The 144179-nt window shown below is 46.2% G+C and overlaps 1 protein-coding gene across 1 annotated transcript; it reads left to right on the top strand.

Moving 5' to 3' along the window:
* Positions 1 to 17637: 17637 nt before the first annotated feature.
* Positions 17638 to 118435, top strand: LOC119431010 (protein tyrosine phosphatase domain-containing protein 1-like). The gene is made up of 11 exons (XM_037698480.2): positions 17638 to 17815; positions 70398 to 70544; positions 72536 to 72616; positions 78292 to 78407; positions 82190 to 82211; positions 100679 to 100963; positions 103671 to 103770; positions 107100 to 107209; positions 109362 to 109824; positions 116969 to 117268; positions 117961 to 118435. Exons 1-11 carry the CDS (start codon positions 17730 to 17732, stop codon positions 118318 to 118320), a joined length of 2070 nt encoding a protein of 689 aa, XP_037554408.1. The 5' UTR covers positions 17638 to 17729; the 3' UTR covers positions 118321 to 118435.
* Positions 118436 to 144179: the final 25744 nt, after the last annotated feature.

The raw sequence follows: 144179 nt of genomic DNA on the forward strand, positions 1-144179 counted from the left end.
GCCAAATCATGACTGGGAGCTTACCACTGTCGTTGAAAAGAAAAGTGTACTATCATTGAATTCTACCGGTACCAACATATGGGGCAGAAACTTGGAGGTTAACAAAGAAGCTTGAGAAGAAGTTAAGGACCGCACAAAGAGCGATGGAACGAAAAATTTTAGGCCTAACGTTAAGAGACAGGAAGCGAGCGGTGTGGATCAGAGACCAAACGGGGATAGCCGATATTCTATTTGACATTAAGCGGAAGAAATGGAGCTGGGCAGGCCATGTAATGCGTAGGATGGATAACCGGTGGACCATTAGAGTTACAGAATGGATACCAAGAGAAGGGAAGCGCAGTCGAGGACGGCAGAAAACTAGGTGGGGTGATGAAGTTAGGAAATATACACAACACAGGACAAGTACTCCATCGCGCGGGTGAGACACGCCGATAAATGATACAGAACAGAACGTTTCAGGACATTTTGGTCCAACACAGAGTCGCGAGGGTGCGCCTCGAGCGCTTCCGCTGTTAGCGGCTGCATGCCATGGTATGTCGGTAGCCCTAATACGTGTGCCGTTCAGGCTAGAACTCTCTGATTCTCGTAAATAACCGGTCGTCGACAGCCCATTCGACATCACAGCAACGACAAGTTATATATATATATATATATATATATATATATATATAAACACGTTCTCGTTACGCACCCACCCGAACAAGTTCAGGCCGGCGACATGCGAGCGCAGCAGTGCATGTAACGTTTCGACGCGACACGATGCAGTGCGAATCAGCCCTATAGCGAAAGGTAATGGTAACAAAACGGCCGAGTTGTTATAGCTGGAAAAACAGTCCAGCGCATAGAACGAGGACACCGAAAGAGACAAAGAATGCACTATACCGGGCAACTTTCGATCGACTCCCCCCGTTTAGTCCACGACTCTTTATTACTTATTTGTCGTATTCGTCTCATGTACTGTCCATGTAGTAGTAACACAAAGTCCAACAGTCAGCATAAAAACAGAGAAACGCACAGCAAGAAGCCTGCGCGCGTGTCGCCATGCACTGAGCGCTGTTTTGCAGTGGCTGCATAGCGTATAGGCCTAGCGCGGGCGCGATGCGGGAAAAATACGTCGGCAGTTGGTTCCATGCCGTTGCCACGTTCCAATGGCGGCCTATTCCGATGCCTCAACTTTGCATGCTTGCCTTGCATTTTCTATCCCCAGAGCGTCGGTATTGCCTTGCCACGTGTCGTCCGAGCCACTGTATATACAGTGCCGTGGACGCACACGCTCACTGTCACACTCGCGTTTTTTTTTGTTTTTTGTTTTTGTTTTCTCTCGAACGTGCCGTGTAGCACGTTTCCACACGTGCTTCGTTCCGCGATACGCACTGGCTCTCGGGTATACAGGGGACTGTGAAGGCGGTCGGTAGGGCCGCGTTGAACGTCGCTTGCTATTCGGATGCTCTTTTTTTTAAAAGGTAATGGCTTTCTCGAGCTCTATCACCTGTTTTCGTGGTCAGAGTAAACGAATTTACACCCTTAAGAGTACATCGGTCTATTATCGGCACTGTAAACAAATTTACACCCTTAAGGGTGCATCGGTCTAAATAGGCTCTGTGAACTAATCTACACTCTTCAGGGTGCATCAGTCTATAATCGGCACTGCAAACTAATTTACGTCTTTACGGGTGGAAATCGATCTATAATTCGCCCCCTTTAAGCTTACACACTTATAGGTGTGAGGGCGTGATTTATAGACCGATATACGTCATTGTATATCGAGAAAAAAAAATGGAGCTGGGCAGGCCATGTAATGCGTACACAGGATGGATATCCGGTCGACCATTAGTTACAGAATGGATACCAGGACAAGGGAAGCGCAGTCGAGGACGGCAGAAAACTAGGTGGGGTGACGAAGTTCGGAAATTTGCAGGCGCAAGTTGGAATCAGCTAGCTCAAAACAGGGGTAATTGGAGATCGCAGGGAGAGGCCTTCGTCCTGCAGTGGACATAAATATAGGCTAATGATTATGATGATGATACACCCTTGTGCTTCGTTAAGGGCGTAAATTAGTTTACATGTGTGGTCGGACTTTGACCGCCTTTACACAGGCGCCGATTCAAAGGGCGCGTGCTCTCGAGCAAGAGGTTAGGTTAGGTTAGGTTACGTTAGGAGGCATCTGAAGGTTTGGATGCTGTGATGGAGCGCCCGGTAAGGACAGCCCTCGTCTTCTCCCGCCGCCCTCTCATCCTGTGGCGGCTGCGCGGGAGAGGAGGATATTGCAGTCGCCTTCGACACCGGCGCTCGCGACGCTGAGACAACATACGTCTATTGCGAATCCGCTTGCATGTAAATACACCTTTACTGTACCACTACAGATGCGCTGGTTAACGACTCGGTTCACTACGCATTTACACAATGAATTGGCGTTCCAGTTAATTTCTTAACAGAACGTCGTTTTATGCATTGAAGCACAAGAGTAACTGGAACGCCAATGCATTTCGCCGCAAAGTTCGGGAATTAATATCTCGAAACTGGTGTCATCCTGAGAATTCATTCCAATTGAATCCGCCTTGCGAACTCCATGGCTAGAATTTGTAAATTGCAATATGAACCATAAGGTAATTAGTTAAAACTTAATTAGTAGATTTTTAACTGCTCAATTATGCGTTTCAATTTTTCGTGCAAGTAATGCCCGCTTCTTCGAGTAGACCAACTCATGAACTAGAATTGTGCTACCTGCCGTAGCCAACCTTCAACAATTTCCGAAAGTGTTCGCTGAAACACGTACCCTGTATATCTCTCCCTTTGTATACCGACTGTGCCATGATAGACCATGTGGAAAAGTTTCAAACGACGCCGTCTTCGTCTACTCTCCAGCGTCAACCACTTTAATTATTTCTTAACATTTGTCGCACTAATATTTACACAGTGTTTTCTTGAAAGATACCGAGCGACAAAATTTTGTATTCTCTCAGGCTTCTCCGTGTCGTGCACAGTGGGATGGTCCCTTACTGCACACGCATATTCAAGAACTGATCTAACATATGTTTCATAATGTAACACGCGCGTAGATTGGCTGAATAAACAAGAGTTATGTCCGAGAAAACCCAAAGTTTTATTCGCCTTGGCCGTTGCGAATTTCGCATCTGCGGAAATCGCAGCTGCGAAAATCGCACTGCAAAATCGCACCATGTGAAACAGCCTTTAGCTGCAACATTCTGAACTTGCCACGGCCATGATAATTCGGCTGTGTAATACACCCCCAAATATTTAAACGCTGTGACTTTAGTTATTAGGTCATTGTTAATACTGTATAGGAAAAATTATATGGGTTATTTTTTTAGAGTAAACGTCATATGAATTGTTTTAGCTCGATTTTAGTTACACCATTGATAGACTTGATCTAGGTCCTTCTGAAGGATTTTAGAATCATCCGTTGTAGTAAGCGCTCTGTACGAAACGCAGACATCTGCAAATAACCTAATGTACGATGTCCCAACTATAATCCGGAGCCTGCCACTAAGGCGTGCCTCATAATCAGAACTGGTTTTGGCATGTAAAACAACAGAAAGAAGAAGTAATTTACGTATAATAGCAACAAGAGAGCCCCCTGTACTGAAACCTGACGCACCCCCGACGCACCTTTCTGTAACCGCGAGGGAACCCCATTTATGACCGCGAACTGTCGTCGTAATGTGAGATAGACTGTGACCAAAGAGATAATCTGAGGATGAATATTGTATATGATCATTTTTACTATGAGTAAGGAATGCGGTGAGGTATCGAACGCTTTTCTGAAGTCCAGAAAGACGCAGTCAACAGAAAGTCGTTTATCTAATGCAGAAGCAAGATCGTGCGTGAATTCAGGTAACTGTGAGATACAGGAGAAGCCATTCCGAAATCCACGCTGACAAGGTGTTATCAGAGAATGCGAATTCATATGCGCTACAACGTTCCTGAAAAAGAAAATGCTCCACAGTTTTGCGAGCGCACCTACAACTACGTACGAGACTTTCTATCCGACCGACGGTCGTTCCTCTCGGTTGGAGATATTCATTCGGAAGAATTCACTCTCGGATGCGCGGGAACCCCACAAGGCTCTGTCATTTCCCTAATGCTGTTAAATTTGGTCATGCTCGGATTAGCACAGGAACTACAGAATCTCGACGGCATAGACCATACCATCTATGCCGACGACATTACCATCTCGACCACAACGGGCAGCGACGGACAAATTGAAACCGCTCTGCAAGACGCCATCGATGCCGTTGAAAATTATCTCCAAGGCACGGGACTTCGATGTTCCCCCGACAAGTCAGAGCTCCTACTATACCGCCCCAAGCTCGGTGGACGCCCACCACTAGGATCTACGCACAAACGCCACTACGAGGAAATCCAACTCCACGTGAGGGATGGTGGAACCATGCCCGTGGTCTCCACCACCCGGGTCCTCGGCATGACCATCGAAGCCAACGGCGCTAACTCAACGGCTATATCCAAGATCCTCCGACAGACGGTCAATACGTCGCGGCTGCTGAAACGGGTGACAAACCGGCGACAGGGCATGAAGGAAGAAAGCCTCATCCGCCTTGTTAACTCGTTCGTCATCTGTCACATCACGTACGCTGCCGCCTCCCATACTTGGACATCATTATACGCGGTGCCTACAAGCTAGCCTTAGGACTGCGAAACAACACCAGCACTGAATTTCTACTCCAATTAGGACTCCATAACACCCTCGACGAATTAATCGAAGCACAACGTCGATCTCATTTGGAGCGTCTCACCCTCACAGAAACGTGCCGGTACATTATAACTAAACTCGGCATCACCTACCACCTTCAGCACGGAGACAAATACCCAGTTCCACGCGGCATACAGTAACCCTAGTAACACTTGCAAGATCTGTGAGACTCAGGCAGCATCGCTTCCCCACATGCTATAGGAATGTAAAGATCAATATCCGACAATTAATACTGTGACCCTCTCGTCGAGATGGCACGCCGCCCTGCGCAGCTCCCACCTCGACGACCAACTCTGGACTACCCAGCAAGCGCCCGCGAGGCGGCGAAGAGGCAACACCTCGACGTCCCCACGTGGGAGGCCTAGGCCCAGCCAACTAAACAGCTGGTTTCAATAAAAGTTTGTTCCTCCTCCTCCTCCTCCTCCACAGTTTTGCATGCAACACATGTTAGAGATAGTGGGCGGTAGTTTGCTACATCGCTTCGAGGTTCAGACTTGTGGACAGGAACAATAATAGCGATTTTCCGGTCTCGTATGGTAGGCAAGCCTTCACAAGCAATTTATCGTAAATTAATTTTAACTACTGTGATACTGGTGCAGCACAAGGTGAAAAAAAAATAGATAAGCCATCAGGGCCACAAGCTCTCGAAGAGTCTAACCCTCGCAACGACGATTCCATGCCGCGCTCACTGATTACGATACCATCGATATCACCAACTCTTGTAAACGTCATGGCCGCACGAGCATCAAATGATATCAGGTGTGAAAACGGAACTGAAATAGTCATCGAAGCATTCTGAATTACCGATGTCGTCACGAAGAATGACATCACCAAGTACCGTTTCTTTTGACGTGCTTCCAGAATTCCTTGAGCATTTGGAAGCACCGTATATATATATATATATATATATATATATATATATATATATATATATATATATATGCACGTACTGCGGGAACCGATGTTATGCGAACCATTTTGCATGTAGCTGGCTATTCAGCATTGTTTGGGGTTCACCAAAGCGTTGCCTGATAGACCAAGGTGCTTGTGTGTGTTTGTGACGCGAGCGTATATACGTATGCGTGGCTATACCGCAGCGAAACAACGACCGCGTTGACGACGATCGTTTGACGACAACGGCTTGAATTCTCCTACTACGCGAATTTTTAGATGCCGATTGCTGGGCTCTGTATATAGGTAATGAAAGGGCGTGAGCGAGAGAAGCACAGATTTTGCCATGAGCGGCGACTAAGTGTTATAGAATCGTACGTACCTATGTCTATGGTAAAACGACGATGACATTTGTACTCCGGCGAAAAAGTGTTCAAATGGGACCAACCTGAGCAGATTATGAAGGCAGTACAATGTCGCACAGTTTACAGGTAGCATTAGGTGCATGCCACGCGGAAAGTACTGAGAAATTCGGGCCGATCCCGAAAACAGGGCATTCTAACAACACCCCAAAGTGCGAAATGTGACCAGGAAAGAAGACGAGAAAGTGTCACCAAATGACACGTATATTTGACGCATGCGCCAAATGTTTCGCCAAATGTTTTGCTGGCTTTGCAACGAGAGAAGTTTGCGTGCGATCGTGGCCTATAGCGACTGGCGTTGTGGGTGCTCGTTCAAGCCGTAGATAAGAGACGCGCAGTGCGTTTGGCTGCCAAAAATGACGAAGCAATGTGAACGAAGTTGACGAAGCAAAATCCTAGCATTACAATAATAAATTGTTCTGTTTAGGAAAATTGTTAATCTGTCTGTTTTGATTGCTCGTTTGCACATTACTTGTGGTTTCGTCAAAGATTATGTAAGAGTTCAGGTGCTCAATTCTTGGCCAAACCCCCCAGGGTGGATATGAGCCATGTTATAAGGTCATCATCGTCATCATCACCGTCAACGCTGTGCTTAATCGCCTCCGTTTGCAACGCTGTGGAAGCTGGAGGACTCCTCAGCCAATAGGAAGGCCGAATGCCCCTCGAGATGTATTCATCCGCACCGCGTCGTCTGCTCACCGACACAGTAATTCACGGTATACAACGTGCATAGGTCCTAACATGTCATATAGCGATGTAACGTATCATGCACCAAGCAAAAATAAAACTCTACAATGTGGCCAATAATCAGACCGTTACTCCCGGAACTATATTTCGGTGTGCAAGGATATTACCTGTGTACGCCTCGTATACCTTCGGCGGAGCTGATATCGACTTGCGAGATGGAGTATAGGGCAGCGTTTCACCTTCCGCTGCTGGCATATGAGCGTTGTGCGCAAGCACACTATAATCACATTAGCGTTCCTGAATGAGCTATTGTATGCACTGGTCCGAGCGGAACGGGCAGTAAAGGTCAAGCTAACGTTAGCCAATATTTCACTGTGCGCTGACAAACGCCGACGGTTTCCTGCAGGTACCATCGCGGGCCCCATCGAGGTAGGGGTGCTTATTCCGAACAATGTGGAATTCCCGCCATGTTGTCAAATTTGGCAAATCTCGGCATTTTGATCCAACCAGAGAGGCCCCGAGGTCTGATACGGTCTCTCCGATTGTCTCAAAAATGCCCCCGTCACTAAATTCGATGATATGGCGGAATTTGACAAACGTCCGGAATAGGCACCCGCCGAGGTTCGACGTCTGCAACGCCTTGCTACCCATCCCACCAGCGTTGTGAGATGCCTGTTACAGCTGCCAGGGTGCTGTTTCTTTTGCCTTGCGTGCTACGTCGTGCGCAGCGTCAAACCTTGCTATCGCTGTTGGCGTTCTGCCTTTCGGGCGAAACTGCCAAAATTGCAGTGTAGGTTGCTTAATGGTAACTGCAGTACAGATCGATGGATATCACCCGCATTCGCAATGTTCTTCGTAAGCCTTTTCAATCTATACGATAGATGTGCTTCGTCCTGGGTTTGGAGAGCTCGGCGTGACAGCGCATTCTCCGCTCACGCGCGTGTAACTGAGTGTGATGCTAAGCTAAGGAAATCTAATTTGAAACGAAACGAAAGTAGTAAATGATCTTAGCAGTGATAGCCTAATCATAATGTGATAGCTTGATCATACTGTAGACGATCATTGCCTCGTTTATTAGGCTAAAGCCTTATATGTCTCATCGTTCAGTCGACCTTCAATGTCCTTGAGCTAAAACGCGTCGACGACACGAAAGGTACAAAAAATATCATAATCAATGGCTCATAGTACCGTAAGCAAGCAAGGTGGATGGTAAAGCGAAATAAGTGGATGACTAAGCGAATTAAGAGGATGACTCAGGCGAGTTAAAGCCAACAGAATAAAGATGGATGACTACGCGATTTAAGAGGATGGGTAAGCGAATTAAGTGGATGACTCAGGCGAGTTAAAGGCTGATGACTAAGCGATTTAAGAGGATGACTAAGCGAATTAGACTAATCGAATTAAGAGGATGAGTAAGCGAAGTAGACTAATCGAATTAAGAGGATGAGTAAGCGAATTAAGAGGATGATTCAGGAAATTAAGAGGGAAGGCTAAGTAGACTAGGCGAATTAAGGGGGGTGACTAAGCGAATTAGGAGGACGAGTAAGCGAATTAAGAGGGACGACTATGAGAAGTAGACTAAGTGAATTAAGGGTAATGTGTACGTCATGTGGCCGTCTTTAATGCATCGGCACTTGGGCTTTCGCCTTCAAGTCGTCTTAGGGATAACATAAGAGACCCTGTGAATTTTTTATTTTAGTTCCCAAGCTGGAATATGCGCATTTGAAGTTTCCGCTGCTTTTTGCTTGCTGTGCACCTAATATAACTTTTGGCCTTTGCTTGCTGCAAGAACTATCTACTAATAAGAATCCACTTCACAAACCTGTATGCTAAACCTTATAGTGTTTTCAACGAAGTGTTACTCAAGAGCTCGAAATAAAATGCCTTGCCGGAATCTACTTTTCTTTTGGCTTTTTCATGCTAGCTCTAAACTTGCATTGTGTAGACGGGCTCGGGCCAGGCCCGTGCAGTGCTCTGAATGAAGTCTCCACTGCGACCCCTTTCAGAAGCCTCAAAATTTTGTGACTAGTAGTTGCACCAGCAATAACCAGAGTACGAGGTTATCAACCATCGATGCCAAATACTGCTATTGTTGGCTTCAGCAGCAAAGCGAATGCTTTTCTATTGCGTGGAACTCTCGCTGTCTTAGTTTGATTTTATTTATTTGATGACAATTGAAATGTTGGAAAATTTTGCTGCTGGCTTTTCTACAACGTTTCGATTGTCAAATGAACAGACAAAAAAAAAGACAAAAAACAACAAGGAAATAAGGACGTAAAACAACAACACATAGTTGCACATGATGGCGAGCATTTAGCGCCGACACCTCTGAGTCGATCGATGACCGACTTGGTAGTAGACGCGATCAGACGCTTGGTACAAAGTGCAAATTAATGTACAGTCGGAAAACAACGAACAGTTGAAGAAAACGATAGAATATACATTACAAACTCACGGCTGTTGAAGAAGAAAAAAAATCAACAACAATCAATACGTTTTATGCGTACAAATGCCACAGGAGAACACGGTTAACAAGAATTGCTGCTCGTAATAGTGTTGATGTGGTGATAACCTCACCATAGTAGTATCGGCTGAATCTGTGCGTCGCGTTTATACTTGAAGGTTCGCAAAGTCGAAACTAATTGTTCCCGTTGTCAGTCGAGGTGGCTATATAATTATTAAAGCCCGTTACGCCGAAAGAACGTCGTCGCCGGCGTTGACCGTGAGCCAAAGTTGCCTGCCAATCACAGCGCGGCGCGTTTCTACCAATCACAGAGTGCGCCGCTCGGTTCCTTGCAGCACCACCAGATAGCGCTCGCCTCCGCGCATCTGCGGCAGCGGCGGCGCTGACCGTGAGGGGGAAAGAAAAAAAAAGAACCAGAAAGCTCGCTTTCATGCATAACGTTCGCCGCAAGCGTTTACCGGTAAAGATTACGGTTGCATAAGCTGCAGTTGGCGGGAAGCGTGAGAAGCAGTCAGGGACCCTTTAATGCTATCGCGTTCTACATTTAAAGGCGAAGCTTAGGTGCCTCCCAAGTTTTTTTTTTCAAACTTTAATGATCTTATCGGAAATCAAAACTTTTACGCACTCGCGATGACCTTTAGGAGCACCGTGTTTGTTTTGCTGCAACCCCCCCCCTCCCCCTCTTAAGTACGTTTTTTTTTTTTTTTTTCATTCCGGGACGAACCTTGCGCAAACATCGTTTTGACAAAAGACTCTGTCGTCTGCTCGTGACGGGTAAGAACGATTGATTGCCACGTTCCGGACTTGTGCCGTCTGCAGTTGCGCTGTATGAAACCGGAGTACACGCCGTCAGCGTCGAAGTTGACTCAGTCGCACGCACCTACAATGCCTTTCAATCCCTCCCACCATCCTTCTCCCCCATCTCCCTCCCCTCCACGTTCCCGCTGCCCAGTCAAGGCTGTATAACTGTTCGTGTAAGATTCGATCGCGCCGGCTATGCCACGCAAAGGCCGGCAGCCGCATTGAATTCCCAACAAAGACTGCGCAGGTGAGGAGTCGACTGCAAACACTCCGGAAATCGACTCGGCTTTGTGCTCGCGTTTCAACCTGGCTAATTTAAAGCCGCATAGCTCTGTCGGCCCCATCGAAGCTGTAGAGGTTTGTTGGTCAAGGTTGCTCGGGCGCGCGTGGGCGTTTAACCAGCGTTCTTTAACTACACACCGATTGCAAAACTTTGCTTGAGTAACCGGCGAGCAATTTTTAGCAGCTATAGAAATTACGCGTATACACGCCACGTATCGTCCGAACGAGAAACAGTCGATCGTTTCGAACCCTGATGACGTCAACAATGAGCGAGTTTTCTATTGGCACGTGGCAGTATAATCTGTCGATTCTCAACGTGCTGGGCCAATGAAAGTGCCTGTCATAGAAATGTGGAGTCTACGACACGATTTCGCGGCTGCCGTGGAACTCTGCTTGCTTACGCAAAGGTGGACAGGAGACCGTATACAGATAAGGCAGGCGGGAAAATCGCGCGCACGGCGGCTGTGTCATTCTGTATCAGACGTCTCATTTGTGCGGTGGTATATGTAACGCACGTGTGAGTCATAATGACACGGTAAATACAGCCCTACAATTATACGGAAAGGCTGGAAGCGAGAAACCATGCGTCTGTTTCGTCAGTGCGCTTCACAAGTCCGGTTTTCTGCGCGCTTTGACGCCTCTTTCGAAAGAAGCGTATCGGTATGCGTCGCGTTTTGCAAGCAAAGTCGATTAGGCTTTTATACACGCCTACTGTTAACTTTCTGTGCAACATTTGATTAGATCCATTTCGTCTCGGTCGTTCGCTTCGATCGAAGTTTTGGGTCGAAGAAGTCTTGTATTCTTTTGGGAGCTCCGCCGGTTATCCTAGAATATGCCATACTAAATATGCGCAAACAAAGTTATACCGATGGAGCAAGACGGCTGGCGACTTATGCATGAAAAATGGCCCCCTATTTTTGACACCAGGTTACAGCATAGCGATAATTTAACGGGGCTTCAATCAGATAGGCCAACCCTGAACGACGTTTGTATATAGAACATGGACAAAAAAACAGTGCGGTTTTTTTTGAGAGCGGAATACCGCAGATGGTTCACAGGCATCGAAGTCGAGTGAGTCTTTACATGTTCTAAAACAATGTGTTGGCTGCTTCAATCAATCAATCAATCAATCAATCAATCAATCAATCAATCAATCAATCAATCAATCAATCAATCAATCAATCAATCAATCAATCAATCAATCAATCAAAAAACATGATGTAGTGGTTAAAGCGCTCGGCTTGAAAGCGCATACTCGTTGACTCGATGCCAGGCATACGTGCTCTGGTATTACTTCATTTACGCTAAGCCATGCCGTACTGAAACCAAAGAGTGACTAATGAAAGAAAGAAAGGAAGAATAAAATTTTATTTGAAACGGCTCTTCGTAGGGAGCCTACATGCAACGCTGTTTTGCCTAGCTCTTCGAATTAGCGAGCAGAACCTAACTCAGAACATATTTTGTACATGTCTTGAAAGACCTTGCTCACACACACTTGTCCGACGAAAAAAAAAATCTTTTCAGCTTCGTTGAGGTGTCTAGTATATTTAAAACTATTTCTTTACACTACCTATTTACCGCCAATCCGTGGTGATGATTCCGGCCAGACGAGAATCATCTCCGACCTCGGATCGTCTTCTTAAAAATTTATTTGTTGAAAGTTTTATTAAATCTAGAAGGAGTGAATGTTGGGCTAGGCGGTATTGCTGGGGGCCCCAGGTCATCAATTTTTTTGAAGGAATACTGACATACACTCGAAGTCGTACTAATTCTATACCACGCACTTCTCGCCCCTAAAAGGCAAGTATAAATTCTTCGAACGTACGAACGATTGAAAACACTTATAGGTTATTTCAATTTTGCACTAAAGCTGTCTCTAAAATGGTGGTTCTGGCGCAATCGACATTATCGTGACGTCATGACACAAGTTTGGTGACGCCATGTTGCAATAAGGCTACGTATGATGACGTTTCTCATTAAAATAATAAATAAGTCTGCTGCGCGCGGTTTATTCTGGCTACGCCCGCGTACGGCGGCCACACTGATCACAAGACCGGAGCAACGATTGTTTCATGACGTCACGACGAAGTTGTAGAATCAGGCGTTACAGCAAGTCAATCAGGGCATTCCGGCGCTTGAGAGTATCTTTTAAAACTTAGAGCGCTTGGGTTTTCATTCAACGCGAAAAGTAAATACAACACGATACTTTCACGTACCTACCAAGAAATTCCTAAACAACTACAAGCTCAGTAGACACAATTCAATACCCAATGCAAATTCTGTAATTAGCCAGGCACTCTCAGGCACATCGCATGGGAGTGCGTCAACAACCCAGACCTACCACCTCCTTTCCTTTCCTCTGAGCAGTGAGGAATGCTGCTGCCCACTTCCATACCTCAAGATCAACTCCTGCTGGCCGGTCGAGCCAAGAGGACACACATCGCTACCTGAAACAAGGATCCACATACTTAACTGCTCAATAAATATGGTTTATCTCTCTCTCTCTCAGTACGTATTCCTTTTCCAGCGCCTTGCGATAGCCACCCTACCTTCCCGCTGGTCGTCTGCAGCTATATAAGACAACAATAAAAGTCCGGTCTTCGGTTCAGCACTGCCACTAGACGTTTTCCGAAAGTAGAGAGAAAACCGTGGCAGCAGTGCTGCGCTGGATGCAGCAGTCATATTTTGACGTGATCACATCGATAGATATGCCGTCGTTCTCGCGTGACTATAGGCGTCTGGTGCACCACTTCAACGATGGAGCTGTGTCGACATCGACGCTCGCGTCTGTTGTAACGCTTCGAATCGATTCCTGGAGCCGTGCGTCCCGAAGAGATGAACCGAATTCGGTTTTATCCGGCGTTTCGACTCGGTACTCGCGTCATGCCGAGAGGTCTGCGGTAACGAAGAGCGGATAATTCTCTTTGATGCGCACTCTATATAGCGAGAGTGCATTTGTCGTTTGCAAAGGAGCGGTCTCTGTTCAGGTCGAATACGCGCGGATGGGCCGAAGCTTGAAGGGACACTAAAAACGGATGTAAAGCTAAGCTGCATTAATAAACTTCACTTTTGGAATAGCAAAGGTGTCGCTCTTGGCGTTCACACTTCACAGGCGAATTGCGGAGGTCACGGTTGCGACCAAGGACGGAGACCGTCCTTGGTCGCCGTCCTTGGTCCCGCCGCCGCCTCGAAGTGTCTTCTACAAAAATTACCACAAGGTTTCTACAAGAATTACTGCATTGAACTGTGACGCTATAGTGATTACGAGAGCTGCAAGTACGAGGATTTAGTAAGCACGGGCATGATGGGTAATACAAGGATTTGCCTGAACTTCTCCCTTTTGGCTTCAGACGGTTTTGCGACTGCAAATTGAGCATTTTCAACAACATATACTGCGCTATCAGTGCGACAATTCGCGGTGATTGAGCATGCGCGCAGAGAGCACTGCCTTGCTGTACTTAGAAAACTACACGTGCTAAGCAAAGTCACAAGAACGTTTGAAGAAGCCACAAATTCGAAGACTGGAGAAGTTCACGTACTAAATCATGGCAACCGAATGATCGCAGCGCCATAGAGTTCGCTGTGCCAATTTGAGAAAACGCTTTGAATGGCACCTTGGAGGAAGGAAAGAATTAGAAGAGAGCATTGCGCAACACGATTGAAGCCAAACCTATCGCACCAACACGTGATCGTCACGTCAGAGCGCGCGGTACGTTTTAGTGCTTCAGCTCTGCAAGCAGATGACAGGGCGGCTGAACAAGTGTACATCGATTAAAAACTACGGCTAACTAAACATTCTTAACCAATACACATAGTTTCAGAGGTCGTATGATGGACCGATACCACGAGAGAAAAAAAAATTCACAGACGATTACGATACTCCTTAATGCGAAACTTGAGCGCCGCTCTATACGTGTTTTCATTTCGCGACATATATTGGCTGGCGCGGACAATCTGTCTCGTGCAGCACGTTGCAAACGGAGCGAAGTGTGGCGCGACTGCCTCGCTGATCGGGAGATCGCGAGTGTCAGCGCGTGGGTTCCGCGTGGGCGCGATTCACAGCAGCCGCCGCAGAGAGACCTACACTCATGTTTCCATATATGGTATCGGTGGCGTCATCGGTGAACAGACGACGCTCGCTACTCTGGCGCCATCGTCGCCACAGAGCCCCTTTTGCGCGGCACTACTCTTTTATTCTCACGCTTTCGCCATACCCTCCTCCTCCGCTTTCCACCTCGCGCTCTCTTCGCTATCGCCGTCTTTCATCCCCCGCTGTGTTACGCCGCGGGGCGCCGACGCTCGCCGCAGGAACGGGTGCCTAAAAGTTGCGCTCTAAAAAAAAACCTGCGGATCCCACACGCTGTGGGAATCATCTTAAGCGAATCTTTCTTTGGTGTTCGTGAGGAACGCTGTTCCTGCTTAGCCATCATTTGCAAGCAGACACCACACGACCCAGCTGGGAACATTTTCACTGGGAACCGGCTCGAACAGCACAAAATTGTTGCGCTCGATCATGCAGCACATGCCACGCATGGCGAAGAAGAAATGCCGACGATGGAACAACCACTGCGGCATTATAAGATCACTGTACGAAGATGACGGAACGACGTCGATGGAACATCGACGATGGAATGACGATTGCATGTTTTATTTGAATTGTTATAAAACAAAACTCGATGCGTACGATTGCCTTCATCGTCGTCGCACGCGGCATGTAATCTCACGCAATGTTTGTGCACTGCACAGGTCGAAGCTTTAATTTCGCGCCTTATTTGTGTTTACGCACTACACCTTTCACTAGCTATGCCGAAATACAAACAGCAGTTCATGCGAACGGACAGTGTAAGTTGTCAACGCAGTGGCGTCAGTGCAGGACGAAGACGATGTTGGGTTTTTTGGCGAAGGACGAATAGTTATGTGAAGAGAAAAGAGAGGTTATGTGAAGAGAAAAGTACGACGCGATAGGAAGTGGTAAGTTTGAGTATTATTTGCCCGTTACATTCCTGCGTCGTAGACCTAATGGAAGCCGGAACGCGCACATGCTCTCGAACGCGAGTGTTCCATTCGGCAAGGCGGCATCCAGCAGCCAAAGTCAGTTTGGAAGGATCGCAAAGAAAGCTGCGCTTCAAAATGTGCTGGCCCCTTAGGGCTAATCGGGGCCACCCCCCCCCCCCCCCCCAAAGAAAAAAAGAAAAAAAAAAACATTGTGACGAAGAAACTGTTCCGCTTCTCCAGGCTATGTTTCCATACGACAGAAGATGCTGGCGGGCTTGTTAATCGGCGCGAAATTCTTTGTAGGCTAGCTATACCACAGAACATTGAGGCACGGCCAATCATTCAAAGCGCCGCAATACACTTTTGAAGTTGTGAACACAAAATAGCATTTTAATATCTGAACCACATAAAGGAAATTAAAGGTATCCGTGGCAGTGAAATGAACTCCCCAGAAAAAAAGGACACACGCAACAGACATCGTTTTGCAAAGTGAATGCTTTAACCAACCTCGCAGCCAAGCCGCGCATGGTTAGTGTTGCACACAAAGCGAAAAGTGCAGTCGTACAGGACAATGCACGAGAATCGCACGTTCAGTCTACATCTCAAACGAAGTGAAACGAGTATGGCATGTTACCTGTGGACAGAGACAACACACCGAGGCTAAATCGAGCGCCAGAGTAGCACTGCAACAGTTTACCTACACAGCTTGAAAAAGAAAGCGGGAAAGATGGAACGACACGGAAACTGATGGACTGGCTTGTCGCGCAGGCTACAATTGTGTTCGGGTTGAGACAATGCCTTCGGGCTCGTGAGAAGCTCGATTAAAAGTAAACGGCAGAAAAAGCAACGCGACACCTTTTTTTTTTGGTACCGCTTGTTCCGGGCGAAATCTATTAACCAAGAATAGAGTTTTCGTTTGTTTTCTTCTACACGGAAAGAAAGCAAGCTGAAAGGATAGCTTGGGACAGAGAGAGAGAGGGGGGGAGGAGGGGAGGGCCAGGACAACGAAATCCTTTCAGGGCAACCAACAAAGTCAAGGTCGGCAGCGGCGCAGTGAGGGAAACACACAGCCTATAATGACCGCGCGGCGGAATTCCTCCGTACCCGAGGTAGCGGCTTGAAAGAGTGGCTCATATAAATAGTAATAAGTGCGTACTCTCTATCAAAGCCAGAACTTTTGCACGTATAAACAGAGGCAGACCGTACCACGCGGCTCGCTTCGCCACATCTGAAGGCATTCGCGCAGTTCGTCCCTCGTTCGTATATACGCGGCTCTTTAATGAGAGGTATACGAAAAGGAGTGAAACACATGCGGCGTTGAAGAATGAGAGAGCGTGTGATGCAGGCCGTAAAAAAAGTGAAAAATAAAAATAAAATAATGATGTGTAGCTAGAAGGGGAGAGAGAGAGCATCATTCGAAAGGAAAGAGAACAAGAAAGCCTACGCGTCGATATATACGCGTCCAAACGTTGCGGCACTCTATACAAAGGAAGGTTGCCCCTGGTAACCGCTGTGGGGCCCGCCGCGCGTTCTGGCGTCAACGAACCACGTGGCTCGGCCAGTTTCACTTTCCCGTCGCCCTTGGGGAGACGAAAGGGAAAACAAGGTAGAGCCGCCGGGATAGAAGAGGGATGAGAGGGTAGGGAAGGGAAGAAGAGAGTAGTATAGGTGTTTGGAGCGTGCGTTCAGCGTGAGCACGCCGCAGTCGCCGCTGCCGTCAGAGGCGTGTGTACCGGTGTGGCGAGCATCGTTGCGGATTTTCGTTTCGTGTGGAGAAAGCCCCGTTTCGCAACCTTGTGGCGGCGTGCGTTATGTTGTGCTCGATGCGAAGAGGACCGTAGCAGTTGACTTCCCTTAAATGTGTTGAAAAGGTCGTCGCTGACACCTGTCAAGGTTCTAAAAGCGAAGAAGCACCGCGGACAGATAGAGCCAGGTTCTGGTGCTGGGACTGCCTACGGCGCAGGATTTGATCCGTTACTAGACGAGGCTGTCACAACGGACGCGTTCGATGTATTTACCTTACCGGTGTCGCGTGTGCTCCTAACGAAAACGCTCGTCGAAGATACACACCGGCCCACCGTGCACTGTATCCGAGACTGGAAGACTTGAGTTTCGCTCGCTGGGAGACTGTCAAGCCGCCGAAGCCTTCGCCGCTCGCAAGGCGGATATAATTAAGCGCGGTCATCTGTTTCAAGTGCGTATTTGGTGACGCGCTAAGAGAAAGAAAAAAAGAAGAGGAAGGCGTCGGTTCGTTTGATATCATCGAGTATAAGTCTCGAAGCAGCGCGAATCTTCAGTCCTGGACCTCTGCCGCTGATTAGAAGCGTGTCTAGTCAGCGGCAGTCGACGTGTGGTGCGCGGAGGATGCCTGCGTAGGCGGCGCAGTCGTCATGCCGGCCTTGCGTGGCCGACGGTGCCGAACCGCCGAGAGTGACCGGCACAGCGCTAGTATGCCATGAGCGAGGACTTGGAGGCTGCCCTGCCGCCTACAGACGCAGAGGGACAGAACTGCATCAGCTACGGAAACCCGTTGCAGTCGCGGTGAGTTGCATCCGTTGCAGTACATCTATCTATCTATCTATCTATCTATCTATCTATCTATCTATCTATCTATCTATCTATCTATCTATCTATCTATCTATCTATCTATCTATCTATCTATCTATCTATCTATCTATCTATCTATCTATCTATCTATCTATCTATCTATCTATCTATCTATCTATCTATCTATCTATCTATCTATCTATCTATCTATCTATCTATCTATCTATCTATCTATCTATCTATCTATCTATCTATCTATCTATCTATCTATCTATCTATCTATCTATCTATCTATCTATCTATCTATCTATCTATCTATCTATCTATCTATCTATCTATCTATCTATCGCATTTATTTATTTATTAAGGTGAAAGCCTTATATGTCTCATTAGTCAGTCATTTCCTTTACCCTTCCCCCATTGCAGGGTAGCAAACCAGAATCTTGTCCGGTTAACTTTTATTTATCTCTCTCTCGACCTTGAGCGAAAACGTGTCGGTGACACGAAAGGCACACAAAAGCTACGAACCCTCGACTTTTGGTGGGAGTCCAACCCACGACCTTTGTGTTAATGAATGCGAAGTTAATTCAGGCGCAGTTAATTAAGCAATATTTAAGGCACTAGAACCCTCGGCCTTTGGCGGGAGTCGAACTCTAGACCTTAGGTGGGAGTTGAACCCACCACCTTTCGTGGGAGTCGAACCCACATCCTTTGGTGTGAATGAAGGCGAAGTTAATTAAGGCACAGTTAATTATTATAGAGTTAATTAAGGCACTTGAACCCTCTACCTTGGGTGGGAGTCGAAGCCTCGACTATGGAATGAAGAGGGATGACTAAGCGAAGTACACTAAGCGAATTAAGGGGAATGACTAAGCGAATGAAGAGGATGAATAAGCGAATTAAGGGAATGAGTAAGGGAATTAAGAGGGATGACTAAGCGTTCTGATGTAGTTCCTGCGAAATTTAAGTGCTCAAAGCGGCGTCGCCTGCTAGAGCTGCTTTCGTCAATACAATAACTAGTTACATCTAAAGGGTTACTCAACATTTATTTGAAGCACAGTGAGGTTTACCGAGTAAGACATGTAATAGATCTATTTAAAGATTACCAAAATACCGAAATTAATTACAAATAATGAATTGCTTGTATTCGTTACTATCAAGTCTGGAAAGTAGGCTTTGTCTGCCACGACAAATGAAGACTTATTTTAACGCGACACCGTTAAGGGCCTCATGCCGCAGAAAATCCGGCGTCGGCACCAGCGCCGGCGTTGGCGTCCCGTGAGCGACAATTGCCGTATATGTTTAGATATACGTATATGCCACGCCTTGCTATATGACATGCAGCATATGCGGGTAATATTGCCACGTCATTCTATCACTAAAGTTGCTCATACCAATTGTCTTACATTCTTGACAAAGTTATTCCCCAAAATTTTGAGAATGTCAGCCCACAAACAAATGCCATGAAACAAAGCACCGACAGCGCATTGCCTTTTATGTTAAACCTTCTCAGACTGAAATATTAAAAGTGCGAGACAATAACAGAAACCCGGAAGCGATGCAATTTTCTTGGCGCGGCTGTGCACTACCTCCGGGATCGGCCCTCGCAAGAGGCCGCGCTTCTACCAGAAAGCTGCCCTTCGTGCATGGCGTTCGCCGCCATACCTTTTGGCCATCATCGGGAAAGGGTCGCGAGCTATAGGGAACTGAGGCGGAGTATTAAGTGTAAGCGACACGGGCCTGCTTAAGTGTGATGACGAATTCCTGTCATACGGGACGCCGGTGGTTATCTCTAATAAAATTACTCGCACACAAAACGCCTGTGAGGAGGCACCGGCTATGAGCCACTGAGTATGCGCCACTCTTTATAATAACCATAAACGTCTCAAATTACGCGCCAATCATGAAATATATTGTTAATCGCATTTAACTTCGCCAATCATCTCCAAAGTGGGATGCGCAGTCAATTTTTCAATTCGTGTTCGATTGAACAGTTCGCTATTCGAACCTTACGAATTTTTTCCCGTTCTAATACAAAAGACAAGATCACTTAACGGAATATCGAAGGAACAACTTGGTTGCAAATGAGGACTGTTCCGAATGATCTCGCTGCAGATGGGCCGCGGATGTTGCGCGGATGCATATGTTTCCGCGCGAACGCATTATGCACAGAACTTTTGCTCAATGAGTTTCAGTGGTTCTAGATTTAGCGCTCATTCACACCGGCAATTGGCAGAGGTCGTGCGACCAAGCCGGTCGCAAATGTTCTACCGGGCACTCAACTCGCAAAGAGACCGGTCGCCAATAGTCGCATATGGTCGCTTTGTTTAGAAAAGCGTTCGCTGCTTGACATTCCAGTCGCGCGACTACAAAATCGAGCAGCCCGAGCGACTGACCCAGAACAGTCGCTTTTCGACCAACAGCGACAATTATTTGGAACTATTTGCGACCGGTCACTTTGCCAGTTGAGGGTACTAGAATGTGTGTCGCGTGACCTCGGAGAGTCGCCGGTATGAATTACCCCTTAAGCGAAACAACCTAACCAGTCCCATCATGTTTGCATCCCTTAAAAACAACGTGTGGTGTCGTGGTGTTTTACTGATCTCCATCAACGGACGCAGCACTTGACACACATGAGGGGGCGCGCTGTTCGCGTATTTCATGACCTGTCATTGTTACATTACACCAGACAACTGATGTCATGCTCTTCCCTTATATTATTATCATCATTCTTACGGTACACCAGACAACTGAAAGCAGCTGCTTCTCATTTTTATCAAATGGACTCCACAAAAAGATTATACTTCGATTTTTTTATAAATGAAGAAATATTCGATCTTTCATTTGATTTCGAAGGCCATATGACCTTCGAAACCTAAAACGCAACAATATAACTTTTCTTTTTTTTATAAAAATATTTTTTATAAAAAAAGAGAAGTTATATTGTTGCGTTTTAGGTACCAAAACCACGATCCGATTATGAGGCACGCTGTAGTGGGAGACTCCGGATTAATTTAGACTCCCTGGGGTTCTTGTACAATTTAATTAAACGAGCATTGTCGCATTTTTGCCCCCATATAAGTGCAGCCGCCGCGGACGGGATCAAATCCGCGGCGTAGAGCTTAACAGCGCCGCGCCATAAACGCTGCGCTGCCGCAGCGATATCCTCTCTAATATTTTTTTTCTCTAATATTCTCATTTCTTCGGAAATTTCACCTACTCTGCATTCATTTGAGATTTTCTATTATTGTCCGAACACGTCGCTGGCGCTGAGGAAGGCCGAATCTCAAAGCTCAAAATAATATACGTTAACGCTCGAACTACACGCAGTGCAGTGCGCGATTGATGGCTGGTGAGCAAGACAACAATATACGTCTAGACGAGGTCTATAGTCGTCGAAGACATTGCTACGGACTGGCAAGACGAGTACAGCTCGTCCAAGCCTTTAATTAGAGCATTTAATTAGAGCCTTTAGTTAGAGGGTTAAGATGAATTTAAACCTTTGCAACTCCAATATGAACACATTTTAACGAAGAAGTCGCTTTTCTCGGCGTCCACAGCACCGATTTTGATGATGTTTGTTGCGTTTAAAAGAAAAAGTTAAAATCATGAATGCAAAAAGCAGATTTCTTATTGAAAGCATCAGTTTTTTTAAACTTCTTATAAATCGCGAAATTCCAAAAAGTTATTAATCAAGTTTACAACTCTCTAACTAAGCAACAACAACAACAACAAACAAAACGATATCACCATTTTCTGAATTACACTTATTAACACATCTAAAGCGGACATAATCGATGTATTATACAGAGCTCTAAAGTATCACACTAATTTGTGAATATGACTTTTGCAAAACCCTCCTAAGCATTGTACCAATTTCACGTAAGTTGTAGTTTCATATATACCACTTGTCCGCTTTCAATGATTTACCTATGAACAAATATAGATAGCTGAATTTCTTGTTTGCGAAAGTCGATCGCATACACTGAGCTCAAATTGTAACCTGAATAATAGCACCAATTCTGAATTTTCTGCTCCTGTTCATCTTTCTCCATATATACAGGGTGTTTCAGCGAGCACTTTCAAAATTTATTTAAGGTTGCCTGTGGAAGATAGCCCAATTCTAGTTAATGAGCTGGTCTACTCGAAGAGGCGGACATTACTTGCACAAAAAAATTGAAATGCATAATCGACTAATCAACAAAAATCACTAATTAACTTTTTTAACTAATTACCTGATGGCCGACATTGCAATTTACAAATTGTAGCCGTGGAGTTCGCAAGGCGGATCCACTTGGAATGAATTCTCGCGATGACACCAGTTTCGAGATATCAATTCCCATACTTTGCGGAGAAATGCACTGGCATTCCAGTTAATTTTGTGCTTCAATGCGTAAAACGCCGTTTTGTTAAGAAACTAACTGGAACGCCAATGCATTTCTCCGCAAAGTTCGGGAATTAATATCTCGAAACTGGTGTCATCGCGAGAATTCATTCCAAGTGGATCCGCCTTGCGAACTCCATGGCTACAATTTGTAAATTGCAATATGGGCCATCAGGTAATTAGTTAGAAACTCAATTAGTGACTTGTTAATTATTCGATTATGGATATCAATTTCTTGTGCAAGTAATGTCCGCCTGTTCGAGTAGACCAGCTTATGAACTAAAATTTTGCTATCTGCCACAGGCAACCTTTAAGAATTTTTGAAAGTGTTCGCTGAAACACCCTGTATATATGGCAGTCAATCGTATATGCGCCAACCGTTTAACCTTCACATTTTATTTCTCTTTCTTGTGCTTCTTCTAGCTGCTCCTTCCACTTGTAGTTGTGGAAGTCCGTTTGCCCTGACGCGAGGCGAACGGGCTGAGAATACGAAGTCGGGTTGAAGCAATCTGAGCCGAAAACATTATTCGAACTCGTTTTAGGCTGATGATGACGATGATTTAATGACATCCCTTTGAAACGGGGCGGTGACAAATAGTTACCTAGCCAGCTTGATTTAATCAGACATAATATACATGTTCGTTATATAGCATTTTTGTATACCTTTCATTAATCGTTTTCGTTTTTTTCCCCAAAATCTACCTTGTACCGCTACCTACGATTTTAAGAGATCAGGTCGTATCAATGTCTTCCCTGCTTTTTTTCCACAAGTACTCTAATCGTCTCTTGCTTATCTCTACAGCTGATCGGTTGATGTTTCCTTCCAGTTTAAAACCCAAGCGCTTCTGGAAGTTGTACGTTACCTACGGTTGTAGCTGGGTGAATCCCTTCGCATTCCATTAGGATGGGCTGAGTGGTCTCTGGATCTTTACTGCAGCATACACATGCCTCACCTAGTTCCGAATATTTGCTCCGGCTCGAGCCTCAAATAGCAAGGCACTACCCTTTGTGTTATCGTACAGGTTCTCCCTTCTAATTTCTCTCTTCTCATTCTTGTAAATCTTCATGGTCCTTTTTGTTTCCATTCTTTGCATCCAATTCACCGTCACTATTTCTCTCACTTTCTTTCTGATGACTCCTGGTTGTCTATTTACAGTTTCGATTATCCTGTACTTGGCTGCCAACTTCCTTGACCTCATCCTTCATTCTGTGCCCACGCTTTTCGAGTTCAGGTGCCAGCGGCACCAGCGTCGAATAACAACAGCGTAGCATGCGAACAGCGCTCGCTCACTATAAGCCCTACCTCATTTCAACGCATCTCGCCAAGGATGTCGAGATGAGGCAACCCGCCGCTTCGGCACACGGGTTCACACAACCCCACCCGACACTTGCTCAATCCGACCGCTCTTCTAAGACGCCGCTGCTATCGAAGCACCGCAGCTTCAAAGGGAACCGATCCGCCGCTACAGCGCTGTGGTTTTGAAACACCGAAGAGCTACAATGCATTTTATTGCTTACAGCGATTGTCAGAGGCACGTCGTATGGAGCAGGTCCTACTGAAGAAACCCCGTATGCCCCGTAAATCCTATATCCAATAATCCGATACTCAGACATATGAAAAACATGTTCTTATATGGGATCCCGTAAATTCCATATCGGACTATTGACTATGGGAGTTACGGGGCATATTGCTTTTTAAAGCGAAACTTTATGTGAATAGGCGAAATCGTATATGGCTAGGCGAAAACGCCTGTATACAGAAAGCTATCACCATCAGCATTGGCTCGAGCGTCGTCGTCTTCTTCTGCAGGTGGCTCGTTGGCGCCGCTCGAGTTGCACCCGTGCTCGTGCTCGGCACGCGCTCGTGCCACTGCTCCCGCGTTCGTCGTCGTCGTATTCTTCCACAGCTGGCTGCGTTGCAGCTTATCATTCCAGCGTAGAATTTCACTTCTCTTCTGTCGTCGTAATGGGGAGGCAGCGTTTACGGGGGTATGAGCCATTCGTTGTCTTACGTCACGGACATAGTTAATTTTGAAGCAATTTAATTTCAAAGAATCGCAAACTGCAATGGCAGGCGAATGCTGCTAACCACACCGCCGCGGAAACTCGAGACATCGAACTCAAGCGACGACGGCGGACTGCGGGCATACCGTCAGTGACGTCGTTCTCTCCGTCACAGCCGAACACGTGTGACTCATTAAGAAATACTTTAATGAACCCTCGGAATTAACCCAGTGGTAAACACCGGGGCCGCAGGTTTCAGCTTCGCTGGTTAACTATCTTCACGGAGTGGAAGGGCCGACGAATTTTTCAATAGGGAGGCTGCAAAAAGGGATTCCCGGGGCTGTGAAGAACTATGCATGGTAGCCGAAGAAAATAAGGGGTTCTGGCATGGTTTTATGTGAGCTACAGAGGAGTAGCCCGGGCGCGGACGTGTGCTTTTCAATGAGGCCAGGCTTCTAAAGATGAATTAGTTGACGCTCGAAAAAAAAGCGGCGGTGTTCAGTTGGCAAACGGCTCGAACGCGCAGTCTTGGATGGATATGGTTAAAACGCATTGTCACTGAGAATGCTCTTGAATTCAAGTGATCTCACGGGGTGCGGAGTAGAGGGCGCCATTCGTCATAGCTGGAACAGGTGCAAATGAGATGTTCTATAGACTTGTTACGTTGACAACTGTCGTCGAACGAATGTGTGTCACGGACTGGGTCAGGCGTGAGGTTTTAGAGTACGTACGGATGAGTTATATACTTATATCAGAGTATATCTGCATGGACTGGTCTTCGCAGTATAGCCAAGAGTAGGTAGGATCGAGCAGCCCAGGCAGCTGAGTTAAGAGGAATCAAAGAGTCACTGGAACACGCGGTTTCATATATAGAGTCCAACTGCAACGCACAGTCACACCGTGGGACACGACTTTTGGAAGCGAGACGTAATGGTTCCTTCCGTGCTACGCAAGCTCGCTGTGCGAGTTTCTCACGCAGCTCACGCTCTGCAAAAAGATTCCAAGCGTCTCCTCCAGATGACGTCGCCACCGCAATTGAGACGCATGGAACCATCGCTATACCATCAGCGAAAGCAAACATAATTTGCGCGTACGTCGGCGCGAAGCTCGCAGCAGGGACGGCAAGCTGCGGCAATCGAAAAGGCAACATTTAAAGCTCACTCGCCGCAGCTCCCCGGACCGCCGTGGACGACGATAAAAGCGCGTGGCAACGTGTGGCGCGGTACGGGACGTCCGATAGCGGAGCGGCCGCGGTACGTGATGACAGACCCGTTCAGTTAAAACGAGCGTTCGACGTGCCTCCGTGCGGCTGTGCGCCTCTCGCCTGCGTGTTGTTCTTGGCGGGGACATACTGAGCACGAGGGTGGCAGTACGTAGGGCATATATCGCGCGTGGGCTGGGCCGTGTAATTGATTTCCCACGCCTGGGGAAGGGGGAGGGGGGGGGGGGAGCGCCAAAATGGATGACGAAGCACTTCGAGGGCGTGCGAAAAGTTGAGATAATCATCGCGTCAATTCCACTAGCGCAATGCGCTCGATAGCGCCGCTGAGGAGGTCTGCAGGCCCACGGGTTTGGTTGCATAGGGCGCGCGCTATATATGTATATCGCGAAGCTCGAGCTGTCGGGTCTGCAGGTCGATGGGAGGTATTACGGGCGTGTGAAACGCGGGAAATGAAACCTACGAAGCCTTCTTCCCACGTTGGCGGTATTACTGTTAGCTAACTGCAAGCTCCATCGTCGGGATGGCATTTGGGCATTTATGGAGTCGCTGCAGTGTCGAGACCTATATACGTTCACCCCAACCGGACGGTATAGCATACATAGAGACGGGTATTTGTTCCAGTTTCTCAGACGTACACGTAAATTTCAGTTGCCAGTGACAGCTTTCTTCTGGCTTACAGCGCGTATGAGTACGCGTGCGCGAGCGCGTCTATCATTATGACAGCTGGCTGGGCACTCGCGTTCGGAAATTTCAGATATAAAACGAACATAACCCACATCGCCGCATCTGTTGAGGTGCGTAATTCTTCAGCCGTACGGACGTATTACACACATTAATTTTCCTTCTGTTTTTTTTTTCCTTTTTTGTATAAGGAGCTTGCAGTTTATTCGCACAAGTTTATGTGTGAGGTTAGGTTAAGTAAGGATAAGTTAGGTTAGGACCATTCAGAGAAAATACTGTTGACGTCTCTTCATGTCTCTTTATAGAAGCTGGTAAGCGAAAGCGTTTGCGCCTGTCAGAAGAAAATTCATTGAAAACTACGAGTATATAAGAAAAACCTGGACGCCCAAATATGAGGGGCAAATTTGCGAGGACACCTGGAGTACGTTTCATACTTCTTCTTCTTCTTCACCACCACCACCACCACCACCACCACCAGCACCAATCATCATCATCATCATCATCATCATCATCATCATCATCATCTATTTATGTCCACTGCAGGACGAAGGCCTCTCCCTGCAATGTCCAATTACCCCTGTCTCGCGCTAGCTGATTCCAACGTCTCAAACTTATTGCTCCAGAAATGATTCTCGATTGAAGACTAAGGCTGCCTTTGCGGATATATAACGCGACCCGCTTACAGAGTTATCAGGTGGAGTTTGTTTTTGCGCATATGCAGACTATGAACTGTCCTGTTACTTCTCGCTGAAGTACAGCAGTTTGTGAGCGCTTGTGACATTCCATGCTCTTTTCTGCGTTCTTTTTTTCTTTTTCCAATTTTTTTATAAGGGGGGGGGGGCAGTATTTATCTGATATCTTGAACCAACTCAACCAACAACACGCCTTGTAAGACAAAAGCACACCGGCAAACTTATCAAAGAGTTTCACCTCTCAATAAAACGTTGCCCATATAGAAGTATATCCCCTGGCGTTTCCTTATAGGAGCCGGAAAGCATGTGCTGGCTCAGTTCAGTTCAGCTTATTACCTTAAAAATACCCCGTAGGGGCATTACATAAGGGTTGGGTTTTTATAAAACTGCGCAAACATCGTGATAAATAATCATTTAACAAAATGGTCTGTGGCAAGTTCTATAAACGAAGATGGGCAGGTGGTAGTAGCAATGTTGGGGGGGAAGGCCGTTCCAGTCTGTCGCGGTTCGGAAGAAAAAGGAGGCAGTGAAGGTGATTGTCCGAGATACGTGCCTTGGGCGCGCTACTTGAAGTGGATGGCTGGTGCGGTGAGATATGCGTGCTGCTGCTGTGATGTAAGGTGCTTGATTAAGGGAATAAAAAAGAATGTGTGCTACAGGGAAAGACTGCAAATGCGACGTCGACATGAAAGCATTGATAGGCCGGATTCTGATTTCAGAAATGAAACGCTGACGTCATATGAGTATGAGGTATGAATGAATCTAACAGCACAATTTTGAACTGATTCTGACGCGTCGGTGAGATATGATTGATGCGGGTTCCAGATGGCTGACGCGTATTCTAGTTTCGGCCTAACAAGTGACTAATAAGCGAGTAATTTTACATCTGGTGGAACGTTCCGTAGATTCCGTTTTAGAAAGCCTAAGGTTTTGTTAGCTGCGGAGATAATGTTAGTGACTGGTTGATTCACGCTTGCCGAAAAACTATTAAAAAAATAAGTGATACTCCGTGTGGATAAATGAAAATAAATTTTCATGGAAATTTGGTTACTAGAGAGTTTCACTGTCATTCACTTTCGTACCCAGTGTGTGTAACGGCAACTAACTGGTGGCACTTACAACGTAATGACCACGTTTAGCTACTTCATCAGCGCGAGCAACTGCCTAATACTTGCGTTAGGCAAATCGTGGAACGTCTCTCATAAATCACATCCGGACGTTTGAGTTGCACTCATGATAACAGATCAGCTCTTCATATCTGAAAACATACGTTTTCCTATGTGAACAGTTATTCAGTTATTCTGGCTGTTCAATTTCCTCCGCTCATTTTGTTGTGACTGACGACGAATGATAGTTGAGGCTTTTCATTGGAAGTCAGAAGCACAGGAGTGTGCCTCAAACACCAAGGTGTGCGCGAAAGTGACTGCCGTTGCAGTTACTTGCCTGGTAGGAAAGTTCAATATCGAATCATTAAAAAAAAACAATGCAGATTTGTGTGACTGTGCAGAATCACAACCCAATTTCCAGCGAAGCTTCTTTCGACCAGTTGCAATAAAATTGCAGTTGCTTGTGATTAAATCGCACACTTTAAAACGTTGTCCCTGTAAGACTGATTCATTGAAAACCTTCCAGCATTTATCCCCCATTCGGTCCCTAACTTCTCTCTTCCTTGTCCTTTCTCAATCTTCTTTCCCCCTTCCTCAGTGCAGGGTGTAGCCTACAGGGCTCAGCCTAGTTAACCTCCCTGCCTTTTCCTTATGACTTTTCTTTCTCTTTTACAAATGCAGTAATTCACCTACACGCATTTCACTTTGCGAGAATATTGATCCATATATTCCCCCATTTTCACTAGATGGCATCTTGTTGCGGTTTACAGTTCATCTAGGGCAGCGTGCTAAATTATGCGTTCTTCCTAAAACACAGTTTTAACGCTCCGGATAGCCTGCATAGTGCAATTTACTGCTAAGGCCTGTCATTTGTCCCACACACTTTGAACTTTGTTTACACATTATCTATAACCTTCCGCTCCTTTTAAGCAAATCTATACCATGGGCCTTTCGTATTTCATTGAGGACACCATAGAAACCTACTACAAACCTAGTTTAATGGAAAAATAAGAGAAAAAAAAGAGAGCTGCTTTACTATTTGCAACGCATTAATCTGCACAGGAAAGTTAAAGATTTACCACACATTGCACTGAACATGACCCCTGTTTCCAGTAAACATAAAATTGCTGTAAAATAGAGTTACCTTGGATTATTGGGAAGCGTAGCTAATAACGGACAGTATGACAATTTTCAACACTTGCTCAAATTTTTCAGCGAAGGACGTATTTACTTCACACGCATCATCTTCGCACAAGGATTTGCCATAGCCTTTCACCCACTTTCGCTAAATTTGATCTTGGTGGAGTTCGTTGTTCTGCCAGAAAAACGTACCAAAGTCTGCGCGCTCGTAAAACACTCAGATTGCTGCGGAGCGCCTGCACTAAGTAATTTATTGCAAAAGCGGCAATAAACCCACCCACTTTGAACTTTGCCTACACATTATTCATTACCCCTTACCTGGCCTTTGCTTTCACCGAACAGAAACAAGGTACTGATAAGAAAGAGGTTTATTGGCGACGCGTTACTTCAAGGAAGCTACGAGTTCAAGGAAAGGCGAGGCTGCGTGAGGCACCGTCTCGAAAGACACCAGCGACCAGCAGTGCGAGCAGAGCGAGCCGATGTTGGCGATGCTGCTGTGCGGAGGCGCGTCTTCCCTTCCCAGTATCTCCTTTATTTCACCGAGGACAGCGGGAGAACGTCGTATCACGCACGGAAACACCATTAAGATTTGGAGGACGCTTAAGCTTCGCCTTTAAGAGTAGACCGCGATAGCATTCAAAGATCCCTGAATGCTTGTCAGGCTTCCCGGCAATCGCAGCTTTCTTTTTTCTCCACCTTGGCCTCTGCGCGCCGCTACCGTTTTACGCTGATGATTATGATGATTTATTGGCATCCCCTTTGAAACGGGGCGGCGACAAATAGTCACCTAGCCTGCTTGATTTAATCAGGTATACTATACATGTTCTTTATCTAGCATTTTTGTGCACCTCTCATTATTCTTTTTCTTTTTCAAAAATTTACCTTGTACCGCTGCCCATGATTTTAAGAGATCAGGTCGTATCCATCTTTTCCCTGCTTCTTTTCCACCAGTACTCTAATCGTCTCTTGCTGATCTCTACGGCTGATCTGTTTATGTTTCCTTCCACTTTAAACCCAAGCGCTTCTGGGAGTTGCACGTTACCTACGGTCCTCGCTGGGTGGATCCTGTCGCATTCCATCAGGATGTGCTGAGTGGTTTCTGGATCTTTACTGCAGCATACACATGTCTCATCTAGTTCCGAATATTTGTTCCGATATGTTTTCGTCCTTAGGCAACCGGCTCGAGACTCAAATAGCAAGGCACTGCCCTTTGTGTTATCGTACAGATTTTCCCTTCTAATTTCTTTCTTCTCATTCTTGTAAATCTCCATTGTCCTTTTTGTTTCCATTCTTTGCATCCAATTCACGGTCTCCATTTCTTTCACTTTCTTTCTGATGACTCCTGGTTGTCTATTTACAGTTTCGATTATCCTGTACTTGGCTGCCAACTTCCTTGACCTCTTCCTCCATTCTGTGTCCAGGCTTTTCATGTGCACTTGTGCACTTTAGCCGCCCATTTATTTTCATCCATGTTCCTGAGCCTTTCTTCAAAACTAATTTTGCTCTGTGCTTCTCTGACTCCAAAAGAGGCCCAACCCATGTCACCCTGCACTGCCTCATTTGTGGTATTACCGTGGGCTCCCAAAGCCAACCGGCCTACTGATCTTTGGTTAACTTCCAAACCCGCCAATATATCCGATTTTAAGCATATAATGGCATTTGCGAATGTTACCGCTGGCAAAATTACTCCTTTCCAGATTCCACGCACCACCTCATACTTATTGTGGCCCCACAGTGCTCTGTGTTTCATTATTGCTGCATTCCGCTTCCCCTTTATTTTCGGATTATCTTGGTGGTTGCTTGAGTAATTCTTTCCTTCGTTTATGTGTACGCCGAGGTACTTATATTGCTTCACTATGGGTATTACTTGCTGTTGAATTGACACCACGAAGTTACTCGTGTGTTCATTAAAGATCATAATTCCTGATTTCTCTGTGCTAAACTTAAGACCTAGATTTGTCGCTGCATTTCCACAGATATTCGCAAGTATCTGTAAACCTTTTTTTATTGTCCGCTAGTAGCACAATGTCGTCTGCGTACATCAGTCCAGGGACCTTCTGTTGCACCGTTTGTTCATTACGCATGTAGGATAAATCAAAACCTAATTCGCTGTTTTTCAGTCGTCTTTCTATACCCTTGACGTAAAGCTCTGCCGCTGCCGAGGAGGCGAGCGCCATCTGGATGGTGTTTACGCAAGTAACATACCGGGGGGTGCCGCTGTTGTCATGGTAGAAATGCTGATAAAGGGGTTTGTGTTTGAGTTTCCTCGTGCCAGAATTGTGTTTTCTCGTACATTCAAATTACGATCCGACGCTATCATATCTGTAGGTTGTAGTTGAGTCGGACTTTACGATTTTTTCGGACAGATTTTACTTTGAGAAATTCAATTTTTGTTCACTAGCGCCTTGCGCCACGCGGAGGGCCTGTGTGGTCAGGGTGGTTCGGGATGAATTTGTGCACCACGGATGCCACGGACGCCGATGCTTACGCCGAAGCCGACGCCGGATTTTCTGCGACATGGGGCCTTAACGCTATCGCGTTAAAGCGAGCTTTGATGACGTTTTTGTAACGCTCGTAATTAAATGTTGAAATTTTGGGACGCACTGCACATGAGATGCCCATCATTTCTGTTAAATATAAAGAATGTGTAGCGCATATTTCTTTCCAGGCATTGAGAAACTGAGCTAATAACGGCAGCGTGACATTTGGACAACAACATTCTTTTTAGAAAAGCTGTGTTTGATCCACACGAATTTCACTTCGCACACAAATTTTCCATATTAGTCCGTCTAATTCGCTATAACTTAATTTGATCCTGGTGGCATTTGAAATAAAAGAAAACTTATGGGGTTTTACGTGCCAAAACGCCGATTTGATTATGAGGCCCGCCGTAGTGGGGGACTCCGGAATAATTTGGACCACCTGTGGTTCTTTAACGTGCACCTAAATCTAAGTACACGGGTGTTTTCGCATTTCACCCACATCGAAACACGGCCGCCGTGGTCGGGATTTGATCCCGCGACCTCGTGCATAGCAGCCCAAAGCCATAGCCACTAAGCTACCATGGCGAGTGGCTGTTGAAGTTAACCAACGCCTGCTTGCAACATTTTGCACCACTCATAAAAGTTGAAAATATATGCTCGGGAGTGCTCGATTACGCAATTTATTGCAGAGGACGTAGTCAAGTGAAGCTCTATGAAGTTTGCCTACGCATTATCCATAGCGTGCCCCTTATTTTCGCCAAATGTAAACCTTTCGCAACATAGGGTTCCTTCGGTGTCACTGGGAAACGTAGCGTAAGAAGTTCAAATAACACTTTTAAGCACATGTGTTTGAAGATTTTTTAAAATAAAAGGTTATATTTATCCACAGGCATTTCACTTCGCACACTAATGGGGCAGAACTTTTCCTAGAACTTTCATAAATTTTATCTTGTTGGCGTTTGTACTTAGGTCAGGGCAACGGGCTAAATTTGGCGCCACTCATAAAATACACTCATAACGCTCCAGGGCACTTGCATAAGTAATTAATTGCGAAAGCCGCAATAAGCACACTCACTTTGAACTTTGCCTGCATATTACCCATTACCTGGCCCTTACCTTCGCCTAACAGAAACAAGGTACTTCCTTTATTTCACCGAGAGCAGCGGGCGAACGTCGTATCACGCATGGAAATACCGTAAAACGAGCATACATTGTTTTTTTTTATTGCGATAGCAATTATCTGGACACTTCCACCGGATTTATGCCGTCGCCGTCGTAGCCGTGAGGTTCCGTGTAAAGTCCAAAGGCGATAAAATCGTCGCCGCGCGCCGTATGCGCGAGCGAGAGGGCGCGGGGGACGCACGCTAGCACGGAGAGCGAACGCACGACAGAAAGCAAACGCGACCATGGCGCGAAAGGCCATGGGGGTATGGGAGGGAGGGAGGCCGGGCGACGCTCTGCTGCGGCACCAAAGGCTATCTTGCAACGGGGCGCAAGGGGAACTGGCAACTCAATCTCCCACGCGAAAGCAAGAAAGCGGGAAGGCAGCGCGGGAGGAAGGGGGGGGGGGGCTTCTCCTCTGCCAACAACTTCTCCTCTGCACAACTCTTCTGCACTTTGCCCAGCGGTGGCCGTCGCCCGCACCATCTCTTATCTACACACTGCTCTGACTTTTGTATGCGCTGTGCATTCGCCGCTCAGTTTCCGTTGAAGCGATAGACCGCACGAACCTTCACCCGCTGCGGCGGCTGCGCTTGCTACCACTGTTTTGACAGTCGTTTTCTGCTGTTATTCAGTGTGATCTATTCATGTTTGCTTGTGCGCGCTGACACCACGCCTGTTAATTCAGTTAGTAAGCAAATGTGTCCAAGTTTATGCAGCCGATAAAACTACTATCCCTACTCCGAATAGCTCTCTACTAATTTGCTATCGCAATTGATGTTTCGCCTTTCTGGCGAAACTGCGACATTTATTTCCCACACGTATACACCTCCTTCGCGCATTCGCGGATGAGCCACCTCTGCGATGTCACAGGTGTGGCGGTCATCCCAATGGCTCTCACATGCTTTGGTCCTGCCCTCCTCCACCTCCTCCCCAACTCAGTGATAAACACCGGGGCCGCACGTTTCAGCTTAGCCGGTTAACCATCTTCACGGAGTGGAAGGGCCGACGAATTTTTTTAACTATACAAACTTTCTTTATGAATCGCTTGCCGCCGATTTTTCATCTTTCATCTAATTATAATATTTGAGAAGTTGAAGAAATAAGACTGAATATGTAATTAGGCGGAATGCAATGAAACTACCGGAGTATCTCCAAGCGACGGGAAACAACATTACCTTGGTTCTGTCCAGCTACGTGGCACTTGCATAATTTTAAATCTTCGTGCATGATAGTTGGATAGGATAGGAATAAACTTTATTTGCCCAACGGTTATGGCTGTTGGTGCCGGGGGCTAGGCTGCCAGGGGTCCATCGCCGGAGAAAAATATTTCGAGATCCTCGGCAATGGCCCTGGCCCGCTGGACGGCCCACTCCTGGATAGTTGGAACACCCTGTATATGAGGTATTGTATTCATGATTTCATGAAGATATAAGCACCATTATCCTCAGTAGTAGTCACCAGAGTCATTGTCACTGTTTCTTCGCTCCTCGTAGTGTGGATCATCATAACTGGCATGGCGATGGGAGGTGTGATGGGCATTGTGGGTCTGAGTCTCTCTAAGAGGATAAGGGTTCCAGACGCACACACGCCGGTGGGGTCGACATGCGTCCAGGTTGTACACGCAACTGAGGAGTGGCGATGGGAGGTGTGATGGGCGTTGTGGGCCTGAGTCTCTCTAAGGGGATAAGGGTTCCAGACGCACACACGCCGGTGGGGTCGACATGCGTCCAGGTTGTACACGCAACTGAGGAGTGGCGATGGGAGGTGTGATGGGCGTTCCAGACGCACACGCGTCTCTCGGTTCGCCACGCTGGAAATGAAATCCGCTTGGGTTTAGCACAACTCCACTGCAGAGATGGCACATGCTGAAAGTGGCATGGAATATTTTTTTCTTTTTCTTTTCTCAATACAGTAATATCAAAACATTCGGACGCGTTTCGAATAAAGCGGCTGCTGACAATATGTGTCCTTCGCTCTAACGAAACTTCGGGAAAACGGAACACATCTTGTTTTCAATACCTCATCCCCAATTCCCCGTTTGGTTAACCTCCCGGCCGTTCCTCGTTTCTCTAACCCTCTTCCTTTCTCTCTCTCTCTCCCGATATCTCGAGTTAGCTCGGCGTCGTGGTTAGCAGCATCCGCCCGCCATTGGCGTTTGCGTTCCACTTCGCCATTTGAACGGGGACGTTTCGTCGCAGCCGAAGCCAAAGTGCCGCTCGAGAAACTCCCGCCGAAAGCGGGCGTTGGTCCCGGCGAACGCGTTCCCGCCATTGACGCTGCTCTGCCCGCAACGCCGCCTCCTCGGCTCGCCGTTGTCGCATGTGTTCGATTTCTCAAGTTAGCTGGGCGTCGTGGTTAGCAGCATCCGCCCGCCATTGGCGCTTGCCTTCCACTAAAACACAAACATGTAACCAATAATTGAGAAACGCTTCAATACAGCATCAAAACAGGCCCGTTAGTGCTTTTGAGTTTGATCTTCGTGGCATATGTAGCATTGAAAGCAAGCAAATGGGCCTACAATTTTTTCAATTCTTTAACGTCCCCCTTCTTAGGGATTAGTACAATGTTGGCATTGTTCCAGCTCTCTGGTAGATTTGAAGTCGTGAGGCATTACGTATAAAAGGCCGCAAGCTTTTCAAGTATGCTATCTCCTCCATCTTTGATTAAATCGACTGTTATTCCATCTTCTCCTGCCGCTTTTCCCCAAGTAGTGTCTTGCAAGGCCCTTCTAACTTCAGCGCTAGTTATAGAAGTAGCCTCTGTATTCTTTTCATCACTACTTCGAATGAAAGTAGCTTGGTTGCTCTGGCCCCGGCCTGGCGTTCGGCTTCCTTCAGGGGTGATATGCTTGGGAAAGGAGCCTGCGCCCTGAATTCCCGTCGAAACCAACGTGAGCACGGAAATCAAGTGGTGGTTCATTTAGGGCAGCGGGCTAAATTTAGCGCTGCTCCTAAAACACACTCATAAATCTCCCGGTGCACCTGCATACATAATTTATTGGAAATACCGCCATTAACCTACCATATTTCGAACTTTGTCTACACTTCAGCCATAACCCACCGTGGTTGCTCAGTGGTCATGCTGTTCGGCTGCTGAGCAGGAGGTCGCGGGATCGAATCGCCGGCCACTGCGGCCGCATTTCTATGGGGGCGAAATACAGAAAAAACACCCGTGTGCTTAGATTTAGGTGCACGTTAAAGAACAAACAGGTGGTCCAAATTAATCCGGAGTCCCTCACTACGGCGTTCCTCATAATCAGATGGTGTTTTTGGCACTTAAACCCCATAATTTAATTTTAACATCAGCCATCACCTGTCACTTATTTTGCCGAATTATAAAAACAAGATGCCTTGTCTAGTTCAACGAGAACACCGGAGAAACCAACTACCAAACCTGGTATGACAAATAAAAACAAGGAAAAAAAAACGAGGGCTCAGTAATTCTGTTAAACGCTTCTATTTATACCGGGAACACGAAAGTTGCGCCGAGCATTACACTTAACATTGCAAGTATTTTCACCAAATTTTAAGTGGGTGTCTTGTGTAGCTACTTTAGGACTTTGGGAAATGTAGCAAATAACTACAGTGTGACACTCTAGAACGCTTGAATAAGTAACTTTCTATAAAAGCTGTAAACAAGCTACATAGATGAAATATTTATCGTTCATTACACACGACACGCTTCCTACTTCGACGTAATATAAGCCCATGCTTCGCATAGTTCACCGACATCAAAGAGCGATGAAACGTTATAGCAAACATTTATTAATACTGTTGTCACAACGAGGCACTTTTGATCGTGATCGAGCTCGATCGGGACCGAATTTCTCGATCGCGATTCCTTTGCGCAGCTGAGCAAGGGAACCAATCGTGATCGAGAGGTCCGATCTAGATCGGGCTCGATCACGATTGAAAGTGCCCGGTGTGTGTTACCAAAGTGTCACGCTTTATTCCGCAGCTCAGGTATGATGGTCTAGTGTACCGCGCTCCGGATTTAGTAGACTCGTCAATGAGAACCATAGCCGCTCTTCAAAGAAATCTGATGAGGCCAACGAACTCTGAGCCTTCATAAAGAGGGCAGCGAACCCCGAACCATCGCCATGGAAAACATGTTCGTCATCTTGTCTTTCTTCACGTTACGCACACAAAATTGAAACGAGAGAAGAAAAAAAATACAAGTAAACGCTAGCATTCTCCCCGACTCTGTCTACAATGTCAACGAAAAAGTCATCAGGCCCTAATCCAACGGGCGGTTCCGCGGGCACAGCGACGGTGCGACCGGAGCGACGACTCACTAAATCTCGCTAAAGTGCTTTTTGCCGGTCGTTAAACACCGCGTGCCGTACGCACACGCGGGCTCTATTGTTCTTCCCTTCCGCCTCATTCAGTTCGCTTTCGTTTTATACGAATTTCGCTCTTTCGGGACGTTTGCTTCGTGTTTCTTTTGTACGCGTAAGCTCGCTTTCCTTTTCTCACTTCGCAGGTTAACGACCACGTATACGAACAAAAGCTGAGATATAAAAAGGAGTGAAAACGTGGAAAAGCGTTAAGCAACCCAACAAAGCATTCCGAAGAGAACGTCTCGAAGAAGGTGAGAAGTGTCGAGACGATGGGACGCCTCTCTCGGGACGCCCAACTCCTCGTCAAATGTGCTTTCGGTATGTCTTATAATGGAGGTTAGACCATCAGGGAGGCACAAGGCAGTACTTTCCTAAGGGCCGGCGATAAAATAAAAGAAGAAAAATCTCAAGATGAAAGAAACGAAGAAAGCAAAAATCAGGTTTCCAACGTTGCCGTTCGGGACTGTGTGACCGACGTAATGGCCCCGAGGCGGCGCTCGCGTCACCGTTTTCTTCACGGTTCACCGGCCACGCGTCGCGGCGTGATTTTTTTGCTCCATATAGGGCATATCTGAGGACAGGTTCTCGGCCAAAAAAAAACACGGAGGAGCCGGAGGCGGTGGGATTGTCGTTCGGTTTTGCGCAGGTTCGCGAAGGTGTTGTAATTTCGCTGCGAAAACTGCGGGGGCTTTTGTCTTTTCGTGTCTATAGTCAGTGGGCTATAGTTGGTTTTACAACTTTCGTGACTGTCTAGAACGACAAAAGGAGAAAGAGAGAGAGAGGGAGCGAGAGCAAGAAATGAAGGAAACAGAACTGGAACGGTCGTTTTTGACGTCGTTGGCCCAGTGAACGGCCCGTGCACGGCGTTGTCCTTCGGTGGGCCGTTTAGGAAAGGCGTTGTCTTCTACACGGGCTTCACTCCCTGAGTCGACGCACAAATCCTTCGCGCGGCAATAGTTCGGGTCGTTATGGCCCAGAGTAGGTCGGTCAGACAGTGCCGGAAGCAGTGTTTGTCAGGCTTAGGGAACACAATCGGCATTGTTCGTAGTAGTGGCGGCGGTAGACTGACTGCAGTAAGGTAGGAGACCGGGCTAGCATATAGATTGACGGCGAGGCTGTGGTATGGTATAGTGGTGGTGCAGCTGGCATAATCAGCCAATTGAATTTTACTGGGAAACTCAAAATGTATCATGAAATGGCGCCAGAACTTGGAACTTATACAAAAAGGAAACTTAGGAGGAAATTCTACAGGCACAAGTCTGAGCGTGCATATGATTCGGCCATGCAACTAATTCTGCCCGTAGAAGCTCGTACATGTTTCTGGTTTGCTTTTGCAGAGGCCACATGCAGCATTTTAAGGCTCGCAACAAAGGTAGCTGTGGTATAATTCGTAATAATTTACGAGGTTATACCGTTCCAAGCTATAACCTCTATATAGGCTGTGAAGGACGCAGTTACTGAAGTTGTGGCATCCACAGGGGTTTCTTAATGCGCATCAAAGTCGAAGTGCATGAGCGAGTTTTTGCTTCGTTAAGCGTTGCACTTGGCGTATCGGTGTGGTGACAGGTGCCGCCGTGCCGTAAATAATGGTTAACCATGGCCGGACAAGGGGAGCCTCAGCATGGAGTCAACATTTGAACGAGGGATCAAGTACACTTTTGTTGGCGCCAGCATAACACATAGCTTCTTCGAACACTGTTTCTGAGTATAAGGCTAGAACGTGGTTGAGGCCGACCTCTCAGCTTTTCTAGTAATAAATCTCCGTCTCACTCGCGAACATTGTTGGTTACTTCGTCTCCATCTTCTTTTAAGACCGTCAATTTATTTCGATTCATGCGGTAAATAGAAATTTATGCCAAGTTAATTTTAACCTGACGGATATGTATACCCGCCGTGCACACAGTGCCCCATTGCCAATGTCAGGGTTAAGACGTGGTATAAACTGTTCTCTCCCTCTCTCGGGAGCGCATGGTATTTGCTCGTGTGCAATACGTCGTGATGTACGTCTTACAAAACGCAGGATTGCCGTAGTTTTGACGGTTAAGTGCTTGGAAATAGAGCTACCAAGATGTTTCTCGTCATTTACTGCAGAATTTCTTACAGTGTATGCGAATAGCTAATGCGGACGAAATCCCGATATGTTATGCGGACTAGCTCGGATTAGAATGCGGACTGGAATGACTGTTAGCTGTCAAAGTTAGCAAGGAATAAATCTCGCTACGAAGAGAAGTTTGAACAGAATGCGCGAAAATAACAAACAAGAGGCCCAGGAAGTGACTAATAAACTCTGACGTGGCAAAATAATACCCACGACACACCAAATAATAGAGGGGGGAAAATAATTGATCACGCGCTGAAGCACACAAACACGATCGACGGGACACATTGCACGCTAACAAAAAGTGTTCAAAGCAAACAGGGAAAGAGCCTGAAACGTCTTTTCTTTGAACAAACTTTTTCTGCGCGCTGGATAATCCGAGAGGGTTCGCAGAGAGCGGCTCGCTTTAGAGAAAGGCAACTTCGCCCGAAGGCGAAGCATTGAACGCGGTAGCAGGATTCTCGATCACCTCGCAAGTTGTCCTTACAATACACGGAGAAACAACTGTTGCTAGACGCAGCAGGACCCTGGCAGATATAGGGTGCGTGTCACAACGCTAGGACGACGAAGAACGCCGGCAGTGGTGAGCTCATCTCTGCCCCCCGATGGTGCACCGATGAGATCGACGGACAACCGTCGGCACTCGTAAGTGTCCAATGAAAGGATTATATAGATTCAGCTTGACGTTTACTATCTCTACCGCTCAGACTGCAGCGTATGCATCACGTGTGGCACGATCCCCAGCACTAACGGTTACGCGTGGGCGCGGAACGGTTCATGTAGTCAGACTCTAGGAGGATATAAAAACAAAATGCTGGAGTGGAAGCCACCTATATACCTACACAAAAAAGGACAGTGAAGCCGCCGGAGGCCATCGTGCGCTTTCGCCGCCGTTTTTTTTCCGGCTAATGATCGCCATTACTCAACTGAAATTTGGGGGCGGGCCAACCTGAAGTTTCGGGGTGGGCTAGCTAAAATTTTGGGGTTGATCAACTTAAAATTCATGAGCCAACCTGAAATTGGGGCTGGCCCAACTTGACAACTGGGGTGGGCCAACCGCTAACTGAAATTTCGGGGTGGGCTAACTTAAAATTTGGGAGTGGGCTAATTTGAAATTAGGGGTGGGCCGTCATAAATTTGGGGGTGGCTAGCATGGTTCATCCAACACGTCAGGATTGAACCATTTCATTAATTAAATTATGCGGTTTTACGTGCCAAAACCACCATCTGATTATGGGCACGCCGTAGTGGGAGACTCCGGATTAATTTGGACCACCTGTGGTTCTTTAACGTGCACCTAAATCTAAGTACACGGGTGTTTTCTGTATTTTTTCACCCCCATTGAAATGCGGCCACCGTGGCCGGGATTCGATCCATGCTCGTTGGAATTGGGCTGCCCACATACGAAGGTGCTGCAGAGGCGCCTTTGTCCAGGAGAGATCAGCGCGCACTGCAGTCGCTGTACACAATCCGCTGGTTAACCAATTCGCTGGTTAACCACCTGTACGGAGTGCTTGGGGGGTGATTTTGTATATTATCCTAGGTCAGACCGCTGCCCTGAGTCCGGCAGAGCCGATTGAGCAGATAGTGACGGTGCGTCCACTTGGCTTCGCCGTTTTTTACAGCCAAACGCAATGCGCTAGTCTCTAACTGAGGCCTTTATAAGTTCTAATCCCCCACGCCTGGGCCGCACAATCGCTGTCGATACCAGGACAGCACGACGACGACGACGACGCCAACGGCGACGGCTGCAGCACGCCCCGAGTGTACGCGTGTAATTGCTAACGCAATAAAATGTCGTACGATACACCGGTATCAGTGATACTGCAGCATGGACAATGACAGGTGATTGTTCGTAATTATAAAAAAGCGCACCGACCAACGCTGAATAAATTTTTCTTCCCCGAAGTCCACAAGTTCGCTGTTCAGATGGGACGCGTACGTAGCCGCAACACCAGATGTTACACCGCTCTCTGCGGTTGGCCACGCAATGACAGTACTGTCTTAAACGCTCTAACTATCCCGAATGGTTCTGAGCTGAACCTATAACTGCTCTTAAGTATAAACATTGCACGCACCGTAAATCCACAGGTCCTGTGCCTAATGGGCGGAGATAAGAATTCCGATTTTTTCGAACTCTCTGTAAACGCCTCTATAAGCGGGTCAGGACTCATATATTGCATTCTTGGAGAAGAGCGCCTACGACCAGCCGGCGGAAGTATATCCGCAATTGCTCTAGTAAACGTGGAGAGTGTTTCCGCCTGCTTGACTCTAGAGGAGTAGAAGTCCAAGCAGTCGCGGACTGTTTTTGCTGCCCGTCTCTCATCCTTATGTACAGCTTCAGGTTTCAACGCGGGTGTCAATCAGCACACGATGGTTCCTAAATTTAGTGCTGCGTAGCTTGATGAAAAGCTGATCAGCGAGCGCCTTAGGCACTTGAAGCCTTCCCTGTTCTGCGGCCCTGATGGCATCCCCTGCGCAATTCTAAAGGTTTACGGCAGTATATCTGTCCCAGTATTGATAACTCTCTGAATACTCCACTTTCCCTCACATATGAAAAACTGCTCATATTTTTCCTGTATTGAAGTCTGGCTGTAAAACCGATCTCTCGAATTATCCCCCAATTTCTCTTCTCTGTACCGGGTGTAAGATTTTTGAGCTTGCTCTTCACAGCATGTTTTCTTTTACTGTGAAGAAGTCATTGATTCCTCATCAGCATGGACTTCTCACCGGCCGCTCCATTATCACAAATCTTGCAAGTTTCATGACACAGATCTCCGCCCTGGCACTTCAAAGGGGGCAAGTTGACACCATTTATTGTGACCTCAGCACGTAATCAGCCACTCACTGCTTCTGATAAAGCTTACGCACTTTGGTGTTGACTCGTGAAATGTAAATCTTCTGCGCCGTTATATTCTTGATAGATCATGTTATCTTAACATCTATGTCCAAACGTCTTCTTTTTTACATGACAACCAGCGGCGTCCCTCAAGGATCAGTATTAGGACCACCCTTTTGCTTAATTTTTATTATGACGCTCTTTCCGCTATTCAGAATTCATAATTACTTCTCTGTGCCGATGCCATCAAGATTTTAAAGGAAATTCATTCTGTTGATGACTGTCGCATCCTGCAGCCTGACCTGTTTTCTTTTTATAAATGGTGCAAAGATAATAACCTCACCTTGAATGCTGCTAAGGTCATGACTTTCACACGCAAAACAGCAAGCATTTCTTTTTCTTAATTTGTAGATTGGATACCCTTGTATAAGGTCTGTGAGATCAATGATTTTGGTGTACTTTATGATACAGCCTAGTACTTTTCAGCTCACACTAAACGCGTTGCAATGCGGGGTTTGCGCTCGCTGGGCTCTGTTTGCAGACTATCGAGTAAATTCAATTATCCAAGACCATTCTGCAAGTTGTACACAGCAATCTGTCTTCCTCAACTCGAATATGCGTCGGTTGTCTGGAATGGCATTTCTAGATCCAAAAGTGATATTATAGATCGGGTGAAGAACAAGTTTCTCAGCATACATCATCACCGCTTTGCTAATACAGGACCTTGCTCCAGCACTGTTGGATTATTGTCATTGCCCTTACTTCGCTGCCTACGTAATTGCGCTGACCTGCTTTTCCGTTTCAAACTCCTTCACGGTATCCTCACCTGCCCCGAACTCATGTGATCATGTGTCGTATTCCGCGCAAGATCACCAGAGAACACAGACCTTTCCATGTTGCTGCCTGTCACCACCAACGCTCAACCGTCCACAGAATACAGGATAACGCTTTATAAAGCTTATTTTCATGATCTTGTGTTTCTCATAACTCGCTGTCACTGTTATTTTCCGAGCTTTGCGTTGTTGTGTCATAGTTTCATATATTGTTCAACTGCTCTTCCTTTTTCTTTTGCATTCGCTTTGCGCCTTGCTGTATGCGCAGTCTTCTTTTCAAGGTTGTTATTTTTCTTCGTTTCTTTTTTTTTGGCTCGTATTCCCCTGCTGTGTTTCTTTGTTTTCTTTACGTATGCATGCGCCAGCACTCACCCCTCATGGTTATTCCTGGGAATGGTGAATAAATGAATGATTTATTATTATTATTATTATTATTATTATTATTATTATTATTATTATTATTATTATTATTATTATTATTATTATTATAGTCATACCGACAAAAGCGTTCAAAAAATCAGTTACGTCATTGGTTTTCTAAAGAACTAAAAACGACAATAAAACTGAAAGACCGTGGACACAGAAAAGCCGGGCACACAGGCCTAGATAAGTTGAAACTTGAATTTAGGCGCTGCCATTGTCCTTAGTTATTGTAAAAAAGATCACTACGACCACTTTGAACGCGTTGAAACTAGCATGGCGCGTAATTCAAAATGCTTCTGGAGCTACGTGTGCTCTCACTTTTCTAAAAAGAGCGCCGAAGATGTATCTATTCTTGATGAAAATGGCGATGTTGATTCGAACACTGCTGATGCCTTTGCGGAACATCGCTGTTCTGTATTTGGTGTAAAAGATGCTTCTACCTCAACTAACCTTCCTTCTGGGTCTGGTACGGCGTGTGCGGTATCGCTCAATAAAGACCTTGTTTTCAAGTGTATGAAGCGCTTCAAACCTTCCCTTGTGGCACCGATGGTATTCCTCCCGCACTGCTTAATAAGACGCATAGAAGCATGCTTTTCCCTGTTCTCGCAAGCATCTCCAACAGCTCCCTAAAGTCTAGTATGTTTCCTAGCGCTTGGAAGGTAGCACGGGTAGTGCCCGTACACAAATCGAGTGCTAGAAGGGCAGTTACTAACTACCCGCATACATCTATCATCTGCGCTGCGTCAAAAGTGTTTGAATATTTATTGTATTACCTGCTTCTTTGTTAGTGCCAAGAACATTTCAATGCATGAACAGCATGGTTTTGTACAAGGGCGCTCCACAACAGCAAACTTGGCCACATTTATGACCCATGCTTCCAGTCTGATACATAATGCATATAGAGGCCAATGAGACGCTGTTTACTTTGATCTAAGTAAAGCATTTGATGTAGTTTGCTTTGATATCTTCATTTAAAAGCTCACGCATGTTGACATAGATTCTTCCATCACTGCCATGGTGTCTAATTATCTAAGCAATACATCAGGCTTCGCTGGCATCAATGAACTAGAAAGGTCAACAGCGGAGTCCCTCAAGGATCCGTTCTTGGTCCTTTTCCGTTCCTACTTTTCATAAATGACGTTGAGTCAGCAATTCAACACTCTTAATTCATTATATATGCTGACGACTTTAACCCATTTAAAACTGTCAAAAATGTTCACGTCTACACTGACCCCCAAAAAGCCATTTTATCACTCTAAAACTGGCGCGGAGGCAGTAAGCTTACTCTTAAATGCTTCCAAAACTATTGTATTAGGTTATACGTGGAAAACACACCATGTGCAATTTTCACACACCCTTCGGGGGGCTCTGTTGCCCAGGGCCGATGAAATGAATGACCTTGGTGGGTACTTCGAACAAACACTATGCTTCGCTTCACACGCTAAATACGTGAAACAATGTGCCCTTCTCGCTCTTGGTATTGTTTGCCGTATTTCGTATAACTTCCACTCCCTTGCTACCTTTCTGAAATTGTGTTCTACTGTGTGCCTTCCACTACTAGAGTATGTCTCTGTAGTTTGGGGCGGAACGTGCAAATCTAATTCTGCCCTCGTTGAATACGTTCAGAATAAATTTATATGTATATTCAAGCAACGCTTTTGCTGTTCTCGCGAATACAGCCCAGCCATCTCAAATGTACCGGAAATCACACCACTAAAAGCAAGACGTATTAGATCAGACCTTTTGTTTCTCTGTAAGGTGGTCCATGGCATTATGCATTGCCCGAAGCTTCTTAATCATGTACAATTTTCCGTGCCGCAGAAGTATACAAGGTAGCATGCCGCGTTTTCTGCTCGGCCTTATTGCTTTAGAGACCGTCCTATGGCTCGACTGCGACAAACATGTAATAAGTACTCTGCCTGTATTGACATATTTCAGAGATCATTCCCTGTGTTTTGAATAAATGTGGATAATCATGTTGTATGATTACGCCACCCTGTTACGCCACCTCCTCGTTTTCGGTTTCCCTATTTGTTTCACTTTCTCACATTGTTTTCTCTACCACATTTTTCTTCCCTGCGCATTTTACCTTGCGTATTACTTTTTAATTGCACAAGTAAGGCTCCGTAGCGGTTCCTGGGTACTATAAAAGACATTTGATTGATTGATTGATTGATTGATTGGTATCATACGTCGTATTTAAGTATAATAAATGCTTTCTTTTCGCTCAGCACTCAAGTGAAACCGGCATACATAATAAATTCAGTGCCTGCTTGCGTTGAGTGAACGAGACCTTGTTGCCCTTTTTAGTACATGAATACGACAATGGCACATTGGATCGCCCATCCCACAACGACGCATGCATGCTAATGGTGGTAATGCCCTATAGGAAACGGGCACAGCGCTGATGTCACACGGCATTGAAAACGGTATAGCTGTGACGTTGAAAGGACATTTTCTCAGCTAAGGCACGTTCAGAGAAGAGTGGTAGATCGGGCTAGTTGGTGTACTATTAATTTTGTTAAGAGGGCGTACAAGCTCGAAGCATTATAGCAGGACGACACGGAGAAAACGAAAGGTCCAACATGTCTTGGATGGACAGAGAAATGCTTAAAATGAGCATGATAAGGTAGGTCAACAAGTTTTGTAAGACTGGAAAAGCACCACACCTCTTGAGATGCATGTCCGTGTTCATTATATGTGTTTTTTTTCCCTTTTTGTTAAGAAAGAAGTATTTCAGAGAACAACATAAACAAAAGATCACCAAGAACGTCTCTATTTTTTTTTAATGTGGGTTCTTTTAAAAGTGTAAATAATGCTTGCCACCGAGAATTTGTACACTGTTGACAAGTTCGTCTGGCGAGCAACTCTGTTTGTCATCAGATGTTCGTGTCAGTGATTTTGTTGTTTAATAGAGCGTTTGTGTCCAAAAGGAGACCATTGCGTGTGTTAATCGTTTGTGAAAGCTACCAGAGAAATCCTGAACATTTGGATACCTGACCACAAAAACCCATTTGTCGCCTCAGTTTGCCTATAAAAGTAAGGCCCCATTTTTACCTCAAAATAAATAAAAAAAATCATACAAAACCGACAAAAAAGGACCTAAATATAACACATGCTCTGAACACTGTGGAAACGTTCGCTTCAGAGACATTCTTTGCTTTAACACTCTTGATTACTTGAAGACGCCATTTTCCTGTTTGCGTAAGCACATAGCCAGAAATAACAAACGCGCATAACAAATTTTTGCCGTGCTGCGTTCATGCAATATTTTTTTCATTGTGATTTCTTCTGCCAAGAAAACCTGATGGTGATTTAGCGTGACTGGACTTTGTGTTGCTGTGTTTCTGAGTTGACCAAGTTTTAGTGTGGCATTAGTGTAGTTACGTGACTGGACTTTGTGTTATTGTGATCGAGAGTTGACTTTCAGTTTTAGTGCGTTTAGATTATTTTTTTTATATCTCTGTGGGAAAAGGAGTAGCCGACGCCAATTAAAAGCGACAGTATTTTCTAAGTACCATATAATAATTAAAAAAAAGCTCACGCTATCTCACCTGTGACAGAGGCCGAGAAAGCTGGCTGTAGTAATTGCAAAAACGGCGCAGACACTTTACATACGTTTCCCTACGTTTTTATCTTAAGAATCCAAAATAATATTTTCCTTACGGCGCTTCCTTACTGGCCTAAGTTTCGCTCCAAGATCGGGTTTTTTGTTCCAAATTGTTCAATGATCAATTTGGAAATTTTGCTTGCATGGGTCGACCCCATCTACCGATCAAAAAAGCCGGCGTCTCCCCCACCCCTCCCTCTCTTACGCGCAAAAGCAGAAGGAAAAGAAAACCCACCATGGCGTGTGTACCTCACAGACAGAACAGAGAATCACTGCACATACATGCACTAATTTGCGCCACTGGTCAGCAATTAAGTGCGTATACAGTAAGAATTGCACCTAAGAAAAAAAGTGTCGACGCTAAGGGTAATGACTGAACGACGCAGACCATACAAAACAAAAACAAACAAACGCAGTATTGCTGCGAGACCTGAGCAAACACAAAGCAGCGGTAAGCCTGAAAGATAGTTTAAAAGTTGTTAAGATATACGCGCTGGTTCCTTTTAGAGCGATAGCTCTACTACTCCAGGTACAAACTCAGAAAACGCCTGGTTCCGCAAATATGACTTTCAAGCTCAGCCAAGGTCAAACTCGGACTCTACTGCTAACGCAAGGTCGAGGGTTCGACTTTCACAAGATACGACAGCAAATCTACACAGGTGGAGTCTGCCACTACCGGCGGCTGGTGCGTACGCCGCGTGGGCGCCCATATCTTGAAAGCGATCTGCGATGTGGACAAAGTGCGCGGTCGCGCGGGCCTCATCTTCAAAGAGATCTGCGATGTGTGCACAGCGCTCTGAGCGCTGGTAGCTTCGTATGCGCTGTGCGTTCGACGCTTAGTTCGCGTTGAAGCGAGACGCAGCATGAAGGTCAATTCGCTCGCGGCTGCTGCCGCGCCGAGCCGCGTATGTGCGTCGTCTTGTGATGCAATAGTAGATGCGGTAGTGGCCCACGGCAGCCGAGCAGTGTCTGTGTCCTTTCTTGAAGCAAGCAAAACCGTGCTGTCGCTCGACAAGCTTGGTTTAACCGCGTTCAACCACGTTTTTAAAAAAAAGAAAATGTTTGGATGCCGCATTTATATTACGGAAGCAAGCTACGTCGCATCGATCACGAGACTATCGGATACCACTGCAATCATTTCCGGTTTCCTTTCTCGGCGGCTAATCGCAAACAAAACCTTCCCTCACACGAACTCCTCCTTCCGCCTCCATAACGCGTTGACGTCATCAGCGTGTATATGGTGTTCATGGCGACTTCTTTTGCCAAGGGTATACGTGACGATTGCAAACCTCATAACACCTGAGCTGCAGCAAGCGTCGCCGATAACTGTATAAAGCAGCCCTTTACAGGCTTCTCTGCGATACCGTCGCGAACGCTTTCCTTACGGCTGCCACTTTACATTACGGGAAGGATGGAACACTGCAGCGATCACGTCGCTGTCCAATATCGCCACAATGATTTCCTGTTTCTATTTTCGGCGCCTAATCGCCAACAAAGCCTCCCCTCTGATCCTGTTTCCTCCCTTCCGCCGCTATAACGCATAGACGTCATCACAGTCTATACAGCAGCGTGAACCCCCCGTACATAGGAAGAGCAGCCACTTGGCTCGTCTGCCACAGTGGTGCTCTCCCGCTAATTGACCTTGACACGGCACTGGAAGCGCGCACACTTTCTCGGCGCTGTGCCAGTCTTTGTGTGTTTTGCGCCTCCGGCGTTACCGCCGGCCTATTTTCGGGCGAGCAGAGGAGGAGGGCGGCTTTAATGATTACCGGAGAGGTCAGCCGTGCAATTATTTTGGGGAGGGCATCGTGTGGTGTCCGGACCGAACAAAAGCCGCCTCGGCGCCCTGAGCAAAGGGTATCTCGCTTCTTTCGGCGGCGCACTGGCGGAATTGTCAATGTTCATGTGGTAATACGACGGTAATTCATATAGAAAAAAGAAAGAAAGAAAAGAAACAATTATATTTGTACGTTACAAGCGTCGCTTAGAAAGAGACTGTATCTGGTATTGTTTTGGTTCGAGGTGTGTCGTGCAGAAAAAAAAATATAATTGTATACGTTACATAAGCGTTGCTTGGTAAGAGTCTGTATTCTGGTATAGTTTAGGTTCAAGGTGAGTGGCTTAATAGTTCTGACCACATTAGAGCAAGTGGCGGTGAGTTGATTTTATTGTTTTTAGATTTAACCTTCCTCTATTGTACTGCGTCGTTGTATCTGTTCTGCGTCGTTTGTTTCTCCTTCACGCCCTCGCTTCTTAATGGAAGCAAAATTACACTTTCCGGTTGAAAGTGGCTACTGCTGCTGCTCCAGGGGCAGTGCTATCCCAGTTGCCTGTTGGGGATGTATCAGTCTTCACTACTGATTGATTGATTGATTTATTGATTGATTGATCGAATGAACAACTGCACAGATGCATACCGAAACTACACCCGCTCACCGAACTTTCTCGGCTTCAGGAACTGCAGTAATGCAAGTATCCGCGGTAAAAAATACAGCGCGAAAATTCGTAACTTTTTAATTTGACCTTCTTTCTGTTTGGTGCGTAGTGCAGTTGGTTCGACGACGCATTTACGCGCCATCTCTCCGAGATACCATGTTAGAAGTCCCATTAACCCGCCGCGGTGGCTCAGATGATTATGGCAATGTGCTTCTGTGCACGAAGTCTCGGGTTCGACTCCCTGCCGTCAGTCGAACTTGTGACCACGTGACGAAGACACGCTTAGCAGAACCATTGTCATAGGCACCGAGCCACCACGGCAGGGAAATGCGTCAAGGGGAAGGTGACGGGGAACTCCCTGCCAAGGTCGAGCATCTTCTTTCCAAGAACGCGTAATTGATCATCTTCAATGTTAAATATTCTTCGCTGTTGCTTTTTTTATTAGAAATGTAATCCTTAAAGGCCCCCATTCCTGGGGGCCTTTAAGGAAATAAATCTGAACTGAACCCGCGACCACGTGGTCGTGCAAGAATCGACTCGCTCGGTACGGACCAGGCACAGAGTCACCACGGCAGGTGAAGGGGACTCCAACACGGTATCCCAGAGAGATGACGTATAAATGCGCCAGGAAACCAAGTGCAAAATGTGCACCAAGCATAACCGAAGCAAAATCATAAGCGTGTACAAGAATCAGCCGCTGCTACGTGTCCACCACTACGGGGAGAAAGGATCTGAACTGAGGGTCACGTGACGGTCACGTACGAAGAGGAAAAGGTGCGTTGAGCGTGAATACAGACGGCAACCATGCATCGAGATGAGGTAACACGCACAACGCCTCATGCGCTGTGTGTCATCTACTAATTGATTCGCTCGGCGTCGTCATTCGTTGTACTGATGTTTTCATGCGTCCTTAATGGCGACTTCCAGGTACACTGGCACTTGATTCAGCGGGACAGGGTAGAGGAAAAATGACCATTCATCATAAGCACTCTTTTAGATGCTTTTTTTTTCTTGCAACCAGTGTGTCGTTCTTCGCAGTTCTGCCGCGCGAAAGTAACACGCAACGCTGCGTCTATACGGGACGCTTTGCTGTGGCCTTCGTTGGTGTGTCATTTTTCAAGGTCATGGCCACTTACACTGCAAGTAATGGTTTTTCTGCGACAAAAAATTTCAGTGCGCACGCATATAGCACTTCAGGTTGTTGTTCGCACATACTCATTAAAGCTATTCACAAAGTGTGCAAGAACCACTCTGTGTGATCTGTAATCACTTTGTAATCCATTATTCTCGCCGAGCAGCGCTGGATGCGAAGCCATCCGTAAGGCTAAAATCCCAGTCTCTTAATTAGGTGCGCGCTTAATTAGGTTATCTCTTTCCCCTTCCTTCTTTCTTGGTGTCCCTATGTTCCATTCATCCAGAGCAGGGTAGCAAACCGGACCTGCCACCGTCTGGTTAACCTCCACTGCGCTTCATCTCTTCTACCTCTCCGCAGCTTCCTATTAAAACCAGCCTCTCCCTCTCTCGGGTCATAAAACACACACACACACACACACACACACACACACACACACACACACACACACACACACACACACACACACACACACACACACACACACACACACACACACACACACACACACACACACACACACACACACACACACACACACACACACACACACACACACACACACACACACACACACACACACACACACACACACACACACACACACACACACAGCGCTACACGTCACTAAGGCACCAGCAACCACGAACAGCAGATACTTGCGGCATCCTTCTAAGCTTGCGCGAAACAGCGCATGCGCGGAATGCAGCACAGCGCTCCGCCCACGATCACATGCCGGACCCGCGTTTTTGCTGCCTCTCGCGACGAAAGACTCGCTACTGTTTATCAAGATAAGCAATGTGCGGCGCGGCAGAAGGCGAGGCAGAGAGGTAGGCCGGCCCGGTCAGGCATCGCGCGTAGCAAAAACCGGCTACGGACTGCGCCGGGGCCGGGGCTTGGGGAAGGCGGCTTTGGCGGTCATATGTACGAAAAGCCGGGGGGGGGGGGGGGGGGGTCGGGACGCAGTGGCGGGCAGCGCCTCGTCGCCAGCGGTCACGCTCGAGCTCCCATCTCGTCGAGCCGGAATACCAATGCGTGCGTGCGCTCTCGGAACATACAAGCATGTACAAACACACGCAAGCAAGCGGGCGCGCTGCAGGCAGCGGCAGCAGACACTTTCGCACCGAAGCTCCCGTGTGTGAGACTGGCTGCTGAGCGCGGTTAGATTGAGAAGCGTCTATACGGGAAGGGAGGTGTGGGTCGAGGTGCGTGCGTGCGGTGCGGAGGACAGCGCCGCGGAGTCGAGCGTGGCGGGGCTGGCGAGCAGGAAGAGGGGGTCGTATTTTCCGGAGTGTAATCCGCACGCTGCGTGATATAGTCCGATGGGGCCAAATTGAGGCTTAAAGTAAAAAAGAAAGATATTCATTAGATAGTCCGCACCCGTAGATACTAATTTTGGTTGAAACACAGTTTTTAATGAATTCAGATTGTCCGCTCTAGGTATGCAGTCAGTTTCACCATGTATGTCGGTTTCACCAGTGTGTGGTAGATCTCGATATGTAATTTAACAAGGTGATAAGTTGCAGGTCCGATCGGGCCTCATGCGTATGATATTAAAAAAAAATAATGTACATACCGCACCCATATGCAGTCCGAACGAAACTAAATCTCTACACTTAAATATTCGTTGTCCGGGAACTATAGTCCGGAAAATACGGTACATACTGAGAAATTGTTTACTTTTATATTTACCCCCTCGTTTGGGGGGAGGGGTAGGGTTGAGCGAGAGAGGAGCGCAGGGTCATTATTACTTGCTGAGACGATGATGCCAGGGAGGGGAGCTTGCGCTTGGCGGCGGCGGCTCGCGAGCGTGGCGATTCTGGTCTACTCCGACCTCGGACACGACGCCGTTTGCGTACACGCTCTCTCACCCGGGTAGATTCTGGCGGCGAGCTTTTTGAAGGAAATGAGATGGCGACCGCGTTCGGTCACGGAGCGAAGCGCATCGAGTAATGCATGCACGGAGAGTGTCACTAATTAGGTTTTCCTCCTTTTTTTGCTCTTGTTGTTCTTAGTTTATTGCGACGCTATTCGACAGGGGTGGGTGGAGGGGGGGAGGGGTTCGAGGGCGACGGCGTGTGCGGCGGCATTGCTCAAGCACGTTTGCTCAACGGTACCTCGTAATGAACGATGTGCTTAGCGTAGGAGACCCGGCCGGAATGAGGAATAAAAGGGACGCGGTTTGTTTATCTTCGCGGTAATTTCGGGTCGACGGAGGGATTTATTGACGACAAGCTATTTGTGCGTGACGAACTGGTACTTGCATTGCTTGCGTTTCGGTGAAGCTTTCCAAGTACTCTAGTGTGGCAGTTTGGGTATGTTAGTAACCGACAAGAACGTTAAAACTGCGAACTGGGGCGGTATTCTGTAAGAGTTTGCTTAGTGGACGGTCCATTTCGGCTGTCTCTGATTGGCTGCTGCTTGACGAGCAGGAAGGTGCCAGCCAGTCTCCTTCCTGCTCGTGAAGCAGCAGCCAATCAGAGACAGCCGAAATGGACAGTCCACTAAGTAGACTCTTACAGAATACCGCCCCTGGACACGGAAGAAAAAAAAAAAAAAAAGGTACATATATAAACACACACACACAGGCGCTTCTTCCACCCGAAGAAGTACCTGTGTGTATGTGTGTGTACGAGCCTTTGTTCGTCCGTGTCGCAATACGCGCTTCTTAAGGTTCTTTCCAAGTACCGTTGCTCGATAGTGGTTACATCGTTATTTGCTTTTTCGCGCTATATGTGTACGTTGGAGAAGAATAAATGGATCCGAGGGCATCAATTGTTGGTTAGTCACAACCAAACGAAATGACAGACAGTTCACTGGCTTCGTTTTCTGTTTATTCGTATGTTGTGACTATATGCACGTTCGAATGGCGTTGCGTGTTTCACGCCACATAGAAGAGTACGCTTAGCCGTGTCTGAGTCTACACCGTCGGTCTGTGATGCCCCGATTGTCTCACTTTGTATTCCATTTCTAGCTGTAACATCTGCTAGCAGTACAGATCACCGTGAAAAGCGGCACACCTGCACTACAATTTTACTGGGCACACACATATACAGGGTGTTTCAGCGAACACTTTCAAAATTTATTTAACGTTGCCTGCTGCTGATAGCCCAATTCTAGTTAATGAGCTGATCTACTCGAAGAGGCGGACATTACTTGCACAAGAAATTGAAATGCATAATCAACTAATTGCCAAAAATTAATAATTAAGTTTTTAGCTAATTACCTGATGGTCCATATTGCAATTTACAAATTGTAGCCGTGTAGTTCGCAAGACGGATCCACTTCAAATTAATTCTGAGGATGACACCAGTTTTGAGATATTAATTCCCGAACTTTGCGAAGAAATGCATTGGCGTATGCATTGACGTATTCAGTAATGTCCGCCTCTTCGAGTAGACCAGCTCATTAACGAGAATTGTGCTATTTGCCACAGGCAACCTTTAAGAATTTTTGAAAGTGTTCGCTGAAACACCCTGTATATATATATATATATATATATATATATATATATATATATATATATAAGAGACGCCTTGAATTAATGTAGTCAATGATTTTTTTTGTATTAAAAAAGTGATAGGTTCGAGTACATGAAACGGGGTTCCATTTACTTTGTTATTTTATGTGACACGCCGTTCCTTTAAGGTAATTGTAAATATTTGCAAAGTCACTCCACACGTAGCAAGAACTAAGTGGAAGGAGATTAAAACTGCACTGAAATTCCTGCGAGAAAGCAGTGAACTGACACAAACAAGGTGACAAGTCTTTAGAAACTCAGCAAGAGGCACTGAGCCGGAGCTGTGGTCGCGACCCAGGCTGTGTGGCTAAGCCCTCTTGGACCACCGTCACTATCACCCCAGAATTAATCCTCATTTCATTTATCTGTAATCAAATATTGCATTTAACGTCTCGAAACTGCGCAGTTGGTTATGAGTGACACCGTAGTGGAGGTCTCCAGAATAATATTGACCACTCGGGGTTCTTTAAAGGGCCCCTCACGAGGCCTCATTTCAAATTTCAGTTATACCTGTACACAGCAAGTTGTCGGACGCCGTCTAGGGCGTGTCTTACCATAGCAGTTTTTAAACTGGTTGATTATTAGAGGAGAAAATAGACATTTAATTGTCGCGTTTTCATTCTTCCAGGAGGCAAGCTTCACTGCCAACTCTCACCTACTTGGACTAGCGTCCGTCAAGCGCCTTTTTAACGCGATAGCGTTAAGGGACCCGTGTCGTAGAAAATCCGGTGTCGGCGTAAGCGCCGGCGTCTGTGGCGGAGACAATCACCCCGAACCACCCCGACCGCGCAGGCCCTCCGCATGGCGCAATGTGTTAATGAACAAAATTGAATTTCTCACAGAAAAATGGTAAAGTACGACTTAACCACAACCTACAGACATGCTGGCGTCGGATTGTAATTTGAATGTACGAGAAAACTTAATTCTGTTACGAGGATACTCAAACACAAATCCCTTTTCCAGCGTTTCTACCATACCAACAGCGGCGCATTCGGGTAGTTTACTTGCGAAAATCCTATCCAGATGGCGCTCGCATCCTCAGCAGGTCAAATTGGGACTTAGCCTGCCTAATGCGTTTTGGACACGCGCGCGCGTCGGGGAAATAGCAAACAATTAATAAAATACTAAAACAAGGCCTTAGGGCCTTCATATTTTAGTTTAAGACGACTTATATTGCCCCTGGAAAAATGTCTTCCCAGCAATGCATTTCTGTTTAAAAGTGAAGCCGACTTTAAGGGGATCGATGTAAGCATGATCTTTGTAAGCTGGCTTTCCCACGTTCTGTGTTGTAGTGAAGCTTACTCATAAAAGAAAATGCGACGCGAACGGGGCCCGATTACGCTATCGCGTTCCACTCTTAAAGGCGAAGCTTAAGCGTCCTCCCATTTTCTTCCCTGCCTTTTACGCCTCCTTTGTTTTTACGTGTCTTACTTGTCTTTGCTCCGCGGCACACTCCCAATGGAGCTATTGCGCCTTCTGTATTGAACGAGTTACCGAGGTCACGTGCCATAATCGGTGACGTTGCAGGCAGTGCGTCTTACGTAGAGGCATCTGCGCGTGGGACGTTGACTCTCCGGTATGAAGCCAGGTTCCCTCGAGAGGAAGGGGGGCGCGGGCCTCTGTTTCAAGATTTCAGCGCTTTTCGCGCTGCGCCGCCGCTTGGTTTTTGATGACGTGATTGCCACCCGCGTGATCTACGTGCCACGCTTGCCACGTTGCAATGCCTAAGTCCTGGTGAGGGGCCCTTGACGTCCATTGAAAGCGCGGTACCCAAACGTTACTGCATTCAGCGCCCCATCGGAATGAGGCCGCCTCGACCAGGACTCGAACGCACGACCTCGTGCCCACCAGCAGGACGCCATGTGGCCACTGAGCATCAACGGCGGGGTAATTTTAATTGTATCATTTCATTCTAACAACACGTAATTCACCGGTGAAGAAGCAAACGCACAAGCATTCACAATGCGCTTTTGTATTCAATAAATGTTGTTGTGGTTGCGCTGAAATGACAATAATTCCCATGTTTTATATTCACATGACATTGAAAGAGGCAACCGCGCGCAATAACCTAAATGTCACAAACTTAAAAAATTAAGAGGAGAAACACGATGAACGTGAGATGATTTGAAAAGTGACGTTGTTTGGAAATAAGAAGGCGATAAAACATATTTGCATACCAAGTTAATGCCAACTAGTAATGTATTCATTACACAAACGCATATTTCAAATCTGTGTAAAAGCCGAGAGATGGTTATACTATGAACCGGTACTTTAAGACGTGTGCATTGTTAAACTTTTTTTTCCAAGATATGTTTTTCACCGGCTGGCAGCTTTTACAATGTTATCGCTTGGCGCAAGACACGCCTTCATATATCGAAACTTTCTCGAATGTTGACGCCGATTGTATAGCGGAATAATCTTGACTAATCAGATAACTTGCGAGACGCGAATAGAGGCCTACAGCATGCAATGACTTATGGTTTACACTGGTTTTACATATTAGTTTAACTGTACAGATACAGTTAAATATTACAATGTCGCAAAATAATCTATGCTGTGCAAGTGTAGTCCCTCGTACAAGTAGGAAGGGCGAATGTGGACGGATGCTAACGGCCTATGAACTGTCTTGTCACGCAATCCAGGTTACCCGGCCGTATCTGCCGCGGTAGTGCGCGGTATAACACGCTCATGCGCAATGGGAGACTGAGAGAAAAAAAAAGCGAGAATGCACAGATGTTAACGACAAAATTGTCCGATCGGCTACCCTACACTAGGGGAAGGGAAAATGCGAATATAAAGAAGGGAGAGGTAAAGAGATAGAGAGGAATTCAGTGAATGTGTGCACGTGCGTGGACAGCACCGCGCAGTCAAAGGCTCCCGTGCAAGCCAGTCGTTCTTAAAAAGCACGAAATCGCTTCTTCTGGCTGACGATCGGTGAAGACTGCGTTCCAGTAGCGTCCGTACGCTCTGTGGACGACCATCTGAGTCGCCTCAATGAATTGGACATTGATTGTCTTTGCGTGTCAAATCCAGAACAGTGGCACAGAAGGTGGTCAATATTCTCCTCGCAGCCGCAGAGGTCACATGCAGGACTGTCAGCCGTTTCAATTAGAGCTGAATTAGCACTCCTGTTGCAACTCCCAACCACAGCCGACACTGAAGAGATGCCTCGTGTCGCTGCAGTCCGGGCAGAGGTCAGCGTTCCAGCTAAGTCTGTGCAGCCTGGCACGGCTATGTGCGGTATTCCACTCAGCTAACGAGACTGTGTGTGCCAGAGGGCAAATGGTTGAATTGAATTATGGGGTTTTACGTGCCAAAACCACGATCTGATTATGAGGCACGCCGTAGTGGGGGACTCCGGAATTTAGACCACCTGGGGTTCTTTAACGTGCACCTAAATCTAAGTACACGGGTGTTTTCGCATTTCGCCCCCATCGAAATGCGGCTGCCGTGGCCGGGATTCGATCCCGCGACCTCGTGCTCAGCAGCCCAACACCATAGCCACTGAGCAACCACGGCGGGTGAATGGTATCTCGCGGTAGCTTATCAAGGTGACGTACGTACTGCATATCACGCAAAGCGGAAACGCTATAGAGTGTCATTTAAATATCACGTGCCTGCAGTGCAAGTGCGAAAAAAAAAAGTGACAGCAAAGCTCTAGACTTCGCCCGTTCTGTGGTTCGTATGGAAAGACGTCAAGCGGCGGAGTGGCTCGCCCCGTTGGTTTTTTGCGTTCTTATCGAGTCTGTAATAAATGCCATTTCGGTAGCCTGGAATTACTCTGTCCCCAAGCAGATAAAGAAAAAAGCCAAGCCAATCACAGAAGGCGGAGCCATCTGTGGAATAGCCAAGAGGCCCACAGGGCCATAACGAAAGCACGAATGTCGTTATGGGCAGCAGCGGAAACGTGACTCGCAACGCTGAAGAAATCATTCTCCACGCTTGCGCAAGTAGTACTGTTGGTGGGTGACAGTCGTTTGCGCACTGACTGACAGCTCCAGAGTTATCCGTTTGTTTCTTTGACACTGACGGCGAAATATACAAATAATGGCCATCGTATACACTATCCTCTGTGCTATCCTCTCTCCCTGCCCAAACAGACGCTGATGATGACAAGTCGACTTGTCGAAACGTTGGCTCTAGCTACATTGCTTGTTCGACCACTGTTGATCACGTGATTTTGTAACGACGTCGGTACGACGTCATCTCGCTCTCAGCCACGTCTGCACATGCACTATAACGCTGTTAATCTACTTGGCCTTATCAGTCGCTCCCTTCGTCAGCTTCTTGAAGTTGAAATATTCCTGAAAACTACCTTGTCACCATTTTTTCAGGGCAACCTCGTTACCTAGGGTGAGCAGCCAATGGTCATTTCCACAACTGATGGTGTATCTTTCCTATCTCTTCACTGCGCGCCAAAACCTCCAGAGCCTTGCTTTTTATACACCCTGATTGCAATTTACGGGACCTCAACCATTCCTCGAATCTAGTTTTTTTTTTCGAACTAAGTCATCACTTATCATTTTAGTCAGCCAGCTGATTGTCGCCACTTAAGCGTCTTGAAATTTAGGAATTTTAATACTTCTTCGCCAGGAGTTCCTCACTTCTATGCAATATTTGTACACCACGACGATGTTCTTGGGAAACTTTTCCTTTTAACTAATGTCTCTCTTACTTTTATGCTAAGTTTAGCATGAAGGAAACCATTGCTATACACATACAAACAGCCACGGGACAAATGTACACTCTTGAGCAAAAGTATATACAGACCACAGGCTATCCGAAAAAAACCTTAATTTACTCGTTATTCAGACCCACAAACTGACAGCGACGAATGCACCGAAAAGTTCGCAACTGCAGTCCTCTAATTCAAGTTACATTCATTCACAGACATAGAAGAAAAGCACTTTGTTGTGAAATCCACGGTCTCTATACTTTTGCTCAGGAGCAGGCGCTTAACGGTCGTTTTCCGCACGCTCAACTTGATCAAAAATATGCGCCAGCTAGCTCAATTGAGAGTTCTAGTTCTTTCTTATTCCTTATCGGCTCCAAATTTGCTTGAAACGTGTGAAGCCTTAACGGTTGCACAGCTTACATCGCCGCGATGGCTTTTGTTTGCGGAAATCTCTGCATGCAGAATCAACGGATATGTTTTCTCTCTCTCTCTCTCTCTCGACGGTTATAGTACGAACTAGATCGCCGTGACGGGCATATTTCTTCCGCGAGACCGCACGCGTGCCAGTGTCAGACAACAACGCACTCGTGAGCGTTATAGTTCAACACGCTTGAGCACCAACGAAAACGTAGCTCCAATAATCTGGCCAACAAACGCCCGCTTCCCGGCTTTCCCTTTTTTTTTTTTTTTTGCATTCGGCACCAAGGTCGCCCAAGCCTGCGACAACCAGTACCCATCCATCGAGTGGTTTATAGTTGGGCAAGGCTTCCCTCCTCCTTTGCCATTCGCTCTTCGTAGTCTTTCTCGCCACGGTCACCGCCGCTGCGGTCGGCTTCCCCGCATAGCATTCGGCACCCACCGCACGTCTGCGGTTAGCGCACCGCTAGCGTCTGGTGTCGTACGTATAGAGAGGCGCACGCACGCACATGCGCATGAACGTACTGGCCTTGCCAAGTTAGGTATACCGCGTTTACGCGGTTACAGCCAGCCACCTTCTAGATACTGGTGCCGCCGAACCCGACCCCTTGCGTGAAGTTCTCATTAGAGATCAGGAGAGGAGACGTTTGAGCGAGTTGGTTAAGATTCATCTTAAGAACAGCGCAAACACATAAATGAAAAGACGACGACGTCTCGTCTTCTTTCCAATCCATGTGTTTTTTTTTTTTTTTTTGCGCTGTTCTTAATATGAGTGTCTCATTAGAGAGTGTTCCGCCTGGCGTAAGAGGCTTGCCGTTGTTAAAGGCGGCGCCTAAACGTATTCCGGAATAACATTTTCCGCTTCCGGCTTCTTGTCAGGCTCTAGTAAACCAAGCTGGGCATAACTTATTCCAATAAGGTTTTGTGTTGCCGCAGTGACGAGAGCGAGATGCGTCACTTAATGAATGCCGGATAAGTTTGCCTGGCGATGCACCTATATCATGCCGCAGTCCATGCCACAAGGGCAATGCATTAAACGACACATTCATACGTATACAATGGAATCTGGTTGATACGATCCTGCATAAGAAGTTCTTCGGTATATATGATTTTCCCGGCCAACGTCCCCTAACCTTGACCCAACGCAGGGCAGCTAACTGGATACCTTCCGGTTAACCTCCCTGCCTTTCGCATCTCATTTCTCTCTCTCTCTCATACAGTTATCACGATCACGTTTTCGCCTTAAATTGGATAATACGATTGCAGAAGTGGGCTTTTTGTGGTATTTTAAATATAATAGCTTTATATTCCATTATACAATCTTAAATAACATTCCAATTAAAGACCCACGAAGAACGTGTTAAGCCACAGCCACACTGGAGAAAGAACGCACGCGGCGCACCGCCGGGGCTAAAACGTTGCTGCGGCAGTGCGGCCCCACCGGCTGGCGGTGAGCCGCTGCTCAGTTGAGTGAGAAAGTGGCGGTTGCATTTTTTAACTTCCACGAAAACTTTTTACTGATATTGAAAGCAAGACAGTTCAGCGCAAAACTGACGAGCTATTTGAACTTTGCTGAATAAAAGTGCGCTGGCTGCGGTTTGTGTGGCGCCGAGTGATGAATATCTTTCAACGCCACGTACACGAACCTTTGCTATTGAGTTTGTCCTCGAGTACGCCTATTTTCATACTTTTTGGAGCTTGCTTTGCTTAATACGATGATCGGATGATACGCTTTATTGTCCGGTTTCCGTGAATATTGTATCAACTAGATTCCACTGTATGCACATGCACACAACAAGCAGACATGATAGCAGGCACCTAGTGTGTCTGGTCCATAATAGTGTTCCACATGAAGACTATAGAGCGTCTTCAATGCGCACCGAACCCTATCAGTGGCACTGTTTTGAGGCGAAAGTACACGGTGCAGCTCAAGAAAGCTGCAACGTACATTTAAAGCAGGTTTTCAGACCAGCTCTTCATGGACGAATGCTCATGCAAACGCTTGAAACATGATTTACATCATCGAAGACACGTTGTACTCATTGCACTGTGGCGAATGCGTCAACTGCAGTTTTAACCACCAAGAAGATAGGTAGACTTTTCTTCCGACAAAAGAAGTCGCGCAGAATATTTATAACGCATTCTAGTTAAACATCTTGTCACAAGATGTCGCGACCAGTCATGGCTGCCTGGTAGCAGGCTAGCTGCCTGCTACCGCTACTGCTACCATTTCCACCTCGATCACGCCATGGAGGTGTACCTTCCAAATCCATCCAATTCAATCCATCCATCCAAGCCATCCAAACCAATCCATCCAATCCAATCCCATCCATCCAACCATCTATCCATCCACCCATCCATGCATGCATGCATCCATGCATGCATCCATGCATGCATCAATCCATGCATGCATCCATGCATCCATCTAATCCATCGAATCCATCCATCCTATCCATCCATCCATTCATAATAATAATATAATATAATAATAACCTTTATTTTTTTCCATCAACGTGATGGGGGAAGTAAGGGAAAAAAGCTGAAACACACAGCTTGACTAGTTCCCGCCCCCCAAAGAAAAAATACACTCAATCAATCAATCAATCAATCAATCAATCAATCAATCAATCAATCAATCCATCCATCCATCCTCTTACGCCGACTGAGTGGCCCAAGTTGTCTGCTAGGTTGAGCCACTTGGTATGCGTTTGTTGTCGTGCTGCCCTCGTGGTGGGTCGAGTCACTCCGAGAATTGACATTGCCGTCTTGCCGTCGTCGTCATATCCCCTTCGCCGTGCCACTGACGTCATTTCTTTTTCTCATACTATCGTAATCATGCTATCGTCATTCAATCGCGATTATGCCACCGTTGCAATGCCATCGTCTACACTGCGTCGTCGTCAGACAGTCAAGGTCATGCATTTATTGCCGTACCGTCATTGTTATGCCGTCGTGGTCTTTCGATCGTCATCGTTCCTTCATCGTTCGGTCGCCGTCATACCGTCGTCGTCACGCAATCGCCGCCATACAGTAGCCATCGTGATACACTCGTCTTCATTCCACTGTCACTCATACTGACGTCGTTACGCTCTCGTCGATGTGCCATTGTCATCAGTTCAGAATCATCTCACCGTCGTCGTGCCGTCGTTCCATGATCCATCGACGTCATTCCACCTTTTGTCATTCCGTCGTCCTCCAACAGTCGTTGTCATGGCGTCGCGCTCCCGGCCGACCTTGGCAATGAAATGTCATAGCAAATTGGCCCGATTCCGCACGGTGCTTGTCGCATACAGCCGAACCAACGGTGCATCGCTACATTGCTTGAATGATAATCGCATTACCGTCGGCAATCGTCGTGAGATGAGTCCTGCCGGAGTTTTTACTTTTTTTCAGTTGCAGAAAATGAGCTCGCGCAACCTCATGACGCGCATTTCACGCGATCGCCGCCGGATTACGTCACTCGGACGGTCCGATGACAGGAAACAGTTTGTACCTTGCTGCTCGTTCAGTAAATTGTCGAGCGCATTTGGCTCTAACACATAGCGGAGAAATAAAATGGGAGAGAGAGTGACGTTTTTCGATATTTCTGATTCCTCCGAGCATTGTACTACAGCGCGTGTCGTGATGTGTCGCAATGTTTTCTGACGGCCATGGACCCAAAATTATCCCTAGTAATGGTAGTCGTATATCCAAAGCACCGTAGCTTTGCCGAAACCCTCGTATACGGATAACGACAAAGAATAACGCACAATCAAGAGCGTTTTAAATTACGGATATTCGTTTTGCACGTGCTTCCTTGTGTTTTCGTGTTTTCCGTTACCCTTGTGTCCGAGTACGACGGTACGCGAGTGCGACTAGAGGATCGTCCAGTGACCGTAAAGGCACTGTTCGAACACTGTCGCCGCCGATCATCAGGCCCAAGAGGCAGTCAAGTCCTCTTCGTGCCTTCCCTACGTACGAACATTTATGTTGCGTGAATATTCACTACTGTGTGAACATCTACATTTTACTAAAAGCACGTGCCATCTGTCAACGTAAATGCCCAAGCTTCATTTTTTTTTCTTCTGAACGTCATGTCTGTTACGCATATTATGAGCACAACTACCCAGGTAGCCTCTCCTTAAGTACACTTAACAAAAAAAAAAAAAGAACAGAAAACAAAATAAGGAGATGGGAAGGGAGCGCGTCACAAACACGCAATGAACAGAGGAGGCGAACGAGGATGAGAGAGAAACAGAAAACTAGGCGCGTTTCGTCACCGTTACTCTAATTGGACGCACCAAATGCATTACGTATTACGTCATTGCGCTCCTTCCTCCGCTCTCACACCGTAGGAGCGAGGGCAGGGGACGAGCAAAGTGGCTGCGTCATTAAGAAAGGAACAAAAGGGGAAGACACTCTGAATCACCACACCACAACCTTCCAAATTGCTCATTTACAAACAAAAGCCTTACCCCCACTGCGTGCGCCCAACAGTTTTTTTTTTTTCGATGCTTGGACCTGGACCGGAAGTACGTCCTCACACGAGCACTCGGTTCCCGTCTCTGAGGAGGGGCACGCATCAGCTCCTCCGTAGAACATCGAAGCGCAGGACTTGACACGCGGCTACAACATCTATAGCAGTGCCACGTAATGGAACCAAAAAGTTGCCTGTTGACAATCAACGACCAAGAAATCCGCGACGTGCCCTCTATTGCAAACGCTAAGTATACCTCGCAGCGGGTCGAAACGGCCGACAATTTAAAAATGCTTGTGCTGGCTGAGGGGGGCACTTGTATGCCATTCGTCGAGCACAGCTATAGCACGGGAGCCGTGTGTTGCGCTTCTTTGCTTCAACGCGCGGGTTTCGTTGACATTAGCGCTGTAGTTTAAGGAAGAACAACGCAGCATGGTGCTCACGGCGATGACGAACAGATTGTGGAACCACGCTTGTGTCGTTCCTTCTTCATGCTTACTTCGTCGACAAACAAAAGCCAGATCGCGAAACGGTTCCTCCGACTTTGCTTAAAAAAAACGCCATCAAAAAGCGTAGAAAGGAAAGACAGCAGCGGGAATCGCTGTTGTTTGACCTTATATGCAACACAATGGGCAGATAAAACAGAAATTATAGGTTCCACGGTCTGAGCCCGACAGAAGTATCGGCCTCGTTAGCTCGTTCTGGAGCCCCCCTGCAGAAGTAAGAAAATCCCACTACTTATCCCGATTTCAGCGCGAGTGGCCTCCTGAAAAAAAAGAAAAAGAACACACACACACACACACACACACACACACACACACACACACACACACCACACACACACACACACACACACACACACACACACACACACACACACACACACACACACACACACACACACACACACACACACACACACACACACACACACACACACACACACACACACACACACACACCACACACACACACACACACACACACACACACACACACACACACAACACACACACACACCACACACCACACACACCCACACACAACACCCCACACACACACACACCACATCACACACACACCAACACACACCATCACCACACACACACACACACACACACACACACACACACCACACACACACACACACCAACACAACACACACCACACACACACAAATACGCCGCGTTGCCCGAGTAGCTGTGGCGTTGCGCTGCTGTGCGCAAGGTTACAGGTTCGATACCCGGCCGCGGCAATCGCGTTTCGGTGAGAGGCGGAATAAATAAGCAAATAACAAAAAACAAGGATAAAAAATTTAATATATCTTGCTTTGGGTGCACGGTTAAAAATCCCATGGTGGTGAAAATGTATTTGGAGCTCCCCCCGTATACTCCGTCAGTTTCGACACGTTGAACGGCGCAGTTAATTAAACAATAATAATAAAAAAAGGGGGAATCAAAATGGAGAATCAAATGGAGGGGCTTATCATCGCAATAGTACGGCACACGACACTCTCCCACCACATTCGGTACACTTCCCCATTTTTATTCCTCTTCGCCGCCCTCTGGACTCGACTTTCTCCGCGCAGACAATTTTAATTAGTGGGCGGATATCGGCGCAGCGCGCTCGGTCCTTCTGATAATATGCAACCTACTTACCTCTCCGGACATTTCACCCAACCTCTACTTCCAACACACACACACACGCAAAGCGAGGCGAAATAAGGGGGCGTGGTCGAGACAGCTTCGAAGCGGCCGGCATGCCTCTCGGCGCAGTTAAAACATTCAACGCGGGCCGCTTATTAAACAACGCCGTTTTCGCAACTGTCCAGATCACCCCGCATGCATTGTGCAGGACCTCGCGAGGAAGCCAGGCATGGCGAGTGCACGTGTTGTTTTACGCGCGCGCGTGTTTTCCTTTTTTTTTCCTAGGTCGGGCTCACCCACGCAATTTTTTTTCTCTCTCTTCCTTTCTCTTTTCGCCCCCGCGCACTGGGTTGTTCACTAAAGGAGCATGCAGTGGTATACAGAGGGCGCAACCCGGAGAAATGGCCACCCGTCAACTGCGCGCGAGCGCAAGAAGCAAAAAAATAATCGAGCGTTCAGGCACACTAATAATAGTGACGTCATCGCAGTGACCTAACAACTGGGCCACATGGGAGTTGGAGACCATGTCCGCGCTTCGTAAAAAAAGAGCGCGCAATGCTGGCGACGTTTTGATGTGCCAACTGGAGAACAGCGTGATGCTGCAGCAGCTGCGTTATTTACGCATAGGTACGTATTGGACGGGGCGTTCTGACCGCTCAGAATGCGACGCTAAAGATTGAATGGTTTAAAACCGAGATCAGCGCCAGGGTTCGGCTCCGCGCTTTGGCGGCTAAAATTCATATAGGTACAAAATGCACCCTCCACCCTTTACGAAATTTCTCGTAGCTAAGCCTTAAGGCTGCTAATACCAATCAATCAATCAATCAATCAATCAATCAATCAATCAATCAATCAATCAATCAATCAATCAATCAATTTCGCACATACATGTTGAACGACCCCGTTGCTGGCACGATTTACGGTCTCTATTCACCCAGCACCACGTACATTAGAACTATTTACAGCAGTGAAAGTGGTCAGCAGATTGCAATGAGTTCTTACGAACAAGAATTTTTTTTATTTTTAATGAATTAGCCCCATGTTTTTACATATTAGGGGACCTCTTGCTGTGGGCTGTCTACCCTGTGTGTGTGTGGTTAGTGGATAGCTAAAAAAAAAAAAAAAAAAAAAAAAAAACGCACGTCCATGCTAGTCTTATAGCTACGACCTCTGTTGGCGTTATGGAACAGAATAATTACGGTATAAAGTTGAACACTTCAGCTCCTTTCAAGTCTCCTAACGCGACGTATGAAAGCAAGCCAACAAAAAGCGTTCGCGTTTCATTCCGCCATAGTGCTGCTGCATCCGGGTCACTGCGCGGAACTGACCAAGTGCGCCGTAGCGCTCACTCGTTCGAAGAACTGGGGAGAGTCGCGAGGGAAAAGCAATTTTCGAGGTCGAGTTTCCACGCCTGCTTTTATCGCTTCTTTTGTGTGAAACGTACACGTATACGTAACAGCCCACCCGTTCAGTGCGAAAACAAACCGCCTCTTCTCGGGTGGTTCGCTTGGCGAAGTAATCAGCGACCAAGCGTTTTTGTATAAAATATAAACTTTCTCGCTTCTTTCTCGCTCTTTTTTTTTTTCTTTTTTGCAGAGATTCTTCGTAATCGACGTGAAAAAAGGTGTGACATCCCCTTTCTTTTTTGAAAGATGAGAACGCTGGACGAATTGGCAAAGTGCTCGTTCATGAAAACTGTCCATCGTTGGTTGGACACACTGACTGACGACATATTCACTGCGGCGATTGCTCGGAACCTGTAATTCTGTAGTAGTGCTGCAGACGGCTGTAGTGTGTACGAATTTCTTTGTGAATTCGGCGCAGGTGCCTAATTAAGGAATAAACTTTTCGGTAATAGAAACTGTTTGTCGTTTTGCTAGAACGCTTTTTTTGTTGCTACAATATTGTTGCTACAACGCTTGACCAAAGAGTGTTCTTACGATGCCGGTCTAACGTACGAAATTCCTTCTGAATATTGTCCGAGGTTTGCCTTCTTTTGGTCCGGAACATTTTATTGCTACCTAATTACCGGCGATAGGAGGTAAAATTACGATCAAAATCTTTTCTAATCTCACCAGTCACTCACTGCAACTTCTTCCTTTTAATTTTTTTACTTTCTTTTAATATGTATACCAACTCTTTTAAAATATTTTTTTTTCAATTAAATATTTTGTTTCCATTACCCAGCACCCCGATAGCAGAGAGGCTGTAGTCACTCCTGAACTCTAATTCAGTCTTGCTAACTCAGTCTTGATTACACCTGTTACATATCTGCTGAAGTTGTGCAACCACTGTTTAAAGTCAAGAACAATGTGTATGGAGATTATGATGATGTTAAACCAGTACCAATGAAATATATTGCAGATGTAATTTCACCTGTCATAGTTCACATCATTAATAGAATGTCCGAAAGCAGTACGTTTTCAGATCGCCTGAAAGTAGCACGAGTATGCCCAATTCACAACGAAGGTGATCAACATTTAATGTCACATTACCGACCGATATTTGTTTTACCTGTTCTATCGAAGGTGTTCCAGAGTGCCCTGAATGCTATATCACAGAAGCATTTCACTAAGATAACGTAATCAGTGACATGCCCAGTGTGGTTTCCAAGATAAATAAATCTTGCGAAGCAACTCTTCTTGAAGTCAAACATGAAGTACTAACAAATATTGAAAACATAATGCAGACATTAGGTTTATTTGTGGACCCCCGAAAAGCATTTCATTCCGTATGTCACGATGTATGAACGCGAAAACGGGAACGGTATGGTGTACGAGGTATCGTTCTGGAACTTTTACGACATTACCTAACCAATCGTTATCAGAATGTCAGTATAAATAGTGATGTGTCATCTTACACTGAAATCACAAAGGGTGCTCCACAACGATCAATTCTTGGAGCTCTTTTGCTTATAATTTATATTAAAACGTTTGTGACATCCCCGTGTACGTCTCCTCAATAAGTTATGTATGCAGACGATACTAATGTATTCTTTAAAGCTACAACTATAACAGAGCTGGAATTGAAAGTTAACAATTACCTGAAACAACTCTCTTGCTAGTTACAACAGAATAAGCTACAAATGAATTCTTCCAAAATGATATACACGATATTAGATCCTACTAATAAACCACATAATCGTAAAACAGTTATTCTTTGAAGATGCGACGATAGAGCAGGTAAAATGTCACAAATTTCTCGGAGTGTGTTTTTAGGAAGATTTGGCCTGGAACACACTCATCGGCAAAATTTCTATGGAACTAAGCAGAACTGTTGGCTGCTTATACAGACTGAGTTCACTCGTTCCTCTATAGCCAAAAAGTTCCTTATACTACGCATTTATTTACTCTCGATTAAGCTATTGCATATTAGCCTGTGCACCCCTACATTTGAAAACAGCTATAATAAACTGACAATACTGCAAAAACGAATCTTACGTGCGTTCGAGGGATATCATGGCCATATTCAAGACTTTAGAACCAGCCTGTTTTTAACTAAGATATTCTATGTTGAAGGTATTACTACAAGGTTGATTAAAATTAAACTAAATTCTGGGGCTTTACGTCCATATCCACGATCTGATTATGAGGCACGCCGTAGTGGGGGACTCCGGAATAATTTGGACCACCTGGGGTTCCTTAACGTGCACCTAAATCTAAGTACACGGGCTTTTTTGTATTTCGCCCCCCATCGAGATGCGGTCGCCGCGGCCGGGATTTGATCCCGTAACCTCGTGCTGAGCAGCGCAATGCACAAGTTGATGCAATACATTAAACAAACAAATCACAGTATATAAAGAATGTACCCTTTAATGCAACTATAGGTTCCGTTGGCACAATATGCGAATGCGAAAAATAAGAATGAATTACGGAAAACAACTACTCAGTTACGAGGTACCTTCACTACTAAATTGCCTACATGATTATGATGAAGAAATTATGGAGGGTTCGAATGAGTCATATAAATATTTTCTCGTTGCGAACAATATTGAGTCTGTCAATGAAGGCCGTAGTATAAATTGTGTATTTCTCTCCTCGATTTTCTGCTTCTCTCTTTCTTTTCTATTCAAGATACAGTTGTGTCATGAAAGAAGGTGTACCTTGAGTGTCCCCTGTCGGATTTTTGTAGTTTTGAGTACATGTTCTTTTTTTTAAATATTGCACTGTATCGCTATATTCGACTTGATTTCGGCATGCCTGTGCGATTTGTTTGCTGCTTAGGGTCTGCGTGCCCATTTGTTGTAGGAGTAAGGAGCAAGAGCATTCGTCAGGCCATATGGCCTTTAGCTTCTTTTTCGTTTTTTTGTTGCAAACAAGACAAATAAATAAATAAATAAATAAATAAATAAATAAATAAATAAATAAATAAATAAATAAATAAATAAATAAATAAATAAATAAATAAATAAATAAATAAGTATGTGAGACGGCCTTCTGCATCGTCACCGACGACGATAAATGAGTGTGTTGCACATTTCAAACGCCCAAAAGATGGCGCGGCAGTCAAGGTGATATGTGGGGGCGAGGAACCGCCACGTGATGTTGAACATACATTTATGTGTTCAGGCAAACAAACGACGCTTCCGTATGAACATGAGTGGGCTCTAATGGCGATGAAGTAGCAAAAATAATGTTTCTATACCTGTTATTTCTGCAATATAGATTTAAAGCTGTCTTTAGCTATGTAGCTTTCTTAAAATAACTATAGACATTTAATTAACTACCTTTAAGTTTACTTATCCATAGCTATGTAGCTGGTTAATTTAAAGCTAAATGTAGCCTTAATATGTCTCCTCAGTGTCAAAATAATTATTGCACTTTCTATCGAAATGTTTGGTTGCCTAAATAATTATTCTTAATTATCATTGTTTTGCTGTGAGTTCGCATCTCTCACCCTGTGGCAGCCCAGAAAAGGCTCATATTATCGACAAGTAAATAATACATAAACGACGTTTGTAGCACAGCCAGCTTGCTCCCTAATGATAAGTCAAATGCTCCATTAGGAAAAGAAAAAAAAAAAAGCTAGAAAATGAATCTCAACCATCAGACCTTTGGAATTCAGTCGGCCGAGATAGTCATAGCAGATCATTATCAGTTCTTTCAGCTTGCAAGTTAATTTAAGGGACACTAATGAATACGTGTATGATGCGTTATTTTGCGTTCATTAGACAACTTTCAGCCGCTGCCTGCACGGCTGTGAAGTAATGCGAGTGCAAGTTAACATTTCTTTATCTTTAATTATTAATTAATTAATTAACTTTATTTGACTCGCAGCTACACCAAGATCTCGGAGCGCATTCGACGCAGCGCACCAGGGGAGTTCCAGTGTCAGGTGTTTTGCGGCGGCGCCCACTGCAAGTACGAGGCGGGCGCTGATTGGCCGGCGCAGGACTGCGCCATTACTGGCCTCTACTCTCATTGGTGAGCACACGACGCGGCCGCGCATGCGCGTAGCCTGCTCAGCAATCTGAGTTTTGCTATACGACGTCATGCCGTTGCGTCGCCAGTCTCGTTCTGCTTTTGCTATGGTTAATGCTGTGCTTTTGGTTTGTGGTTAAGGTGTTAAGCTGGTGAGCAACTTTGCGTAGCGGATTTAGGTTCTCGAAATATTACCTAGGAGGAAAAACTGGCGCCACTGTGTATGCGAGTTTCCTGACGGGCGCTGTGCCGCCATGGGAATGACGGTACATGGGTGTGCAAGACTTGTGTTGGCTGGTGTTGAGCGAGGCTTCGTCTGCACAGATATGACTGCGGCTGCGCAGATATGACCTTTATAAAATAGTCGGTTCATGAAAGGCTTTTATTCACTTGCATTACATATTTCGACGAGCGTTAAGAGGAAGGGGAAACGAGGGGGCTCGAATTTTTAAATTACTACAATATGAAGTCAACTGATAACGAAGCCAAGGAAAGCATATAGAAGAAGTTATTTGTACTTTTATTTGAAGTGTACAAATGATAAGCTAAACGGAAGAGAAAGTGGACGAAAAAAGAAACTGGCCGCCGGTGAGAACCGAACCCACAACCTTGGGATTACGCGTGCGATGCGCTATACCAATTGTTTTACGGCGGCGTCTGTCCCAAACGTCCACATTTTTGGGTATTTCTTGGGTATTTATGTGTGTAACACTGGGAGTGTTTGCCAGCCAGACGCAGGCCATCGCGTTAATTTTATAGTGAGGGCAGCATTCAGGTAGCTTACTAGGGTTTATTGGTCAGCTGCCTGCTGATAAAGTTCACGTACTACGCGACGCCATCCGTCGAAAGGATGTTCCACATCCGTCGCGATGGCCCCTAATTCAGCACTTAGCGGCATCAAACTCAACGTACCGTATACGATACGTTGGGCATCACCGGGCTAACTCAAAAAAAAAAAAAAGAGGAAAGCATCCTATGTATACAGATAAAAGCAACGACGGGGATGTTAACCAGAAATATCTCTCGTCATATGAGTGATATATAAACGCATACGTAGAAGAAATGCATACATAAGCGCATACGTTCCATACATAAACGTAAACGCATACGTTCCATCTGAGCTCAACGAAGTGAGGCTATCGACAGCAAAAAACACCCTCGCGCAAAAAAGCACAAACGACCTGTTTTGAGACATCGATTGCACACCATTCGCCGAGGGAGCTGCGTGAATAATGCATGAATACAGTGTGTAGCGAGTAGAAGGGGCATTCAGCTGGAACACTTCCGAGGCATTCGTAATCATGATCGCCTGAAATGCTACCGTATATAGTATACTACGCGATGAATTCGGTACGTCTTGTATGGAAATATTTATGCCACCAATGATGAGGTTTTAATTTTTTTTCTTCTCAGTTTGCTTGCTCAATGCAACATCTCGCTGCACACGGAATGCAAATCGATGATGTGGTGCAAGTTCGCAAACACGATGAGAGAAGCGATTATACTTTGTATGTCTTCTGGAAAAGGAATGATTAATCCGGCTTGACCAATAAACATTAAGAAGTCATTACGAAGTTACGGGAAATGTCCTTGCCGAAGAGGCGGCGCGCAAGGCTCACCAATATGAAGTAGTATCGCTACTACGCCTAAGTGATGGGCGTTTTGTTTTAATAAAGCTCTGTGGTCGAACGTCCAGAGAAACTTCGTTCCAAAATAGTGCGGAAAGCTTCACATTATAAGCGATTGACTGTAACATGCAATTCATCAATACCTATGAAAATCGACTACTCAATAGAAACAATTCATAAACTTCGGATTGCCACAGCCTCTTGCTTCTTGTACAAAATAGAAAAAAACCGACAATCCTATGTGCTCTTGTGAGGAGCCTAAGAAGACAGATAATCTGCTATTGCACTGCAAAAATTATTGTACTCACTGTAAGTGGCTAATAATGAACAAGTGCTGACTCATGTTGGTTGCCTTTTGCTTTCCAGGATCACGGACGACATCCTGGCGATGGCGAGACCGAACACGGAGGCCATCTTGCGCTACAACATCATCCAACAGTTCAACGAGTGAGTACTCCTGTTGGGGCCATGCGTTGAGGGTATCGAGCCCCTAAAAGTGCAGCGTTTTGTAGGACGCGCATGCGACTACGGCACGATCACTGCTGTCCGCAAGCCAAACTGAGTTTGTTCAGCCCCTGGGGACCCTGATTTGTTACTAACAACTGCAGATGCTTTTAAACTGAAATTAAGTGAAAAAAAGTTTTCGACAGCACAGCCATTACACACACACACACACACACACACACACACACACACACACACACACACACACACACACACACACACACACACACACACACACACACACACACACACACACACACACACACACACACACACACACACACACACACACACACACACACACACACACACACACACACACACACACACACACACACACACACACACACACACACACACACACACACACACACACACACACACACACACACACACACACACACACACACACACACACACACACACACACACACACACACACACACACACACACACACACACACACACACACACACACACACACACACACACACACACACACACACACACACACACACACACACACACACACAAATTTCTCGAATAATTTCGAACACGGTGTTTTGCTTGGTACATGTATACAAACGATTAGATTGCAAGCACTTAATCTACTATAACAGTCAATCAACGATAAACAATGCTCAATATTATGAACAATGATAAACATTTGCTAGATCACTCACTCACTCACTCACTCACTCACTCACTCACTCACTCACTCACTCACTCACTCACTCACTCACTCACTCACTCACTCACTCACTCACTCACTCACTCACTCACTCACTCACTCACTCACTCACTCACTCACTCACTCACTCACTCACTCACTCACTCACTCACTCACTCTGCCTCAGCTTCGCAAGCGGAAGCACGTGATATACGTCATTATGCGATGTAGTCCGTCTTACATCATACCGCAAATAATTTTCCCGCCGTTAAGAGCCGGACGCTCCTTAATAGCAGCGGGAAGCATGTCCGGAAAGGCTGCTTCGCTTCCGGCACATACGAGTGGAGGCCACGAGAACTTCGAGCAATCAATAGACCCGATCAGCGGGCAAGACGGCACGTGGCGAGACTTGCTGTGCGCGCATGGCACTCCGTAATGATGCCGGCTTCCAACTTGCCTGTACGTGCAAGAACCCGAATAGCAACGTTGTACTTAGCGGTAAGCTTAGTCACCACTACAGCAGCAAAGTTGCCGCCGCTCTAATGCATTCCTCCGGCGTCTTTCCCTCGGTGGTCCTTTGGCACTTCCTTCATTGCGCAAAGCGGGATGTTTACACCGCTTTAATGTATTCCCTAAAGCACATTTTGTTTCCTTGTGGTCTGTTGGGAATGGCTTGCTTTATGACTAGCCTTTCAACATTATTTTCGGCATTTTTCCTTCTTTTTTTGGGGGGGGACTCACTCACTCACTCACTCACTCACTCACTCACTCACTCACTCACTCACTCACTCACTCACTCGTGTAACTCTAATGTGATTAGAGTTACACGTGTGCTGACGATCCGCCGTAGCTTCTGCGCATGTCAGAATGTCGAGGTTGCAATATATGTGTGTGCCTTACGGAATAAGAACTAGTTTAGAACAACAAAAACTGGACGTGATTGGTAGGGATTCATGTTAGAAAAAGGTAGGCGTGCATACGCGGACGTAGGTAGAGGGAAACGAACAACACAAACGAAGACTATCAACTAAAAGGTCGCACAGTGGCGGAAAAGAAGGTCGACACAAAATTTACCTGCGCATGCTCAGTAATAACAGAGCCGCCCATCAAACTTAACTGAGCAAACTCAGGAGAGGCAGCGCCAGCCGTCTACCAGGGACACACGCGGGCCTACGTGAAAGATAACTGTTTAGACATGACAGTGCATCTTTATGCAAGATAGTCGAAGGATGGCTTACGCATGCACCTACACTATTATTGATGTGCTAAGCCTCGACCACAAGACTCGCTTCTTTATTCGTATGTCTGAATAAAGCTATAAACTATACTTTCATCAAATTTTGGAGCGCATGTACAACGGCGACAGTGCAAAGATAGGTTAGACGGTGTTCCTACAGTTAAGGACCTTTTATGCTCAATTAATCTTTGATTGATACAACTGTCTGCCCGCCCCACATAAAATCGACTGTAGTTGAAAACAACTTACATGACTAAAATTATTAAATTATGGGGTTTCACGTGCCGAAACCACGATCTGATTATGAGGCACGCCGTAGTGAAGGACTCCGGAATAATTTCGACCACCTCGGTTTCGTTAACATACACCTAAATCTAAGTACACGGGTGTTTTCGCATTTCGCCTCCATCGAAATGCGGCCGCCGTGGCCGGGATTCGATCCCGCGACCTCGTGCTCAGCAGCCCAACACCATAGCCACTGAGCAACCATGGCGGAGGGTAACTTATATCACTCGTAAGTAAGCGCTCGTTCTGTCGGCTTCGTTGCTATTGTTCCTACTCCACGCCCGCATTTTCGTATTCATTAACATGTACAAACTTACCCCACAACTATATACCTTGCAGAGGCGACATTGCATAATGCGCACACGGTCGATTCAGTGCAGTTTCTTGCATCACCCCCCCCATTTTCTTGCGTGCATACCTCTGCGTCAGGCCAGGTGGTATACTCGAAATGATAACGAAACCGAGACAAGTAAGCGGGTGACAGCCCTTAGTACCTGACGCAATTTCGGCACGAATTTGTAGGTGCGCTTCCACGAAGATATAGACTTTTCTATCACCATCACGCACACGCGGCGCTTCTACACCCCTTGCAGTAGTATTACTAACGACTGTTACGCGCCTCGCCGAGACTGTCGCAACAATGCGTACACATATAACTTCGAACGCAGCACACTCAGGGGCCATCCCGGCAGATGAATCGATAGAACACGTTCGTGAGTGCATGCTGTCGACCGAGCGCGTGCCCGATTCAATGACGACGAAGGGCAGCAGCGGCGGCGTCATCATCGGTTTATACGACACGTCGTTTGTTTCGTCCCGCTTTCTTCCTTGTGTTGTGTTCTGTGCACTGCCCCCCCTCACTCCCTCCTTTTTCAAGACAGCATGAAATGGTGGTTTTTCTGAGCGCGGTGAAGAGGCGAGGAAGGACTTTGTTGGGGGGTTACTTGAACTCGGGTCCTGTCGCTGGAAAATTGGCAGGTAGATTGAAGATAGGAAGGTAAGGAGGATTGGGAGAAAGGGGGAAATAGAAGGGGGGTACTCGGCGGTTCGGAAAGGGGGGAGGGGGGAGAGCTAGACGCCGTCGGTTTCCTCGCAGGAAACACAGTAATCGGAAGTGACTTTGGGACTAGGCGGCCGAGGCCTGCTTGCTGGTCGATAATTTTCGCCCGAGCCATCATTCGTGAGCTCACGCCGTCGCTTCTTGGAGGAGAAAAAATAATAATAAAAATAAAAAATACGACAACAATAGAAGCTCGCGCTTCGTCTTGCCGGCCGCTCTCGTGGCAGTAGCCTTTTTTCCCAGTCGATCAATGTCGCCGGCACGGAACAAGGATGTCCACTCCCTCCCCACGCCTCCACCTTTCTGTGTTTGCCACGCCGGAGCAGTCGCGGCTTTGGGCGAAGGTCAGCAGGTCGATCTCCGCAGTTGTTTTCTATCTGTTTCACTTTGTTTCAAACTTTCTTCCGACACTTATTTTCACTTCTTTGCGGTTGCTTTACTCCTTCTTCGGGAGTTCCACCGAGTGTGCCGCCAATGTTTTGAAACCGCTGCCTAATCGCTTGCGTCGAAAGGGCATGAGTGACCGGACTTGGAGACTTGTGTTTCGTCTGTGTTCAGCGATAACTTTATTATTTATTTCTGAAAGATTCACGACACTCTAGGAGGGCGGAGGCAAGGTGCAACTGCGTGAGCAGGTTACGCGGGTCGAAGTTCGATTCCGTGCCTGCGGCTATTGTACTCGATATCTCGCCATCGTCTACGCCAGGACATATCTGCGTCTCAGATTTTTGGGTGCGTGCCGAGCATTACGGCTTGTGATACTTTTTTTTTTATGTCTGCGGCGGATGTCTTGCCGTGCAATCGTCTCTCCAAAGAAAGCGAGCGGGTTATGTGATCGTATCCTGGCTCAAATTATACGAAATAATCGAACAAGCGGAATCAGATAGCCGCAGGCGAAGCCTTTCAACGTGTTCCCCCGCTGGAGAGTACTCGCACTGTAAGTTGTAATAGACAATTTATTTGCGCTGAACTTATTGCCAGCGGCCTGGTAGGGCACTATTTCTCAAACCATATCCGTGGTTCTACCCGTACGCTCGGGAGAGTTGGGGAGTAGTGGAGGCGTGGTTCGCAAAAGCGAGCTACGTGTGTGGCAATATGTAAATCATTCCAATAAAGCTTCGGTTGTTAGCACTCAAGATCTTTGTTCGTTGCTCCGGTATGCTTTGTTGTTCGCGCCGTTTTAAACCGAGGCTTTCCTTGGCTACTCTTCTGTACTTGGCTTGGCTGCTGTCTGCTGCTGGGTCTGTGGGTATCTCCACGGATATATTTGCGCATATACGAAAGTTACACGTGCGTCAAATGAAAATATCAGTAAACTGGATTATACATAACCCGTCTGTGCTGACCGGCAATATAATGACAGTAAGCTCACTTGGGGTCTGCGTAATAAAGCCAGAAATAGATTACTACGTAAAACCTGGGCATATAGCGTCAGTGCAACAGGGGTCTCTAATGCAAACCGACTTCTCAATGAAATAGTGCATTGGATTCAACAGGTTCTTTGCTTTACTTGATTTTTCTTTGATTTATTCATTCTGTATGTGCGAGTGGGGTGTGCGCGTACTCTTGGCCAACCCGCCTGAATGGGTGTGACACTTTGACGCAATATGCATACAATCCTTAAATGTAAGTAGGCTTTTTTTTTCGCTTGGTTTGTCACTTGGCATAGCATCATAATGGAGTTAAATATAATCATGCAAGTCCGTTTCATATACACACTGCAACATCGACTTATAAAATGCGTTGTCCATAATCCATCTGTGTCGCACTTCTCTTTATAGACACACCTGTCATCGCCATTGTCGTCTCAACTGTGTCTCCTTCACTTGTGATTCAAATATGTCTGGCTTTATTAGCTAGGTGATCAATGTACTCGTATTTATATAACCGCATTTAAAAAAAGTTTTCAATAGTTCTTATGAAATCTGTTGTTCCACATTGCTGCTCGAACGTTTCTCCGTTTTTGGGGCCAGTCAAGGTGCCATGAGCAGCTTTTGTTTCTCACTTACTCACCGCAACACTGTATTGTACTTGTTTCGTGGAAAAATACACATTCATTCAACCCGCGACCTTGTGCAGAGCAGCAGCAGATCTCCACAGTCGCTGCGACACCACCGCGGCGGCGACTAACAGCTGAAGGCAGTGCACACGCCACATTCATCGTGCATCGAACATAATTCCTCGCGTGTTTCAGGCTGGGAAGTCAGAGACACACAGCAGTCGACATTTGTGTAGGCGCATTTATTGTACATTTCATTATTAGCATTATTATCATTATCTTCCTTCTTACTTCAACTTCTACTGCACGTACTCAACCTCCCTCGTGCATCTTGTTTCCGGGACACGATGGCCGGACTACCGAACAGCCACGGCATTCGGTCCATCTTCAACCTGCAGCTGCCCGGCGAGCACGCCCACTGCGGTAACCCGCTCGAGAGTGGAGGCTTCTCGTACGACCCGCAGGACTTCATGGACAACGGAGGTATACGCATATATATCTATCTATAGCACGTACTGTACGCGCGTGATGTCCGCGTATGGAGTAATATGCGCCGCGTAAGATCTCTCATCCACGAGGCGCTAGCTGTAGCGACCGAATCACGAAGAAAGCGCGCACAACGAACTCGCCTTGTTCGGTGGCACGGACGCTGGTTGGCGTGCAGTGCTGGCCGCGTGTTTCACTCAGGATTGTGCGTAGAGATCCAGTGACTACAAGGAGCGGCAGTGTAGCGCTATGCACTCAAGCTAACATCATAAGGAGAACGATCTGGGCTGTATAGTTGGTTCAGGTTGAGAGAAGACGTTCTTCTACTGGAACGATTAAATGAACGCTTACGGGAACAGGAAGGACAGAACAACCACTAGGCTATCAACTAGTCGTCTCTTGAATCATGCGCGCATGTCAAGACTCGTTGTAGACATTCTATTTCTAGTCGCGATGCGGAAACAGATGTTTGCAGCAACAGGCTTTTGCCACAGTATTCGCAAGAGACTGAAGGGGAGATTTGTGAGGCGTATTGCATAGCACGAGAGCGCGATAAGCGTGTGAGCGTGGCGTCTATTTCCACGTTGCAAGGACAGCCGAAATACTGCAAAATACGCTAAAATTTATGACGTCACAATGATGTAGCTTCACAGTAGTGTGGTCGCTAAAATTGACAAAATGAAAAATTCGGCCCTTATAAATAAACTTTTTTCTTCGCCAAATTATCGCTGCTGACGTTTTCGGCAATTAAGAGTATACTTGACGCGTCGAAGTGGACGGGGATATTACAGAATGCACCTGTGATTCATATACAAACTGTGAGAATGCTGCAGAAAGCATATGGGATTATAAAGTTAATGAACTACTTCAAAGCTGGCCTGTTTAAAGTTGAGAGAGAAGAAAATGCAGGAAGTATATGCTGAATCTACCGAGCCACCACTCCGTTTCCTAAGCATGCTTGTAAGGTGATGTAGCTTGACGTTGTAGTCTTGTTTTTTTTTCTTTATAGAAGGCGGTGACAGAAGGCAATATACTTGTGCCAATTCATGTAAGCCCAATGGCCAGAAAAGGGTTCACTATGTCAATCCGTGGCTCTCGCCTTTTGAATGTGTCCTTGCTTCCCACTAATTTGAACAACCGATTTTGCTATTGACTCTCTGCTTTAAGAAGCCGCGGACGTTTGTCTACACAATGTTAAAGACAGTGGCATTGTAATCCTAACAATATATTATATTCATCTCGGAAAACTAACGCCATTATTGGGGAACAATTCATACAGTAACCCGGACATGAAATATAATGTTATTCGACTACACAGAAAGAAAACTGAGCTTCCCCTCTCCCCCCCCCCCCCCCCCTCCGCCCCCGCTTCTTCCTCTTAAAAAATACAGAAAAATAACACCAAACCTCTAAGCCTAAGTCTAGGACGGCTTGAGAGACGGTGCTAGTGCGCAGTTCCGGTTATCTACTCATTATGCCAGAGATTACGGTTAGAGAAAAGGTCATCTTCCAGAAGCTTAGCGTAATAGGGGCTGATTGAGCGACGCTCGTCACGGACGTCTGTGCGTTGCTCCGCAAAACGCGAAGCGGGCGCTCAACACGGAACTCCAGGGAAAAAATAACCACACCTACGTTAGACTGGATTGCTAAACCGTGATCGAGACTCTCGGACGAAGCAAAGTAAACGCAGGGGTCAAGCGCGAGATGATAGAAAATGCGCGACAGAATTCGAAACAGATTGACCGGACCAGCGAGTCCGGACAGCAGCGCTGAGGCGGACCAATTGCCGACCGCGGTACACGCATGTACCAGCACCATCACTATACCGCCACAATCTAATTACGTTGGGTCCGAAGGCGGCCCTCGACGTTATTAAACTGCAGCGGCATCGAGAAAGGCGAGTTACGCAAAACTATCACAACTTATTCGCAGACAGCCTTAGGTTCACAGAATTAAAGCAGAGGTTAAATTGAAGTAGAGGTTCCAGTATAGCTCCTATATCAGGCCGCAGAAGCGAACTGTTTCTACCGCGGTAAAAAAAGAAACCGTGGTACTGCCGTTCCCGAGAGTCTAGAGACAGCGTTACACTACATCCTAGTGAGCGAACAAGCAATCAGTGTCGGCGGACGATCGACAACAAAGGCAGCTGCTTCTGGCCACGAACTCGATTCATCTCCGCTGGGGCAGCAGGCGTCCGCTTTCGGTCGTGCACGGCTTCCCACAGCGATGAGCAGGGGAGAGGGGGAAACAGATAAGAGAAGATCTCCTGCGAGGAGGTCGTTATAAGCCGGAATGGATACGCGACCCTAATGGACTCCGCATATATAGTGTCCGGGGCTAGACGCACAATGCTCGGCGCGGTTGTGTATAACGCATGCACCGACCATATTGCCTCGTCTTGGCGGGTCATGTAAGGGAGCGAGTGCGGCTTTTGGAAGAATTGCTTCAACGAGAGAATGAGAAAGAGAGAGAGAGAGATAGAGAAAGAACGCGTTTATGTGGGTTACGAATGTACCGAGTCGTGCAGTATAAGGCTTCCGGATGCTGATTAATTTCAGGACTGCGAAGATCGCGGCTTGAAAGATGCTGAGCTGTGTGCTGACGTTAGGGACGAAGGGGAGTAGAAAATGAGCTTTTATGTGGCCCGGTGCTGAAGATATCGTTAAGGCGTGATCAAGAGTCGCGCCCTCAATATGACCTAGCGGCGGGTTTGCCTGCGTGCCCGTTTGAACACCCTTAACAGACGTCCCCTCGCAGTGAGCAAAGTGCTTGGACCGTGGTTACGCTCTAACTAACAGAGGCATGCCGTCAGTGCCTCTCACGATATTTTTGTGCACACTAATCTCACGGGCTGCGTACGAGTGACATTACGTCTTTTTGCCTTCTTTAACATTCTGCTTCTTATTGTCTACATGTCGTTGTCGTATACTGTCCTTACCACGGACAGGCTTATGTGCTAGTACATATATGTGCAGTAAATATGTACACACGCGAAAGGGCTCCTGCTCACTGCCCCACACAAGGGGTGTGGATGATCACTCCGCACAAGTGATGTATAATGGGTGACTGTCCCAAGTAGTGGACCATACTTCCGGTTGTGCCAGTATATTGACACTATTTGTGTGCTTGTGACTTGTGTTCGCGTGTCTAGCTGTGTGCTAATATTTTCTTCTTATTTGCTTTCTTTTTCTTCTTTATTCTTGTCTGAGTAAGGTATTCGGTGGTTTTGGGATAATTGGCTTGAAGATGCGCCGCTGCCTAGTTTTCTTCGTTACGAAAAGAATGGTTAAAAGAAACTGAAACAAACAGTAGCAGCGCAGACGATATTGTGATTATCAGCAAAGAAAACGATTCGAAGAGCCCGCGCAACTAGTTTTGCCACAATAATGTCAATAAATGTAAAAACATGTCATCATAGCGGTGGCGCATTATAGCGTCATAAGTGCCGACATAGACTCACCGCCGTACAACAACCCTTATTGTTTGTCTTCTGTTTACTTATTTTTTCTTTAATGGCGGCGCAACAGTGACGCTGCTCGAAGTGTCGACAAATATTATTGGAAATAAGTCAGATCAACATTCCGGTGCTTTCGGACTTCGAAGCACCCGATTACCTTTCATTTCGACACTGTATATCTATGGTGTGCGCTTAACGTACCACATAATATTTGAGCTGATACCCTTTCCCTTCCATCAAGGGTCATCATTCGCACACTCATCATTTGTGGTTCTCTTTTTTTTCTCCCTCCTCAACGCTCACTACTCGATGGACTGAGCAGTCTTCTTCTACAACTTCGGATGGTAAGCACAATTTCCGAATAGCATGGTTTCTTTTGCCACCCTTATAAAAGTTCAAAAAAAAAAGAAAAAGAGACAGAAAGAATGATAATCAAAGGGCAAGAAGGTTAACTAGGATTGATCCCGGTTCGCTACCCTGCACTGGGGGAAGGAAAAAGAGTAGGACAACATTAAGAGAAAGAGGTCAAAGCCAGTGTTGGTATCGCCAATGTGCTGAAAATTCTTAGCACTGTATCGCAAGCCGTCACTCAGTACGGTTGCCTTCAGGAATCACAGCAGCGCTTTTGTGGCTTTCTTCAAGCTTCGATACGCGAAGCCATGGTAACGGGATCATGTTCAACGAGAAATGTCTTTCGTCTACTGTTTTAGAGCTATGCGCAGGTCACGTGACGCCTTTCATATTCAAAAGTTTACACAGTTATCATTGATTATTTGGAATGTCATTTAGGAAATTACAAACTTACTTCAATGTAAGTAATCCTTATACCGATGATATCGAGGAAGCAATGGAATAGCGTCATCACGTAACGTGTTGTCAAAACAGGCAGGTCGTAACTAGAAGAACAACACGTGGTGCTACGGGTGAGTGGCTAGCAATGACATTGGGGCACAAATAATTACAAATCGCAGCGGTTCGCAAGTGCCCCAAGAGAAATCTTTACTTCTTGTCATTTACGATCCCTTTATCGATGTACTATGCGAAACAACGACCGAAACAGCGCTGGTGACAGCTTTGGCGTAGTCCATTATGCTCTCCGCAGAATATTTACCAGCTGACGTACTTTTCTGAAGAGCTGGCTGATGGAACGCCCTAATTTGACCTTCAGCGCTTTTAAGCAAACCAAACATAGTATACCTGTAAATACAGAAAAATGACCACAGCAGAATAGTTAGTTGTTGGATTAGTTGGGCTTTACTGTCTGTTCTATTTTTTCCGCACGACTTCTGCGATCCCGTTTGCAAGACCGCACTAGTTTCTTCTGAGTATTCCAGTATCTAACGAACAAGCAACGGCTGATTGCGAGGGCCCAGGACGCGGCCCGAGCTCAAGGCATTCTGGAATGAGGACGCCTCTCCAAAGCTGCATTTACATATTAAAGATGTTTATTCTCTCTCTCTCTCTCTCTAACGAATGGAAAGAACTATGTTCCACAGATTTGTGACGTTTTCTCAATGAGTAAGGTAAAATTATTCACAAGTCCAGTCCAGTATGATCAAGGCGTCGTTTGTCGAAGCGGGAACATTAGCGGAGGGGATGATCGATGGTCTCTTCACATGTGCACTGATCGCTGAAGAATGAGTCAGCCATGTTAATGCGATAGCTGTATGAATTAGGGAAGGCTATACAATGAGCCCCGCCTGACAGAGTATCGTGTTGCATTGTTCCGTGAAGTTTGGTGGTAACTGCAATCGCGAATGACTTATCGAGGCTGCAGAAGCGACGATTGGAGTTGTGCGGAGTTTGCCATTTAGCCAACGTGAGATTACGCGCGAAATGACGAAGCTGTCTTGCAGCGTCCAATATTAATAACGGTATAAGGAGTGCCGGCGCTCCAGCGTGGACACATTGGACATAGTTATCCGCAACGTGGTTACAAGGATATCACAATATCCCTGCAGCCACTGAAATAAAAAGCCGGCAGATCCTACGCCCTGTGTGAATCGATGTTATGCGACGCAATGTGCGGGGAGCCTACCAAGTTAACGAAATGACCTTGAGAGCACCACTACGTGGGCGACTGTTTCATGACCTACATGACACGCATGTCATGACATATAATTTATGTTCGTCATAGACTCTTGTCATAGTATGCCAGTTTTGGTACATACCAAGTTAACGAAGCGACCATGAGAGCACCAAGACGTAGGCGGCTAGATAGATAGATACTGCCAAAGTAGCAAATGTTCGCCAAGAAATGCATCGCATTTAAAAACATTATTAATATTGTCCGACGGCAGGATTTCGAACACAGGAACTCTGAAAGAGAAGCCCGATTTTAAAACCATTACGCCACGGACGAAAGCCTCGAAACGCGACGTAAAACGCCCTTACGAATTTATCGCGGGCAAGCCAGTGCATTGAGACGCTTGGCGCGTTTCGATTTGCCCACCTCGCCAAGCTGAACCGTTGTAATTAGTAGCGATTGCGCGTGTTCGCAGCGTCTTCTGCACTTCGAAAAGTATACATTGCTCGGAAATTTACTGCAACGAAGGCATATGAAGCGCAATAAACAAAGTCACAAGAACGTCTAAATCCACAAGCACGAAGATCGGACAAATTCACGTACTTCTGTGGTCTCGTGTGGGCAGTTAGCGTCGGATTGGCCTATGGCGCCTCGTCACCTGAGGATTGCGGCTTGCATCGCCTACTGCTTGGCTTGCGATGGCATCACCTAAGACAACTGCTGCGCTAAAAGGCGCAGAACGGCAACAACGTCACCGGGCGAATCTCGCTTTGCTCCGGCGAGAGACACGCCAGCGTGAAGCAGAACGCCTTCGTGCGTTCGCGGCGCACGGTGCGAACTCTGCCACTGGCATTCCTGCAGCTGTGCGCGTCGCAGCTCGATTGGCTGCCGTAGCCGCTAGGGAGGCGGACCAGAATGGTCGCACCTTCGCCGAAGCCACTCGCCAACAGGACGGCGCTCGCCAACAAACCTGCAACATGGTCGCCGGCCCGCAAATCGTGCGCCTTTCCCTGCAGCCGACCATGAGTTCACGAAGCAAACATGCAACAGCTTCTGTGAAGACACGTTTCACTTTCGTGTTCTACCGATTCCTATTGACAGAGGGATCAATCATAATTCTTTTTAAGTGCTGCCTGATAATCGTAGAATACATTTGCGAGCTGTGTATTTTCCGAGATAGTCCACCACAGCGCGATGAGCGACGACCTTAGATAACGCTGAATGTTGTGATGTGGGAAGTTTTATACGCGACGAAGACCGATCGAACTGGGACAACAAAGGTGTCCGTGAAACTTGCCGAAACCGAAGCGTCCGTGCCAACATAGATTAGGTTAGGATGTGAAGTGTATAAAACACCAATGTGATTTGCTTGAGAGCCGCTGAGGACAGGTTATGCCCCGGCCGCGTATATTGAAAATATAGAAGCCACAGCGCCTAGAAGCGACAACAACATTCAGAGACAAATATTCTTGGACCATATCCCACGCGTCGCAATGCCTGCATCGATTACTAAGTGACGCTGGCACTGCCGTTTATGAAGTCGACTGGCCTCAATGACCGATGACACGTAGGCGTGATCGAGAGCCACACGTGTTCGCACTGCTAGTGCCTCGTCTCCCTCGCCTTTCCTGCCCCCTTCTTTTCATCCCCTAACTCCCATTCCTCCTGCGTAGGGTAGCAAACCGGACGCGCGTGTAGTTGGCCTTCTTACATTGCCTTATTTTCCTCTTCATCCTTCTAAAAGCGTGGTATATACGTCTGTCAGTCACGGTGTCCCTATTTGTAGCCACAGAAACTGAGCTGCGGGTCACGTGATGCTTCTGCTCACCCACTGTTACTCCAGATCACATCACAATGCAGCGTAGCTGCTGCACATGACCGCTGCACATGACGTGCACATGACGTGATGCCACTGGGCCTCGGGAGGTTCGACGTGACGCGTTCCGGCCACGATGGTGAAGTAGTAGTTTATCATTCCTCGTGATGACTGCAGCCAGTAATTACCTTGTACATGTGGTTTCGACCGGTGGTCCAAAATCTTTCTCATAAAAAACTGTCAGCCCTTCCACTGGGGTGGAGATGGAAGACCAGCGAAGCTTTACTATGGTCGGAATTATGTATTTCCAATTATGACTAATAATATGTGATGGTGTAATTGGTTATTTGAACTCTTAAAGAATGAGAAATATATATGATCCGGTGGTTTTCATTTATTCAGTGACCACAGGGGCCATGGCCTTATGATACGGTACACCACCATAGGGCGTACGGCAAAGGTTGGCATGTTCTTCATAAACACGTCACCAACGCCGCGCGCGTTCCGTGCGAACGCGGGCAAAACGCCGCCGCCGTCGACAACAGTTGTGCGCGTTGTTTGTGTGATCGCACACAACCGCTGTCAAAACGCTGGCTACGTGACGGAACGGCTAAACGCCGTGGTCGACACTGTTAGGGGAGAGGCAGGCAAGAGCCCAGAGAGAGTCGGCGGCACAGGCGGCAGAGGCCGGCAGAGCTGCGCGCATGCGCCGCAGTAGGAGAGCAGGCACGCACACGCAGTCTAGGGTGCCTCGATGCCCTAATAGTAACCTACGAAGACGCATTGCAAGGCTAAATCAGGACATAAAAAATTACGCGGACCAACTATACAGACAAAACTGGCACACATGGAGGAAAGAAACAAAACAGGAGAGGCCCTGACGTCACGTTTTTGAAGCCGGAAGTGCAGCCATGTTGGTGTGCCATCTCCCTTTGCGCCTCCAATCAGGGTTTCTGCAGCTCACCGGAGCAGATGGGCGCGAACTTTGAACTTGCATTGTTACGAGCCGCCGGAAGTGTGTGCTGTTGGCGCGCGTGAAAACAATGCCTACGAAACTTCTGTAGCAGTTTTAGTGAAGCAGACGCGCGCCTGTGTTTTTCTGTGGCACGTTGAAAACGACGACGAAGACCCGCGCCGTGACTGCTTGAGTGTATCTGTTGGTGGCGGACACTCACACTCACAGACCTCAAACACAGCTTTCAAGCTTAAACACGACACTCCTAAGTCAGCTTTTCTCGCGAACAAAAGGTGCTGCGAAAAAGACAGCGGTGGAAAAATCTTATCTCACTTTTCAGAGACCAAGAGCAGCAGCGAAAGCTTCAGGAGCGCGGTTGCTATGGCAACGTTGACATTTGGGGTACCCGTCCCAGTGCTCCTTTGCGAATAACAGCACGTGACTTCCGCCACACCTTCTCCAATACTTCCGTGCTGGCCGGGGCCTCTCCTGGGTTTTCTTCCTCCATGCTGGTACAGCACGTGCGAAGAAATGGATCTACAGATTGGTCTCGCCAAAACATGGAATAGTCTTAGACATCTAATTGATCCAGATAAGAGCAAGACGACGCAAAAGCACAACCTAAGCAAGATATTACATAATTACCCTGGCACAGACAAGGAGTTAATTAAAGAAATCCAAGACAAATACATAGGATCCAATCCCAAAGAAAATATCAAGGCATACGCAGAGGCATACAACGAAGCACTCGATCGTCCTTTTGCCGTGGCAGAGGTACGAGGGGCTATTCAAAACCTCCGTACAAAATCTGCTCCGGGCCCAGACGGAGTTACCAACAAGATGCTTCGTAACCTGGACGATCAGTCTATTGAAGCTCTCACAAAATACATGACCATCTGCTGGGAAAGAGGCAAAATCCCAAAACAGTGGAAAACAGCAAAGATCGTAATGATCCCGAAGCCAGGCAAAAAACTACAGCTTGAAAACCTCAGACCAATCTCGCTGACCTCGTGCATTGGGAAATTGAGGGAACACGTGGTCCTCGACAGATTAAACAGATACACGGAGAACAGGGAAGCCTTTCCACACACAATGACGGGTTTCCGCCCGAAGTTATCGACGCAAGACATAATGCTGAGAATTAAGCACCAAATAATAGACGGAAACGGCTGCTTCCGGATGGATACCAGGGCCATACTGGGACTAGACCTAACCAAGGCCTTTGACAATGTGAAACATGAAGCAATATTGGAAAACCTGGAAAAAATTAGGAGTTGGGCGTAAGACGTACGAATATATCAAAGACTTTATCTGACAGAAGAGCAATCTTAACAATAGGAGGAGTGGCGTCGGACGAACTAGAGATGGGAAGCAGAGGTACGCCGCAAGGCTGTGTCCTCTCGCCTTTTCTCTTCAATGTCGCCATGATAGGCCTCCCAGAAATACTTAATAACGTTGAAGATCTAAATCATAGCCTATACGCCGATGATATTACGCTATGTATAGCGGGAGGCAGTGATGGTCATGTTCAGGACACACTGCAAAATGCGATTGATGTGGTAGAAGCATACACGTTGGGTCGAGAGGTCTGGGATACTCCCCGCAGAAATCCGAGCTCCTGCTATACCAGCCAGCGTCAAGAGGGAAAAAGAAAACTGAAGTCCCCAATATACAGCTCTTCGCAAACCAAGGACAACCCATACCGCTGGTTACAAGTATAAAGATCCTCGGTATGCGGATTCAGAACAACGGCTACAATATTGAAACCATCAGACAGTTAGAAAGCACCACATATCAGACAACGCGTCTTATTTCGCGCATAGCAAATAAACACCACGGTATGAAAGAAAATAGCTTGATCAGACTAATTCAAACCTGTGTTCTCAGCCGGATCGTCTACGTAGCGCCATTCTTAGACCTTAAAGCTGAAGAAAAGAAAAGAACCAACGTCATGATCAGGAAAACCTACAAGCAAGATCTGGGGATCCCGGTCTCCACTTCGAATGAACGTTTCGAGGCACTGGGGCTCCATAACACCATAGAAGAATTGATATAAGCTCACAGAGCTGCCCAGACGGAGAGGCTTTCCAAAAGTCAAACCGGAAGACATATTATGGAATCACTGCGTATCAACTATGAACCCAGAACTGACATCAAAACAGATATACCAGCGAACATTAGGAGACACCTATATATCCCTCGGTTACCCAAGCACATGCATCCTTCGCACAACGAAGAACGAAGAAAAGAAAGAGCCAAAGCATTAGGAAGAAGGTTTGAAAATTCTAAAGATGTGCTCTATGTAGACGCAGCCGACTACGAACATCAAGATGCCATGGCAGTGGCAGTAGTCAATAATCAAGGACATGCAATTGCGTCAGGCACAGTCCTAACGACAACGCCAGAGGTAGGAGAAGAGGTCGCCATTGCACTAGCAATGACATCTTCTCCCAAATATAAAATTATAGTAAGTGATTCCAAGACCGATATATTAAATTACGCTAAAAGATGCATTTCGCCAAAGGCGCAAAATTCCTCCAGGCTGGCATCGGTGGCTTGGCGGCTAATACAAACCAACACATTCCCCAACCCCATTGCCTTCAGTCACTATCACCCAGACGTATACACAGACATATGTAAGCATTGTAACAACCGAGCAAATCTTCAACACATAATCTGGGCATGCCCAAAGAAACAATATCATAACAATAAACATTCAAAATCACAACAACCAAGTGTAATAATAAGAAATGAGGAGTAACGGGAGACCGTGCTGCTCAGCTCGGACCCGGATGTTCAAGCAAGAGTAGTCCAAATGGCTGAAGACGCCGCCACGGCTCAGGCCGGCCGCCGTCTAAAGGGGGGACGGGGGAGGCTTCTAGTCATTACCCGATCCCCTAACCACATTTTGGGCAAAATAAAGTTATTTCTCTCTCTCCTCGCCAACCGCTCCCCTACCACTGGGAAGTCGCGTCTGCTCTCCGCCGAGTGTTCGCTCCCCGTGAAAGCGCGCGTCCATCGCCCTCGCGCGCTTTCACTCGCACATACAGCATACGGCCAATGAGAGCTTTTTTTCTATTGCCGGACGCGACCATCGAAGAAGAGAGCGCTTAACAGCTTCGCTGCTAAAGATGACGCATTACTGAATGTACACACTAAGTCAAAGTCTAAGTGCTCTGTAATTTTAATGACAAGGAAATTTATTTACCCGTAGGCACGCGTACAACTGTTGTATGAACGTAGAGTACAATATAACGTACCACACATGCAATACATCGTACTTGATGTAAACAGAACAGATGAGCAAACAAAATAGTAAATTGCGTCTGCTTGACATTGACTTTGCCACACATCAAAAACACTACGACAGTGTACATGCAAAATCATAAATGCGCACATCGCAACACCGCGCATTGTTGTTTGCATCCGACGTTACTTTTGCGAAACGCTATCCGTTATTGAACACAGCTGTGTGAATTGTTCTGGCAAGCTTTGCACTTTCTAACGAATAATTCCTCAAAGTGCGGCCAGTGCAGACTGCAAAAGAATCATTTTAAACAATTCCCCCCCAAAACAAAAGTGGTTTATCTCAATATATGTCTAAAGTAAAATAAAAAAGAAGGACAACGTAAAAGTACAGGTTTTAAAAAGATGCTTTAGCTTGGTGTCAACTTCGACGCCGCCTATTCAAATAATCGTAAAAGTCAACCGTTGGACCGATTGAACGAAATTTGTTGCACTGAACATAAACAGGATAATTTTCGACACATATTAAAACATATTCCTTATATAAACAAGGAAAGTGCACTAGTTTATTATTGCAATTCTGGTGACTGTAGGAAGGAAAATTTTGATTTAGGGCGTGAAAATTGTTACAAAACTGCCGAAAATTGGTTAAGTTACGAAAATAGAAGCACGAAGCTCACAAATTCGTAACTGTGCGCCAAAAACAGATAACGCAGTTCTGTAAGCTGGATTCGTTAGATCATCTAAAGCGCACAAATTTGATGTAGTAGTTTGCTGCTTACGTGTATTTATTGCAATGTTTACGAGGGGTTTGCCTATTGGTGTCCTACTCACTAATTAGTGGCGTATATGATAGCAGTGTATAATACATCAATTTTGTTCGCTTTAAATGTACTATTATTGCTGTTTATAGACTTGTGATATCCTTTTTTACTGCTGAGTGATAGATTTGTAAACTTGATAGTTTCATTGTTGAAATATTGTGATTTCCAAAAATTTTGTATTGACTAATTTACGGCCTAAATGAAAAATACACATTCCATGGTCAGTAGAATTTAATTTCTTTTAAATGCGACAAGCCTCATTACATTCGGTGCAGTAGTTGCCGAGAAAAACTATTTATCTTTCCCCATGCATTTACGTGTATAGTAGAACCAGAGCTAGAGCTCGCTCTTAAACGAACAAGTGAGTGCGTACTCCATCTCTTAAGCTATAGTTGCAGTACAGCTATAGTGTACTATAACACCCAGGAGGTTTAAAGAACATTTAAAAAAAAAACTGCCTTGTACAACACCCAGAAATGTGCCGCGCCTGGGTAGAAAGTGGGCCCTTTCCGCGATGATGTCATCAGGTGGCGTTGTACGTGGCTGGCGTGCTTATCGGGAAGTGACGTTTAGATTACTGGTGAGACAAAAAAAAAAAAAGAAAGACCAATGAGGAGACAAAGAAAGCCGTAGTCACTACAAGCATAGGTAACGGTACAATACGAGTGATAGATGTTTTAAATAAGAAAATTAAGATTGAGATCATATTGGAAAAAGGCTAGGTGACGATAGAAGAGTTAGTAAAACCTGATTAAATCAAGCAGGATAAGTTACTGTTAGTCGCCGTCCTGTTTCAAAGGGGATGCCAATTAACATCACCACAATCATCATCATCTTGCTGAGAATTCGTCGTCGACAAGGAAGATTGTGCACGTCTTCATGCCGAGCGCCGACTCAAATTCAAGCTCGACTTAAGGATGTGGACATCCCTGTTCTTGTTTATCGTACTATCCGTACATTTGCTCGACGCTTTGTCGGTTACTCGTGTTGCAAGGATTGTATCGTCGAGCAGATAACGCAAAGAAAAAGAAAAAAAATTAAATTATGTGGTTTTACGTGCTAAAACCACGATCTGATTAGAGGCACACCGTAGTGGGGGACTCCTGAATAATTTGGACCACCTGGGGTTCTTTTAACGTGCACCTAAATCTAAGTACACGGGTGTTCCCGCATTGCGCCCCCACCGAAATGCGGCCGCCGTGGTCGGGATTCGATCCCGCGACCTCGTGCTTAGCAGCCCAACACCATAGCTACTAAGGAACCACATTTCGCAAGCGCCGCAAGGTATACATGCTGGACGAAGAAATTGGGGTTGTTAACAGAACTGTCGTTTCGGCGAGCTGGTATAGCTTCATCTGATGTACGAGCGCGAAAAAAGATACGGAAAAGAACGAAAGAAGTAACGGGAACGGCGTTGAACTCGCAGTTCAGAGGTTAATTGAAAGGGAAACACATTTATAAACACATTGAAGTTACGTATACTTCGGGAACGTAATACCAGAAGAAAAAGCGTGATACCATTTCCGGGCGCATGCTCGCACAAGCCGGACTTGAAGATCGTAAGCTTTGCACGCCTATTCTTGGCATGCTGGTTGTGTGAGTAATGCGCCTGAAAGTGGTATCAAGGTCGATCCAAATGGGTCGCGAAGCTTCGGGCGAAATGCGGTCCAGAACCAATTGTCACCGACACCTGCAAGGGCGGTTACGGGAGCAGAGACTGAAGGCCGACTAGGTGAGGAGGAAACGAACCCTGTTAAAGAAAAACCGTATTTTAATCAAAAAGAACACACAGCTTGCACATATTGCCGGGAAATAACATTTATAGTCAATTTTATATGCATGTGACAAGGAAGGAAAACAATTCTTTCACTCTAAAATTAGGAATGAATACCTGATTTTCAGCGCCCGCTGAAGAAGGGTGTTTCACGCCACTATCAGTTGCAATGCAATGCAGCTTTTGTAGTATGCAGAAAGGCGCGCTCGTAAGGTTCACCTGCTGCTATACACGCCCCCTTCACATGTTGTGTTGTTTTGCTCGTCAACGTTTGTCTGACTTCTGATGGCGTTGTGCTTGCGAGGTGCGTTTCATAGTGGGTAACGTGTTTAGTCAAAAGTAGTGAGTTACGACCGCCAGATAACTTTTCATTTAGCTGTCTTCGTGCGGCTACCCTGGGCGATCGATTGGGCGTCGAACGATGCTACCAGCCTCCAACACCGAAAGCTTTCTTCTGCTCGCGAAGAAACAATGCTCCGCTCATGGGTGCGATTGCGACACCAGTACGGCTCCGTACTGGCGTTTTGCTGCATCGCTTCGAGAGCTAAAAACATGAAACAGCCATCGCGTCGAATTGCGGGACACTCGAAAATGCTGCCCTAATGACGCGCCGCCAAGATAAAGTTCGCGTCTTGGACAATTGAAGCGACGTCATTTTTTAACGGGTGTGGCGTCACACCATTTTTGTTCCGCCGGAAGGGTTCCCTCACCACACAGATGGTTCTAAGCAGTACTTAAAGTCAGGGGGGGGGGGGCTCAGGAGCCCCCCCCCCCCCTCTCATTTTTAAATACGAAGCATTTCTTGCCAGCGGCTTTGTCCGTCCCTCCCGTGGCTCCCACACCCCCACAGCGCATGCGCGTCCCCTCCCCCTCTCTCTCCTCTCCCCCTTTCTCTCCTCTAGGAATCCTCTACGGAGCGGCGCCTGTGTCCCACACCACCACAGCGCATGCGCGTCTCCTCCCTTTCTCTCTCCTGTGCAGCGCCGCGATGAGCGCTCGGGCCGCTGCCGCGAAACCATCTCCCGCTCAGGCTAACCATCTCCCCGCTGCTTCGCATCCACACGTGGCTCCCTTTAGCGGGAGATGGAGTAATTCTTTTATTGCGATAGCAATTATATGGACACTCAAAAGCAGATTTCTGCCGTCGGCGTCGCCGTCGCCGTTGCCGTCGCCGTCGCCGTCGCCGTGAGGTTCCGTATGACGTCAATGGAGATGAAATCGTCGCCGCGCGATGATAAGTGGTTCTTGAGGGAAAGGGAAAGGTTGGCGCTATCTTCTGCAGCCCTTGAGGGAGCACGGCTCAGCGCCAACGCCGCGCGCCGCCGAACGCTGTATGTGCGAGTGAAAGGGCACGAGGGACGCGCGCTTTCACGGGGAGTGAACGCACGGCGGAGAACAAACGCGCGTTCTGTGCTGTGCTCCCTTAAGGGCTGCAGAAGTAGGCGTCTCTTTCCTCCTTTACCAACACCATATATGTAGAGCAAACGCACCTTCTTCTGACGCACGAAAGGCCGTGGGGGGGGGGGGGGGGGGAGGGGGGAGGGAAGGGAGGCGACGTTTAGCTGCGGCACCAAGTGCCTATTTATATCAGAGGCTCCGGCAACAGTCACCAACGCCGCACGCATTTTGTGCGAACGCGGGCAAAACGGCGAGGGCGTCGACAACAGTTCTGCGTGTTGCCGGTGCTGCTGCATGTCCAAGTTTATACAGCTGATAAAGCTACTATCATTACTCCGTATAGCTCTCTACAAATTTGCTATCGCAATTGATGCTTCACCTTTCAGGTGAAACTGCGACAACTTTTTTTTTAAAGGAGGGTCTGACAAGGGACGGCATGACTAGGGTACCATGGTATGACAAGGGTGGCACATTCACGATGGAACGACTAGATTAGGATTAGAATACAATGACCAAGAAAGATTGACGTCGATGGAACGACGAAGGTGGTGTGACAAGGACGACATGATGACGATTGGACGACGTTACTTGAAGTGTGTGACAATGATATAACGACCGCGTAATGACGACGACTGTGTGACGGACGACAGTGACGTGTTAACGAGACTGTGTGACAACGATGGCGTGATGACGACGCACGGATAGAAGTCGGATGACAAATAGATAGATAGATTGATAGATAGATAGATAGACAGCTAGATAGATAGATAGATAGGCTCAAGACGGCTGAAGTAGGCAAATAATGTTGTTCGCGTTAAAAAAAGGAGACGCGAGAACAAACACTCCGCAAATGAAACATCATCAGCCTTCAGCGTTGTCAACCTTAATTAAGTACAGAAGGCAAGTGCCGTCAACCTCTTTATGGATCTAGCGGGCTCATGTTCATTCCTTTATTCGGGGCCCGGCACATACCGACAGAGGATAGACCACACAACAACAATCGATATGAGAAGCTACACTAACACAGTTCTGGAAAAATGCGCGCCAAGAAAGGTGTTTCATGACGAAGTATGACAAAATAAAAATATAGCACGCAGAAGGCCAGCGGGGATGATTGTTTAAGTGAGCGAATAAACAGCCGCGAATGTTGCCGACGTGAGTTCACCACACTCATTTGACGTAGGCGGTGTTCTCTTCCTTCAGCACACTGCGCAGCGTTGCGTTGGCTTGTTTTCACTATACGCCCACCTTCGACACTCAATTGAGACGCAACGTCCGCCACAGCCCCAGCTAATTATACTCCATTTCACACATCAGGTGCAATGCTGTGGAAGCTATGCAAGAAGTGGGGTCACCAAAACTTATCACTCCTCGCGTTCCGTCTATGCTTCGCTGCGCGCCAACGGCGTTCGCTCGCGCGAGCATGCACGTGAGGCTGCCGCGTCGGGCTGGAAATAAAAAAAAAAAGAACCAAAAGCAAATTTGTCTGAAACAACGTGTTAGCATCCATATTAGTACATGGTTTGTCTATTTCTAAGGGTAAATTATTTTTTTTTCATTCAGAACTGAGCTTATGTGAAGAACAGTTTCACAAAAATTTCAACAAACAGTTTCACAACAACACCGAACTATTTGTAAGTGCGAACGCAGCTACTACTAAAAGTATCTCTAGCCTCCACAGCGTTACACCTGATGTATGAAACGGAGTATACCTCACAGACACATACATTGAGATTCATGCAGCTTCATATATTCGTTCCTCCATCCCATTTATTAGTTTGCTAAACTAACAAACAAACGATTACTGGTAATGCGAATAGCAGCGAACGCATTGTGGGCCTCTAGTGCGTTCTGGAAGCAACCCGAGCTGTGCGAGACCGCGGTCGAGTGGAAACTCGCGATTCACTCCCCAACCTTCTATCCCATCCCCTCTGCCTCCAGATGCCAGAAGCAAGAAGAAGGCACCGTATCCCATCCCTGGAATTTTAATAAAGACACGTTTCATCTCTCGCGATTTCTGTCTACGGTCCTCTATTTTAAATTTCTTCAAAAGTGAGATGTCAGTGCGCGGACTTGCAGAACGCTGGCGCTCCCGTCTGTTGCAAGTGCTTCGCGAAAAGGGTTAGATACAAGGAAAGAAAACTGGTCTGATAAGGCCAAGGTGCTGTTCACATTAATTCACAGAACATGCGGCAAATATTGTCGCAAAGACAACGAAACAACGAAACCTGCTCGGAACTGCATAAATTTAGATCAGAGAGTCAAAAAGACAGGATCCATGTAATAAAATGCGATAGACGTTATTCCATAAAGGTAATAAATTATGTACCCTTCTTAGAACCTCCACTGTATCTCAGTTGATCGTTCTTCTTTTATCACAGATATTTGTTTAGCAAATGTAACAATGCTCTACCCCAAAAAAAAGCAGCTACGAGACATTTTGTTCGCCAAAAAATACTTTTTAAACACTACGCCGCTAAGTTCCGCCACACAAGATCTTCAGCCAAGATTGTCGCACCTTGACATCGCTTAGCGACCGGAGTATACTGGCGAAGCATAGTTTCTAAGTAGTTGCTCACGTTCACGCATTGAGTGCACGAGCTTGTAAGAGCGATCTACGGCTCAAAAATAGTCGCAGTTTCCCCCGAAAGGCGAAGCATCGATTGTGATAGCAAATTAGTAGACAGCTATACGAAGTGGATGTCGTGGATGGCTTTAGTCGAGTCCGTGCGAATGATGAGCTGAGAATGTCGAGCAGCTTGAATGAAAGGCAGCAACGCGGCCAAACCGTCCCGTATGGCGGCAAGCTCGGCAAGACGAACCGGCGGTGCAGGATCGGCAACATGCGAGCACGTCTGGCCTACCTCTGGTATCATTTGGCACACGAGAGCTGTGTGAATCATGGTACCATTAACATTGGCGTCAGTGTATGCTACGAGGGTCGCATCGTCTTGATTATCATCGGTGCACGCCTCATTCCGTCTCGCGAAAGGCCGTGGGGGGACGGGAGTGAGGGGAGGCGACGTGTAGCTGCGGCACCAAATGCCTATTTATATAAAAATCACAGCATATCCACGAAGTGAATGATGATGAGTGGGCGAAGCACCGGGGGATCATTCGGGTAAACCACAGCTACGGACGAGAGATAAAGAGAGCGCGCGTCGGGAACGAACGCCCTTGTGCAATGCAGCGCCCCTAGCTATGGACGAGAGAGAAAAACGCCGGAAGCGTTCTCCGGAAGCTTCCGGAACCGGAAGCGGAACCGGAAGTGGAAACGGAAGCGGTAGTCGGCTTCCGGTTATACTATACATATATATGTATATATGCGTATACATACATACATAGCGGTCTCCATGCCAACCAGAGCTACGGACTTCTAGTGAACACTTCATAAAACTACATGCGGCGTCTCTTTCACGTACGGACACACAACGCCATCTATTGAACAATTCATAAACTAGAGGTGGCTACATACTACTACTACTACTACAGAGGAGGGAACGACCCACACCCTAAGGAGCTTCGCCCCTAAAAGCCCGCGTGATGGCATAGTGTGCAATTCGGTTAAGGTGGCATGCTGTCCAAAGTGGGGAAAACCAAGTTCAAAACTTATTTTTGCTGCTCTTCAGCACAGCGTCTTTCAGAGACACACCGAAGCATTCTATAAATAGATAGATAAATAAATAGATAGATAGATAGATAAATACATAGATAGATAGATACATATATAGATAGATAGATAGATAGATAGATAGATAGATAAATAAATAAATAAATAAATAAATAAATAAATAAATAAATAAATAAATAAATAAATAAATAAATGAATAAATAAATAAATTTAAAACCCATCCCCTACCGGGAACAGGGGTGCACGCGAAGCTTGTCCAACCCCAGGGGCGGGGTTGGTTAGCTTTTGAGCATTTGAGACAGATTAGAGATTTCTCTCAATTTTAAGAGAGAAAGAATAAAATTAGTCAAGGAGAAACAGGCCAACCTAGACGCAGTAAGGGTAAAAGCAGACCAATTCAGGCTGGTGCTCGCAAACAAATATGCAGCTTTAGAACAGGAAGATGAAGACAACATAGAGGTAATGAATGAAACCGTAACTAGGCTGATCTCAGAAGCAGCAATTGAAGTGGGAGGTAAGGCACCAAGGCAAACTGTAGGTAAGCTCTCCCAAGTAACAAAGGACCTAATAAAGAAACGACAAAGCATGAAAATGTCCAACTCTAGAGATCAGATAGAATTCGTTGAACTGTCGAAACTGACCAATAAGAAGAAAGTAAGGAATATACGAAATTATAACGTGGAAATTATTGAGGAAGCAGTAAAATATGGACGCAGCATGAAATCAATGAGAAAAAAACTTGGCATGGGACAAGGCAAAATGTACGCACTGAAAGATAAGCAGGGTAATATCATCAGTAATTTCGATGACATAGTGAAAGCAGCGGAAGAATTCTATACTGACCTGTACAGTGCCCAAGACAGCCAACCTACTTTCATTCGAAATAGTGATGAACCGGATACAGAGGCTCCTTCTATAACTAGCGATGAAGTTAGAAGGGCCTTGAAAGACATGACCAGGGGAAAAGCTGCTGGAGAAGATGGAATAAAAGTAGATTTAATCAAAGATGGAGGAGATATCATGTTTGAAAAGCTTGCGGCCCTTTATACGCAATGCATCACGACTTCAAGTGTACCAGAAAGCTGGAAGAACGCCAACATTATACTCATTCATAGGAAGGAAGACGTTAAAGAATTGAAGAATTATAGACCCATTAGCTTGCTTTCAGTATTGTATAAAATATTCACCAAGATAATTTCCAATAGAATCAGGGCAACACTTGACTTCAGCCAACCAAGAGAACAGGATGGCTTCAGGGAGGGATATTCTACGATGGATCATATCCGTGTCATAAATCAGGTAATAGAGAAATCTGGGAGTACAATCAACCTCTCTATATGGCTTTCATAGATTTTGAAAAAGCCTTTGATTCAGTAGAGATACCAGCAGTCATGGAGGCACTGCGTAATCAAGGAGTACAGGAGGCATACCTGACTATCTTGGCAAATATCTACGAGGATTGTACAGCAACCTTGGTTCTCCACAAGAAAAGTAGAAGGTTACCTATCAAGAAAGGGGTCAGGCATAGAGACACAATCTCTCCCATGCTATCCACTGTATGCTTAGAAGAAATATTCAAACTCTTAGACTTGGAAGGCTTAGGAGTAAGGGTCAATGGCGAATACCACAGCAACCTTCGGTTTGCAGATGACATTGTCCTATTCAGCAATAACGGGGACGAATGATTGAGGACCTTAATCGAGAAAGTGTAAGAGTGGGGTTGAAGATTAATATGCAGAAGACAAACAAAATGTTCAATAGCCGGGCAAGGGAACAAGAATTCAGGATCGCCAGTCAGCCTCTAGAGTCTGTAAAGGAGTGCGTTTATCTAGGCCAATTACTCACTAGGGGACCCTGATCATGAGAAGAGAATTTACAGAAGAATAAAATTGGGTTGGAGTGCATACGGCAGGCATTGCCAAATCCTTACTGGGAGCTTACCACTGTCGGTTGAAAAGAAAAGTGTATAATCATTGCATTCTACCGGTGCTAACATATGGGGCAGAAACTTGGAGGTTAATAAATAAGCTCGAGAATAAGTTAACGACCGCCCAAAGAGCGATGGAACGAAAAATCTTAGGCCTAACGTTAAGAGACAGGACGAGAGCGGTGTGGATCAGAGAGCAAACGGGGATAGCCGATATTCTAGTTGACACTAAGCGGAAGAAATGTAGCTGGGCAGGCCATGTAATGCGTAGGATGGATAACCGGTGGACCATTAGAGTTACAGAATGGATACCAAGAGAAGGGAAGCGCAGTCGAGGACGGCAGAAAACTAGGTGGGGTGATGAAGTTCGGAAATTTGCAGGCGCAAGTCGGAATCAGCTGGCGCAGGACAGGGGTAATTGGAGATCACAGGAAGAGGCCTTCGTCCTGCAGTGGACATAAATATAGGCTGATGATGATGATGATGAAGTTCCTGCCCCATATGTTAGCACCGGTAGAATGCAACGAATGGTCGCTACACTGCGTGAATGCTAATCACAATAACGTCGACAGTCACCGTGAGATGGGGTCTGCGGGAATGTTTTTTTTTTAATATTTCCTAGTTCGCTAGAAATGGGCAGATGTTCTCGCGCACCGCAGTTCAGTCGAGCGTGATCGTCAGTATACCAATGATCGCGCGCAAATCGGTCACATGATGCACCTATAGCACTCGTTCGTGTGCTGTAGCCTCCCGCAGAAAACGATGAAGCCATGCAGGATTTGGTTGAAGGGCCAATGCGATTTAAACGCTAAATTAAGAGTTTACGTTTTATTTTCTTCCCACAAAATTGAGTTCTATTTGTTTATTTTATGTTTTTGAATTAATTCTCTATTTTCATGAAAGTATCCTCTCCAATCCGTTTTGATTCTAGCCTACCTACATTCTAATATAACGCTTTCTTATTTCTTAAATTTATCATTTTATATTGAGCTGTCGGCGTTCTTGCCCAATCTCCCAGAGTATGTGCCACTAACTCCAAGACTGTACATTTACATTTATACAGGGCTGGCTTTCTTTGGCTCCAAGACAGCCCTCCGCACTGATTCAAAGCGAGTCGAAGTATGGAATAGGAACCAGTCGAATGCGCCCATTACTTTCTTCGAATTCCTTTCGAATTCTTAACTTGAACGGCGTATACTCGACGCATCTCGCAGGCGTGACTACGGCACCCCGAGCAGCCTGGCGCTGCTGGACATGGTGAAGGTGATGGCGTTCGCCCTGACCGAGGGCAAGGTGGCCGTCCACTGCCACGCGGGGCTCGGCAGGACGGGCGTCCTGGTGGCCAGCTACCTGGTGTTCGCGCTGCGCTGCCGGCCCAACGATGCCGTGCGCTTCGTGCGAATCAAGCGGCGCGGCTCGGTGCAGACGCAGAGCCAGATCGACTGCGTCCAGAAGTTCGCGCAGTTCGTGCTGCCGCTGCTCGTCGTCTACCCCATCGTGTGAGTCGAGCGGCTCACCGCCACGAGGCGGTGTAATACCGATAGATTCAGGGGGGCCTCCGTGTAGACGCAATATCAAGTGCTGGGCGCGGGCATGCATGTGGAGGGCATCTTCAGCTAGATTTATGCACCCAGCCAAGACTGTCGGGGACGTCCGCCTTTCAGATGCACTCGGGTTCAAAGCAGATGGGAATGCGAACTAGTCAGCGGTGGAGGTAAGCAAGATCCGTTTAGAGTATCTATACAAAAATTAAAAAATGAAAAAAAAAATGGCAGGGAAAAGATTGTGGGAGGGCCGTTAGAGGCATAGGTTAACTTTGCAGGCAAAATGATAGTCTGCAATAAACACAGTAAGCAAGCTAGTTGACTATTTGTCGCCGCCCCGTTTCGAAGGGGATGCCAATACAAATCACCCTTCGGTTATTCTATACCATACCTCGGGCTTTAATTATAGCGCGCGAAAGGTGATTGAATCTGCGATCGAGACTGGTAAAAGATGGCTGCAGTATTGTTGCCTGCAGGTATACGGAAAAGCCAGAATGAAAACTTCGTGTCTCTTTCTTTTTTGGACAGTAAAATACTGTAAGATTCGGTTGTTTGTTAGCACGAACCAGGGGTATTACGAGCTTAGTATAAACGCAGAAGAAAGGGTACAAGAGACTTGGTGCCAGGCACCTCGTTGTTTCATAGCGGACGTTCATCACATCGAAACCCTCCCCTCATATTAAGGACGCCACCTGAAATTGATGGCGTGCACTATATGAAAGCCCCGGAGCGTTATCTTCAGGGCTTGTTAAGCCCGCACTAGCAGCCTCTCATCAACAATTAGTTGAGGAAAATCCCGCAGTGTGCTAGTTGGTTAAACATAATTAAAACTGTTGCGCAAAGCGACGAACGGACATGATTTTAAGCGAGAAAATAGAACACAAACACCCGGATGTCGCGTTTTGTTTTCTCGTTAAGTCCTGCCCTTTTGTCTCATTGCGCAACAGTTTTAATTGGGACAATTAGTTGTTCGTTAGTGTGTATGACAGTTTGTTGGCGTGTCCAATTAGTGTAGCGTAGTTAGTGCAGTGTGCTAGTATGAAGAGTTGGCTTGAGTTAACGTGGAGAAGCGAATCAATAATATGCCTCTTGAAAAAAAAAAGAAAAAAAAAAGAGGAGGCCAAACTTTATTTAGTAGGCTCCCATTTACAGTTTCAAACAGCGCTGTGCACGAACCAATAGACTTTTTTTTACACTTGATTATTTTATCCACGCTCAATACGCACGGATTCCGCAAGTCCTTTGTCTGTTTTAACTCTCCGCGCCACCCAGCGGGAAAATGGCCGAATATTCGTGCGGACCGCCATTGTGGCGCCCTCTCCGAATGCAACAAGCTTCAACATTACTCACAGGTCGGCAAACACACTTTGGTGCAAGCACAACTGAATGACTTTGACAAGAGACTATTATTATTATTGTCGACCATACAGCAGCAAATACAGCTCGAGCACGAGTTATGTTCACATGTAGAAATAACAGAGGCCCGGGATGTCGTTTTTTCTCGTTTGTTTGAAGAGAGAATGCTAGTGCGTAAATTTGCTTCGAAACATCAAATGAATGAAACAAATCATTGGATTTCATACTACCTTTTGCTATTCACTGGTTTGCATTATAGGTGCACCAGGTGTCTCCACCGGTGTTCCTACGTCCGCAAAAAAGAAACCAACGAAAAAGAAACAAATAAAGAGAAAAATAATAAAAATAACATACACAACAAATAAAAGCTCTGTCGTTGAGCACAAATTAAAGAACTTATTCAACACATTATGTCGCCTGCATAGCAGGCAAATAAGCGGCCCCGGTAGCGTATATTGAAAATCTAGGAGGCACAGCGCCTAGCAACTGCGGTTGAACGCGATTAGCTGAAACACCGCCGGCGACGCTCTGATGTCACACCGTAGCAACGCCACGCCATTTCGTGCTTGGTGCCCACGATGGATTACGTCCCCAGGTGTTAGGTTAGGTTAGGGGTACTGTCACAGCGGTTGCTAAGGGCGTCGCGGCGTCGAGCGTCACCGGTGGCGTTTCAGCCAATCGCGTTCAACCATGGTTGCTAGGGGCTGTGCCTTCTAGATTTTCATATACCCGCTCCCGGTAATAAAATGAGCACTGACAGATAAATAGCTGCATAGACTGGCAGGTAAAAATTACAGTAGAGTATGAGTTTTATGCTTTTTACTTGAGCAGACTTCAGCCGCACCTTCATCTTCTATTTGTTTCTGATTTGCCGTACGACGAAATGTCATGACACGGTCTTTTAATGTCATACTTGGACGGCACCACATCGCTTCTAGCGCTGCTAACGCACATACATACTCTCGCCCGCAGGTACACAAGCAGAAAAGCCGACCAAAGTAGACAAGTACAGGTAAGGTCATTGTTGAATGTGCACTTTAAACTCTTTTCCAACGTAATTATGTGTTTAGCTTTGGCATTAACGAGCAAGACATTTCAGTCCTTCGACATTATTCCTTTGTTTGCGGTAACGTCGTTCAAAAGTCTCTCGTGTCAATTTTTTAAAAGTATGACGGCCACACACAACAGTGATATAAACCGACTTTCTTGTGTAATCAACGACTCAGGCAGTGAAATGCACAGTTATAAACTGTATAGAAGAGACGTTTCCAAATTCGAATAATTTCTGGTCGCCTTCCTGCTGCAGGCCTGCCAAGGCTACAGATTTCACCCTCATTCAGTACCTAGCCAAACAGCGAAAAGTCATGCATGGCACAGAGGCGAGGCATCTGAGGTACATTCCAAAGGTAAGCAACCTCCCCGCCATTCTTCCCCTTCTCAGAAATCAATGACGTGCAACTGTCCGAGTTGTCTTCGTAGAATGTGTTATGTACGTGTTAATCCGAATAATTACATTCACATGTCCTAGGCGGCACTTATTAAAGAGCTTATAAAGAGAATCAATATTCACAGCTTTTTGTGCCTGTGGTACGGCTATCATGTAAGAGAGCACGTCTAAACCTCAAACCTGAGAGTTATGCGCTACTCCATTATTTAGCAAAGAAAAAAAAACAAAAAAACAAAAAACAACTATATATAAACGCTTTAGTATTGCCGGAACTAGGCTTGTCGTGTTTCTATAGGATGCTCTATGGCTTCGTCTGGAAACTAAACGAAACAGTGAGAGTTACAGTCTAGCCAGCTTTTGCGCATATAAACGTTGGTGTGCTTGAACATTTATACAAGCGTTCGCATTTCATCGCATGTTCGCATTTCTTATGCGACGTCTCATCGCTCACTGGGACACTGGAGCAGCACACCATTCGACACGCACGACGGTTATATCGACGATCAAAGCGTTTGCAAAAATGTCAGTTTGATCGTATGCGTGGACAGATAGCTTCATTCTTTATCCGTGCCTTCGTGCATTCTACCACCTGTAGCACTTAGCAGTCTACGAGCTCAAAAAAAAAAAAAATGACTGCGTTCCCCCGTTCTTCGCAGACATGTACGTTTGCGCGTAATATTAATTATTTTTATGCTAAAAGTTGTTAAATAAAAAATGTGCAGGTATAGAAGCCGCATATTGTATTTGATTGTTATTTTGTTCGGTGCTGCTGGCTTCCTTTGGCAGGCAAGCCAGAGATGACGCTAATAAAGGCAATAGTTATAACACAAGTGCAAAATAATCACCGTAGTACCGTAACAATTCGACATAAGTCTGAAGAACGCAAAAGAAGAGAAATAAAAAGAGAGAAAAACTTGGTTTTCAGTAAGGAATACTGAAAGCTACTGAAATATAGACCAGCCGGACACTGAGTTTACACAAAGGCTAATAATAATATTATTAATAATAATATTCATGCCAAACTGTTTACTTCGTACTATAGTCACGCAGATTGCCGTTTCAAAAAAGTGAGAAGTTTAGTGTTGGAATCAGCTAACCAGCGTACATGCCTTGTTAAACGTTTTTAGGCCGCTTCCAGAGCGACTAGATCTGCCACTATCGTACGAAGCAAACAGACTGTGTCTGTTGGCTTCATATGATAGTTGCAAATCTACAGAATTATCTATGAAGGGAAGATCTAGTATGAAGCCAACAGACAGTCTATTGGCTACATACGATTGTGACTTACAAAAATCGGGCCTCTTGGTTCCTTTCTACTTGTTCATTAGATCTGCCATTGCAATTTGTCGCAGAACTTTGCAGCGTGTGTCATTAACAGTTTTCATGATTTCGGTTTTCAAAATAGCACACATACATTTGTGTATCTGCAACTTCTGTTCCACATAATGTACAAAACATCTTGTAAAATTGATGCTGTTACCTTACCTGCTGTTATATGTTCTAGTATTACGGACACACACTACAAACTTCTCAATTATGTATACTTGTGTGCTAACTTATTCTTTGTGTACTGCAGCTACATAGGCCAATTATGGTCGTAATTACCGCCACGAGAACTGGTGTCAAGCGGTAGTCTAGCCGCATTCTTCTTTGTGTCCCATCGTTTGTGATTGCACGTAAATAAACCCAAAGTCACAATTTAATTGAACTTTTACAACAAGGATGGCGTTTAGAGTCTCAGCGAAATTAACAGCACCGCTCATGTCACTCTCAGAGAAATTGGAGCCGCCAAAACGTTTACACAGGAGGAAAGAGAAAAGCAGAAGGCAGGGAGGTTAACCAGAATAACGTCCTGTTGGCTATCTTATACTGGGGGAATGGGAAAGGGGAAGCGTTCACACAAAAATCATAACTAAGCCCAACGAGAGGCCTGGTCACAGGCAACGTGTACGAAAATTTTTTAAAAGCCTGCGCGAGTTTCTGTTTGATTCGTGGCAAAAATATCAAGCGGGTAGTGATACCACCTGCCCGAAGAGAGATTAGCCCACCGCGATCCAAGTGCTATAGTATGGAAGCGTGAATGTAGGTTTCTAGATTGACATCCTAAGTTTTTAAGTGAGCAATAGCTAGACTTTTGAGACATAGGATTTCTTACAATATTACCAAGAAGAAAATGTGGCGGGACTGGTTTACGCCAGTTTCATATTGGGCGCAGTACCGCTATCGGAATGCCGGGATATTTGGCTTGTCTTGAGCATGACTTGGCGTAAAAAAATGTTCATAGCTGTGCAAATAAAGCTTTCGTGTAATGAAATATTCATTAAAAGCCTCGGTTCTCCCTAACACGTCTTGCATTTATGTGTACTCGCACACGGTATAACAAATAAACAAGCGAAGAAAACGGAACCGTATGATTGAAATCGACACAACTCAGCGCAATTATTCTCGCCTTATCTCCAACTTCAAGCGAAAAGAAAATTAAATTATGAGGTTTTACGTGACAAAACCACGACCTGATTATGAGGCACGCCGTAGTGGGGGACTCCGGAAATTTGGACCACCTGGGGTTCTTTAACGTGCACCTAAATATAATAAGTACACAGGTGTTTTCGCCATGTCGCCCCCATCGAACTTCAAGCGACTCACTGGTTCTGTTCCCGTTTGCTACAATTGTACATGCCATCGCAAGTGCTCACGTTTTATTAAAATGCTTTCTTACTTACTAATAGACAAAGAAAAAAAAAAAGAGAAACAACGCTGTTTTAGCAGATCCTCAACAATTGTGACAGATGGAACGCTGCTTACCAGCGGCATCTTCAAGGCTTCCTCTAAAAGATACCAGTCCGAAGCCACGAGTTCCCAGCATTTCCGTCTGCACTAAATTAACACCGCAGAACTAATTTGCTCTCTAGATAATTGTGAGTAACAGTGCTCGAAGGCGTTCATGATAGGAAACCGTGTAAGCAATGGCGGCTTCACCTGCGTCATAAGATCTCATGGCTGGCCTTGCAACGGCCTGCGGTGGTCTACACACTTTCGGAACCGAGAAAAAGGTCTTGTTGCTGGTTAAGTTGGTGAGCTTTACTATACATTCTTTTGAACGTCGCGGAAACCAGACACCACACTGAGAACACCACTCCCACAAGCGCATTGTGTGGGTCGTGCTTTCAGTGTGGCTTTTTGTGCGTTTTTGTTTTGCGTGGCACCGCTTAGAAGAATCTTTTGAAATGGACGCTATACGTGCGTGCATATGTATCGCCGTCTTTGAACCCTCGGCTTCTGCTGCAGATCTTGTACGCGCTCTGCGAGAGGCTGCTCAGGCTGAGTCAGTCCAAGGGAACGCTCAGCACGAGCAGCGTGAAGAGTTCATCGAGCAGCAGCATCAGCAGCCGGAGCAGGTACCTGAACTTATTCATTGATATCCAACGAGAGCCGTAGTGGACGATACAAATTATGTTCAGCGCGAGCGCGCGGTGCCCTACAACGTCCATAGGCGCCCACAACGCTGTTCCACTTGTAATCAAAAGTGTTCAGGAACGTACGCGCTAGTTCTGTTTATCTTGAAAACATCTAGCTCAACGCCTATACTTCGTTTCGTATCGTAATCTGACAAAACAGTGGAAATTATTGGTGGAAGTTATTACATTCCGACTTACAGCTTAGTGCCGCCATGCACAAACGCGTCTACGTGTACGGCCATAAAGTATACTTAAATGCGCAAAATTCAATATGACGTTCAATAAACCAACTTCGCTTGTGAACTCCACCGCTTCATCGCCGCGCCGACCATTTGTCCGCATGTCACACCAATCGTAACAGTTAAGCGCAGCATCTTTAATTCACCGCTCACACAGTTTATTGAAAGGAATGTGTACAGAGCACACCGTGTTAAGTTATCCGTTTTTCACGCGCATGAGCTGTATACCGCCGTTATAATGAGCCGCGTAACTCGTCGAATGCTGTGTAGCCGAACAGCAGTCACAATTCTCGAGCTAAGGATGATGATATGCATGTCGGGCAACAGCGGTTGTGACAGGTGGGCCCGATCGTGCGGCCGAATATTTTAGCATTTGCAGAGGCCACCTCGGCCGTGCTACATGAGCGCGCGGCCTCGCTATATCAGTACAGAAGATATAGCAACATTCGGCGCTTCTCTGTTTGCTCCGTTTTTCTTTTTTTTTCCTAGTAGTTCGCTCTGATGGAATCTGGAATGACGTAAGACTTGACAAAAGTTGTAGCCCCCTGCAGTCAATGCCTCTCCCTTCGCCGCTTTCGCCTTGTAGCAGTCAACTATGCCTTCATCATGAGTGCCCGTGAGCATGCCAACATATTCCACCTACCTCGTTACGGGTAGCCAAGCTTGCGTTCGCAGGGCCATGCCATGCGGTGAAAGCGCTACGTGTTTGTAACAACAACGCAGCAAACTCAATAACAGCTGTAGCGGAGTGACTGCGGCCTACAATCTTTCTATGAGCGCCCTTCGCCCGCCCGCGTACCTATCCTGGAAGATGCATGGTGGCGGGAATACAATGTGCGCCACAGAGTTGCCGGCATTACGCAAAATGTCTATAAAGCTAATGCTTCATGATGCCATGCCGCATCCACTTCCTGCACACCTAACTGAAACTGATTCCTAGAAACAAATGTCATAGTAAATGAATAATGTCTGCGACATAGCGGCTGTGGCGTGTTTCCGTCCCCGCCGTTACTTCCGGCGCATGCAGCCTGCAAAAGCCATAGCCCTCGAGATTTGTTTCTGCTTCTTTACTCAGAGGCAGTGGTCACGGGGGCGTGAATTGGCTCACCATCTATTATTTAGGCTGCTTATAGGCTTGGCAGTAATATTTTTTCGATGGTTTAGAGGTCCGAGACCGTTATTCATTACGAAAGAAAAAAAAAAGTTCACGCAGAAGCGCCTCTGGGAGTTGTCGGAAGTATGCGGAAGCATTTTGCCACTTGCTCATCTCCACGCAGCCCGGTATCATTATCAATGTTACGAAGCTTGTCCGACCAGTATAAACCCTTCTCAACCCTTATCGGTAGTTATCAACCTTATCGAACATGATCCGACCCTTATCAACCTCGATGTCCAGCGAAGCTGTTGCAAAACCACCACTACAATTGCTGAGGTATGCAATGCTCTATTGATGGTTCGGATGCTTATTTTGAGCTTGTTCTTTTTTGAAACGTATGCTGTTATGTGTGTTGTATGGGTAATCTCAATGAATGTATGCGCTGTTCGCTTCACTTTGCCTGGCGCTTGTAGTCTCTGCCTTACGTGGGCATGAGCCATTGCATGTTTTGCTTGCTTACGGGAGTATGAGCCATTGCTTACGGGGGTATGAGCCATTGCTTACGGAGGTATGAGCCATTGCTTACGGGGGGGGGGGGGGGTATGAACCATTGCATTCACCTTACGTGACGGACGGACAGGTTTCCTCGTTGGGTAGACATAGAAATGCTTATGCATAAAAAAATGTCATGATGTTTTCATGTCAGTGAGCTCTTTTAAAGATTCCCTCTCACTTTCCCGGTCACCCGTCTTTCCAGCACGACGGCCGGCTCCACGTCCAGCACGGCCAGCACGGCGCGGTGTCCCAGCTTCGAGCTGACGGAGCTGGACCCCTTCTGGAACTACTTCCTCTCTTCGACCGTGAGCCACGACCGATGGCGGCCCACGGCGCTGAGCGAGCGGGGCGACTCCGCTGCCACGAGCGGCTGCTCCGTGACGACGAGCGCCGAGGACATCCTCACCCCGTCTCCCGACGACGTCGATGACGACGACGACGACGAAGAACGGTCGGACACGGACGCTGTCCTGGACTCCCTCTTGATCGCCGGCCTCGCCGGTCTCTTCGCGTCGACGCCCAACAGCCCCGAGTTCAGCAGCTACGAGGACGAAGAGTTCGAGGCGAGCGAAGTGGGCGGCAGCAGTCAGGACGACGACACCCTGACCGAGAACGCCTGCTTCAAGGAGTTGTCGTCGCAGAAGGAGCTACGGGCACGACGAGAAGTACGCAACTAACGGAACCGAGAGTCAAATTGTGTTACGTGACGCTGAAAGAGCGTGTAACGCTAAGTGAAACTATAGCTTCGTATAGAAACATGCGTTTTTCTCTTAAAGTTGTAGAAAAACGAAGGTTTTCGCGCTTATACCGTTGCTATGTTATTGCTTAAATTTCACACAAATATCGCACGTAATGGTGGGAACCACTCTATGTAATACTTGACACTGTTACTTGTCTGGATTGCCAAGAAGAAACAGCAAATCGGCCTTAGTCTGCGACCCTCTCAGTGACGTTTAAAACATGGCTGCTATGTCACTTCCGGCGGGTGCAGTAGAGCAAAGCATGGCTTTCGAGATTGGTCTCACTTAATCGCTCGAGGGTGCATCCGAGATGCGCATATGAAAGCAACTTGACACTTTGTTTTCTTCCAAAAAAAAAAAATACAGGCAAGTTACAGTGCAAAGTGTCTAAAGGTAAAGCAGCTGCCCCAGAAAGGCGTTTGTCTAGGGTTCGAGTCCCGGACCAGGACGAATTTTTCTTCAACTGCGAGGCTTTTCTTTCGTGGGACCCGTACGGGTTTCGTTTGTAGCAACTGCTACGATTGGGTGGATGTCTCATTTTTCGTTTAGTTATATTGGACAATTAGAACCATAAAATGCCATCTTGCTGCAAAATTTGAGAAAGAACAGAGCAGCGGTGAGCGCAAAATAATTTTTTTCTTCTGCGATTTCAAGAGAAAGACGCACGTTTCTGTAGGAAACGGAGTACATTAACAACAGGGCGAGATCTGACAGAGACAAGCGGTAATAGGTGGTCTCCAAAACATGGCGTCTATATGACTATGCTTCCGACTCTGCAATTGCTTCTGGCGCGTGCAGAGAGCAAAACCATCGTATTCGAGATTAGCACCTATTACCCAGAAAGAGGCGTCACCCCAGGTGGTCAAAATTAATCCGGAGCCCTCCACTACGGCGTGCTTCATAATCAGAACTGGTTTTGGCACGTAAAACCACAGAAAGACGAAGAAGATGGGGCGTGGATTTGGACGCGACATGTGAAAATGCGGTAATTCATACAGGTTACCAGAAAGTAGCACAGCAAGATGGCCAGATCAAAGAACCAGAGCTTGAAGCAACAAACCACAAACAAAAACGTTCACGTGATCTCGTAAAAAAATGTCGCCGACGATTTCGATGCTCCCCAATTGGAGTAGCGAAATTTGAGCGCAGCTCTATACGTGTTTTCATTTCGCTATACATTGGCTGGTGCGGACAATCTGTCACGTGCGGCACGTTGCAAACGGAGCGAAGGGTGGCGCGACTGCTCGCGAATCGGGAGATCGCGAGAGGCAGCCCTTGGGTGACGCGTGGGCGCGATTCACAGCAGCCGCAACGGACAGACCTCCGCTCATGCAGAGCTTTGTTTCCATATGTCTGACGCGTGCTACTCTGGCGCCATCTCGTAGCCATCGTCGCCGCAGGGCCCGTCTTGCGCGGCAATGCGCTCTTCTTATCACGCTTTCGCCATACCCTCCTCCGCTTTCCGCCTTATGGTTCCGCTGCACCCTCCTCCTCTACGTTCCTCCTCGCGCTCTCTTCGCTATCGCCGTCTTCCATCTCCCACTGCGCTCCGCATTCGCTTTCATCCGTCGCTGTACTCGTTCGCTCGGTTACGAGGGACAACGCCTACGCCGACACTCGCCACAGGAACGGGCGCCTAAGAGCTGCGCTCTAAAACATGAGAAATAGTGAAAAAGTAATATAAATAAGAAATACAAAATACAAGCGCCATCCTGTTTGCCATCCTGTTTTTACTACTTCGTGCTATATACCCTCTCAGCATAATGGAATGCGAACTAGCCCAACCTGCCGCTTTTTTATTACCTGGCCACAGAAAAATACTAGCCCAACCGGCCCCTTTTTTTATTACCTGGCCACAGAAAAATACAGAGGCCCGGCATCGGACGATTATAGTACCGAGCCACGTACAGTGCAAGCAGACGTATAGTTAGGTGCCCAAACATAGGGTGAAACTGCTCTCTGCCTTCAGACATAAAAATGGCAGACTTGCACTAACCTCAAGCGGCGTGTGTGTGTTTATTGCTATTGTTTATTAAATGACGAGACCAGGAAATTAAGCCACTGAAGGGCCGGCTACCCCAATCATTAAAATAAACTGCAGCAACTAAGGGACGTAGTAAAAAAACAAAACAAAAAAACACCAGCACAAACACCATAGCGCACTGTTGCATTTTATAGTGAATATATTTCCGAGAGCTGAAAACTTTCATAGCCGCAGGAATATTCGAAGCTTCTCGGGGACAATGCTTAGACAGATTCGTATATTGTACGTGCTCTTCTTACGCCAGTTGAACTGTCGTACACCACAAGCACCAGTGCCTGGTTGCTCTTTGATAATGTTAGAATGAAACTCTCAGAGGCCACCACATTTGGAGGCGAAACATTGGCAACTTACCGAAGACAAACTTCACACATCCTGAGACTGAAACTTGCAGCGCATATCTTTCTCAAACATCTGGTATATAAATTTCAAAGAAGACACTAGTAAAGAAGGAGCTCGCATAGTCGGAAGATCGATTGCCAGACCTGTTAATACGTCAATAAAAGAAGAAAAAAAAACTATGCAACGAACTAGGATCAGGTTATTCACAACAGCTAACATCGTAGAATGCAAAATAAGCTTCAATGAATACAATAAATACAACGTTGCAAACGAACAGAATTATGAAGAAAGAACTATATATTCAACAAATATAAACGCGAATTCCTTTTGAATGAGCCAACGGAACCAACTTTTATACCTGCAGGGAATAAATTCCACAATGAAACAGATGGAAAAGTTAGAAGCGACCTTGCCAGGGAAATAGTAATTACATTTAATATACATTATATGGTAACGTTGTCATTGGGCAGCGACATTTTCTTGCTGTGCTATCTTGAAAAATGTGCGGGCTGCGGCCTTTCCTCGCGCATAGTAATTGTGACTTAAACATAACGAAAACTTGTGAGCCGTGATACACAACTGGCAAGTAGGCTTTGCTCGAACGGAATAAATTTTCGTTTGTTCGGTCGGAATACTTGAACAATATGACAAAAAATAATAAATAAAGACCTGCGTAGCGATTTCGCATCATCTTACGAAAATTTCATACCGTATTTACTCGACGGTAACGCGCACTCGATTTTCACGTTTACCGAAAAATATAAATTCAATGCCCTCGTTTGCTCGCTCATCAGCTTTCCACGGTAAAACAAGTAGAGTAATAGAGATTTGTTCTCACTTGAAAAAAAAAAAAAAAAAACTTCATCCCTAAGCACTGCCAAATCCCGTATGATTCATGTGGGTCCTTAACCGACGCCTCCTAGATAGCAGGCCTGTGCACTCTGCTTTATGACGTCATGCTACTTGAACCGAAATTTCAATTGCCGAGCCCGGCGCGACGAAAACGGTGACGTCACAATCACCGCGGCTTCCTCGGGAGCGTCCCCATTAGATTCTATGGCCATCGATCCGTACCATGACGTCACGGATCGATGTGTACCGGCTTTGTGCTGTCTGGGAGGCGTTGCCTGTATCCATAATACTAGATGGGTACATCCTATGGGATCCTGTATGAAAACCTTTCTGTTTTCATATTCGCAAACATGATCATATAGGATTATGGTACGGGTCACATCGGTATTTTTCAATAGGGATTGCATTCGAGCCAGAAATGATCGATTATCAGTCATCATCGCTGTCGGAGGGCCTCCTTGTCGCCATCAATAAGCCATAGCATATGACCTCCTGATCTGTCCAGGCGAGTCGACAGCCAGGTCGACTAAGCTAATCTAGCATGGGGCGAATCCTCGTAAATTGACGATAGCTTCTCATTATCAAAAAAAAAAAAAAAAAAAAAAAAAACGAAACATGGGGTTTTACGTGCCAAAACCACGATCTGATTATGAGGTACGCCGTAGTGGGGGACTCCGGAATAATTTGGACCACCTGGGGGGTTCTTTTAACGTGCACCTAAATCTAAGTACACGGGTGTTTCTGCATTTCGCCCCCATCGATATGCGGACGTCGTGGCGGGGACCTGTCATTATTGCAGTTTTGGTTTCGTACTCTAAGCTAACGCACGTCCTTTACAAGTACGTGATTACACTAAAAAAATAAAATGAAGGCAAGGCACAACAGATGTAGTTTGTAAATAAAGGCAACGTAAGCGCCGTAATGCACGAAATGGTCATCGCATAAAACCCCCGTACCCATTAGTGGAAATGACGAAACTTTTACTAAAATTAGTTTTTTTTATACATTAACACGCTTAATACAAAGCTAGAATATAAATGGCTTTTGCTTGCTGCACGTAGTCTTTAACCTAAAAGTGCTATAAAAGGAAAAAAAAATTGTTTCCAATCCTTTTCGCTTGCGCAAACCGCAGGTTCGGCAATGACTGTCTGTCGTAGTGCCTCCTGTCTCAAAGCCTGCTGCATTACGGGCGCCGAGCCTCGGGTAGTCTTGGGCTCTGTGACGTGCTCCTTGAAAGGGTGCAGAAAATAGCGCATGTTCCTCTCTATGGTCACTCCCTCTCTCACGTCTTCGCTAGCATTCCATCTGTCCCTACTGGGTGCAGTGAAGCATGGTTACGATTTCGTTGCAGCATATTGTTTCCCACAACGAGACAGCTGAACTTCATAACCATTTTCGCATGCAAGCAGTGCAGACTATATATAAAAAGCAGCATTGCACATAGCGAATTCTTGAGCTCGCACCTCCAACATCAAAATGTCCGTACATTTAATGAAAACTTAGACATGTCAAAGATTGGGATGGTCGGTTCGGCGAGATTCAAAATACAACTGCGCTACTTTGGACTAGGTCATGAACCTGGCTTGTGTTCTGGTCCATAGTCGAGCCGTTCCATTTTTAATTTAATGCGAAACAGTTGTTACATACTTGCCCCCGGTTTTTCGCACCATCATCGTTAGCCGGGGCATCCTCCGTACCCACCTGCTTCCGCGCCTCCAGGCAGTTGTGTGCGAGAAGGCGTTTCGCTGTGACAGTCGTACGTTCTCCCTTCTGGTGCATACCAGACGGTGTGTTGAGCGTCCTACGTCAGATGGTATAGTTAATGCAAAACATTATTTGTCTCTTACCACACATTTTGCAGTGGGCCGATTGGTAGGTAGCTTGCTGGCTCGGCTCGTGTTGTGCCTCCAATTAGAAACAAAATCCAATAAGTTACGTGTTCCGATGGTGGGATCCGAACCAGGATCCCCCAGCGCAGTATCCTGAGGCTCTACGCGTTAGGACACAGAGGCACGCATGTCAAGAGAAAGTAGAGAGTTTTAGATTAGGGGGACGCAAGCGTAGGGGCCCGCTAGCGCTTGGGGCCGCGGGACTGCGCACGCGCAGGCTGGTCTGCGCGTGCGCAGTAGCGCGGCCCCAAGCGCTAGCGGGCCCCAACGCTTGCGTCCCCCTAATCTAAAACTCTCTATTAACAGCCTTACCACTCCCACGGCAGGGCTGGAACCCGAGTATACTGCGATCGTGTTCGGTCCACTCGACCCAATGCACTACATTCAGCATCGGCTCATGTTGTAACGAAACAGGTTGTTACGTTTCTTCGCCGGGGTACAATAAACCAGTCATCATGGCATCGTCTGGGATATAGGAAGCACCGCTTTAATGATTAGACATATACCAGCTATGCAGTATTGTGAAGATCGTTTCCATATCATACACTGCTTATTTTTAAACTGGTATAGCTAGAGTGAGATTTGGTTTGCGCTTGGCCTCTAAATAAGAGAATCTAACTCGAGCGCTCCTATGTAAATACGTGGGAGCAGAGAAATGGTCTCTCTCAGTCTCCACTGCACTGAATTCAATCAAGTTTGTTGGACTTAAAAGCTTAAAGCCTACCGGCTGTAGGGAGTGGACTTTCCACACAGGCCATAAGTAAGTTAAATAATCATTATTGAAAAACAATTCAAGTACGAACATTACAACTTAAACTTATCAATATAAATAAACGACATTAGAATTCTGTAAACTACACCTGCTAAGGCATCTAGAGTGACAGAAATCGATGTAATATAACACCGATTTGAGAGTAGGACTTCTGCATAACTATCGTAAACATTGCAAACATTTTACGCAAGCTGTATTTGGCACCGAGTTGTGGATTTGTAAACATCGCTGTTCGTTTTTTTTTAAGCTGCCGATTTCGGCCATTTTTATACATATGTAAACAAAGTTGAGGCCTTACATCAAAATTTTGCTTCCTGCAGTCGGTAAAGTTCAGACGTCTCTCTTAAATGCAACAAATCTCCCCCATATCAGTGCTGCGGTTGCGTATAGAGAGCGTTTCTGCGTTTCAGGGTCCGCTTGCACAAAACAATTCTTACGCTAGAATTGTTCGTAAGACGAAATTCTACCCAATCCTGATGTCGGACACATCATTAGCGAAGCCTGCAGGCCAAGGGGGCAAGCGTATTTCGAAAAAGAAAGCATCGTGAATTCGGGCTGGCCCTGATGTACTTGAACAGGGAAATTGGAGCTGGTCTCAAGGTGAAACATCTTTTTCGGAATCAACTACAATAAAGTGCAAAAGGCTCATTCTCACCAGGCCGACAGGACGCCGATTTTGGTCTGCCGACTGTTGGCGACAGCGTTTTTCTTCCTTTAAGCCGCACAACGTTTTCCGTCTGGTAAACTGCGATCACCAACAGTCGGCACATCAAACTCGGTGTCGTGTCGGCGTAGTGTGAATGAGCCTTAACTTGGGCCCGTTGGTAACACCCGTGAGCAAAAGTATACGGACCAGGACTTGCGCGATAACGCTGATTTTCTCCTCTGCCTATAATGCGACTTGAAGTTAAAGACTGCAGTTCAAAATTGGCATTGCGAGATTTCCAGTACACTCGTCAATTTCAGTTTATGCACGTTAATGACGAAAAAATTCAGTGTTCTCGGTGACCAGCTGTGGTCCGTACTCCGTATACTTTTGCTCACGGGTGTACATGCCTGAAGAAAACGAGTAACGGCGCAAACAACGGGGCGTGACTGAGGCAGACGAAGCGCTGTCTTAGTCGCATCTTTATAGGCGTTATTTGTTGTAACATCACCATTGTTTCCACTAAGGATGAAGCGGGGTGCTCGTCGGTTGCTCTGTCTCCGTCGGACGTAGCCTCGGCGCTACTTCTGGAGCACAAGCTCCTGGGAGCCGCATTCCTGGCTCGGCTGCGGAAGTACCAGCGCGAGCTGAACACCAGGGGCGCTGCGTGGGACAAGCTGAGCGTAGAAGAAGACCCCGTGATCTTGGCGGGCCTTCTCTGGTTCTGGCTGGACGAACTGAAGGAGCCCGTGCTGAGCAAGCAGGATTTGACGTCGGTCGTCGTACGGTCGACGAACCCCGTCGCTGTTCTTCAGAAGCTGAACAAGGTATCGCATCTCGTTTCGACTGTTCGCGTGAAATTTATTCGTTTGTTGAGAGCAACGTCATCTCCCATTTCCCGCACCTCCACCAAAATGTTACGCGAACGAAGGATTAAGTACTGGAGACTATTTACAAGTATATTTACAAAAGATAGCTGTAGCGCTGGCCAGATCAGCCGATAGCTCGAGAGCCCAGAGCAGTTCGTCTTCTCCGTCTAGGCGCTCGCGCGCATCGTCCAGAAGAAACACGCAATATGCACGTAGCAATATGAGCATATGAGGATATAATAAAAACCAGTATGGCAAATGTCCCATATGATAAGCGGGGACATGCGGGTTTTTGTGTGGTATCCGCATATGTTCATACGGGATAACTGGATATGGGGCATACGAGTTTTTGGATAGGGTCGTCACATTGACGGCAACGGTGTTGCCCCTGGAAGTGAAATTCAAGAAGCTTGATCTTTATTTACTCCGTTGTGTTGACATCTTATTGCGCCGAACAAAACTAGAACACTCTAGCGGTCCATCCTAAGCTAGAGCTTCATTTTTTAGCTTTTTTTTTATACATCTGTACTCAGTGCCACACGTATCTCAGAAAGTCTACCATACTACTAACAGCACCTTTGCGCACATATATAACTGGCCCAGGAACATTTGACAGAGGCTGTACATTACCTCTCGTCCTTAAAATGCAGGCAACCCGCTTCACGACCGAGTACCTCGTGAGGTTCGTGGCACGGCTGAACCTGCCCACGCAAGCGGAGAGGCGCAACGTGATACGACGGCTGACGAGCGCGCTCTGCCACCAGACCCTGTCCATCGACGGCATCCAGCGTCCGGCCGTGGCCGGCTGGGCCAAGATGCGCACCGGCACGGCCGCGCGGGCCACCGAGTTCATGGAGGTGCTACACGACGCTGTGATCGGGGACCCGCCCTCCGTGAGCCATGCCACGCCCACGCAGAAGCAGAACGGGACTCTCACCAACGGTGCTTCCACTTCCACGGACAAAAACTTTCGCGGAATCAACATCATGGCGTCGGCGATCGCCAGGTAGCGGCGGACGGCTTCGCACTCCCATGCACGGTTAGCTGAAACGGGCCAAGCTTTCGCGAACTTTCGAACTTTCGCAACTGTCGAACTTTCGCGCTTCTGGTTGAAAGATCGAAGCGTCCAGAAGCCACCGTTCGAGCAGGGTGTACTGACGCAAGCGCGCCAAGGCTGCGAATGAACTCGCATGCCGTTGATTGATGATGAAGGGTTCGAGCGACCAGAGCCTTGTTGTGCGGAAGTTCACGGGGAGCTTCGTTCGGTGTGAGACCCTGTGCGTGAACTTTCGAGTATCATTGAGCACACGTGACTATGTTCCAAGTACCTTCGTTCTTGGTCTGCCACAACAACGACTACAATGCGTTTGTGTCGTTCGCGTACATTATCGTTCGCATGACCACTGTCCCGAAAGGCCAACATTTTATAGTTAATATTGTTAAGCTTATCCGTACTCATGCTTCCGAAAACACGAGCTGCAGTAAACCTAGCAATGTGATATACAGTTTGACGCACATTACAGAAGGTGTTCCGGAGGTTTTCCTTAAGGTTGATTCGTCACACGAATGGTACTGATGCCTGCTAAAAGGTTCTTTTTTACCACACTTTTATTTTGGTGACCTGCTCTTACATGTAATTGCGACTTTTAAGGACTTATTTGAGTTCTACTACGCAGTGAAGTGAAGGCGACGTATGGAGTCGTATATTTTTCAGAAATGAGTGTATGATTAATGGTATGGTTTCCGTTGCAAGTATACTTTAAACCATTTTTTTTTGCTTGTTTAGCAGCCTAGCTCCCGTCTACTTTGTTAGCAGGAATGGCCGGTCGGCGTTTTTGACGTCAATAATAAGGGACAGTAGGGGGAACAAAGGTTGATTTATATCAGCCTACGGAAGAACTGATTTAGACTACATGTTCTTCAGAATGGCAGAGGGCCCGATAAGTCATCGGACTGCCGTGTTATCATTTCGCTTCAGAATGATGAACGTTACTCGTTCACCGTTGAGCTCACATTAGGTGGCGGAATGCCTTTCTCGAATGTTCATGAGAAGTCGGGAGCTACCGAAGGGTCTCGAACTTCCGGCTTTTGCTGAAGTTGCGTGTACTGAATGTGTTCACTAAACTGAAGGGTTTGTGACTGACAGGTCATGTGACTGACTGTGCGCAAACACATGTACCAAAGATGGCTATAACGGTATGGTAAAACGCGAAAAAAACGAAAGTGTTTTAGAAAGCCTTGATCACCACACTAAGATGCATGGAGCTCGCGTAGATGCTCTAAGAAGGGAGAAAGTTATTATGTGCATACTTTGACGGGTCCAATTTAACGGGTCCAGCATGGCCATAGAACTTGTTTGAAAATTAATCATTGTCAACGCTGTCTTTGATGATTTTATCTGTGTTCGAGAAGATGTAGATGTCAGGAAAGCGGCAGACGTCATGGTACGCTGTCTGTAGCGACATACTCAAATGCTCGGCTCACAGCACGGTATAATGGCCCTCCGAGTTAGCGAAGCTCTTGAAAACAGGACGTTCCGAATGTTTCCGCTTCTACTGTAAGCAGGGCTATGTGAGGCAAACGACAGGTATACTTTGCAGCCATATTTTGTCTATTTTGTTGATTTGAAGAACAAAATAGACAACTGGAAGAACAAATAGACAGCTGGAAGCTTCTGCATGTGGCAAAACAAGGCCAGTTTAATTTAGTTCCACGAATACGGTGACAGTACAACACCCGACTAGCAATAAACACACAAGTGGCAAAGTTGTTGGTAAGCGGTGTGGGTTTCTTTTATATTTACGCGCCCGCTCCTTAAGAAGAAACAACAAGTGGGCTCCGTTCTAAGAATACGTTTCTGACTGCTACCAAAACAAATTGTATTTTCTTCCTGAACTTGTTCATTACCAAACAAGCACACATACAAAAAAAAAAATACCACTGAGTAGGCAGTCAGCCATGCCAGTCTTTTTTCAGAAGTGGAATATGTCATGGTTTCACTTTCATGTTAACTGAAAAAGTTGTCTGCAGCACAAGCTTGTCTTACAAAAGGTAAATCTTTGCCTCACTGAAAAAGTAAATATTTACCCCGAACTACCTGTATGATAAGACATGCGAACGCTAAAGACTTTTCATTAATGAATTTTCGTGCGATGATTCAGGGACGCAAAAGAGACCGCACATTTCTCAAGAAGTACTAATGTAAAAGGGATCTCTTGGAAGAAGTGTGATAGGAGGCATAGGGTGGTCGCTATGGGCGCAATTTTTCCTGCTGTCTACCATGTTATATATTTCATATCAAAGCAGCTTGTCAAAAGCTTTATTGTACATATGTAATATAACGAATCACTGGCCAGTCAGCCTCTGTATATCTATGTCAATAGTACATTTTCTCCCGGCTAGGGAGTTGGTAATACGCACTTTTGGACAAGGTAAGCCACGTCCTCTGTATGCACAAAAGCCACGTGTTCAGAAACCTCTGTATAAAAGGACTACTGCCTCTTGTGTCTGCGGGATTCAATTTCTTCGTTATACGTATGACCTTATTCGGTGCATTCTTCGTTTGAACCAAAGCTTACCGTATGAGCACCAGCTCACTGCTCACAGGGTGGTCCAATATGAAGGGTTGTAAAAGGTGTGAAAGATTATAAAAGGTGGCTCATTGGTTTCGAAGCAGCGATTACAGCAGAAAGGAATGCCCAAGTGGCACTTGCCGATATTTGCTGAGGAGTTCTTCTGCTGAAGGGTGTGGCGTGTGGTTGCTTACTGATCTTCAGTGCAAACGCAAGCATTCTGGACAGTTTTGAGCATAGCTGAGGTGCTCCTTTTAATAGTGGTCATGAGTGTATGTTGAGGAGTGTTCGAAGGAAAGAAAAGAATGGGCTCTCTGGTTTTTCTCAGTGACGGTGCCTTGAAATAACTGGCCGCGAAGAACGCTGTCAACTGTACCTTCAGTTATCAAGGCTGATGGAAGTGAAGTTTCGAGCTTAAGGAAGTGAACTACGGTAAAGCATGCTTGCGTCCGTTCGAACAAATGGACTTCGTTACCTTGGGAGCACGAATTCAGTTTTTGCCTTAATTTCTACGTTGCTCGGCGTAGAACTCGTGCTCAAAGAGACGATTTATATTTACGAGACTCGCGTTTGAATGTATGCTTCCAGGAAATCTTTCTGCAAAGATTCATAACGTTGACTTTCCATATTTACTGATTATTGCTGTATTATCGCCCATAGCTTGTACAGATCACTCCAGCGAAGCTATGTTCTTCCTTCAAGTGTCTGTTCAAAATAAAGACATAAAGAAAATGACTTCAAGTAGAATGACTGGTTGGTCGTGTTTTTGGATGGCTAGCTCGCCACGACTCCCATTTCGTATGCTATGGGACACCCAGAGCTATCATTTGCAGGTTGCGACACCATAAAGCTGAACGAACTGCTAATTTTCTACGATGCAAAGGTAATTTGAATGAAGCACAGCACCACGTGGAATCATTGTCGACATTATATTGAGGAATCATCAATAAGTCCCATGCACCGATTTCGATCTCTCCTTCAGCGTGCTTTAGGAATGTAAACAGGTAAGTACAAACGCCGCCAATGTCCCTTTAGGCCATCCACGGGATGCATTCGGAGAAAGGTTCGCCACGGTTCCTGCCGACTCTCGCTTCCTAAACATCTACGTCAACGCCATAAATGGAAAACATGCGCTCAGTCCAACAAGAGTACTGCTCGCTTTGGTCCTGCACGTCACAACATAAGTCGCCATAATTGCGGCTGCAGTCATTTGTCTTCTTGTATTCCGGTATGCGCCTGTGCTTGTGCGTCCACGATATCCTAAGGCACTCTAAAAACGTGCCCCGCCTCTATCACCGCCATTCGATCCGTTGTGCATTTTTGCGCTCATGGAGGAGGTTGCGTGTCCTTCACGTGAATCGATCAACAAGCGCCCAATATCTAGGAAGCGCCGACGCAGTAGCTTGTGCATGCGACATTCGCTCTGGTCGGCACCGACGCATCTCTCATACAGTTATTTACTTCCTACATTCTTTTTATAACCTTCGGCCGGTCGTCGAAGAGTCAACAATAACAGACGCTTGTAGCCCCCAATGAAAAGAAAAAAAGAAAGAAAAAAGTTCAAAAAGACTGTCACAGAGAAGTTTATATGTCATCCTGACGAACATACCTTCACCGAACTGATCGCAGCGTGTGCTATTCTTTCCCGGCCACGGGCGATTGTAGAAGCGAATTCGGTTACCAGGCTCGTGCCGTCACGCTGGCTGATTGCAGCTCGCCCCACTCTTCGAACGGTCGCCCGCAAATTATCGATCCTCAAGTCAAGAGGCAGGTATCGTAAGGCCTCTCCTGCCTCAATGCAACATTATTTAACCGCTTGTGGCTGGACGATGGCCACAAAGGCCTGTTCGTTCTTCAGTAGCCCGAGAGGCACACCTTAAATTTAAGTAAGCTTAATTCTGGGGGTTTACGTGGCAACATGACGATTTGATAATGAGGCGCGCCGAAGTGGGGGAAATCCGGATTAATTTTGGCCGTTTGTGGTTCTTTAACGTGCACCTAAATCTGAGTATGCATGAGCGTTTTGGCATTTTGCATAAACGGCGTTCGCGCACAACTCAAACGCAGACGAGGCCACAGGCTGAAGTACGGATTAACGGTATCGAAGGCTTGTCTTTATCTCATAACTCGGCGTTACCATCCACAGCATTTAGAATTTCCAGATGCCGGTACGTTTAGTTGGGTCATGAATTTGTTTCAATGTTGACTTCTAGCACCCTTAACCGTTAAACTCCCTGCCGTTGCTCGGGGTTATAATTGACGAGGTAACCAAAGTGTCCTAAAGGTTGTCTAAAATAAGCTTGCTATAGCGCGTTCTTTCTGCATGCGTGAAATACTTGGACCTTTTCTGTTTCCCTCTTATTCCACTAGAGAAAAACAAGCAGCATAACATACAAACACAAGGAGAAAATAACATACACACACACGCGACAACCCGGATGGTTCGTAAACGGAACCTCTTCCTTCGTCTGTCCGTGTTTGCTTGGCCCTCGGCGCCCGCAACCTCGTATTTTCGGCTTCACGGACCGGATTAGCGGGAGGAACGCGTGCGAAAAAGAAGCCTCGCTGCATACGACCGCGGGCGCCGTGTCCCACTCCAGTTCTGTCCGGATCCGAGTGCCCTTCTCTTTGCATTTACTGCATTTACTTATGTCTTATTTTATTCTTTTGTTTTTTTATTTTCCCAGCCGTAGTCCAACTCCCGCTTTGTTTTGCTCTTCACCCCGAAGCGCCGTAAACGCGGTTCCGTAGCGGCTCACGCATTCATGGACGAAGAGCTGCAAAAAAAAAAAAAAAAAATGAATGAAAGAAAGAAGACGACGGATATATATACATATGTAAGAGAGAGAGAGAGAGAAGGAGAAAAGCTGCTCCAGCGCTGAGCTTCGCGTGCACTTGCGGCTTGCGCTGTAAGCCGCGTATACACGTAAAAGCGCCGTAACCCATGGAAAGCCGCATAAGTTTGCGAGCGCTATACTGCGCGTTTCCTACGCCGAGCTGCAGAGAAAGACTCGCCTTTGGTTGTCTTCTCTTGTCTTGCGACGCGACATTTCCCAGTCGTGTGTAACGGCGTTTTCCGTGAGTTCTAACTGTCCTTTTAGAGACTGTTACAAGACGCCGGTATATTTCGTTCTTTACTGCGCGCCGTATAAGCGGTGTGCGTCTACTTCCCGAACGCAGACGAGGCCACTGGGTGAAGTACGTGAATAGAATGGTATCGAAGGCTTGTTTTGCTGTCGAAAAAGCTCGAAGAAGAGAAGGAGAAACAACAAAAACAAAGAAGAAGGTATATATATATACATTTGGAGGGAGAGAAACGGCAGAAAACGGACGGCTTGAGCAAAACGTACTGCATTTTTTATCGATCCGTCAATCATAATTGTATAGAATAGAAGCTGTATGCTGAACTACACCGGAAACGTGTCTTCAGAAGGAACGGAAGGGGAATGCAAGAACAGGTTTCCATCAAACGCTAGAAATTATTGATTGATCGATTGATTGATTGATTGCTCTAATTTGTTCTAACATGAACATTCAGAGATGTTGTAGGTTAAGACCCCGGAAGACCTCGGGTTTCCGCCAAACGCTGGAAATGATTGATTGATTGACTGCGCTTAGCATTGTAAAGCAACACAGGAACGTTCAGAGACGCTGCAGACCCCGGAATAACTTTAAATCGTTAACGTATTACACTAAAAGCTCGGTAGGTGAGCATTAATGCACTAAACCCTTCATAAATGAGCTAAGCTGGAAATCACGCAACGCACAATTTTCCGATACATGGCGGCCAGCTTGTACTTAAAATGGCATTTACTATGGGTGTGTGGTTACTCGGCGTTCCGAATAAAGATCGAATATTCTTTGCTATTGGATTCATATTCGCTTCGAGAACTCAGTATTCGAAATTGTCAACCAGTTACTTCTCGAATAAAGCGGATAACAGCACTTATTGGATCCTAGAGTGCGAGAGACCGATGCAAGTGAGGACTTCTCTGAATAATGTCGCAGGAGAGCCGTGGTCTTAATGACAACGTCTGTCTTAGCGAGTTAACAGCACTTTTCGGTATCGGGTCTGTTTCTAGCCTTTTTCGTGGGCCGACACCGAAGATAGTGCAGCCTAAAAATGTAGGCCCATATGTGGTGCTGAGTATGTGGGTATTGGCCCTCGGGGCCACGGGTCACCATGGTGTTCCGAATATATAAAGATGTAATATATGTTTAAATAAAAAAGTCGCAGTTTCACCAGAAAGGGGAGGCATCGATTGCGATAGCAAATTAGCGGACAGCTATACGAAGTAAGGATAGTAGATTTATCGGCCGTATAAACTTGCAAACATAGTCATACTAACTAAATTGACAAGCATGGTGTCACGCGCGCTCAAGCAAACATGAACACATCTCACTCGATGACCGCGGGAACTCGCTGTCAAAACGCTGGAGTGAGTAAGCGCGGCTGGCAGCAGCGAGCGAATGGACCTAGCTTCGTGCCGCCGCTCGCATCAGCGCGAACTAAGCAACGAAAACACAGGGTAGGGCGGACTCTGTCCGCGCCGAAGATGGCTATCAAAATAAGCGTCCCGAGCGGGCACCGTGCGGCTACACCCCCCCTCCCTCCGGAGCGTTGCGCGCGACTAGAAGACGGAGCGCTTCCTTCCCGCTCCCCTCCCGTGCGTGTGCGAGATTGAGCCGCGATCGCCGAGTCACCCTCGCACGCTTTCACTTGCACATACAGCATACGGCGCGCTGCGACGATTTTATCGCCCTTGGACTTTAAACGGAACCTCATGACGACGGCGACGCCGACGGCAGAAATCCGCCTGGAGTGTCCATATAATTGTTATCGCAATAATAGACAGTTTTAGTTTCACGTACGTATAGAAGCACTATGTACGAGAAGATATTGCGGGATCGGAATGCGCATGCGCAGAACGAAGGGAACACCGTCGCGTCTCACGTACGCACGCTAAACCTGCGCCTTTGCGTTGCGCGCCCCACGTACGTGAGCGGCTCTGCGATTGCGGCTCACGCGAGATCGCGAAACAGCCGAGAGCAGTTTCAAGATGGCACCCGACCATGCCGACGATGCGTGCGGTTAGTCACCGCAGTGTTGTGCTGCGTATTTGCGCTTTTCGAAGTCCACGGGAGCACAGATAATCAATGATGATAACAAAGAAAGCTGGGAGGCGTTTTGCAGCTTAGGACCAGGCAGAGAACGCAGCACAAGGTAGCGCGGACGCGCTGTCTGCGAGGCGCGAGAATCACGCAATGAGTCCTCTTCGGACCACGACTTCGGCTCGTCTTGAACGAACTTGGCCGAAATAGCGTTCATGTCTGACAGCAGAGGGCGCAAGTAGACATGTGGAAACAACGATCTGTACGTTTTCAAGGCCTCCTACGACAGACTGTTGCGTGCGCGAAACTATAAGCGTCCCACGTACGCGGCGCGTAGCGCACGTAGAACTCTCACGTTTGCGTGCGCAAAGCTCCTGCGTGCGTGGAACTAAAACTCTATAATAAAAGTTCCCGATAGCTGGATTCCAACAGAGGACCTCTAGCAAAGAAGCCCGATAGTGTAACCATTTACTCCGCAACGGACGCTTCTTCCTCCACTACGGCTCCACTCCAGAAATTATTTAAAATTAGTTAACACGTCATCATGCGTCAAAATGTGGGCCGCTCGCGAACGTAGTGCAGTATCAAAAAAAGATTGAAGCTGTTTGACACTCCTCGTACTTTCCTCACGCGAGGGGTGACACGATAAAGTGCCGTGAGCAGTGACTAAGTGCCATTCTCAACCACAACCAGCTCAGGAAGACATTGTCTTCTATCGACTTCAAATGGAGGCTGAATCGCCTTCCAACTTCTTTGTTTCGCCGAGACATCGGTTTCCTAGCAGACGCACAGGGCAGATAACTTCTGCTGAATAATTCCTGGTCATTCAGTAAGAACTAATCGCTTTTAAGCAGCCTATACAACAAATTCATTTTGTCGATTTAGGTGAAGCGATTTGTTATTTAGCCAGTCTCACCATGCCTGTATCTCTTTAAAACTATTAAACACACTTAAAATGACAATTTCATTACTTTCATTGTCATGACGCACCAGATGACGGGAATTATTTTCATTTACAAGCTCCTCAGATGAGTGGACCGTCCAGCTACGAACGACAGTTCATGCATGTATCAAATAACGAAAGAAAGACTCTTTTTTACCGCATAAAATCAACGTAGACTTTATGAAACGTCATGAGAAACCACAAAATTAGCATTTCATGTTTGATTCGATATTCGGAAATAGTTTTTATCGAATATTAGTATTCGAACTCATTCGCAAGTTCGCCTCTTCGAGCAAACCTATGCTATTAACCGGTCAGCCAGCGCATCGTACAGCACACTAGCCGGATAATAATCGGCGTTTTAGCAATGCGCTGGTCGGCAAGTTGTGGACTATGTGCATTGTGAGAACGCCAGATTGACAGTTTTGTAACAGACCCATCGGAAAGCGGCCCCCACGACCAGGTATGTGAATCCGCGACTTCGCACCGGCACAACTGAACCGCCGCGGCAGGTGAGATTGGGAGTATTGACTCTCGTCGTGCTCTATAGTGTTAACGTAGTTGTTGAAACAAGTAATACCACGAAATCAACAACAGTAATTCAAAGAAACAGCCACACCAGCCGTGCGATCCATGCGCCCCTTTGAATCAACCTGCGTCATTTCAAGAAATTCTCGCGTGACATTTTCGACTTATCTCTTTTGATTTAAGTAAATTATAAGCCTTTATACCTTTACTTATATAGTATAAGTAAAGGTATAACACTAAAATAAATGAGACGCAGCAAATAACTTTGAATAATTTACATCACGTACTTATATATTAAGGTGCACGTTAGAGAACCCCAGGTGGTCAAAATTATTCCGGAGTCTTCAACTACAGAATGCCTTTGAATCATTTCGTGGTTTTGGCACAAAAAATCCCAGAATAGAATGCTAATACTTTACTATAATACTTGCTTTTACGAACCAGTTTCGGTACCCAGGCGGCGGATACATCATGACGTCATGATACATTTCCTCGCTCTGTTCCTCCAATCACTGTTGAAGTTCGAACGAAGTCCGAACAAAGGCGTCAAGCACTGTCGCTTATTATTATTATTATTATTATTATTATTATTATTATTATTATTATTATTATTATTATTATTATTATTATTATTATTATTATTATTATTATTATTATTATTATTTATGAGTAACGTCATCACATCTAGCCTTATTGCTATACGCAACGTCAGCCAATTTCGCTATATGTCGTGGCGACGCGATGATCTCTGTGGCGCCTGGTCCATTACTTCGAGACCAATTTTAGTACCAAATTAAAATACATCTAAATATTTCCCAACATTCTCGCTCGCCAAGTGTAACCTGTTTGAGTGCGAAAAGCGTGTGGTAGAATTCGTACACCTTTCAAAAATGTGCGTCAGTGCTACTCCGTTAAGTACACTCTTAATCGCCTCACGCGTACAGTTAAGCTAAAATGAAATTTAAGCGTGAAACTGCACGAAACTGTGCATCCGCGGAGAGCGAAGATGCCAGCAGAGGCGGTATGGAAAACGAAACCATTGGGAAGGAATGTCATTATCGAATAGACGGTCGTTCCTAACCGTTATCTCCGCATGTTTTTTTTTTTTTTTTGTCATCAGAAAGAAATTTTCAGTCGATACTTTCGGAGATGCGTATGTTATTTTATGTCGTCATAATTTTTCTTATTGTTGCATAGCACTTTTTCAATGTACTTAAGTCCGCGCATTCAACAAACTACTCCATAGATGCAAACAACTTAGTGTCGAGCAGATTATGAATGAATGAATGAATGAATGAATGAATGAATCTTCGAAACTTTACCGTCTCGCTATTCTGGGGGCCGTTACTACATAAGTGCTAGCAGGCGTTCACTTAGCAAGATACTGCACACAACTGTGCATGTGCGAAAAACGCTGGGACAATTTTCCTTGGCTTACCTTTTTTGCTGTGACGTGTGCACCAGTGCCTTGCCACACGAGGTAGTTCGAGTCAGTGACTTCAGAACGCGCATGAGCGAGCAATCGCGACTGTTGCGTTACGATTTACACTGAGTAGACCCCAGAAATCCGAGAGCTCCTTCGACGCCTCGTCGAGCAAGGACACGGCGTCACATTTCAATGGCTCCCTAGCCGCTGTGGCGTAATGGGCAACGAACGTGCCGATGAAGCTGCTCGATCTGCTAATGAAGACGGCGTGCAGGAAACAATCGTGCTATCAAGCACAGATGCAGCAGCGAAACTTCAAGTGCTTGCAAACGATGCCACACGATCGTTGTGGAACGCACCTAGTTTGCAGCACACACGTCTACATCGACTGGACCCCTGTCTTCGACTTCGACCTGCACCTGGACTATCCCGATCCGAGACAACGGTACTGTGCCGATTGTGGCTTGGCGTCGCATTGACGAAGTCGTTTGCTTTCCGAATCAGGTGGGAGGATAGTGCTGCGTGTGACCACTGCGGCGTCGAGGAAACTATTGAACACTTTGTCATTGTCCCCGATACAGCGCACACAGGAAGTCACTCGCGACCGCGCTGGCGCGTCTTGACGACCGGCCGCTTTCAGAGCAGACAGTCCTGGAACCCTGGCCTATACAGTCGTCACACAACAAATCAGTCAAAGTACTCTTGAAGTTTTTGCTTTCGAGTGGACTATCTGACAGACTATAGTTCTCACGGACGTTTCCAACCTCCTCTATTTTTTTGTGACTGCTTTTTCTCACCACTATTCTTCTTTCATTTCCCCTTACTCTTCCCTCAGTGCAGGGTAGCAAACCAGAATATTTCGGGTTAACCTCCCTGCCTTTCCCGCCCCGTGTCTCTCTCTCTCCAGCAAAAGAAACATACACCGGCGCTGGATGAGGGTCAGATCAAGTCCATAATCTCCGCAGCAATGGTTCTCGCAGCCAAGTATGCGAATGCGGATCAACAGACACAATTTACTTCCGCGTTGTCATTACGGAGGCCCGAGATCGTTCATTTATTCAGCACGTCTAAAGAAAGAAAACAAGGCACTCGTAAAAGAGAGCAGCCAGCAAATCCTAACTGAATGAATGAGAAATGGGAAATCGAATGTCGCGAAAGGCTCTCCGTGGTATAATGATCGGAAATGTTTGCCCCTTGACCAGTATCACGCACAGCCAATTCAGCGTCAAGCGGTCGACCTCTGAGTTTGCACTGTGACAAACCGTAGCGACGTCATGTGAATGCATACATATCGCAGACGCTGTCCAGAAATATTACGAACGACGGCGCCACTACAATCACAATGTTCCCATGAACCGCCAGGCTGTTTCTGTCTTTACCAAGTTAGTGTGTACTCTATAGCATCACTTATTATGAGCTTGTATACGCAGCTTCTAAGCTACGCGACTTCATTTCCAGAATGCACGTACCGGATTTAGCCTTCCATTCTTTCTGCTTTATTGTTGTTCCTTTATGTATACGTGGATGTGCGCGCACTTGCGTATGCGTGTATGCCTGTTCACTGCCATCGACGATGTGCACAGGAATCAATAGCTGGTGATCAAGCTAAGTGCCCGGCCTCGTACTCTGTAGCTGTCGACGCCGACTGTGCTGATATGAAAGGTATAGCACAGGTAGGTGCGAAAGTAAGCGAAAAAAGAAAGAAGCGATCCGAGTCAACTTGGTCAATGAGGAAGAAATTAATAGCGACAGCGATGGGAAAGACCGACACGCCAGACAGCGCGGTGTGACAAAGACAAAGATGAATACTTTACGGCTGGGCATTTGTGGATTCACTTATATCTCTCCACGATTGCCACCTAATGTCACTCTTGCTAAGAGAGAGGGAGAGAGAGAGAGAGAGAGAGAAAGAATATAGAAGAGAAACGTGGCTTACTCCTGTCAGTGAAATATTACACGAACAAAACGTTTCTCTATATTTTTTCAAGTTTGTTATCGCAGCATTTTTTAAAAATTGGGAGCCACATTTAAAAAGCTCTCACTGCTCACTTTGGCATCTACATTTTTCTTAAACATGCATAAAAAGGCAAGTGTGATAAATGACCGAACACAACGCAACTGAACACCACGCTATGAACGAACGAATAAGTGCATGGGAGCGCAGACCACAGCGTGGACGTGAAAGCTTCACAAGAGACTATTAACAGCGAAGCCATTCTAGCTAACCGTAAAAAGCGGCGCCTGCTGTCGCAAAACCTCGCCGAGCTATGACGTCACTGCGTTGCCTAGCAACCACCTCGCGGAGCGGCGTGTGCCTTGCCTCCGCTCCGTGCGGTGCACATGTTGCCGTGACATGGGACGTTAAGGAGAGGGAAGGAGAGCATGCGCGCGGCGCGCGCAATGCTCGGGAAAGGGAAAGAGAAAAAGAGTGAGATATAGAGAGAACGAAATTGTAGCAGCACCAACGAGGCAACGCGCAGAGCTGCTGCCGACGCCGCCCGCGTTGCCTAGCCGCGCATGCGCCGAAGCAGTAGCGATGATGTCACCTCGCGTTGCCTAGTAACCGCGGTTGCAGGTGATCGCTTGCTTCACCCATCACAGACACGGCTCCTGCCGGCCTGCCTGCGTTTGTGGCATGCAGGAAAGCTGTCGTTTTAAAGGCTGGCTATAGTTGAAAGCTGGCTATAGTTAAAAAAACTATAGCCGCTGTTGTTCTCGCCAACGTGACATAACGTGTGCGCGCGTTCACGCTACGTCGGACTATATTTAGGCCTTTACGGAGCCCTGAAAGAGACATTGCGGCCATTTCCCGAGTAGAGTTGGGCCCGGCTGCGAGTTGAAACCAAGTCTCACTACTTCACTGATCACCGCAGTGTCTTCATAGCCTAAATAATGATGAATAAACACTTTATTCATTGCAAACATGTCTGTATATCATTGCGAAACCACACCTCGGCCACAGCTCGACAATGGGCCTAGCCAGGGCAGTGAAGCTTTCGCTATCAACCAGGGTTAACCAAAGCTCAACCACACCACTTTTTTATAGTTGATATGGTACAGTAAATCACAATCGACAGGTAAGTGCCACTAGGAATGTTATCAAATATACAAGCAGAACAAGACGCAAGAAGTGGAGAACTCGGGAACAGCGGCAACCGAGTGTGGAGAAAGAAGTCAAGTGAACAAAACGGGACCAGGGCGCGCATTGCAGCTACACAGAAGTGAATATGGTATGGAAGTGAATAAAGCTTCGCTTATAACCAATCCACATATGTGGGTGGGATCCACCCACGTGTTATCCGCGAAAATGAACGACGCTGTAGACGCTTTAGGATCGAAAGAGTGAACTTTGCAAATTTTAAGACCTTTTTACTCGCCACAACAACAGAAATACGAGAAAAAGAAAAACTACTTTGAAATTCGTGAAGCAAAACACAGTACACATAACACTGACGCATCGGCGTGAAATTATTACACAAATATGAAAATTTGTCGTTTTTTTCATTTTCTAACAACTATAACCTCTTACCGCGACAATGACGAAAACAGAGTTTTGAAAGATTGCTTCTATCAGTCTATATATAAAGTGATTTAGCATTTCTTTTCAGTGCCTCTTTAACCCAACAAAGTCATAAGACTATTTGCCATCGAGGGAAATTAGAGCAATTTGTTCACAATTATTTCTGGCCTTGAATAACACATTCGTATACATAAAAAAAAAAGACAGAGGTCATCAGTGATTTCCTTGGCTCTGCACAAGTTTGGGTAACTGCAACAGGAGCATTCTCCCACAGCGACGTTTGTTTGGGCTGGCTGCCTGCTATTCCTCAAATAATTGCATTCGCCCACTACGGAGAACTGGACCAGAACCCAGCGGTTATAGGGCGCTTTGTTAGAGAGGAAGGGTGCGGTCGTATAAAATCGTATAAATTTTTTTGAAAATATGTCTATTATAATATTTGAAAGTAATTATAGTTTGTTGATGCACGCAAATTCACTTCTGTTTTGCTTAGTAACGCATGTTGTGGAATTCGAACTACGTACCTGGACAGACTCTAGCGCTCTCGGACTCTTGTAGGCTATGTTTATTTACTTAACAGATGTTTGTAGAACCTTTTCTTCGCAATTGTTTGGCCAACAGCTTATGCTAATCATTTTTTTTGTTCGCTGCTGTTGAACACTTTACTAATAAAATATATTTGATTCAGATATTCTTAGTGCATTGTGTTTATTTTTGCGTGTTTTGTGTAAAACAGTCACATTTCTTTGTTTACGTCGCTCAGTAGGACAACGTGCCAGCACCTACCTGCTCGACGTGACCGCAGCATGGCATTTGAGATGACCTTAAAATTCGTAGTCTCCTTACGGCTTTGTTAAAATTCATTTTTTTTTGTGTAAATCAACATTAAGGCCACTGCCGAGGAGGCAGTTGCTGTGTGAAAGGCTTCATGCTCTTAGGGCTCGATGATTCGTTTTGAAGGTACCGCCTGGGACCTTCAAATAGGTTCTGTGGCCATAACTTCTACTAAAGCTGATGTCACGAGCAAAATAATGCAGTGCCGCCTACGAGATTCCAGATATTTCATTTTCTCTGTACATTTGCAGTACTACTATATCGGACAATTGTTGCCTGTGAATGCTGTGAGCTATTGTGTGAACTACTCGTGGCATTGCCGTTGCGACGTTGCTGTTGGCATTGACGTTGTCGATGCTTTCGACGTTGTTTTCCACGAACAACGTTATTATCAGTACATCTCTAATTATGGGTATGTGCCATGTGTAAGGCTTATCATCATCATTGTCATGTACGCCGCCATTGTGCCGCCGACGCTGCTTTCGCGAGCATGAAAACGAAGAATTGCACAAGACAGCCATCTTGTCGTGCACAGCACATAATGCAATCCTCTCCACTACAGCATTGCTCGTTCTGACCTCTGAAATACATGCAAAGACGCTCCCTGCTCTCGGAGCCTGTGTGGGGCACGAAATCTTGCACTAATTGCGTGCACTTTGTTGCACGGTAGCTTAGTGGATAGCGCGCTCCCCCGACTACCCAAATTTCACATTACTTCACTGGCATGCATGGGTTTAAATACCATTTGAGGCGGTTGTGTAGAAATGTTTCTTTTTTCTTCACGTTGTGGAAATGGGGAAGCTTGGGATGACCTGACGTAAAAAAAAACAAAAAACCAAAAAAAAAAGAAAACATTATAGCTGTGTGTAGTAGCTCTGACAATGACAACCGGTAGTCAGCGTAACATATTGGACCGATGAACAAGAAAAACACAGCTTCGAGCACCTAACGGCTGTCTCAGTAAATCAGTGATATGTTAATTGAGTTAAAACGTTATTAGTATAGTAATGAATAATTAGGAAATGGCATCTTGAACTATCCATCATTGAAACTTCGCTCTGACGTGTCAAAAACGCAATTACGCGGGTTTTGCGTTAAGATTAATGTGCTTAAATGGCCATTCCGAGATATCAAATTAAACCAGTTAGGCATTGCGGGGCTTCCAAACAGTTTCCAAACAGTTTCCAAACAGTTTCCAAACAGTTTCCAAACAGTTTAAGCTTCATTCGTCCCCTCTTCGTGCGGTTTGAAAGTATAACGCCGCATATAGCATAGTCGGTGGCTCCGTAAGCAAGCTTCCCCGCGTCATCAGTCCATAACTGCGGAGAAGAATGCCTCGTGAACCGCTACTACACCGTGGATCTTCGTAAAGCCATAAACTCGCCTTACACACGACTTTCTTTCAATTTTATTCTCGCGTCGGCAACCATATTCGCTGCTTGTCCATCGCCCCGCTTCTTTTATTGCCTCATTGAAGCCGTCCCTCGCCGAGCCGCAAGCTCTTCAGCACCGGTCGTAAACGAAGGAAAGGTGCTTTGCTCGGCCCGTTCGGCCAACTCAAGGGGCCCCTTCACGGGCACGCTCGAAGAGCCTCGATTTAAAAGGCGTTCGTGACTGGACAGGCGTGGTGCTCGAGTACATCGGAGCAAGGCCTATTGTACGCGGCACAACCGCACGCTACATATATATAGGTCGGCAGAGTCTCTCACTATAGCTCCCCATCTATACGCTCGTACAATTTTCGTTCTTTCCATTTAGAGTAACTTGCGCTTCAAGCTTGTTAAAACTTCGCGAGCAAGAACAACGCGAGGCTTAGCACCGAAGGCGAGCGTCTATCAAGCGGGACTCACGGATGACTGCACACGTGTGTGTATACACAAACGTTCCACTGAGCGATAAGTGAAACGCCCAGCGACGCGGACGCCGTTTTCAGTGCGCGCCCGGGAATGGCTTTAGGCTTAGCAGCTTCCAAAAGTGGTCACCAGCGTATGTCAAGCGCGTAATGGTCCTCATTATTTTTTGTTTATTTATTCGCTCGTTTAACGACGCGCACCTGTAAAATTGGAAGAAAAGGAAGAAGCATGTCGCCACGGTCATAGATTTAACGGCATCGAGGTTTGTCGCTTCAGTGAAGCGGAGTACACTAGGACCATTTCATCTCGCTATACCCGCTCGCCGATGCGGTGGGGCGGATTGAATAGATTGTCCAGGTGTACCGAGTTCGGAGAGTCCTGTCTAGAGAAGCGGCGATTCTGCAGTAGCACGGAGAAATGAAAAAGCGAGAAGTTGCAGTTGCGATGGTCGTTAAGTGGAGTAGTCAGCCTGGATCCAAGGCGGTGTACTGCCAAATAATAATATAGGTGAACGGCGAATACGACGAAAATTGTTTTGATATTTTGGGGAGTCGCTGTCTTTTTTGAAGAAGCGACGTCTTCCAGACGTCAATTATACGTATCTCGTAGCGAATAAAAAACGCTGCAGCATAAAAACGCACCTCTCAAAAATCGTTTCGCCACCCCCCCCCCCCCCCTACAATAACCTAAATTGATCCTTCAGCCAGTGCTTACATGACAGAAAGTGGACGAATAACTTCAGAACAGTCTTCGCGCCACCGCGCGCGAGGGTCACAAATTTGATATTTTGTTCAGTGGAGTGAGGAATGACTCAAAGGACTGCGATAACACGTCCGAAAGGCGGCATTTTGTTTCCATAGCGTTCTTTCCTTTATGTGCGTAAATGATAAACTACCGCGTGAAACTTCCAACACCTATGATGAATTTCCCAAGAGGGACAAATACTAAATCAGTTTTACACAAAGTCACCTGCAAATGAAACACAGTGTTGCTCAAATTCACTGTGCGAGTGCATTCTGATTTTCAATGATACCACCGACTTGCGAAAGATTATACTCCTGGCAACAAAGACAACCAGGCGTTCCTGAGGGGTAAAAAGGTTTGTCGAAAAGGTTCTTCGTTTGCTGAAATGTCCGTTCATTAGGTAAGAGTGATTCGAAGTCATTATTCATCCAATTCTGATGGCTTCTTCCTTATGTGAAAACGTCTTTAGTACTCTTCATGTAACCGCACCAAGTCGCCCAGGAGTCTTTAGTAAGTTTTCTCGATTCTTCTTATCACTCAAGTCACGTGCTTGCCCTTTGAGATTAACTCACTCCGGACCAAGTCACTCGCCATTGTTAGTTTGCCCTGCCACGAAAGAAACCCCGCCGGAAGACAAGCCCGGAAATTGAAGCCGCGGCAGGTGCGAGCGGGTTACACGACCCCACGCGCTCCTCCGTCAGTGTACCGAAACTCCGAGGTATACAGAAAGGCCAGGTGCGGCACTCCGGATTACCATACTGTCTTTTCTGACGCATAGCACGAGGTATTCATTTGCGGCCGACCGAAGCGGAAGACGAGACAGAGCAGGGTCCGCGTAACAAAAACGACCTCGGAAGGGTGAAAAGAAAGAAAAAAAAAAAAAAAACAAGGAAGAAAATGAAGGAAGAAGCGAGAGCAGCCGAAAGGGCACAAGTGCCCCCCCCCCCCCCCCCCCAAAAAAAAAAAAAAAAAAAAAAAAACACAAGTGTATGTACACGACAAGTGGTCTGCAAGTCGTCTGCAGAAACAAGTCGTCTGCATGTCGGCACGAGCAGAGGAGGAACATGGGAATAAAAGAAGGAAAAAAAAAACAAGAGATGAGAAGAAACTGAACAATAAAAGGAAGCGAAAAAAGGGTAGGTAGAAAGAAGGAAACAAGAAACGAGAGAGACAGAGGGGGAATCGTGTCTCGTTCGCGCATCTTCTCGCGCGAGAATTCCCTCCCGCGTCCACTATATACTTCTCGATCAAAGTCGTGACTGACGTGCGCTGGCTTCAGACGCAGCCTTCTCACTCCCTTCGCGGCCTGAATGTATAACACGCACAAAAGGCGATAAGGCCGCACAAGGCCCATCCCTGAGGCGGCTTCGGCTTTGGCTTAGGCTTCGCAAGGCGCGGACGGCCCCGGACCGGTCGCACGGCGTTGTTTGCAGCAGGCTTCTCGTATACCGTCCAGATGCCGTTATATTCCGATGCCGGGGCGCTCGGTACCGGGGCGCCCGGTCAATAGCGCGCCCAACCAGCGATCGATGGGTTTAGTTCGTATGCGAAAGGTTCTTTCCTATATGCGTGCGAGCGACGGCGGTTTGCGTGGCCTGCGGCTGTCGTGAGCGCCGCATCGAAAAGCGTGGCGCACTCTTTGCGGCACCACTCCTGCAGCGTTTGCGTGAGAGTTGAGTGTTGCGTGAAGCGCCATTTGTTTGCCTTCGTGGTGCCGTTTCCGTACCCTGTTTTTTTTTGTTTTTTTTTTGTAGTTTCCTCGCGGTTTCGTCCTCTGCGTTTACAGGGTCAGAGTGGGCAGATGACACGTCCGCTGTGTGAAATATGGAACACCAGCGTCACCAGCAGAAGCGACAAAAAAAAAAAAGAAATGTACACGTTTTGATGAAACGTGGAAAAAGGCAGATATTGAACGACCCCAGTCGCATGTTGTCGGCCGAAAATGTCCTAGAAATAATGTGTGAGCGTCGTGTGAGTTTGCATAGATTGAGAGGGAGAGGAAGAAATGCAATGGAAGCGAGAATGCGGCGAAGGTTAGCCATTTGACCTCGCGTGAAATCTGCCATTTGTTGCCAAGTGCTCTACATTTCTGCCGTGCGTCCTAAAGCTTGCCGGAAAATATGTGTGCAGTAATCCACAATATTTTAATACTTTATAAAACACAAACAACGCAAGACACACACGAACAAAACACAAACAACGCAAGGCACACACGAACAAAACACAAACAACGCAAGGCACACACGAACAAAACACAAACAACGCAAGACACACACAAACAAAACACACACATATACCGAATGCTAATTAAACTGCGCCACTATTTTAATGCACCAACGTTACTTACGCTTTACTTTGATTTTATACGCATTCGCCTTAATTACTGCAACAAAACATGGGGTTTAACATATCCTTCACACTTAGCGCCATAGTAGCTCATCCAGTGTCAGGCTATTCTTATCATCACTGAGTGTATACTATACGTCTGCCTGCCATATTTTCAGAAAGATTAAGCTTTTTCCGTTGATTAACCTCATTTCATTTAACCTTGGCGCTATAGCTTACCGTCTAATTCGTGATCCTAATGTTTCAGTCTTTATAGGCACCGCAGAGATAATTCATTCTAATACCTATAGACTTGACAATCAAAATAATATTCTCCCAAGGTTTCGTACTAAGTATATGGAAAAGAAACAATCCGATTTCAATGATTTAGCAGTTGACATTATCCACCGCAGTGGATTAGTGGCTTTGGTGTTGCGCTGCTAAGCACGAGGTCGCGGGATCGAATCCCCGCCGCGGCGGCCACATTTCGATGGGGGCGAAATGCAAAAACGCCCGTGTCCCGTGCATTGGGGGCACATTAAAGATCCCCATGGTGGTCAAAATTAATCCGGAGTCCACCACTATGACGTGCTTCATAATCAAATCGTGGTTTTGTCACGTAAAAAAAAAAAAAAAAACAGAATTCAAACCGGTTGACATGAAAATTGCTGGACGCCTAACAAAAATTAATTAAATTATGGGGTTTTACGTGCCAAAACCACGATCTGGTTATGAGGCACGCCGTAGTGGGGGACTCCGGAAGTTTGGACAACCTGGGGTTCTTTAACGTGCACCTAAATCTAAGTAGACGGGTGTTTTCGCATTTCGTCCCCATCGAAAGGCGGCCACCGTGGCCGGGATTCGATCCCGCAACCTCGTGCTCAGCAGCCCAACACCATAGCCACTGAGCAACCACGGCGGGTAGACGCCTAACAAACTTCAAACGACTTGAAAAAGGACATATGTCATAATTCCATATTTTAAATTGTACTCTCGCATTTTTCCCATTTTCCGCTTCTGCGGATGCTTATTCTGTTCTAATTTAGAGTTTTCGTGCTTCTATGATAATTCTGCACATTCACTACTTTCTTTAGGGGCTATTCTATTTATGCATTCATTCATTATTCAAGGGACATTTTAACAAGGGATTCCCTTAGAGTGTTTCATTCTGGGACATCTTACTGTACACTTGCTACCGTACATTGTACTATATTTAAAATCAATAAACCGAAAACACGCACGCATTCGCGCGCGCACCCACATTTCCCCACCCACTCACGCAACGCGCGCATGGATCCATACGAGTGTTCATGACCACAACAAGGAACACAGTGGGTCGGTTCGTGCATATTTAGGATCAAGGCTAGCAGCTAGAGTTGCCAACTCTAGAGTGGACGAATTCGGGACGAGACGGGTGGGAGTGGTGGGGAGGGGGGAGAGAATGAGGAGGGGAGTGGCTGTCGGCGACCGGCCTTCTCAATGCTAGGAGCCGCCAGTCTGTTTATTGATCAAAGTCTCTAATAAAGTATAGACCAATCACTGGAGCAAAATGCTGGAGCGCACAACCCACGGGAATATTACAGAGTACCTTGAAAGTAATTATATTTTATCTCATTCTCAACATGGTTTTTGTTTCGCGGATATAGTGTACTACTACTGAGTTGATTGAATTTAGTCAGGTCAACCTTTCTGCCCTTGATTTAGTTCACCAAATTGATGCTATATTTATCGGCTTCTCAAAAGGATTCGTTACAGTCACTCATTCCAAACTATTACTCAAGCTTGACCCGATATTTAACAATCCTTCTCTAACTAATTCTCCTGCTGTTGACGTATCTTCCGGCGTGCAGCAGGGATCCGTTCTAGGGCCATTACTCTTTTTGCTGTATATAAATGATTTTCCTTGTAACATACCTGTCATTAGAACGTTTATACGCGGGCACTGGCGTTCTTTATGAAAGTATAAACTCGTAAAGATGATCATATTCTTTTTAATGATGCTTTTGACAAATTTTGTCAGCGGATGCAAAACCTGGCATATGACCATATTTTTGAGGGAAACTCTATACAAGTGATTTTCTCGACGTTTGTTTCCATTCACGTTTCTTAATGCGTTTAACGGTATCACACTGGAAAATGTGCCCGAATATAAATACCTAGGTCTTTATTTCGCTCACAACATGTCATGGTAACATCATATCAATCATATTGGCAACAAAGCACTGAAAAAGCTGGGTTACTTACATCGCACTTTGCACACAGCTCCCCTAAATACTAAATTGGTCCCTTTCAAATCAGTTTTAATCCGGTCACTTCTCGAGTACGCCTGTGTGCTATGAAACCCATGCAAAAGATCCGATGTTGCAAATTATTTTAAAAAAAGCTATCAGGTTCCTCTACCATCGTTATGATCACAACTTTTCACAGACTTCTCAACTTTTTGCATTAAACCTAACTATATTTTTCTTCACACAGATCACCCTACACACTGCAAGCATTCCCTGCTGTGACGGGCAATGACGTTGATTGTCACCATGGAGCTTCACGGCTGCGTCTTCGAGGGACTGCTCCAGCTTTCCCACGTCTTTCCGTCTTCGCTTGGGTGGCATACGCGCTTGCGGCTGACGTGACTTCCTGAGTGACACCAGCTCTCTGTGATGCTGAAATGTTACTGCCCCTATAGCTTTAAAGGAGCTGCGTCTTCTACCTGACCGCAATTTTGGCAGACACAGCGGTGGCGGCACAGACATATTTACTTACTTTGACTACCCCCCGCACAACTCTGCATTCGTTTCTCTTACTGGCTTCGTCGCTACAGCCAAACTTCGTCGCTACAGCCAAACCAAATGTTTGCTACCAAGATGCTACCTGAAGTCGCAAAGTCCCTAAACGATGTTCAGCAAGAAATGCGTGACATGCGAAGCACCATCGAAAAGGAACTTCAAAAGGACATCAAAGATACCCGAAGCACTCTATTGACTTAATCAGCACTCAGTTTGATGAAATGGCGACACGCTATTCTGCAATCAAAAAAGAATGCGCTAATTTAAGAAAGGAAAACACTGCTTTGGCAGGCAATTGTCGGGAACTTGGACAGCAAAGGTCTGGCCTTGAGGAGAGGGTGAAAACCCAGAAACGCTACTCAAGGAACAGGAACGTTAAGATTAAAGGTGCGCCCCCCTTCAATGAAAATGAAAATATTTCTACATTTTTAACAAAGCTGGGCTGTCTGGTTAATCGGCCTATCTGTTACGCTGATGTCAACGTTTATCACCGAGTAATGCAGAAGAACGGCGCGTACCCGAACATTGTCATTTAGTGTTGTTCTCGCGCGAAGCGTGATGGGCTAATTGATAAGGCACGAAAAATCTGCCACTGATCTATAGGGCAGTCAGGTCACACCTTCGTTTCTGGAGGAAACCTTGCATTTCTGGTAGTACGTTGAGTTTTATAAAGGAAAAGGCGCTCTTTTCAAACAATTCTTAGGCAGAAGGATGCAACAGATTTAGCAGACTTTAACAAATTCCGGAATGAAGCTAATGGCATTCTAAAGGTCCCGAAAGTGCAATATTTTCAGATATTATTTAATGCTGAAACAATAATGTGAACCGTTATTACTTGAAAAAAAATAAAAACTAAACAGTTTGCTTTGTGGAAATAAGCAGCCAGAATGAGCGGAAGATTAGTTAGTTAAATTGGATTTATCGGCGCAAAAGCGGCTAGGGCTATGCTGCGCCAGACACAGGGTGATAAAATTTCCTTCAGTAAATGGAGCATACAGTGTAGTAATTAAAGCTTACTTAAAAACCCTGTTTCGTCAAAGAAACTTATCACGTCAGTCAGAGATACCAGTGCATCATCTCCTAACAGCAACATCGGGTGAAGTGGTTTTTTTACTGATTTTTCGTGTTGGGTGCTTATAATCTTTTGTACTGCCATCCATAAGGCATAACGCTCAGCAGTGAAAACTGATACAAGCTGTGGTAGTCTGACTGTCTGTTCCCACGTACCTTCAACCACGCTGCTTCCGACATAAATGGGCGTCTTCGAGCCATCGGTGTAAAATTCCGTGTAAGTGTCGTACGTGTCTTGCACTGTGCGAAATTTTTGTAGTATAAATTCACGAGGCATATCTCATTTTTTTAGATGAGTTTATGAAAAATCTAGAAATTTTGTGAAATCGTTCCAAGGTGCTAATCTGGTTGGTCTTTGCATGACAGAAAGCGTTTCAGTAGGGACATCGTAGTTAAGGACTTTTTCTTCAAATCTAAGTATGAGTGGTTTTATAGCATTTGGCTTGTTCGTGTAGTGTAGTCGTTTCTCGAAGTGTGTGATAATGTTATGGCAAATGCGGTCAGGCGATGAGCGAACTCTTAGAACGTTTGTCAACATGAGTTGCGTTCTTCTGTGGTCTAAAGATGGCTCGTTGCTCTCGGAATACAAACTGGGAATGGGTGAGGTCCTATAGGCACCGGTTGCTAAGCGTACTCTTTTATTATGAACGGGATCTAACCGCTAAAGGTATGATTGTCTGGCTGAACCGTATGTTATACAACCGTAGTCCAATTTGCTGCGTACCAACGAACGATAAATTAATGTGAAGGAGGCATTTGCGCTAAGAGCCCCAGCGCTTCCGGGACAGGACTTTCACGACATTGAGTGCCTTATTTGTTTTAACCTTTACATTGTTAGTGTGAGAAAGACAATTCATTTTTTTATCGAATATGACCCCTAAAAACTTCTGTCTTGTTTAACTGGCAGTACTATTTCATTTAGTTTCAGGATGGGGTTAGGTTGCAAGCCCCTCTTCTGAGAGAACACCACCGCAACAGTTTTTTTTCGGACGAGAAACGGAAGCCGTTTTTATTAGCCATAGTGTCAATTTGTTTAGGGTGATTTGAATCTGCCGTTCACACGTTGTCATGTTAGATGCGCGGAAAGCAGTCTGGAGGTCATCAACGTAAAGAAAGTACATAAGGGTAGATGGTATGACTTCGTTAACACAGTTCATTTTGACAACAAACAGTGTTGTATTGAAAACACAGCCGTGAGGCACACCGTTTTCTTGGGCGAATACACGTGACAGAACTCTACCAAGGCGCACCTGAAATGTTCGATCGGACATAAAATGAGACAGGCACTTCAGCATTCTGGCCCGAATCCCTAAGTCTGCCAAGTTAAACAAAATACCGTATCTCCGTGTGGTATCATATGCCTTCTCCAAGTCGAAAAAGACAGCTAGGCAGTGTTGTTTGTGTAAAAAAGCATTGCGTATTTCATGTTCAAGTCGGACTAGGTGATCAGTTGTAGAACAACCCTTTTTGTAACCACATTGATGTATGTTTACGGACTTTTTTATTTCCTGGATGAAAGTTAGCCTGGTGTTCACAACACATTCGTATAACTTTGCCAAACAGCTGGTGAGAGCAATGGGGCTGTAAATGCTGGCCAGAGCTGCTGCCGACGCCGCCCACGTTTCTCCGTTTCTCCATGTTCGCGCCGAACGCGCGCGGTGTCCGTGACTGCAGCAGGCACCTCTGGCTTCGGCTCGGCAGGTTTCGACGAGCCACGCCCCGGCAAGTGTGGAGGTGCAGCTTGGCCGTGACGTCACCGGTGAGATAAAGCTTGGAGCCGCCGCGACGGCGGCAGAACTCTCGTCGACACTGTGGCCATACATGTAGCCTTGATATGGGATGACCAAAGAAGATCCGGACACCCGAAGAAGATGCCGCTCATCTTGAAGCGCGTCGCGCGGCCAAGCGAGAATCTGTGCGTCGACGGCGAGCCGATTCGGAATACCGTGCATAGCCGCCACTTTGCATTTCCTAGCAAAATTTAGCCACGCCCAGTAAAACCTGGAAGAAGCTAGGTTGATCACCAGCTAGGCTAGATGGTATGTACTTATATACATGCTCATGTCCTGTATCAATGCACTTTTTGGTACGTGCTGCCAAAAAGAAAAAAAGACAAAAAACTCGGTAGGGGTCACACACTTAGTCACCCTCAATAAGT

The sequence above is a fragment of the Dermacentor silvarum genome, chromosome 10, assembly GCF_013339745.2.
Source record: "Dermacentor silvarum isolate Dsil-2018 chromosome 10, BIME_Dsil_1.4, whole genome shotgun sequence".
Taxonomy (NCBI): Eukaryota; Metazoa; Arthropoda; class Arachnida; order Ixodida; family Ixodidae; genus Dermacentor; species Dermacentor silvarum.

Excerpts from the sequence above, each read along its gene's own strand:
- LOC119431010 (XM_037698480.2), top strand. The coding sequence starts at position 17,730 with ATGAGCGAGGACTTGGAGGCTGCCCTGCCGCCTACAGACGCAGAGGGA. Across the intron at positions 17,816-70,397 it reads GGAAACCCGTTGCAGTCGCG|CTACACCAAGATCTCGGAGC; the intron begins GTGAGTTGCATC and ends TTTGACTCGCAG. Across the intron at positions 70,545-72,535 it reads ACTGGCCTCTACTCTCATTG|GATCACGGACGACATCCTGG; the intron begins GTGAGCACACGA and ends TTTGCTTTCCAG.